The 144179-nt window shown below is 42.9% G+C and overlaps 1 protein-coding gene across 2 annotated transcripts; it reads left to right on the top strand.

The window, feature by feature from the left end:
- Positions 1-43885: 43885 nt before the first annotated feature.
- On the top strand, positions 43886-143809 carry cxadr (CXADR Ig-like cell adhesion molecule). Of its 2 annotated transcripts, XM_072585753.1 has the most exons (8): positions 43886-44342; positions 109015-109181; positions 110068-110272; positions 115941-116093; positions 117902-118024; positions 121156-121294; positions 122147-122336; positions 141879-143809. In XM_072585753.1, the coding sequence occupies exons 1-8, from the start codon at positions 44288-44290 to the stop codon at positions 141936-141938; spliced, it is 1092 nt and encodes a 363-aa protein (XP_072441854.1). In that variant the 5' UTR covers positions 43886-44287; the 3' UTR covers positions 141939-143809. The 2 variants fall into 2 exon arrangements, with proteins under 2 accessions (XP_072441854.1, XP_072441853.1); XM_072585752.1 differs by lacking the exon at positions 141879-143809 and having other exon boundaries at positions 122147-127051.
- Positions 143810-144179: the final 370 nt, after the last annotated feature.

Here is a 144179-nt window from a genome sequence, read left to right as displayed (position 1 = left end):
ACACATAAGCAGCAAATGATAGACAGAGCTAAGTGATTCTACAACCAACAGATCAGACTTAAGCTCTGTATTCTTGCTACACCCAGTTATGAACATTTAAACAACTCATTGGAGAAGGAGGCTCCAGAAGTTACCGCATCCTCAGTGATGGGTAAGTCCAACCTAAGTCTGAATTACTTGAATCAATTTTCAGTCTCCCAAGGCTGGAATCGAACCTGGGTCCCTGGCCCTGTGGGGCAGCAATGCTAACCACTGAGCCACCATGCTGCCCTCAGTGGAAGGCATTACCTCAGTCCATGATGATCACTGCAGGAATTCCTCAGGTTAATGTCCTAGGCCCAATCATTTTTAGCTGCTTCAAGGATGATGCTCTCTCTATCAGAAGCTCAGATGTGGGAGTGTTCACAGATGATTGGACAATGTTCAGCACTGTTCATAACCCCTCAGGTACTGACACAGCCCATGTCCAAATACAGCAAGACCTGAACAATATCCAGGCTTAAGCTGAAAAGTGGCAATTAACACTTATGCCACATAAATGCCATTTCCAAAAAGCCATGGTCTATTAACATTCACCATTGCCGAATCCCTTGCTACCAGCAATCTGGATTACAACTGACCAGAAACTGAACTGGACTCACCGTGCAACTACTGTTGCTGCAAGAGCTGGCTAATTGCTAGGAATCCTGCTGAGGGGAACCTACCTTCTGTCTTACCTTCAGTCAGTCCATCATCTCCAAGGCACGAGTGAGGAGTGTGATGGATGAATGGAGCTCAAGCAATACTCAAGAAGCTCAACAGCATCATACCTGATTGGAACCCCTTCTGCAACCTTCAACATTCATTGCTTTCACTACTGATGCACAGTGACAGCAGTGTGCACCATCTATAAGATGCACCACAGTAACTTACCTTACACAACACAACCTCTTCAACTGAGAAGCAAAAGGACAACAGACACTTGGGAACACTGCAAGCTACAAGTTCTCCTCCAGGTCACACACACCATCCTGAAGATCACCATTCATTGAGGATGTCATTGTGTCAAAAGATCGAACTCTCTTGCTAACAATACAGTGGCATTCCTATACCTCAAGGACTTGAGCAGTTCAAGAAGGCAGCTCACCACCCTCCTTTCCAGAGTAATTAGGGATGGACAATTAATGCTAGCCTAATGAGCAATGGCTAAAACTCATGAATGATGTTCAGAAAAACTCCTCCACATTCCCAAGCAATGCCGTCCAGACCTTAACAACTTAACGAGTGAAGATTAGCATTTCTGAGTATACTTTTGTTCAATGTTTTGCACCCTCTCCAAATCCTTCTGAAAGTATGGCACCCAGAATTGTGCACAATACTTCATCTGAGGTATAACTAGTATATTTTACAAGTTCAACAAAATTCTATGCCCCTATTAATCAAACTGAGAAACTATATGCTTTGCTAAATGTTTTCTGAACCTGTCCGGCCATCACGAACAATTTTGTAAACACATGCACTTGCATCCCTTTGCCTCTGTGCTCTCTTTAGAATTTTACCCATTATTCTATTTGTCTCTCCAAGTTCTTCAACCAAATTGAATCACTTCACATCGAGTTACATTGGTCCACCCATTCCGTAAAGTTGTCCATGTCTTTCTGAAGTTCCACATTAATTTCCTCACAACTGACAATGTTTCCAGGTTTCATATCATCTGAAAATGTTGAAATTTTTGTCTACACACTCAGGTCTTGATCATTAATCTGTATTTGAAGGAGCAAGAATCCCAATACCAATCGCTGGGGAATCTTATAAATGGTGAAATCCTCACCACTATTACCATCTTGTAAAATGATGCAGCTAAACTACATCTTCAGGTCACTGCTTCTTGCAACATCTTATCATGTGTTCATTGACATGATTTCTTGGTTTATACATCACAGCCATTGCACTAAAGTGTAAGTCAGGTCACATAACATATACCACAAAGATCATACAAATACCTTGAGATTCATTAACACCATTGATATTGCTGTAACAGCACAAAGTTCTATGTACACTTATTTTACTGCACGTTGCACATACTGAACACTGACTCCATTACACACAAGAGTTGTTGAAGGTGAAGCACAAATCTTTGTAACAATGTTGGGATGTCATATACCTGTTTCAAAGATACACGTCTTTCTGGTCTGGGGTCTATGCAATGACACAACAGGCATCATCTCTGGAACAATCTGGGATGCCTTGGGTAGACTCACTGCCATTGATCCTACATCTTGCTATTAGCATAAGTTACTGATACCAATTGGGGAAGGAAACCCTCACAAAGTCTTCTGCAGAAGTTCAATCTTGATCAAGAACGAAGGTTTATTACATATTAACAAATAGCTGGTTACTTATATAATAGATGAATAATGGTGTTTTGTGAGGCATCAAGCCCAGATTAGGGCTATGTACACATCACTGTTACTGAAACATCCTGGTACACACCAAAACACTACACTAGTCACACTGATTGTTGCATTGATAACCTCCTACCAGAAACAGCCCTTTAAATGCTAGTGATGGAACTTAGGAAGTCAGTTAAACCATTCAGGTAATAACTAGTGTTACAATCCCAGATGATTGAACTGACCGAACAAGTCAGATTCAAGAATGAAACTAGCTTGATAGATTGGGATTTTTTTTGCAGTTGGTTAATGTCATTGAAGCATATTGACCTGAGGCTGCAGAAGTTCTTGAACAGCAGAACATAAGTTTATTACTCAAAATAAGAAATACACTAACAAAGTTATACATTTTGAAGACAGCTAGAAAGGTCTTAGCACAAAAATCAAAATGAAGTTTCAGTCATTTTCCCAACACTATCATAAAGACTCAATCCAGGGAAAATCACTCATATCTTAGCCTTTTAAATCTTTTCATAACTAATCATTTCCATTTTGGACTATTGGGATTGTTCTTTCATTATTCTTATCTGACTCAGCTCATATGAACTTTTCACAATTCAGATAGTCTAATTAATGCATTTATTTTGCTTGCCTTAAACCCATCAATAAAAACATGTTTAGAAATTATTGGAGAAGCTCAGCAGGTCTGGCAGTATCTGTAGTGAGAAAGCAGAGTTGACGTTTCATGACCAGTCACCCTTCAGAACTTGCACTTCGGTCCCCTGAAATTCTTGTCTTTGTTTCAGACTTCCAGCATTTGCAGCCTTTGTTTTATTTTAACACTAACATGTTATCCACCAATGTTGCAGGGGTTCATAACATAACATGCTTTCTTGGATTAATGTTTACTGTTCCAAACTGACTTTCAGATCTTCCAAAAAAAAAATCACATGACTAACCAAACTCATCTGTCTCTACTTAAAAATAATCAAACTCCAAATTGCTAAAAGTATATTAGACATGATTGTTTAAGAAAATATATCATTTCACTGGAGGCAGTTCAGATAGGATTCATTTGGTCGACCCCCCATTTGGGAGGGTTGTCTTAAGCAAGTTGATACTGGATTAGTGGTGCTGGAAGAGCACAGCAGTTCAGGCAGCATCCAACGAGCAGCGAAAGCAAGTTGATACCCTACTCATTACAGATTAATGAAAGGAGATTTCATTGAAACAAATCAGATTCTTAAGGGGGTTTGACAGGGTAAATGCTGAATGCTTCTTCTCAAGGGGAGAATCAATGACCACAGGGCATGGACTCAAAATTAAGAGGTGCCAATCTAAGACTGAGATGGGGAGGAATCAAGGGTTACGGAGAAAGGTCAGGAAAGTGAATCAGCCAATGAATGGTGGAGGAGACCCAAGAGGGTGAATGGCCTATTTCTGTTCCTATTTCCTATGGTCTTATGGTCATCAGCACATTGCCTTATTCAGTCGGCAACTCTGATACAAACTATTATTTTCTGTTTCTGTCCCTCAGCCAATTTTACATCCAGGTTGCTACCATCTCTGTCATTCCATAAGGTATGGCCTTTCTCACAAGTCTGCTGTGCCTTATTCCATTTCTTGGAGTCATAGACTGACAGAGATGTACAGCATGGAAACAGGCTCTTCGGTCCAACTCGTCCATACCGACCAGATATCCTAAATTAATCTAGTCCCATTTGCCAGCACTTGGCCCATATCTTTCTAAACCCTTCCTATTCATGCAGCCATCCAGATCCCTTTTAATGTTGTAATTGTACCAGCCTCCACCACTTCCTTTGGCAGCTCATTCCATACACACACCACCCTCTGCGTGTCAAAGTTGTTCCTTAGGCCCCTTTCAAATGTTTCCCCTCACCCAAAAGCGATGCCCTTGTGCTGGCATCTCTGCTGTTTTTACACTAAAGGCATCCTTCCCAGTCCTTTGCAGCACCCGCAGCAGTCAGAATGTAATCTCCCTTTTCTGAGGAGCATACTCGCTTTAAGTGGTGTGAGCTTGCACAATCCTGGAGAGCTAGACTGAAGTGTACAGCCAAGCAGCAAGCTGTTTGACACAGGGCTGCATGCTGCTATTAATTACATTAGCAGGTACCACAAACTTTGCATGTGGCTCACTTTGCAACAAATGGATGCAAGCCTGATTTCCCCCAGTTGTTTTTGAGGCTTGTCCAATATTTTCTCACTGGAGGGCTTCAGGCAGGATTGCAAAATATTTTGTTGCATGGGATCAGAGGAATTAGCACAGTGCAAATCCGCCCTCTTGTGGCAGACACTTGTGCCTACAGAATCTCACTTCATTGTCTGCTACAACTTCTTTTGAGTTACCATATATTCCCGGGTAATCGTCAAAATTTATTTGACTACTTTATAGGGCTAAGTGTATGGGATCAATGGACACTACGTTTGAGGGGCTGAAATTCATGTCAAAATTCATAACCTACCATCAGCAGAACCCCAACTGATCTCTAAATGAATGAAGAAACGGAACAATGAATTACAGGGTAATCCTGAAATCCTGGAGCAGAGCCCGATGGCTGGCACACTGACTCACAAATGTTGGTGTGTCAACTGTGAATAACTAGGGTCAACTTTTACACAAGATAGATGGAAAATTCCAGATATTTTGGCCATCAATAGCATGTCAATTTTCACATGACATCAACTGTTGCTCAAGCGTGTACAGTACACCCAGGAGAGACTTAGCCTCTTTGTGAATGCAATCCAATATACCCAAAATCTTTCACATTTTTATGCATCAAGGGCAGGATTAGGCCATTCAGCCCCTTGAGCCTGCTGCCCTATTCAATAAGATAATGGCTCATCTGATTTTAATGTCAAATGTGCACTCCTGCCTCCCCACAACAACGACCCAATCCCAGTGTCTAACAGGAACCTGTATACCTCTGCCGTCAGTGTATTCAATGACTCTGTTTCAACCACAGACATTTAGAAAATAGGAGCAGGAGTAGACCATTCAGCCCTTCAAGCCTATTCCACCATTCAAAATGATCATGGCTGATCATCAAGCTCAATACCTGGTTCTTTTCACAGAGTTCCAAGACTCACAAGCATCTGAGAGAGACAAAAAACATTCGCAAATCTCTATTTCAAATGGATGACCCCTGATTATTGAACTGTGATCCCTAGTTCTAGAATCTCCCATAAGAGGAAACAAGAGGATACACCAATGACAGGATCCTATCCAGATGAATCACAGCTTGGTATGGCAACTGCACTGCCCCAGACCGCAAGAATCACAGAAAGTTGTAACTGTAGCCCAATCCGTCGTGAAAATCAGCCTCCCATCCATTGACTCCGATTACACTTTCCACTACCTTGGGATAACAGCCAACATAATCAAAGATATCTTCCATACCCATTTATGCTCTCTTCCTCTCTCTACCATCTGGCAGAAGATACAAAAGTTTGATAACATGAACCTGCTGTTATCAGACTTATGAATGGACCTTTCATATACTAGACTGGATATTCCTCTTCAACTTCTCTGTAGCTGTAACACCATAATCTGCTTTCTCATCTATTACCCTGATCATAGTCATAGAGCCATAGAGATGTACAGCACAGAAACAGACCTTTGGTCCGATGTCCTGATGAAGGGCTTTTCCTGAAACGTCGATTTTCCTGTTCCTCGGATGCTGCTGTGCTTTTCCAGCACCACGCTCTTGACTCTAATCTCCAGCAGCTGCAGTCCTCACTTTCACCTATGCCGACCAGATATCCTAAATCAATCTTGTTTGAAATGATTTGATTTGCTGTAGTCACATATACCAAAGCACAGTGAAAGGTTTTGTTTGAGAGCAGTACAGGCAGATCACTGTAAGCAAGGACATACAGAGCACGGGGCACTGAGACAGAGTGAGACATACAGGTTACACTGCACTGGAGGTGTGCAAAGCAAGGTCAACATTAACAAGATCAGCATTGACAAGGTCAACATTATTTGAAATTAGAGAGGTCCATTCAGTAGTCTGACAAGTACAGGGAAGAAGCTATTCTTGAACATGTTGGTGTGTGTATTCAAGCTTCTATGTCTTTCTGCCTGACAGAAGTGGTTGAGGGAGAGTATTACCAGGTTGGGAGGGTTCTTTGACGTTGCCAGTCTTTCCGCAGCAATAAGAAGTGTAAAGGGAGTGTAATCTAGCCCCATTTGCCAATATTTGGCTCATATCCCTCTCAATATTTAATATTCATTACCCATCCAGATGCCTTTTAAATGTTGTAATTGTACCAGCCTCCACCACTTCCTCTGGCAGCTCATTCCATGCGTGTACCACGCTCTGCGTTAAAAAGTTGCCCCTTAGGTCCCTTTTAAGTCTTTCCCCTCTTATCTTAAATCGATGCCCTCTCGTTTTGGATTCCCCGAACCTGGGGAAAAGACCCTATCCGTGCTCCTCATGATTTTATAAATTTCTATAAGGTCACCCTTCAACCCCTGACACTCAAGGGAAAATAGTCCCAACCTGTTCAGCCTCTGCTTATAGATCAAACCCTCCAACCCTGGCAACATCTTTGTAAAATTTTTTCCGAATCTTGTGTAAGGTGTGATTTGTCTGGAAAGCACGCAAAACAATATTTTTCACTGTGTATTGGTACATTGACAATAATAAATCAAATCAAATCAATTCCACTTTTCCACATCAGATCTGTCAAGACTCCTCAGGAATGTTTCAATTATGTCACCCCTTACTCTTCGAACTTCCTGTAGATGCAAGACTAGTTTGTCCAAACATTTCTCCCAAGACAATCTGCCCATTCCACGGATCACCAGTGGGCTGAGGGAATACTGTGGAATTCTTTTGCCTTCTCTCTTCTTTCTTGACTAAGGGTGACTTGCCTCCATTCCATCTTGATGGATTCTGAGATGGTGAAAAGCAGAGTGCATGGTTTGCTGGTTTTTGCCCCATGTGAGGCAGGTGGTGCTCGGAGGGATATAAAGCATTTTAAACCAATACTCCAAAATGTTAAGCTGGTACGAATAACAGCGATAACCAATTATTGTAAAAACTCGCTCGTTTGACCCCGGTCCCTTGAGAGGGAATTCTGCCATCTTTGGCTGGTCTTGCCTATTCTGGAGTAGTTTCCCAGAAAAGGCCAAGGACCATTCCATTGCAAGGGAAATTAGGGATGGGCACCCAATGCTGGCCGTCAGCACATAGTTATATTTGAATATTGTGATGAGATTTTATGAATGGCTTGTGAAATTCAAATGGCAATTTGCTAGGTATGAGGAAGATTCAGGTGAAATGTGTTTTTGGCTGACTCACAGGATGTGGGAGTCATTGGCTGGGCCAGCATTTCCTTCCCATTCCTAATTGGCCCTGAGAGGGTCGGGGAGGGGGAGGGAGTGTTAAGCTGCCTCCTTGAATCACTGCAGTGACGTAGGCAGAACCACAGTGCCCTTAGGGAGGGGATTCCGGGATTTTGACAAAGGACAGTAAAGGAATAGTAATAGTTTCCAAGTCATGATGTTGAGTGGCTTCGAGGGAAACTTGTAGGCAGTGGTGTTCTCATTATCTACTGTCCATGTCCTTCTAGATGGAAGTGTTTGTGTGTTTGGAAGGTGCTGTCTCAGGATCTTTGGTGAATTTCTGCAGTGCATCTTGTAGATGGTGCCCATTGCTGATACTGAGCGTCGATGGTGGAGGGGTGGATGTGATGCCAATCAATTCATTGTTAGATCTAAAGTGATTTCTTGTTATCATACTTTCCATCTTGCACTAACAAGATGAATTCACATCATCCTTTCCTTCCTAACTGTCTTTTCAAAAGCCTTTAAGTATTTAGTTCCCAGCTTTGATCTTCTTGTAACTGTGTCTTCATAATGCCTTTATAATCATTAACCCCTATTTGTGCCGTTAATTCACTTATTTTGTTCTGAGTACTAGAAGCACTTAAGTTTAGGGTTATGAATTTTGCCTTTTTTTCTCCCTTTGACCCTGTATCTTGATGTTTTTCAATGTTTGTGCAGTCTGTCCTTTACTTTCCCAGCTGCTCGGTCATGCTGCAATATCATTTCACTTTTGTAACCCTACATTTCCCCTGTTTGAAACTTAAGTGTTGATAACTCCAGGAAGAGGATATTGGTGCTTCCAGTTTTGGAGTTAAATTCATAGTTACTGCCAACCTATTGAAGTGTTAGGAAGAGATCTTTACTTTGGTGTGAATATTGTAGAAGAGGTGCTTTCAGTACTGTACTATGGATTTTCTTAATAACTTGTAAAGGGGTGCTTTGAGATTAATAGAATTATATAGATAGTCTGTGTTTAGCAGTCTTAGAATTTGGGTCAAAAAGTATGGTGCTGGAAAAGCACAGCATCTGACGATCAGGAGAGTCAGGAATGAAGGGTTTATGCCTGAAACATTGATTCTACTGCTCCTTGGATGCTGCCTGACCTGCTGTGCTTTTCCAGCACCATACTTTTCGACTCTGACCTCCAGCATCTGCAGTCCTCACTTTCTCTAAGTCTTTGAATTTGCCTTATAAGTAAACCATTTGGTTCTATTTTACCTTAATTTATTTTCATTAATAAACTTCAGTTTTATTGTTAAAGCAAAATCTACAACCTTATAAGCTTCAAGTTCAGTGACGGACCATGTTGTTTAACATTGAAATGAAACGATTTTACTTCTGAGATCTGACTTGCCCAGTCGTAACATCTGCTGAGTTCTTAAGGCACAGATCAGGGTTTACTGTTTTGCTGTGGGTCTGGAGTCACATGTCAACCAGACCAAGTAAGGGTGGGAGACTTAACTTCCTTAAAGAAAATAAGTTAACCAGATGGTTTTATATTACAGCAATCCATGGTCACAATTACTGAAACTCACTTGATTTATTATTAAATCGTTAATTAAATTTAAATTGCTGCCAAGTTAGGATTTGAACTTGTGTCCTGAACCTGCTGATTACTCATCAAATGACCTTTCTTTTTGATCGGCCATGACTTATCTGGGTGATGAAACATACTCGAAGGGATAGATTTCCTCCTCTTCATCTCACTGCTTCTATAAAACCATGCAATAAGAAGCTGTGTCTCTGAGTTGTATTGATTGCTGAGTGATTTACTTCTGCATTTACAAGATGATGGTACATTTTTAGGGCAACACTGGGAGATTCCAAAGGAATCTTTGGAGAGACTCCATTTCAATTTGAGGACTGTCTTGCTTATGTGAGAAGATAAAGCTGCTTTTATTTTCAATTAAGTAGTTGCTCAATAGTTTGCTGAAAATCCCCAGTCAACAGAGCTGCAGTGACCAGCAAGGATATTTTGGCATGGAGAATAGGGAAATTAATATCCTCCAAATAAATTAAACCACCAAATACTGATGTGAAGAAATAATGAACTATTAATTGTGATGGACATGCAGGAGGCATTATAAAAAAATTAATTGACTGCAGTGCATAAATCTTTCGAGTGCAGCGGGGAAGATCGAAGCAGTATGGTGCTCCATAATTTGTGTATTTTATCTATTAAAAGTCAGTGGAAATTCACTAGTGCCATTTGAGCTCTAAAGGTACAGTTCTATGAAATTGTCAGTAGGTGTCAGTGGTTTACAGTCTAAATGGGGAGGTGAAAGCAACATCGACAAGAAGAGTTTGCACTTATATATGTGTTCCAGGATCTTAGGGTAATCAGGATATTTGATACTTTAATATTTTACTGTGTTAACACAGCCATTAACATCGGAAAAAAATCTTGCAAAGTGTTGCACACAAGCCTTTCGGAAAAAAATATACTCAAGCCAAAGAGGACATTAAAAGTGTTCTAACGAAGAGTCACTGGAAACATTAACTCTGATTTCTCTGCACAAATGCTGCCAGACCTGCTGAGCTTTTCCAGCAACTTTATCAGAAGTGTGTTAGAAATTGAGGACAGTGAGATGGAAAAGTTTGCCTAAAGAATTCCAGAGCTTGCATATAGCCAGTTTTTTTGTATCATAAACTAGTGTTCTTGTGTAACAGAACTTTGCAGCATCATGCGCATAATGAGCATGATAACCAACAGCAAAAATTAAGCTTATGGATAACTATGAAAATCATTAATGGACACAAGTTTATAATTGGAGGAAGGGGGTGGAGGAGATTAGGAGATAGGCAGGGACTTAGCAGTGAATGGATTGGAACATGATGGTGAGAATTTTAAAATTGATGGATTAGTGGACTGGGAGCCAATGTAGGTCAGAAAAGTGAAGAGTGAAAAGGAGTTCCCTGGAAATGAAGAATGTGTATGGATGGGGATTTGGAAGGCATGACAATGGTCAGAACTAGGTGAGATGGAGACAAATTTGGAGAGAAATGGCCTTCTTCTGTGCCATATAAATTCTGTAATTCTGAGACTTTTAATGGGAGTCAGGATAAATGCAACAGGTTTTTGGATAAGCTCAATTTTCTGGAAGGTTGGAGGCTCTTTTTACAGTGCGTTATTACTTTGCCCACAAGAGGGTACTGGAGAGCACCTTCTCAAATGCTTTCTGAAAGTCAATGTGAAGCACATTATCAGAATTGTTGTAGAGTCATAGAGATCTACAGCATGGAAACAGGCTCTTCAGCCCAACTTGTCTATGCCACCTAGCTTTCACAATTAATCTAGTCCCATTTCGCTGTGTTTGGTCATTATCCCTCCATGGAGAAAGTGAGGACTGCAGATGCTGGAGATCAGAGCTGAAATTGTGTTGCTGGAAAAGTGCAGCAGGTCAGGCAGCATCCAAGAAGCAGGAGCCGAAACGTCAATTCTCCTGCTCCTTGGATGCTGCCTGACCTGCTGCGCTTTTCCAGCAACACATTTTCAGCATTATCCCTCCATACCTATCCCATCCATGTGCCTGTGTACATGTTTCTTAAATGAAGAAATTGTACTCACTTCCACCACGACCTCAGGCAGCACATTCTAGACACCCACCAACCTCTGTGTGAAAACGTTGCCCCTCTGGACCCTTTTATATCTCTCCCCTCTCAACTTAAACCTATGCACTCTAGTTTTAGACTCCCCTACATGGCAAAAAGCTTTTAGCTATCCTCTCATGGTTTTATAAGCCCCTAGAAGGTCACCACTCATTTCCAGGGGAAAGAAAGCCCAGCCTATCCAAAGTTAAAAATCACACAACACCAGGTTATAGTCCAACAGGTTTAATTGGAAGCACACTGGCTTTCGGAGCAACGCTCCTTCATCAGGTGGTAGTGGAGGGCTCGATCGTAACACAGAATTTATAGCAAAAGTTTACAGTGTGATGTAACTGAAATTATACATTGAAAAATTGATTATCTGTTAAGCCTTTCATCTGTTAGAATACAGTGATAGTTTCACTTCTTTCATGTGTAAATCACAAAACCCTTTTTTTAAAAATTGCATTCTCGGGTTAGCTGTTAACAATGGTGATAGCTCGACAATATGTTGAAGGTGTTAGCCCCCTGTGTTCTCTGTCTATGACCTGATGTTTAGATTGATTCTAATCTAAAAAGTGAGACAACAGAGTTTTACATAAATTCATGCAGTTTTTGAGCTCAGAGTTCTACATGAATGCATGCAGTTTTTGAGCAAAGTACAATGTAACTCTGCAAGTACAAATTCACCCCACAAAATATATGTGTGTATGTGGGTTTTTGTCTGTCTATGTGTGTGTGTCTGTCTGGGGTGGGGGTTGTGAGTGTGAGAAAGTGTGTGTGTGTGTGTGTGTATAGTGAGTGCAGAGTGTCTTAAGTCTGTGAGGGGGTGCATGTGTGAGTGTGGAAGTGTGTGTGTCCATAAGGGTGTTTGTGGGTGTCTGTGTGCGGGTCTGTGTGTACTTGTGTCCGTGTGTTTGTGAGAGAGTGTGTGTGTGTAGGAATATCTGTGTGTGTATATATATAGTGCAATGGTGATCACCTGGAATGTGACATGAACCCAAGGTCCCAGTTGAGGCCCTCCCTATGGGTACCAAACTTAGCTATCAGCCTCTGCTCGGCCACTTTCCTCTGCTGCCTGTCCCGAAGTCCACCTTGGAGGATGGTCACCCGAAGGTCTGAGGCTGAATGTCCTGGACCACTGAAGTGTTCCCCAACTGGGAGGGAACCCTCCTGTCTGTTGATTGTTGTGCGGTGCCCATTCATCCGTTGCTGTAGCCTTTGCTCGGTTTCCCCAATGTACCATGCCTCAGGGCATTCTTGCCTGCAACGTATAAGATAGACAACATTGGCTGAGTCACATGAGTACTTGCCATGTACAAGGTGGGAGGTGTTCCCACGCGTAATAGCGGTATCTATGTCCACAATCTGACATGTCTTGCAGTGTCTACTGTGACAGGGTTATATGGAGTTATCCTGAGAGCCGGGCAGTTTGCTACGAACAATGATCTATATGAGGCTTGGCGGTTGTTTAAAGGCAAGTAGTGGAGGTGTGGGGAAGGTCTTGGTGAGGTGCTCATCCTCATTGATAATGTGTTGCAAGTCACGAAGAACATGGCGTAATTTTTCAGCCCCTGGGAAATACTGAACAACGAAGGGTAACCTGTCAGTTGCAGCCCGTGTCTGTCTCCTGAAGAGGTCATTACGGTTCCTTGCTGTGACACGTCGGAACTGGCGGTCGATGAGTTGAGCATCGTACCCCGTTCTTGTGAGGGCATCCTTGAGTACTTCCAGGTGTCCGTCACATTCCTCCTCATCTGAGCAGATCCGGTGTATGTGTAGGGCTTGTCCATAGGGAATGGCTGTTTTAATATGTTTTGGGTGGAAGCTGGAGAAGTGTAGCATTGTGAGGTTGTCTGTGGGTTTGCGGTAGAGTGTGGTGCTGAGGTGTCCGTCCTTGATGGAGACGCACGTGTCCAAGAATGAGACAGACAGTCGAGAGTAGTCTATGGTGATCTTGATGGTAGGATGAAGCTTGTTGATGTCACTGTGTAGTTTTGTCAGTGACTCCTCGCTATGGGTTCAGAGGAAGAAAATGTTGTCAATGTACCTGGTGTACAAGGTACCTGGTGCACAGGTTCGAACAAGAATTCTTCTCTATGCAGGATCTCCAACCAACATTGTACACCAGGTACATTGATGACAAAGGCTACGACAACGGATGAATGGGCACTACACAACAATCAACAGACAGGAGGGTTCCCTCCCAGTTGGGGAACACTTCAGTGGTCCAGGACATTCAGCCTTGGACCTTCGGGTGACCATCCTCTAAGGTGGACTTCGGGACAGGCAGCAGAGAAAAGTGGCCGAGCAGAGGCTGATAGCTAAGTTCGGTACCCATAGGGAGGGCCTCAACTGGGACCTTGGGTTCATGTCACATTACAGGTGATCACCATTGCACTACACACACACACACACACACAGATATTCCTACACACACACACTCTCAAATACACATGGACACAAGTATACACAGACCCGCACACAGACACCCACACACACCCTTATAGACACACACACTCCCACACTCACACATGCACCGCCTCACAGACTTAAGACACTCTGCACTCACTATACACACACACACACATACACTTTCTTATACTCACAACCCCCACCCCAGACAGACAGACACACACAGACAGACAAAAACCCACATGCACACATATATTTTGTGGGGTGAATTTGTACTTGCAGAGTTACATTGTACTTTGCTCAAAAACTGCATGCATTCATGTAGACCTCTGAGCTCAAAAACTGCATGAATTTATGTAAAACTCTGTTGTCTCACTTTTTAGATTAGAATCAATCTAAACATCATGACATAGACAGAGAACACAGGGGGCTAACACCTTCAACATATTGTCTAGCTATCACCATTGTTAACAGCTAACCCGAGAATGCAACTTTTAAAAAAAGGTTTTGTGATTTACACATGAAAGAAGTGAAACTATCACTGTATTCTAACAGATGAATGGCTTAACAGACAATCAATTCTTCAATGTATAATTTCAGTTACATCACACTGCAAATTTTTGCTATAAATTCAGTGTTACAATCGAGCCCTCCACAATCACCTGATGAATGAGCGTCGCTCCGAAAGCTAGTGTGCTTCCAATTAAACCTGTTGGACTATAACCTGGTGTTGTGTGATTTTTAACTTTGTACACCACAGTCCAACACCAGCATCTCCAAATCAGCCTATCCAAGCTCTCCTTATATTACAAACCTCATCAACCTTCAGCGTCCTCAGCAACCTTCATTGTTTCCACATCAAAGTATTCCTGCAAGTAAATTAAGCATGACTTTCCCTGTCCAAATCCATGTTGGTTTTCCATAATTGTATTTGCACAATTGACAATTGTCCTGAATGATCTTTTAAGTTGTTTTTGCATAATTACTTTAAACTGAGTGGCTGTACTTACCAGGAGAAAGTGAGGACAGCAGATGCTGGAGATCAAGTCAAAGAGTGGGCTACTGGAAAAGCACAGACGGTCAGGCAGCATCTGAGGAGCAGGAGAATTGACTTTTCAGGCATAAGCCCTTTATCAGGAATGAGGATTGTGGGCCAAGGGGGCTAGGGGATAAATGGGACGGAGGTGGTACTGGGGGGAGGGTACCTGGGAATGCAATGGATAAGTGATTGTGGGGGTGAAAGTGTGGAGAGGAGGGTGGAGCAGATAGGTAGGAAGGAAGATGGACAGGTAGGATCATTTAATATGGCAGTGCCAAGTTGGAAGGTTGGGACTGGAATTAGGTGGGGTGGGGAATGGGGAAACTGGTGAAATCCACATTGATCCCGAGTGCTTGGAGAGACCCAAGGCTGAAGATAAGGCTGGGCAAAAGTGAGGACTGCAGATTCTATTCCTGATTAAGGGCTTTTGCCCGAAACGTCGATTTTCCTGCTCCACGGATACTGCTGTGCTTTTCCAGCACCAATCTGATCTAAAAACTGGAGATCAGTCTGTACTTACCAGATTTGTCTTCATATTGTTATGATCCCAGCTGAGGGTAACTCTGGACAAGAACCCTGTGTTAAACCTTTGCTTGACAGATCAAAAGTTGAATTTTTGCTGTTGGTTATCATGTTAGTTAGTCACTGAAAATATGCACATGATGTTGCAAAGTTCTGTTCCACAAGAATGTTAGTTTATGATACAAACAAAAACTGGCAATATGTAAATAAGTCAATTTAAAAAGATCTCAATATAAACAACAAAATAAAGTTTCAATATGTTTCCCAGCAATTATGTTTACAAATATGCAATCCCGAAAAACCTTTCCTAATTCAACTCTTTGATTTCTTCAACTTAACTGACTCTGACCTACTTTTCAACTTTATGATTACTTGCCAACTTAATGTGTAATGATGCTGTCATGTTAATAAGGTTATTTTGTCCTTGGGTTTTTTTTAAGAGAGGTCATAAAGGCAGAGGTTTTGAGGTGTCTAGGAAGAGCCTACTTTCACAATGGCAGGGGAGCGGCCAGTTCTCCCAGTTCAGGTTTTTTTATAGTTTGATTTAGCTGTGGCAGTCACAAGATGCTGGAGGCCAGGAAGGTTGACAACTTCAGCCTCCCATGTTGATAGAGTTGTTAAGAAGGCGTGTGGTGTGTTGACTTTCATTAGCAGGGAGATTGAGTTTAAGAGCTGCGAGGTTATGCTGCAGCTCTACAGAGCCCTGGTTAGACCATCGTTAGAATATTGTGTTCAGTCCTGGTCACCTCATTATAGGAAGGATGTGGAAGCTTTAGAGAGAGCGCAGAGAAGGTTTACCAGGATGCTGCCTGGAATGCAGGGCGTGTCATATGAAAAAAGGTTGAGGGAGTATGGAAAATAAAGAAGATGAAAGTGTGGGAAGGGTTAAAACATGAAGACCACTGGCAATCTGTGTTCTGTGGAAGGCAGGATGCGATAACCAGAGTGGAACATTCTTACACCAATTAGCAGAGTAAGGTTAAGGCTGAAAGGTCACTATGGCGAGATAACACAAATAATAAAGCAAGTTTCTTTGTTAAGTGTTATTATGACAGGATTGGGACCATAAATATTTGGGACATGACATTAAAATATCTAATTAATAGTTAGTAGAGTCAACTTGAGACAGGAGACTATTGTATAGATGGAATAGCTAAATATCTATCATGACAGGTTAGTCTGGAATACAAGATCACTATAGCAGAGTTAGCAATAAATATCTAACCGTGACATTAGAATAACATTAAGTAGAATGTATAACTAAAGAGATAATGAGAACTAACATCACTGGTTTATTGTGTAGCTAGAGTGAGGTACTTTGATTAATATAGTTGACATGCTGATAAGCTAACTGAAACATGATAGAAAAAGATATAAAAATCCATGGATCCTGAAGGTCGCGGGCATTAGAGAATCTGCTTTCTCAGTGTCACGGTTTTTTGTTTGGAAATAAAAGACCTACTTCTTGAGGAACTCTCTGCATCTCCTGGTGATTCTCTATATTTTCTCCACAACAGGAGCTAGGGCTTTTCTCATTGGAGAAAATAGAGGTGACTTGATAGAGGTGTACAAGATGATGAAAGGCATAGATAGAGTGAATAGTCAGAGACATTTTCCCAGGGTAGAAAAGGCTCTCACAAGGGGGCATAATTTTAAAGTAATTGGAGGATGGTTTGGGGGAGATGTCGGAGCTAAGTTCTTTACACAGAGAGTGGCGGGTGTGTGGAATGCATTGTCCGCGATGGGAGGAGAGTCAGATACATTAGGGGCATTTAAGTGACCCTTGGATAGTGTTATGAAGGTGTAGAGGTGTACTGTACCTTTAAGAAAGTTAAAAGCTAGCAGAACTACCTGACAGCACCAAGTGTTCTGAACAAGATAGAATGTAACCTTTTGGTCCAGCAGCTAGAGTAGCTGGTTGCCTGGAGACAAAAACAAATTAAAATTCGGCCAATCAGTTTAAATTATACCTCCAAAAAATGCCAAACTCCAATCCAGTTTGAATTGAGTATAGTGACAATATTAAAAACCAATGACACAATCGGATGCTTTGGGGTATAAGACCAGGAATACGTGAACAGTTGGGAAAGAACTGCCAAAAGACCAACAGATGTAGGCTGATGGTAAGAACTCTCTGAGAGGTACCTGTCTGGAGAAGGAATTTGCACAAAAACAAAACATTGACACTGACCAGGTGAGCAAATCTACAGAGGAAGACACAAACAGAAGATTTGACAGCTGGCTGGTTTTGAAATTTATATTTTTATGTAAATCTTAATCAGGGGTTTTATCGGACCAGTATTGTAGAGGGGAAGGTCAAAGATAGGTTTAGATAAATGAGTTGCAAATAGTTGTTAGTTAATTATTCCCTGTTAGACTTTAAAAAACTAAAAGTTGTCAATTTTTACTTTAAATAGTGGCTTTTGAGATAGTCTTTGCCTGTCGAATTTTCACAGATTACAGTACGGAGTGAGTCTTTTCTGTGAGTCAGGTTTGAATCAGCAGAGGAGTTTACCACATGTCATAACAGTTTGGGGGCTCGTCGTCAGGATTTGAATGGTGTGGGGGGCCTTAGTCCTCGATTTGAATAGCTTGGGTCTTGGATTTGTGATTTGAACTGGTTTAGACAGATTTGAATAGATTTGGGGGTGTAAAACTTCCCAACAGACTTAAACACTTGCAAGTTAGTGTCCCAGATCTTTAAATAAAACGTAGGTGAGACAATTTGTTTACTTTCATTGACTTGTGGTTGATTAAATTAAAAGTGAGAGAAATGGCTCCTAAAATTGCTGAAGAGGTTCTGGGATTTGAGGATGATTGTCAGATTTGCCAAGAAAGTTTAGAAGGAAAGAAGAAGGCCATATGTTTAGAGTTAGCAAATGAGTTAGATTTGGGTACAACCAAGGACAAAAGTAAAGCTGAGATTGTAAGGGAGTTACTCAAACACTTAGTCGTGTCAGAGAAACAGGTAAGCACATTCAAGGTAGAAAAACTTAAATTACATTTGAGGAACATTGAGTCAGAAGGTAAACAAAGAGAGATAGAGAAAAAGAAAGGGAGAGGGAAAGAGAAAGGGAAAGAGAAAGTGAGAGGGAAGAGAGAAAGAGAGGAAAAAATGAGAGAGAAGGTAATTAGCTGATCAAAGAGAGAGAGAATTTGAACTTGAGAAGCTGCGACTTAGTCAGCAAAGTCAAGTTAACAGCATGGAGATTAGATTAGATTCCCTACAGTGTGGAAACAGGCCCTTCAGCCCAACAAGTCCACACTGACCCTCCGAAGAGTAACCCCAACAGACCCATTTCCCTCGGAGTAACGCACCTAACACTATGAGCAATTTTGCATGGCCAAGTCACCTAAGGTGAATTCACCTGACCTGCACATCTTTGGACTTCAGGAAGAAACCGAAGCACCCAGAGGAAACCCACACAGACACGGGGAGAATGTGCAAACTCCACACAGACAGTTGCCCAAGGCTGGAATCGAACATGGGACCCTGGTGCTGTGAGGCAGCAGTGCTAACAACTGAGCCACTGTGATATATATATATAAAGTATTTCAAAACTCTGCCACATTTTGATGAGAAAGATGTTGAAGCCTTCTTTATTTAATTTGAAAAATTGGCTAGGCAATTGGAGTGGTCCGAGGATTTATGGGTCATGCTAGTTCAGACTAAACTGGTAGGCAGAGTGAGTGAGGTATTTGCCGTGTTGTCAGGTATGGGGTCAAGAGATTATAAAGAAGTTAAACAGGCTATTTTAAGTGTTTATGAATTGGTACCAGAAGCATATAGACAGCAGTTCAGAAACACAAAGAAGGAACCAGGTCAGACTTACATTGAGTTCGAAAGAATTAAACATAATCATTTTGATCGATGCTTTGAAAATAGATAGGACATTTGAGGCTCCAAGATAGATTATTCTGCTTGAGGAGTTTAAAAACTCACTTCTAGAGATGATAAGAAATCACGTGGAGGAACAAAAAGTTCAGGAAGTGAGAGGGCAGCAGAATTAGCAGATGAGTATATGTTGGTGCGTAAGACAAACTTCTGGCCAGAATTTGATCCTGTGAGGGAAAGAAGTTGGGAGAAGGTGAAACCCTACGCTACAAAACCAAGAGTAGAGAGCACTGGTAAGAGTTTACCACAACTTAATAAAGATACCCAAGAGGGTGGAAAGGAGGTGAAAAGCCTCAGGTGTTTCCACTGTGGTAAAGTGGGACACATAAAGGCACAGTGCTGTTTGTTAAAGAAAGCCACTGTGGGAAAAGATGTTGTAAAAAAAGCTAAGCCAGTGACATTAGTGAAGGTAGTCAAGGAGACCCCAAGAAGAGCCGAGGAGCTACAGGGGAGTGCACAGCCTCAGCAGGGGCTGGGTATGGATCTGATCTCTCCAAAGAATTTACCTCGGTGGGTAAAGTTTACTCAGAAAGAACGGGGTGGGGGGGAAGGACAAGTAGTTATGATTTTGAGAGATATAGGATCTAACCAGTTGCTGATAGTAAGGGATGAGTGAATATCCACTCTTTCTGACCTGTTACCCAAGAGTGTGTAATTTGTGGGATCAATGGACAGACGTTTAACATTCCCCTATGTAAGATCAGGTTGGAGAGCCAACTCAAGACTGGGGAAGTTACAGTGGGAGTGATTGACAGAGCGTCCATTGCAAGAATACAGTTTGTTCTTAGGAATGATTTGGCAGGATCCAAAGTGGGAGTGACACCCCTTGTTGTGGAGAAGCCCAAGGAAGACCAAGAAACTGAGGAGTTAAAACAGAAATATCCTGGTATTTTCCCAGACTGTGTAGTAACCAGATCCCACTATCATAAGTCACAGCATGAAGTGAAAAGTAAAGAGAAAGCTTCAGTTAGTAGACACCCTGTTTGATGTAATGGTGCATGAAAAACCTGAATAGGCAGAGAGTCAGACAGACGTGTTTAGTCCTGAAAGGCTAAGAGACTTGCAACAGCGAGACAAGACAAGAAAAGATATATATGTGAATGTGTACCCTGAAAAGGAGGCAGAGAATATTCCAGATGGAGATTATCTGAAAGATAGAATCCTCAGATGGAAATGGAGACCATGGCAGGTTAGTGCAGAGGAGAAATGGGCTAAAGTGCACCAGGTTGTGTTGCCAGTAGCCTACAGACAGAAAGTGTGACAGGTAACACATGAACTATCTGTAGGAGGTCAGCTAGGATTGCGAAAGACTCAGGCTAAGGTACAAAAACATTTTTTTTGGCCTGGAGTGCACAAGGATGTGGTTACATTTTGCCGGACGTGTCATACATGCCAAATGGTAGGTAAGCCACAGGCGGTAATAAAACCAGTACCTTTGTTGCCAATTCCCACATTTGAAGAACCTTTCACCGTCATAATGAAAAGATGGCTTCATTTTTTTTCTATTCTTTAAACACATTACCCTACCATACAGATACTGTTATGAAATGGGGTAAGATCTCCTGCTTAATTCAAACCCAGCAATGCAGAAAAGATTTATCCTGTGCAGTGATCTGTAAAAATTCGAGCAGCCAAGAACTATGTAAAGTAAAAATTAACAACTTTATGTCTTAAAGTATATCTGAGGATAACTAACTAACCACTATTTACAAATTCTTTCTCTAATCTATCTCCTTTTTTCAGTTTGATAGACACCGCTAAACCTGGCTTTGAACAGATCTCCTATCACTGGTAACAGAACTAACAAGTCATCCCCTTGGGAAAACATCTGAAGCTCAGAGCTTTCATCTGCCACTTGCTTCATTCTACACTGTGCTCTCTTTAGGTGCTGTTTAGCTAACTCACCTACTTGATTTACTCTCTCTCTCACCTCTGATACATAATCTGAGATCTCCAACTTTGGTCCTGTCATTTTTTCTTTAATTAATTTCAAAGGGCCTCTCACTTCATGGTCAAACATTAACTCAAAGGGAGTAAACTGGGGCATCTCTAATGGCAGACAATACAAATGGGATGCCTTTATCCCAATCATTCGGGTAATCCTGACAGTATGCTCTCAACATGGTCTTCAAGGTCTAATGCCATCTTTCTAAAGCTCCCTGGGATTCAGGATGACGCACACTGGATTTAAAGTGCTGTATATCTAAACTGCTCAAAACCTCCTTAAACAGCCTAACAGTAAAATTTGACCCTTGGTCCAACTGAAACTCTCTAGGTAGCCCATACCATGTGAAGAAAGCTGTCAACACCTTTTGCCTTGATACACTGTAATGGAATTACCTCCGGAAATCTGGTAGACACATTCATAATCGTTAACAAGTACTGTTTCCCACTTTTAGTTCTTGGGAGGGACCTACACAGTGACCTTCAATGTAACCTTTTGGTCCAGCAGCTGGAGTAGCTGGTTGCCTGGGGACAAAAAGAAATTCAAATTAGGTGAATCAGTTTAAATTTTACCTTCCCCCCCCAAACAAAACCAAACTCCAATCAAGTTTGAATTGAGTATATTGACAATATTAAAAACCAATGACACAATCCGATGCTCTGGGGTATAAGACCAGGAATACGTGAACAGTTGGGGGAGAACTGCCAAAAGGCCAACGGATGTAGGCTGCTAGTAAGAACTCTCTGAGAGGTACCTGTCTGAAGAAGGAGTTTGCGCAAAAAAGGAGCATCGACACCGACCTGGCGAGCAAATCTCCAGAGGAAAATACAAACAGAAGATTTGACAGCTGGCTGGTTTTGAAATTTGAATGTTTCTGTAAATCTTAATCAGGGGTTTTATCGGACCAGTATTGTAGAGGGGAAGGTAAAAGATAGGTTTAGGTAAATGAGTTGTAAATAGTTGTTAGTTTCCCTGTTAGACTTTTAAAAAATTTAAATGATTAATTTTTACTTTAAATAGTGACTTTTGGGATTGTTCTTTGCCTCTCGAATTTTCACAGATTACAGTACAAGGCGAGTCTTTTCTGTGTATCAGGTTTAAATTAGCAGAGGGGTTTACCCCATGTCAGAACAATACCACAAGGAAGATAGTAAAGTGAAGAGTGTGTGGGTAAGTTTGATCTTAGAGTAGGATAAAAGGTTGGCTAACATTGAGAACCAAAGGGCCTGTGCTGTGCTGTTCTATATTCAATGTTCTTTTACATTTTCTCACATTACACTCCATTTGTAAACACTGGGGGCAGCATGGTGGCTCAGTGGTTAGTACTGCTGCCTCACAGCTCCAGGGATCTGGGTTCAATTCCCACCTTGGGCAACTGCCTGTGTAGAGTTTGCACATTCTCCCAGTGTCTGCATGGGTTTCCTCCGGGTGCTCCGGTTTCCTCCCACAATCCAAAGATGTGCAGGTCAGGTGAATTGGTCATGCTAAATTGCCCATAGATTTAGGTGCATTAGTCAGGGGTAAATACAGGGCAGGGAACGGGTCTGGGTGGGTTGCTCTTCGGACGGTCGGTGTAGACTTGTTGGGCCGAAGGGCCTGTTTCCATACTGTAGGAAATCTAATCTAATTTGCTTCACCTTTAATATCCCTCTCACAACCTGCCTTTCCACCTATTTTTGTCTTGCCTGCAAATTTGGCCACAGTACATTCAGTACCTTGCTCCAAGTCATGAATACATATTGTAAACAGTTGCAGTCCCAGCAGTGATCCCGGGGGAACCTCAGTACAGGTTACCAATCCCTTGTCCTCTCTTGCTGCTTCCTGTACCAGTACTCTATCCATGCTAATGTACTACCTCCGATAGTACAGGCTCTTGTCTTGACTTAACCTTTTGAATGAGCTTTATTGTCACATGTACTCAGATAAGTGCAGTGGAAAGTTTACAAGTCACCCTTACAGTGTCATCTTAGGTACAAAGGTACCTCAGTACAGATTCTTCAATCCAAGTTCTCAGGAAAAGAAAATTAGAAAGTAAAGAAGTCTAACGTTGCAGGTGATAGGGATAAATTAGAAAATACAGAAATAAAGAGAAATAAAGAACAATGGTCCTTCCAAACCAGCCCATGCCTCTAGTCCGCACCAGACCTTGATTCCAGACCAAGCTGGGTTTCATCTCAAGGCCAGGAGACCACTCTGGAATCATCTCAAGACCACTAGCCCATGCTGAGACCACGCCAGGCTGAGAGTTCACCATGTATTGCCAAAAGACCACCACGACAGGCCAAGAGACTGCCAAGCTGGGCTGAAAGAGCATGCCAGGCTGGGAGACCACCACACTGGGCTGAAAAACCTCCACACCGGGCTGGGAGACTGCCATGCCAGACCAAGAGGCCAGACCAAGAGGGCGCCTTATCGGGTCCACGCTGAAGCTGTGAGTCTCACTCTGGATGTCTGAGGCTGAGAGTCTGAACCCACACTGAGGCAGGGAATCTCAGGACGAGAAGAAAGAAGAGAGAAGGACAAACACAACACAAAAGAGAGAGAAAAAAGGAAAGAAACAGACAGAGCAGATGAGCTCTGGCTGAAGTGCCCTGCTCCAACACCATCTTGGATGTACCTTATTGAACATCTTCTGGAAGTCCAAACACAATTAAATCTAATGGTTCCACCCTGGTCAAGACTTCCTCGAAAAGCTCTAATAAATTAGTCACACATGACGTCCCTTTTGAAGCCGTACTGACTCTGCTTGATTAGATTACAATTTTCCAAATGTTCTGCTGTTACTTTCTTAATAATTGATTCAATAACTTTCTAAAAATCGATGTTAAGTTAATTAGCCTAGAGTTACCCACTTTTTGCCTCCCTCCATTTATGATTAGGGGTGTTGCACTGGAAGTTTTCCAATCAATAGACAATAGACAATAGGTGCAGGAGTAGGCCATTCTGCCCTTTGAGCCTGCACCACCATTCAATATGATAATGTCTGATCATCCTTAATCAGTATCCTGTTCCTGCCTTATCTCCATAACCCTTGATTCCACAATTCGTGAGAGCTCTATCCAACTCTTTCTTAAATGAATCCAGAGACTGGGCCTCCACTGCCTTCTGGGGCAGAGCATTCCACACAGCCACCACCCTCTGGGTGAAGAAGTTTCTCCTCATCTCTGTCCTAAATGGTCTACCCTGTATTTTAAGCTGTGTCCTCTGGTACTTCTCCAGAATCCAGTGATTGTTTGGAAAATTACAGCCAATGCATCCTCTGTCTCTGTAATTATCTCCTTTAGGATCCTAATATTCAAGCCATCAGGACCAAGGGAGTTATCTGTCTTTTACCTCATTAGTTTATCCAAATACTACTTCTTAAGCAATGACGATGGTACTTAATTCCTCCCCTGTATTCTCTACTATCAATGCAATGTTTGAGATATCTTACTCCCCTGTTTAGTATGTGGCAAAAAGACCTCCCACCTTGTAGAAAATTGAGAAACCTGCTTATCTGGAATAATCAGTGTCTCTGCTGGATTGATAGCTTGCACTGCATGTTGAATGACTGCTTCATATATGATCTGAAATATTTCCCATTCTGTTGTAACCATCCTTTACTATCTTTACAGGGAGTGCTGACTTTCACAGCATGTCAGCAATATCCATCTGTTTCCTTTGCTTAGATGTCACATCTAGGTGCATAATACCATTGGAGCCAAATTAGGCCATTTGAACCATCGTGTCTGCTCTCCCCTAGTTGATATGCTTTTCAATTCCATTCTCCTGCCTTCTCCCCATAACCCTTGATCTCCTTACTCATCAAGAACCTACCTATCTCTGTCTTAAATGCACTCAGTGAGATGGCCTCAACAGCCTTCTGCAGCAATGAGTTCCAAGGATTAACCACCCTCTGGCTGAGGAAATTGCTCTTCATCTTAGTGCTAAAGGGTAATTCTTTCACTCTGAAATAATGCCCTTGGGTCCTTGTTTCTCCTACTAGTGGAAACATCATTTCTACATCCACTCTATCCTGGCTTCTCAATATTCTGGAAGTTTCAGTGTAAGATACCTTCCTCATCCTTTGAAACTCCGAGTACATTCCTAGAGTGGTCAGCTGCTCCTCATATGACAAGCCCTTCTTCCCCAGCTTTGTTCTTGTAAATCTCCTTTGGACTCACTCCAATGCTACACATCCTTCTTTCAGTGGCCCAAGACTGCTCACACTGTTCTAGTCCCTGACCAGAGACTTACACAGCCTCAGCAGTACATCTCTGCTCTTCTATTCCAGCCCTCTTGAAATGAGCATTGCATTTGCCTTCCAAATTGCCAGCTGAACCTCCATGTTAACCTCAACGAAGATCCTGAGCTAGGACTCCCAAGTAGCTTTGTGCTTCAAATTTTGAAAGCCCTTCCCATTCAGAAAATATTCTTTTTCCTACCTCACACTTTCCCGTGTTGTATTCTATCCCCCATTTCTTTGCCCACTCTCTTAACTCATCCAAGTCCTTCTGCAGTCTCCCTACTTCCACAACACTACCTGCCCCTTCACCAACTTTTGTGATATCAGCAAACTTAGTGACAATGCCCTCAATTCCTTTGTCCAGATTGTTAACGTATAACGTGAATTGTTGCAGTCTCAATACTGACCCCTGCGGAACTCCACAAGTCACTGGCTACAAGACTGAAAAAGACCCCTTTATCTCCATTCTCTGCTGTCTGCCAGTCAGCCAATCCTTTATCCATGCCAGTACCTTGCCCATAACACTATGGGCTCTTATCTTATTTAGCTGCACCTTGTGTGGCATTATTGTAATTAGAATAGTATTGTTTGCGGATGCTTCGGAGCAGCATACTCATAGAATCATAGAGTTAAAGATCAGCAAGGCGGCCTTTGTGTGGAGCCGCAGGAGATGGAGGAGATATAACTGAGTATTTTGCATCAGTGTTTACTGTGGAAAAGGACATGGAAGATATAGACTGTAGGGAAATAGGTGGTGACATCATGTAAAATGGCCTTATTACAGAGGACGAAGTGCTGGATGTCTTGAAATGCATACACATAGATAAATCCCTAGGACTTGGTCAGGTGTACCTCGGAACTCTATGGGAAGCTAGGGAAGTGATTGCTGGGCCCCTTGCTGAGATATTTGTATCGTTGATAGTCACAGGTGAGGTGCCGTAAGATTGGAGGTTGGCAAACGTGGTACCACTGTTTAAGAAAGGTGCTAAGGAAAAGCCAGGGATCTATAGACCAGTGAGCCTGACGTCAGTGGTGGGTAAGTTGTTGGGGGAATCCCTGAGGGACAGGATGTACATGTATTTGGAAAAGCAAGGACTGATTAGGGAGAGTCAACATGGCTTTGTGCGTGGGAAATCATGTCTCACAAACTTGATTGAGTTTTTTGAAGAAGTAACAAAGAGGATTGATGAGGGAAGAGTGGTGGACGTGATCCATATGGACTTCAGTAAGGTGGTCGACAAATTTTGCCATGGGAGACTGGTTAGCAAGATTGGATCTCATGGAATACAGGGAGAACCAGCCATTTGGACACAGAACTAGCTCGAAGATAGAAGACAGAGAGTGGTGGTGGAGGGTTGTTTTTCAGACTGGAGGCCTGTGACCAGTGGAGTGCCACAAGGATCAGTCTGGGTCCACTACTTTTCATAATTTATATAAATGATTTGGATGTGAGCTTAAGAGGTATAGTTAGTAAGTTTGCAGATGACACCAAATTTGGAGGGGTATTGGATAGCGGAGAGGGTTGCCTTGGATTACAACAGTCTCCACATGTCTGCTGTGCCCTTTCTGTGGAACAATTGCTCCCAGTCTGTACTTCCCAACTCCTATCTCATAGTATCATTATTCCCTTTTCCCCAATTAACTATCTTCCCTCGGTAATTGCTCCTTTCCCTCTCTAAGGCTATGTTAAATAGCAAGTTTTGAGAAGATTTGTAGCAATGTTAAATGTCAGGCAGTTGTGATCACTGTCACCAAAGTGTTCTCCCACTGTGAGATCTGACACTTGTTCTGGCTCATTGCTGAGCACCAAATCCAAAATGGCCTCTCCCCTCGTCGGTCTGTGTACATACTGAGTAAGGAAACCCTCCTGATCACACCTGACAAAAACTGCTCCATCTAAACCATCTGCACTTAGGAGGTTCCAGTGAATATTGGGAAAGTTGAAATCACCCATAACTACAACCCTGCTACCTCTGCATGTTTCCAGAAACTGCCCGCCTATGCATTCTTCAATCTCTCTACTGCTATTAGGTGGTCTGTAGAAAACCCCCAATGAGGTGACTGCTCCCTTGCTGTTCCTAACTTCCACCCATACTGACTCAGCAGACACACCTTCCTCAACAACCTTCATTTCTGTAGCTGTGATGAACTCTCTGATTAGCAACGCTACACCTCCTCCTCGTTTTCCACCCTCCCTGTTCTTTTTAAACATTCTAAACCCTCCAAACCCTTCATATTCATATACCCATCCAGATGCCTTTTAAATGTTGCAATTGTACTAGCCTCCACCACTTCCACTTTTCAAGGAGGGTAATAGGGAAATCCATGGCAATTACAGACCAGTCAGTCTTACGTCTGTGGTCAGCAAAGTTTGGAAAGAATTCTGAGGGATAGGATCTATGAGTATTTAGCAAAGTATAGCGTGATTAAAGGCAGTCAGCATGGCTTTGTGAGGGGCAGGTCATGACTCATCAATCTTATTGAGTTCTTTGAGGAGGTGACAAGACAGGTCGACGGAGGTCAAGCAGTGGATGTGGTGTATATGGACTTCAGCAAGGTATTTGATAAGGTTCCCCATGATAAGGTTCCTCATTCATAAAGTCAGGAAGTATGGGATACAGGGAGATTTGGTTATCTGGATTCAGAACTGGTTGGCTGACAGAAGGCAGAGGGTGGTTGTAGATGGAAAGTATTCTGCCTGGAGGTCAGTGTTGAGTGGGGTCCCGCAGGGCTCTGTTCTTGGGCCTCTGCTCTTCAGAGCTTTTATAAATGACTGGGATGAGGAGGTTGAGGGGGTGGGTTAGTAAATTTGCAGATGACACAAAGGTTGGAGGTGTCATCGATAGTATCGAGGGCTATTGCAGGCTGCAGTGCAACATAGACAGGATGCAGAGCTGGGCTGAGAAATGGCAGATGGAGTTCAACCTGGATAAATGGGAAGTGATGCATTTTGGAAGGTTGAACTCGAATGCTGAATATAGGATTAAAGACAGGATTCTTGATAGTGTGGAGGAACAGACGGATCTGGGCGTGCACGTCCATAGATCCCTCAAAGTTGCCACCCAAGAGGATAGGGTTGTTAAGAAAGCATATGGTATTTTGGCTTTTATTAACAGGGGGATCGAGTTTAAGAGCCGTGAGTCCCTGGTGAGACCACACTTGGAATATTGTGTCTATTTCTGGTCGCCCTACTATAGGAAAGATGCAGAGGCTTTGTAGAGGGTGAAAAGGATGCTGCCTGGACTGGAGGGCTTGCCTTATGAAGAAAGGTTGGAAAAGCTTGGATTTTTCTCTCTGGAGAGAAGGAGGAAGAGAGGAGACCTGGTCGAGGTGGACAAAATAATGAGAGGAATAGATAGAGTCAATAGCCAGAGACTTTTCCCCAGGGCAGGATCGACTGGTAAGATGGATCATAGTTTTAAGAGATTAGGGGAAATCTATAGAGGAGACGACAAAGGTAGTCGTCTCTTTATGCAGAGAGTTGTGAATGCATGGAATGCGTTGCCAGTGGTGGTAGTGGAAGCAGAGTCATTAAGGACATTTAAGCGACTGCTGGACATGCACATGGAGAGCAGTGAGTTGAGGGGTGCGTAGGTTAAGTTATTTTATTTTACATTAGGATTAAACCTCGGCACAACATCGTAGGCCAAAGGGCCTGTTCTGTGTTGTACTTTTCCACGTTCTATTAACTTTCCCACCACCAATGTCAGGCTCACTGGTCGACAGTTCCCTAAGTTGTCCTTACTTTACCACCTATCTTAAACGATGGCACCATGTAGCCAACTTCCAGTCTTCCGGCACCTCACCTGTGACTATCGGTGATACAAATATCTCATTAAGAAGCCCAGCAATCACTTCCCTAGCTCCCCACAGAGTTCTAGGATATACCTGATCAGGATTTATCCACTTTTATGTGTTTCAAAATATCCAGCACTTCCTCCTTTGTAACATGCACATTTTTCAAGATATGGTGCTGGAAAAACACAGCAGGCCAGGCAGCATCCGAGGAGCAGGAGAATTGACGTTTTGGGCATAAGCCCTTCTTCAGGAATGAGGCTGATGTGCCAAACGGGTTGAGATAAAAGGTAGGGGGGGAGGGAATTTGGGGGAGGGGCACTGGGAATACGATAGGTGGAAGGAGGTGAGGGTGATAGGCCGGAGAAGGGATGGTGCCGGAGAGGTCGGGAAGAAGATTGCAGGTCAAGAGGGCGGTGCTGAATCCGAGGGTTGGGACTGAGATAAGCTGGGGGGAGGGGAAATTAGTAAGTTGGAGAAATCTACATTCATCCTGTGTCGTTGGAGGGTTCCTCGGCAGAAGATGAGGCGCTCTTCCTCCAGGTGTCGTGTGGCCAGGGTCTGACGATGGAGGAGGCCAAGGACCTGGCGGAGTGGGAGGGGGAGCTAAAGTGTTCAGCCACGGGGCGGTTGGGTTGGTTGGTCCGGGTGTCCCAGACGTATATAGGAGGATCCATTGGGTCCTTGGAGGGAGGTGAGGGGGGAGGTGTGGGCGCAAGTTTTGCACTTCTTGCGGTTGCAGGGGAAGGTGCTGGGAGTGGAGGTTGGGTTGGTGGGGGGTGTGGACCTGACGAGTGAGTCGCGGAGGGAGTGGTCTCTCCTAAATGCTGATAGGGGTGGAGAGGGAAATATATCCCTGGTGGTGGGGTCTGTCTGGAGGTGGCAGAAATTAACGGAGGATGATACGATGTATGCGGAGGTTGGTGGGGTGGAAGGTGAGGACCAGTGGGGTTCTGTCCTGGTGGCGACTGGAGGGGCGGGGTTCAAGGGCGGAGGTGTGGGATGTGGAGGAGATGCGGTGGAGAGCATCGTCAATCACGTCGGAGGGGAAATTGCGGTCTTTGAAGAAGGAGGCCATTTGAGTTGTTCGGTAGTGGAATTGGTCCTCCTGGAAGCAGGTGCGGTGGAGGCGGAGAAATTGGGAATATGGGATGGCATTTTTACAGGGGGCAGGGTGAAAGGAGGTGTAATCTAGGTAGCTGTGGGAGTCGGTCGGTTTGTAATAGATGTCTGTGTCGAGTCGGTCGCCCGAGATAGAAATGGAGAGGACTAGGAAGGGGAGGGAGGAGTCTGAGATGGTCCAGGTAAATTTGAGGTCAGGGTGGAAAGTGTTAGTAAATTGGATGAACTGTTCAACCTCCTCATGGGAGCACGAGGTAGCGCCAATACAATCATCGATGTAGCAGAGGAAAAAGTGGGGGGTCGTGCCAGTGTAGCTGCGGAAGATGGACTGACCATCTATTTCCTTGCATTCTATATTTTCCACGTCCTTTTCCACAGTAAACACTGATGCAAAATACTCATTTAGTATCTCCCCCATCGCCTGCGGCTCCACACAAAGGCTCCCTTGCTGATCTTTGAGGGGCTCTACTCTCTCTCTAGTTACCATTTAGCCCTTAATGCATTTGTAAAAACCCTTTGGATTCTCCTTAAATGTATTTGCCAAAGCTATCTCATGTCCCCTTTTTGCCCTCCTGATTTCCCTCTTAAGTATACTCGTCCTGCCTTTATAATCTTCTAAGGATTCACTTGATCTATCCTGTCTATACCTGACATATGCTTCCTTCTTTTTCGGAAGCAAACCCTCAATATCTTTAGTCATCCAGCATTCCCAATACCTACCAGCCTTTCCTTTCACCCTAACAGGAATATACTTTCTCTGGATTCTTGTTATCTCATTTCTGAAAGCTTCCCATTTTCCAGCCATCCATGTACCTGTGAACATCTGCCTCCAATCAGCCTTTGAAAGTTCTTGCCTAATACCATCAAAATTGGCCTTTCTCCAATTTAGAACTTCAACTGTTAGATCTGGTCTATCCTTTTCCATCACTATTTTAAAACTAATAGAATTACAGTCACTGGCCCCAAAGTGCTCCCCCACTGACACCTCAGTCACCTGCCCTGCCTTATTTCGAAAGAGTAGGTCAAGGTTTGCATCTTCTCTAGTAGATACATCCACATCCTGAATCAGAAAATGTTCTTGTAGATGTTTAACAAATTTCTCTCCATCTAAACCCTTAACACTATGACAGTCCCAGTCTATGTTTGGAAAGTTAAAATCTCCTACCATAACCGCCTTATTATTCTTACACATAACTGAAATCTCCTGACAAATTTGTGTCTCAATTTCCCTCTGACCATTAGGGGCTCTACAATACATCCTAATGAGGTGATTATCCCTTTCTTATTTCTCAGTTCTACCCGTATAACTTCCCTGGATGCATTTCTGGGAATATCCTCGCTCAGTACAGTTGTAATGCTATCCCTCATCAAAAATGCCACTCTCCCTCCTCTCTTGCCTCCCTTTCTGTCCTTCCTGTAGCATTTGTATCGTGGAATATTAAGCTGCCAGTCCTGTCCATCCCTGAGCCATGTTTCTGTAATTGCTGTGATATCCCTGTCCCATGTTCCTAACCATGCCCTGAGTTCATCTGCCTTCCCTGTTAGGCCTCTTGCATTGAAATAAATGCAGTTTAATTTATCAATCCTAAATTGTTTTCTGTTTTGTCCCTGTCTGCCCTGACTGTTTGAATTGTTTCTTTTCTCAACTGTACCAGTCAATAGACAATAGATGCAGGAGTAGGCCATTCTGCCCTTCGAGCCTACACCACCATTCAATATGATCATGGCTGATCATCCTTTATCAGTATCCTGTTCCTGCCTTATCTCCATAACCCTTGATTTCACAATCCTTGAGATCTCTATCCAACTCTTTCTTAAATGAATCCAGATTCTGGGCCTCCACTGTCCTCTGGGGCAGAGCATTCCACACAGCCACCACTCTCTGGGTGAAGAAGTTTCTCCTCATCTCTGTCCTAAATGGTCTACCTCAAGCTGTGTCCTCTGGTTCGGCACTCACCTATCAGCGGAAACATGTTTCCTGCCTCCAGCGTGTCCAATCCTTTAATAATCTTATATGTCTCAATCAGATCCCCTCTCAGTCTTCTAAACTCAATTGATCAGATTGATCTCTTTCCTCACTATCTCCCTGGGTAGCACTCCCCCACCTTACTAGTTTAAATCCTCCTGAGCAGCTCTGGCAAATTTCCCTGCCAGTATATTAGTCCCCTTCCAATTCAGGTGCAATCCATCCTCCTTGTACAGGTCACTTCTACCCCAGAAGAGATTCCAGTGATCCAAAAATGTGAATCCTTCTCCCATACACCAGCTCCACAGCCATGCATTCATCTGCTCTATCCTCCTATTCCTACCCTTACTAGCTTGTAGCATTGGGAGTAATTCAGATATTACTACTCTTGAGGACATCCTTTTTAAACTTCTGCCAAACTCTCTATATTTTCCCTTCAGAATCTCAACCTTTTTCCTTCCTGTGTCGTTGGTTCCAATGTGTACAATGACCTCCTGCTGGCCCCAGAGAACATTCTGCACCCTCTCTGAGACATCCTTGATCGTGGCACCAGGGAAGCAACACACCATCCTGATTTTTCGCTGCTAGCCACAAAAACGTCTGTATATTCCTCAGGCTAGAGAGTCCCCGAACACAAACGATTTCTTGGAACCTGATGTACCCCTCATTGCATTACAGCCTATCTCAAGACCAGAAACTTGGCTCTTTGTGCTACATTCCTCTGAGAATCCATCACTCCCTACATTTTCCAAAACAGCATATTTGTTTGAAATGGGAATAGCTACTGAAGAGCTGAAAATGTGTTGCTGGAAAAGCGCAGCAGGTCAGGCAGCATCCAAGGAGCAGGAGAATCGACATTTCGGGCATGAGCCCTTCTTCAGGAATGAGGAAAGTGTGTCCAGGAGGCTAAGATAAAAGGTAGGGAGGAGGGACTTGGGGTAGGGGTGTTGGAAATGCGATAGGTGGAAGGAGGTTAAGGTGAAGGTGATAGGCCAGAGTGGGCATGGGGGTAGAGAGGTCAGGAAGAAGATTGCAGGTGAGGAAGGTGGTGCTGAGTTCGAGGGTTGAGACTGAGACAAGGTGGGGGGAGGGGAAATGAGGAAACTGGAGAAATCTGAGTTCATCCCTTGTGGTTGGAGGATTCCTAGGTGGAAGATGAGGCACTCTTCCTCCAGCCATTGTGTTGCTATGGTCTGGTGATGGAGGAGTCCAAGGACCTGCATGTCCTTGGTGGAGTGGGAGGGGGAGTTGAAGTGTTGAGCCACGGAGTGGTTGGGTTGGTTGGTCCGGGTGTCCCAGAGATGTTCTCTGAAACATTCCGCAAGTAGGCAGCCTGTTTCCCCAATATAAAAGAGACCACATCGGGTGCAGCTGATGCAGTAAACGATGTGTGTGGAGGTGCAGGTGAATTTGTGGCAGATATGGAAGGATCCCTTGAGGCCTTGGGGGGAAGTAAGGGGGGAGGTGTGGGTGCAAGTTTTGCATTTCTTGCGGTTGCAGGGGAAGGTGCCAGGAGTGGAGGTTGGGTTGGTGGGGGGTGTAGATCTGACGAGGGAGTCATGGAGGGAGTGGTTTTTTCGGAATGCTGATAGGGGAGGGGAGGGAAATATATCCCTGGTGGTGGGGTCTGTTTGGAGGTGGCGGAAATGACGACGGATGATACGATGTATATGGAGGTTGGTGGGGTGGTAGGTGAGCCACAGAAGACTCCTGCACTGCCTGCCTATGCCTCTTGCCTTTCCTGGAGTTAACCCATCAATGTGACCGTATCTGTAACTTTTCTCCCTTCCTATAACTGCTATCCATCACACCCCCTTGTTCTTGTAAGTTCGTCATTGCCTCCACCTGTCGCTCCAACTGATCTATTCGATCTGATAGGATTCGCAACAACAGCATTTATTGCAGATATAATCCTCAGTAACACGTAAACTCTTCCTAAACTCCCACATCCAACAAGAAAAGCATATCACTCTACTTAGGGCCATTTTTGCTTCTTCCAATCTTCTGACCCAGAAAATAGCAGCATCTTAATCTTGTACAAAACACTTCTCCAGGCTAACTTAATACTTATGGCTTATATTTTTAAGATTAATCAAGAGACATAGTGTTTCTCCAAGTTTTGTCTTGCTGATGTCACACTGTAGGAGAAAGTGAGAACTGTGGATGCTGGAGACCAGCGTTGAGAAGTGTGGTGCTGGAAAAACACAGCAGTCCAGGCAGCATCCGAGAAGCAGGAGAATCGACATTTCGGGCATAAGCCCTTCTTCAGGAATGATTCACTCTTGAAGAAGGGCTTATGCCCGAAACGTCGATTCTCCTGCTCCTCGGATGCTGCCTGGCCTGCTGTGTTTTTCAAGCAACAACTGATGTCACACTGTAGGTTGGTCTCAACGTTTATGGTATGTTAGTATTAGTGTTGCATCACCAATTGCTTAGATTTTATGGAATGTCGCGTCTTGCATCCACTATATATCCTGGGTAGTGAGTTAGCATGACTGTCACATAATGAATTTGGACAAGAAATTTTGAAGAATTGGTGATGAATCAAACCAACTGTTATACCTCTGCACTTCTTTTGTATCTGTTTGTCACTACATCTCTGCTACAGCTCTTGACTTTTGGGATCTAGGTAAAACATTTTGTTGTACATGACCTAGATATTTCTTTTCCCCTAATCAACTGGTTAGCAATGTCATTACTCACTTCTGTAGCAGGTGGGATCTAAATCTGGGACTCCTGTTTCAGAGGTAGGGGCACATCCACTGCACCATAAGACCTATGTACTTGTCACTGCGTGCTTTGTCTACAATTTTTACTTTCTCAGCTTCAGTTTCATTTGATGGGCTCTGTTTAGCAATCATCTAGATTTTGATAGTGGTGAGCAATAGTGAGCAAACTTAACAATGTGCCTAACCAGGCAATAAGAGACCTTCTGTAAAAGGAGTGGCCATTGTTGGATCTACTTTAATTGTTGATGTCCATGTTTGATGATGGGGTTGAAATTTGTCTGCTGAATAGTTTCAATAAAATGAGAAATCAAGATATAATGGGAACCACACTGTACTATACTTGCCTTTTTGACTTGTTTATCACCTTTGAAGTGGTTGACCCCTCTGTGCCTCATCACTGCTGTTCAACTGGATGAGGGTGCACTCACCTATCCATTCCATCTAACTGCAGCCAAAGAATCACTTGCAATGGATTGTCCCACACCATTGTCTCTGCTGCTCTGCAAAGATCTTGAGCTAAAGGGAGGGGATGACTAGGCTGTGGCTTTTCTTCCCTGGAACTTTGAAGGCTGAGCGTTGGGAGTGTTTGCAGATGACACTAAGATGAGTGGTAGAACAAAGTGTGCAGAGGACTGTGAAACTTTGCGAAGAGCTTAGATACATTGAGTGCGTGGGCAGAGGTCTAGCAGATGGAAGACAATGTTAATAAAAGTGAAGTCATCCATTTTGGTAGGAGTAACAGTAAAAAGGATTATTATTTGACGGTAAAACATTGCAGCATGCTACTATGCAGAGGGATCTGGGTATCCCTGTGTATGAATCACAGAGGGTTGATCTGCAGGTACAACAGGTAATTAGGAAGGCGAATGGAATTTGTCTTTCATTGCTAAAGGGATTGAGTTTAAAAGCAGAGAGGTTATGTTACAGATGTACAAGGTGCTAGTGAGGCTACACCTGGAGTATTGTGTGCAGTTTTGGTCTCCTTACTTGAGAAAGGATGTACTGGCACTGGAGGGGGTGCAGAGGGGGTTCACTAGGATGATTCCGGAGTTGAGGGGTTTGGCTTATGAGGATAGACTGAGTAGACTCAGATTATATTCATTGGAATTCAGAAGAATGAGGAGGTATTGTATAGAAACATATATAATTATGAAGGGGATAAATAAAATAGAAGTAGAGAGGATGTTTCCACTGGCAGATGAAACTAGGACATGAGGGCATAGCCTCAAGATGAGGGAACAGATTGAGAAGGAACTTCTTCACCCAGAGGGTTGTAAATCTATGGAATTCCCTGCCCAGTGAAGTAGTTGATGCTACTTCAGTAGGTGTTTTTCAAGCTAGGATAGATATTTGTTTCAACAATAAAGGAATTAAGGGATATGGTGAATGGGCGATCAAAGTTTGGGAGAAGATTTGTAGCTCGGGTGCTCGTTGTTATGGTTCTGTTCGCCGAGCTGGGAATTTGTCTTGCAAACGTTTCGTCCCCTGTCTAGGTGACATCCTCAGTGCTTGGGAGCCTCCTGTGAAGCGCTTCTGTGCTGTTTCCTCCGGTATTTATAGTGGCCTGTCTCTGCCGCTTCCGTTTGTCAGTTCCAGCTGTCCGCTGTAGTGGCCGGTATATTGGGTCCAGGTCGATGTGTTTGTTGATAGAGTCTGTGGATGAGTGCCATGCCTCTAGGAATTCCCTGGCTGTTCTCTGTTTGGCTTGCCCTATAATGGTAGTGTTGTCCCAGTCGAATTCATGTTGCTTGTCGTCTGTGTGTGTGGCTACTAAGGATAGCTGGTGGTGTCGTTTCGTGGTTAGTTGGTGTTCGTGTATACGGATCGTTAACTGTCTTCCTGTTTGTCCGATGTAGTGTTTTGTGCAGTCCTTGCATGGGATTTTGTACACTACATTAGTTTTGCTCATGTTGGGTATTGGGTCCTTCGTTCTGGTGAGTTGTTGTCTGAGAGTGGCTCTTGCTTTGTGTGCTGTTATGAGTCCTAGTGGTCGCAGTAGTCTGGCTGTCAGTTCAGAAATGCTCCTGATATATGGTAGTGTGGCTAGTCCTTTGGGTTGCGGCATGTCCTCGTTCCATTGTCTTTCCCTTAGGCATCTGTTGATGAAATTGCGAGGGTATCCGTTTTTGGCGAATACTTTGTCTTGGTGTTCCTCTTCCTCTTTTTGCAGTTCTGGTGTGCTGCAGTGTGTTGTGGCCCTTTTGAATAGTGTCTTGATACAACTTCGTTTGTGTGTGTTGGGGTGGTTGCTTTCATAGTTTAGGACTTGGTCTGTGTGTGTGGCTTTCCTGTAAACCTTTGTGGTGAATTCTCCGTTCGGTGTTCTCTGTACCATCATGTCTCGGAATGGGAGTTGGTTGTCCTTTTCTTCCTCTCTAGTGAATCGGATTCCTGAGAGTGTGGCGTTGATGATCTGGTGTGTGTTCTCTATTTCTGTGTTTTTAATTATTACAAAGGTGTCATCCACATATCTGACCCAGAGTTTGGGTTGAATTTGCGGTAAGACTGTTCTAACTTTTGCATTACTGCTTCTGCTATGAGTCCAGAGATCGGTGAGCCCATGGGTGTTCCGTTGATTTGTTCGTATATCTGGTTGTTGAATGTGAAGTGTGTTGTGAGGCATAAGTCCAGTAGTTTAAGTATGTCGTCTTTGTTGGTAGGTTCAACGTTCTGTTGTCTGTTATGTCTGTCCAGCAGATGGGCTATTGTTTCTCTGGCTAGGGTTTTGTCAATAGAGGTGAACAGTGCTGTTACATCGAATGAGACCATAGTTTCTTCCTTGTCTATGTGTATATTTCTGATGATGTCCAAGAATTCCTGTGTCGATTGTATAGATTGTCTGGATCCGCTGATCAGGTGTTTCAGTTTTGAATGGGCGAGTAAGTGGATTTGTGTCCACAAAAAGATCAGCCATGATCTTATTGAATGGCAGAGCAGGCTCGATTGGCCAGATGGCCTACTCCTGCTCCTGGTTCTTATGTTCTTATGAAAGGTGACCTTATAGAAGTTCACAAAATCATGAGGGGCATGAATAAGGTGAATAGCCAAAGTCTTTTTCCTAGGGTGGGGGGAGTCCAAAACTAGCGAGCATAGATTTTAGGTGAGAGGGGAAAGTTTTAAAAGGGACCTGAGGTGTAACCTTTTCATGTAGAGGGTATTTGTGGAATGAGCTATTAGAGGATGTGGTGGAGGCTGGTACAATTACAGCATTTCAAAAGCATCTGGATGGGTACATGAATTGGAAGGATCTAGAGGGATGTGGGTCAAATGCTGACAAATGGTATTAGGTCAGATTGGGATGTCTGCTCAGCGCAGATGAGTTGGACTGTGGGGCCTGTTTCTGTGCTGTATGACTATCTATCCTTGGCTACCTTTTATGTTATCTCATCAGTAAACAATGTCCTTCAGTTTAGGATTATTTTTCATACATACACTGACAACACCCAGCTCTACCTCACCACCTCTTGGCTCCCCCTCACCACCCCCATCTGCAATTTCAGATTGTTTAAGTACATTCACTACAGGTTGAGCAGTAATTTCATCCACCTGAACATTGGGAAGGCTGAGGCTGCTGTTTTGGGTCTGCACTCAAAGCTCTGTTCCCTTGCTACCAATTCTGCAAACAATAGAACATACCAGACTGATCACAACTTTGGTGCCATATTTAATGCTAAGATTAGCTTCCAGCTTCAAATTCTTGCCATTACTAAGACATCTATTTCTGTCTTCATACCATGGTTTGGAGATGCTGGTGTTGGACTGGGGTGTACAAAGTTAAAAATCACACAAAACCAGTTATAGTCCAACAGGTTTATTTGGAAGCACTAGTTTTTGGAGCGCTGCTCCTTCATCAGGTGGTTGTGGAGTGTAAAATCGTATGACACAGAATTGTAAAAGTTCTGTGATTTACATATGAAAGAACTGAAACCAATATATTCATTCTAAAAGATGAGACTTAACAAACAATCCAGGTCTTATTCAATATATCATTTCAGTATCATCACACTGTAAACTTCTGCGTTAAATTGCGTGTCTTACAATCTTATACTCCACAACCACCAGATGAAGGAGCAATGCTCCAAAAGCTAATGTTTCCAAATAAACCTGCTGGACTATAACCTGGTGTTGTGTGATTTTTAACTATCTCCATATCATCACCGACATTGCCTCTATGCCTTGGAACAGTTGAAAGCATCTGTTAGACTTTTACTACCTGTTGAGTTGATTATTCTAATGCATACATTGCTAATCTCCCATTTCTACCTTGATGAACTTGAGGTTATCAAAACTATTGTTTTCTGAGTTTTACATTTCACCACGTCCTGTTCACCAATCATAATACTCTCATTAACTTCCATTCAAGCAAAATCCTGATTTTAAAATCTCATCCCTTTTTTAGAATCCCTTCCTAACACTATATTTTCCTAAGATATAGATTTTTTGGTCTCTCATAAAACCTGAGGATATGGGAGTGAGCAGCAATGTGGGGTTAAGGGCTAGTGATTAGCCATAATCGTATTGAAAGGTGAAAGTGGTTATGCCTCTACCTCCACAACACGTCCACAGCTGAATAGGCTGGGGCTGATTTCCCTGGAGCATCGGAGGCTGAGGAGTGACCTTATAGAGATTTATAAAATCATGAGATGCATGGATAGAGTAAATAGACCAAGTCATTTCCCTGGAATGGGGGAGCCCAGAACTAGAGGGCATAGGTTTAGGGTCAGAGGGGACAGATATAAAAAAGAACCTAATGGGCGACATTTTCATGCAGAGGGTGGTGAGTGTATGGAATGAGCTGCCAGAGGAAGTGGTGGAGGCTGGTACAATTGCAACATTTAAAGGGCATCTGGATGGGTATATGAATAGGAAGGATTTGAAGGGATATGGGCCAAGTGCTGGCAAATAGGACGAGATTAGGTTAGGATATCTGGTCGGCATGAATGAGTTGGACCGATGGGTCTGTTTCCGTGCTGTACATCTCTATGACTCTAATATCTCTGCTGTCTTAAATGCATAGATTACCTACCACCTGCAAGTTCCCCTTCAAGCCACTCACATCTTGACTTGGAAATATATCACCATTCCTTGACTGTCATTGGGTCGAAATCCAGGAATTTGCTCTCCAATGGCATTGTGGGTCTAACTACAGCACACACACTGCAATGATTCAAGAAGGCAGCTCACCACTACCTTCTCAAGGGCAACTAGGGATGGGCAATAAATGCTGGCCCAGCCAGCAGAGCCCACATCCCACAAGTGAGTAAAAGAAGTACTGATTTTAATCACTGCATCATTGATGGCCCTACTTCAGTTACCTGGAATTCCTTCTCTCCACCTCCCTACCTTACCTTGCTTCTTTAAGAATCTCCATAAAAGCTACATCTTTTAGTAGCTTGGAGTGGTGATCAGATTTAAAAGCCTGGATCTGGTGAAGTGGATGTATACATCACTGACATACTCCATACTGATCCCTGTGGCATTCGACTATGTACAAGGTGTCAACTTGAAAATGTCCACTGTAGTCCAGAGCTGTGCAGATCAGGTGAACTGGCCATGCTAAATTGCCCATAGTGTTCAGGGATGTGTAAATTAGGTGCTTTATTTAGGGGAAATGTCGAGTAATAGATGTAGGGGCAAGGGTCTGGGTGGGATACTGTTCGGAGGGTTGGTGTGGACTTGTTGGGTCAAATGGCCTGCTTCCACACTGTAGGAATTCTAATTTTCTGTTTTCTATTAGTTAACCAATACTCTATCCATGCTAGTACACTACCACTGACTACGTGGGGTCTTCTCTTGTTGGGTAACCAATCATATATTACTTTATCAAGTGCCTTCTGAAAAATTCAAACAGATTACATCCACTGTTTCCCTCTATATCCTGCTTTTTACCTCCTCAAAGAATTTTAGTGAATTTGTCAGGCAAAATTTTCCCTTCATCAAATCCTGAGGACTCTGCTTGGTCATAACATATGTATAAAACCTGATCTGCTATTACTGCCTCAATAATTGACTCAAACATTTTCCTAGTAAGAGAAATTAAGCTAATTGGCTTAGTTACCTGCGTTTATTGGTCGACTTTCATTCCTAAATAAAGATGTGGCATTGGTAGTTTTCCAAACGTTTGACAAAGTGACACTTTCTCACAATCTAAGGATGCCTGGAAGATTATTACCGATGCACTGACTATCTCCGTAGGTGACTCACTTATAGAATCATAGTCACAGAGATGCACAGCACAGACACAGACCCTTCAGACCAACTCGTCCATGCTGACCAGATATCCCAACCCAATTTAGTTCCACCTGCCAGAACCCAGCCCATAACCCTCCAAACCCTTGCTATTCATATACCCATCCAAATGCCTCTTAAATGTTGCAATTGTATCAGCCTCCACCACATCCTCTGGCAGCTCATTCCATACCCGTACCACCCTCTGCGTGAAAACGTTGCCCCTTAGGTCTCTTTTATATCTTTAGCCTCTCACCCTAAACCTATGCCCTCTTGTTCTGGACTCCCCGACCCCAGGGAAAAGATTTTGTCTATTTATCCTACCCATGTCTCTCATGATTTTATAGACTTTTATAAGGTCACCCCTCAGCCTCCGACGCTCCAGGGAAAACAGCCCTAGTCTACTTAACCTCTCCCTATAGCTCAAATTCTCCAACCCTGACAACATCCTTGTAAATCTTTTCTAAACCCTTTCACGTTTCACAACATTTTTCCGATAGGATGGAGAGCAGAATTGCATTCAATATTCCAACAATGACCTATCCAATGCCCTGTACAGCTGCAACATGACCTCACAACTCCTGTACTCAGTACTCCGACCAATAAAGGAAAGCATACCAAACGCCTTCTTCACTATCTTATCTACCTGCAACTCCACTTTCAAGGAGCTATGAAGCTGCACACCAAGGTCTCTTTGTTCAGTAACACTCCCTAGGACCTTACCATTAAGTGTATAAGTCCTGCTAAGATTTGCTTTCCCAAGATGCAGCACCTGGCATTTATCTAAATTAAACTCCATCTGCCACTTCTCAGCCCATTACTAAGTGTACCTCTTATGCTCTCAACCAAGTCATTTATATAAATGTTAATACACTAGGACATATCCCATCAGGTCCAGGGGACTTACTCCCTTCCTTTTATTGCCAGTTCCCTTGAAAGTGTAGAGGTTTTGCGGCCCCAATTACATCACAGTGTAATTACCACAGCCCAAAGATCTGGACAATTGTTCCTTGTGTGAAACAGTACCATATATTGTTTATAATTTTAATGCTTCAGTGAAGGGGGTTTGGCATTTTTGGTTACTTGAATTTTTTTTTAAAATGATGATAACGCCACACTAATTAGTATCTACAAAATGGAAAGTTGCATTGCTTCTCATCCTTTGGGGGGGGAGGGGGGGGGGGGGGGGCTTTTCTTTGAGTGGTCTTGGACACTGGATTCCATGGCTGTTTTCTTGAGTGTTGGGCGTATCAGTTGCCATCCAACCAGCTGGTGGCAGTAGCGGTGCAGGCTGTGCAGGATTTTGGCTCTCGTTCGCCCGCCTTGGAGAATGTCGTGTGGTTTTCACATGGGATGGGGGAGGCAATGGCAGAAGTGTGGGTGAAAAATGGAAAGGGGATGAACTCTTAACTGTTGGGGTGGATGGCATTGAGGGAGTTGGAGAGGGGCAACATGTGAGTTCTTAGTGTAGGTGCACAGAACTGTTAAAGTGCAGAAGGTGGCCATTTGTCCCATCATGGACCACTGGCTCTCTCACTATCAACTTTATTCCTGATGAAGGGCTTTTGCCTGAAACGTTGATTTCGAAGTGCTTTATTCCTGATGAAGGGCTTTTGCCCGAAACGTCGATTTCGAAGCTCCTTGGATGCTGCCTGAACTGCTGTGCTCTTCCAGCACCACTAATCCAGCAACTAGTACCACACCCATCAGGGGGGTAGATAGCTCTAAAGGGCTGAAATGTTTATTCTGTTTCTTCCTTTCCACAGATGATTGCCGAGGTCACACGACACCAGGTTATAGAAGAAAGTGAGGACTGCAGATGCTGGAGATCAGAGTCGGAAAGTGTGGCGCCGGAAAAGCGCAGTAAATCAAGCAGCATCCAAGGAGCAGGAGAGTTGACGTTTTAGGCATAAGCCCTTCATCAGGAAAACCCTTCATCCTGATGAAGGGCTTATGCCCATCCAGCCACACTTTTCACCACCATGTTATATAGTCCAACAGGTTTATTTGAAATCACAAGCTTTTGGAGCACTGCCTCTTTGTCAGGTGAAGTCTCTTTATAGCATATTTACAATGAATTCTGTGTCCTATAATACTGCCCCACTAGCCAACTGATGAAGGAGCAGCGCTCTGAAAGCTTGTACTTCCAAATAAACCTGGTAAAAACAAGGAAACCAGAGTCTAGATTAGAGTGGTGCTGGAAAAGCACAGCAGGTCAGGCAGCATCCGAGAAGCCAGACTTTAATCTGGTTTTGTGTGATTTTTAAAAATTTTGTCCACCCCAGTCCGACCTCCAATCATGTCCTAGCTCAGGTTATCACGAAACAGCCTCCTTCTCAATATCAAACCCTTGCCTGGAATGATGGCGATGCTCTGATGAAACCACCATGAATATAATCTCTCAAACGAGAGAGTAGCCCTACAGAGTTCTGGATTTACCACCGATTTCACCTGCACTCTTTCACCTCTGCAGGACTGCACCTTCTCCTTTTGCGTTATTTATTTCCAGACAGCAATCATTCAAAATCCTTCCAGGGCTGCGATGTAATCGCTTTCCACCACACTCTCAGGCAGCACATTCCAAATCCTAATCCTAACCCTAATCCCCCCACCTCATTCCTTTTTGCCAATCGCCGCCACCCTCTCGCTAATGATCCTTCCACCAGTGGGCACTACCGACCCATGTCCAACACCACAATCAAAACCCTCCCGGGGAGGAAAAGCTATCGCAACATCTTCGCTCTACCTCGATAAACGGAGGTTCTTCGACCTCCTGCATACAAACAGAAAGCGCTGGGAAAACGCTGTGAAACTCCTGTCCTGTTTGATTCCCAGGGTCAGCAATACGTGGTCGCCCATCTCCTCGTGTTTTCATTTTGTGTTGTGCCATTCGACGCCGTTGGAATAGAGGAGCGAGCCTGCTGTGTTGGATGGGTTATTACTCGGCTCAGATTCCTTCTTTTCCATGTAGGCAGAGGCAGAGGGAGGTCAGGTTATTGCCAAATCCGGAAGTGACGGTTTTGGAGCAGGTAGACTCCAGAACAACCTGCAGAGTTTCTTTTTGTCTCTAACAGTGAGGATAAACTGGCTGCAATGGATACAAGGCAGAGTGCACTGGTTACATTCTCAATCCTCTGTCTGATGACAGGTAAAAACGCCAACTCCTTCAGTAACGTCCTTGGGAAATGCTCTTCCACTGTGTTTTTTTGCTTTTAATTTTCTCTTTGTGTGTGTGTTTTTGTTTCTTTATTCCACCTCTCCTTCTCCCTTTCTGTTTTCCTCATCGCGCAACTTTTTTGTTCTGATGGCAAAATTTCGTTTTAGTTTTCACTTTTTCTCCCTCCCTCGCAGGCGGTTGGGATTCATCGTGGTTTGCTTGTATTCTTCCTTCTCCCCCTCCCGCCCCAAACCCCCATTTAGCACCGAAACCTCTTTCTGCTTCAGTGTAGGTCACCTCAAGGAGCGGCATCGGAGGTCTGTCTCTCTCTCTCTCTGCCTTTTGTACTTATTATTCATTAATGCCAACCAGCCAGCTGTTGTTGATGTTTAACCTAGCTCTTGGCTGGATCTCCTTTAAAACATTGCAAGGAGCACTGGGACTGTGCGTTCGCTCAGTCACTCTGTGTAATCTCGGATCGAAACATTGCTGGGTCTTGTCCTGTGCTGTTTATGTTTATGTTTTGTGTGATCAGCAAGTTGCGTAGACTCTGTGATGTGTGTCTGCCTGTGTCTTATAATTAAAGACTGAATTTGTGTGAAGGCTAGCAGCTGTTTTGAGAGGGAGGAATCTAAACAAAAAATAAAGCAGTTCATGATACTTCACAGCAAAAGTTGAAAAGTTTTGTACCAAATCTTGGATGTGTGTGTCTTTATTTTCAAATAAATGATTGTGAGCTGATTGGTGTGAGTTGACAGCTTACCATTGTCCTGTTAAAGCTGATTGTGTTGTCTGTCTGTGGACAGTGGTAGGGACGGATGAAAAGCAGACTGCAGCAGTAAAAGGATTGCCTAACAAAATCCTCCCCTTTATTCTCCCCATGTTAGACAATGCCTGAGCCTTGATCATTGAGCTGGGTGGATGGGAAATTGCAATGAGGCAGAATTGCTGGTGGGAGGCAGAATCTGTTGGAGAGTTCAGAGGGCAAAGTCTGAAAGGCATTGTAACAGAATCGCGCTTAGCAACAACTTGGATTCGTATAGTGCCCTTTAATGGGATGAAAATCCTTTTACTTTGTCAGAGTTTGGTCTTTGCAAATCTCCCAGGAGTCTATTTCATTTTGAAAGACAAAAGTAAAGCTTTTTATACAGTTAAGAGGGGTCTTCAATTCCTAAATGAAAACTTTTAAAAATCTGTAGTTTTCAGCTGCTTTGTTTACGACGAATAAGAATAGTACTGACCTTTCAGAGGGTGGGGGAGAGGTCACAGGTTTTGAAAGCTGGAGAAAGCTTAAAGTTGTACAATTGACTCAAAATTGATATTTCAAACTCACCTGTGTGAACTGAACTGGCGTAATCAATCATTGAAGCCTTGAGGCTTGTACATATAGTTTTTCGATACTGATAAAGTGCCCAACCTACATATGGAAAATTTTCCTTCCCTATCTCATTGATAATGTTTAGCTGGAGTATCAACGGGGGTGAGGTGCTGATCTGTCACTTGTGATTTTGCCCTTTGGCAGTTCGAGAAAAGGACTTGCATTTAAGTAGCACCTTTCATGCTTCAAGCGCTTCACCGTCAATTTAATTGCTTTTTGTAATGTAAGAAACATGGGGACCAATTTGTACACAGCAAATTTCCAAACAGTTTGCGATGATTACCAGAAAATCTTGTGTTCAGTGATATGAAAGCAGAAATTGCTGGGGAAACTCAGCAGGTCTGACAGCATCTGTGAGGAGAAGGCAGAGCTAATATCTCGAGCCCAGTGTCTCTCCATCAGAACTCAATCAGACTGTGTTTAGTGATTTTGGTCAAGGGATAACTATTGGTCAGCAAAAGAAAGGCGAAAAAAAGTCATTAAGCCTGAATTCTTAACATGAAGGCCAGCACTAATTCATTCCATTTTTTTTAAAAAAGGTTAGGTAAATTCCAATGTGATCAATGGAGGGATGGGCTTGTGTTAATTGTTTTATTGTGAAGCCTGCTTAGAAAAGCAGAATGTGATTAAAATAAATAGACAATGGATACTTGAGGGGTTGGAAGTTGTTTTGTTAAATGCCTTTCATTGTTTATCAGTGTTACTTCCTCCTCACTGATCCATCCAGAGAATAAGTTTTGTATTCCACTAATATGCTGATGCTAAGCAAGCAATTCAAATGAATCATGAAACAAGTTAGCAGCTGATTATGTGAAATGATATAATCACATTAGCTAAAAGCGGCCTGACTTTCACATGAATACCCCAGTCTGTTTCTAGTGAACGTGGTCAATGCATTGCCTCAACTATCCATCTGGATATGGAGAGTGGGTACGTTCTGTGTCTTGCATGCAGTCCTGGTGTTAGCATACACTGACCCATCCATTCCCCTGTCCCAAATGTATTGCAGAGGAAATGTTGCATTGTCAGAAGTGTCTTCTTCCAGATGAAATGTTTTATAGGGGTGTTGGCCTTTTTTTCTTCCTTCTGCTAGAGATGACTAATGTCATGTACTGTCATTATTGTAGGTCACTGTGGCGGATTGAACCAGAACAAGGGCATACCATTTAAAGGGAAGGGAGTTGCCTATTAAGATGGGAACTAGAGGTTTTTATCCCCATGAAGAACCTTAAGTCACAGAGATGTATGGAAACAGACCCTTCAGTCCATGTCGTCCATGCTGACCAGATATTCTAAATTAATCTAGTCCCACTTGCCAGCATTTGGTCCATATCCCTCTGAACCCTTCCTATCCATATACTCAGCTAGATGCCTTTTAAATGTTATAATTGTACCAGCCTCCACCATTTTCTCTGGCAGCTCATTCCATACATGCACTACTCTCTGCGTGGAAATGTTGCCCCTCGGGTCCCTTTTTAAAGCTTTCCCATGTCACCTTAAACCTATGCCTTCACGTTTTGGATCCCCCTACACTGGGGGAAAGACCTTGCCTATTCACTGTATCCAGGACCCTCATGATTTTATAAACTTCTATAAGGTCAACCCTCAGCCTCTGATGCGTCATGGAAAATAGCCTCAGCCTATACAATGGCATGGTGGCTCAGTGGTTAGCACTGCTGCCTCACAGCACCAGGGTCCCAGGTTCGATTCCAGCCTTGGGTGACTGTGTGGAGTTTGCAAATTCTCCCAGTGTCTGCATGGGTTTCCTCCGGGTGCTCTGGTTTCCTCCCACAGTTCAAAGATATGCAGGTCAGGTGAATTGGCTGTGCTAAATTGCCCATAGTGTTAGGTGTATTAGTCAGAGGGAAATGGGTCTGGGTGGGTTACTTTTTGGAGGGTCGGTGTGGACTTGTTGGGCCGAAGGTCTTGTTTCCATGCTGTAGGGAATCTAATCTAATCTAAACAACCACTCTATAGCTCAAAGGCTTTGGAACTGTCTTTCACTGAAAGCAGTGGAGGTGGGATTGTTTGTTTGTGATCTAGTTTTCTGTGTTTTAGTAATCCTGTATTGAATTGTTATATTTCAGAAGTACTGTAGCTCTGAGGACTGTAGATTTATTTTGATATATAATTCCATCTTTCCACATGTTCTGAAGTCAAGATTCTTAGATTAAAATGACCTCGAGTTTTCTGCTTTGCTCCAGTTTGACCAGAGTGTCTGTTTGCCATGGTGTCAAATAACAGGTCAGTTCCTGTGGGTAGTGACTATGGCTACAAGCATGATCCCAGCTGGCAAACTGGTATAGCAAGTTTTTGTTTAAATGTATTTAAGAGCTATGTGGTGCATGTATCATGCTGAATCTTTTCAAAATCCACTGGCAATGATTTACCCCTGTAATGTAGCAACGTTACTCAGTATCATTGCATCAGCACCAATCAGCTTTGAAAGTTGTCAAAGCCATTGCTGAAGGTTGTGGCTCTCTTCAGTCAGTTCCCTGTAGTCTATTGGTATAGTAATGAAGTGATTATGCCAATAACTCAGAAAGCGTGAGCTCAGATGGCTGAGATAGATTGACTGTCTTGTTAGTCAAGAATCTTAAGTGTATCGAGGAAGAGGCAGGGACATTGAAATGAGGCCATAATCAGATCGGATTGAATAGTGCAGGAGTTCTGGGAGGCTGCATGACCTACGCCCTAGTTCAGACGGATGCAAATCAGTCCTTTTGAAAATCTGCAAGCTAACAATTTGTATTTATGCTTCACAAGAGCACAGTATGAAACACAAGTTTGACAGTGAGCCACGTTAGATACTAAGGTGGATTAATCTGCTAAAGTGGGATTTGAACCCCGATAACCAGAACATTAAATGAGTTTCTGGATTAGTAGTTTAGTGATGATACAACCAGGCCATTGTCTCCCTTTATAAATGGAGTGGTTAACAGCAGGAGGCTGAACAAGTCAGAATTTGAACAGTGCAGATACCTTTGAGATTGTTTTGAGACTGTCTCAGTTAAAGTGATCATGAAAATGTTGCTTTGCTGTTAAAATCCTACAACCAATAGTAACTTGCATATTAATATTGAGATTAATGTGACATTTTTGATGTGGTAAGGCATTCCAAAGCAGTTGCAGAACTGATTGCCAAATTTTAACATAAAATCACACCAGGACAGGTTAATAAAAGCTTAGATTTAAAACAAAAGGTTACTCATGGATTGACAGTGTCTCTGGCTAGGCCAACATTTATTACCTATCCCTCATTGCCCTGAGGGCAGTTAAGAGTCAACCACATTGCTGTAGGTCTGGAGTCACATGTAGGCCAGACCGAGTAAGGATTACAGATTTCCTTCTCTAAATAGCAATTTCCAACAATTGATTAATGACTATCACAGGAGTCCTAACTCCCAGATTTTAATTCAAATTCTCCCATCTATTATTGCCGGATTTGAACTCTGGCCCTAAGAGCATTAGCTGAGTTTATGGATTAATAGTCTAGTGATAACCCCACTAGACCATTGCTTTCCCACCTTAAAGCATCTTAAAGAAGGAAACTGGTTTACTGAGGGAAGCACAGAGCATGTGCACCAGGAGGTACAGCGGTGAAAATTGAACGTGAGCAAGAACACCTCTGGAACACCCGGACTAACCAACCCAACCACCCCGTGGCTCAACACTTCAACTCCCCCTCCCTCTCCACCAAGGACATGCAGGTCCTTGGACTCCTCCATCGCCAGACCATAGCAACATGACGGCTGGAGGAAGAACGCCTCATCTTCCGCCTAGGAACCCTCCAATGACAAGGGATGAACTCAGATTTCTCCAGTTTCCTCATTTCCCCTCCCCCCACCTTGTCTCAGTCCCAACCCTTGAACTCAGCACCACCTTCCTCACCTGCAATCTTCTTCCTGATCTCTCCGCCCCCACCCCCACCCCCTCTCTGGCCTATCACCCTCACCTTAACCTCCTCCCAACTATCGCATTTCCAACGCCCCTGCCCCAAGTCCATCCTCCCTACCTTTTATCTTAGCCTGCTGGACACACTTTCCTCATTTCTGAAGAAGGGCTCATGCCCGAAACGTCGATTCTCCTGCTCCTTGGATGCTGCCTGACCTGCTGCGCTTTTCCAGCAACACATTTTCAGCTTCGTAACTATAAAGTCATGAAAATGCTACATAAATTAATTGCTGTTAAAGCTCAGCAGGATTAGCAGCATCTGTGGAGAGAAATCAGAGTTAACGTTTCAGGTCCAATGACCCTCAGAACTGAGGAAGTGTTGAGGAAGGGCCATTGGACCCGAAACGTTAACTCTCTGATTTCTCTCCTCAGGTGCTGCCAATCCTGCTGAGCTTTAAAAGCAATTTCTGTTTTGGTTTCTGATTCACAGGATCCACAGTTCTTTAGTTTCTATACATATTAATCTTTGATATCCCAAGTACGACCCATCAGAAAACAATTTCTAGGCCAATACCTGGAATGGTTGGGTTGTCTTACATGGAAATATTGGCCAAGCTTGCATCTGCTGGAGTCTGGAAGAATAAGATCCTGAGGGGTCTTGCAGGTGGAGATGGAAAGGATATTTCTTTTTAGGTAAAAACAATGACTGCAGATGCTGAAAACCAAATACTGGATTAGTGGTGCTGGAAGAGCACAGCAGTTCAGGCAGCATCCAACGAGCAGCGAAATCGACATTTCGGGCAAAAGCCCTTGGATGCTGCCTGAACTGCTGTGCTCTTCCAGCACCACTAATCCAGTATTTCTTTTTAGGGCTTGGTGTTTGAAATAGGAGCCCTCATTATTTAAAAACTGAGTCGGCAAAATTTCTCAAAGGGTTATGAGTCTTTGAGATGTTCTTGTAATGGCAATTGAAACTAATTCCTTGAATATCTTAAAGTGGAGGTGTATAGGTTCTTAAGGGTTTAAAGGTTATCGGATAGTAGGTGGGAATGTGGATTTGAGATTACAATCAGATCAGCCGACATCTTATTGAATGGCAGGGCAAAGTGACCTTCTCCTGCACTCTGTTCATCTATTTCTATCATTACTCCTGTCTGGAACCATTGGACAATTCTGCAGAATTTTCACTTCGTTTCACTGTGTGTAAAAGTTTTTATTTGGATAGTACAGATTGTTCTATTGCAATGCAAGTTTCATCAACGTGAATTCACTGTAACGTGATCGACAAATTGAGGACACCGTATCTAAAGTGCAAACCTTTAAAACGTCTGTTGGCTGTAATGCAATTACATTGCCAAGACTTTAAGCGCAGTTTCTAAAGCATGATTTTTCTATACTGCAGGCTGATGTAAGAATGCACTCGCTGTGTTATAGAAGAACTGACTGTACAGCTGATATCACGTGAAGTTTTAATCCCATGTCTGTTTCAAACATGAGTGGTACATTTTCCAAATTCTGTCCATGCAGGAGATATTTCACATAATATTAGATTTCAAATGATTAATGGACTTGGTGCCACTGGAGTAATCTTTTAATTTAAAAACACTACTTTTTTGTTATCGCAAAGAGCTTTTCGAAAGTATTTAACTGGTTGGAGTGCAGTCACACATTTTAATTCTGTCTGTTCGCTTACACAATTCTGTTATACCCCATAATTTGTGTATTTTATTTAAATTGTTCCTCCCACTGCTACTGGTACCACGCCTTTAATCACAATAATAATTTAAAGTGTTCAGTAACTCATTGCTACCTTGTTATTCTCCTCCTCTGACTCTTGCAAATATGCAGTTTAGTCAGTCTGCGTGTGCTTACAGTGAAGTGATTGCGAGCACTTGTATGTCTAGCAGGTCATGTCTTTTAACTTGCTTTTGTGGTCAATGGGGCTGGGGTTGAATTAGTTTTTGGGGAGCTTGGGCGTGGAGTGTAGTGATGTAAAAAGCAGGGTGATATATAATGTGTATGCTGTTGTGTAACTCTTGGAACTGGTCGTATAGACATGGGGAAGAATATGGCTGTGATTGGAAGGCAGAGTGCCTGTTGGGTGCTGAAAGATCAAAATAAACACTTGGCCTCATTGATTAATCATTGTGACAGTGGAATGCAGAATTAAGCAGCCCGAAGTGTACAAAATATGTCTCATTAAAGGGGGATTATAGTGAGGGATTGTATTCAATTATTTATCTTTTTGAATAACACAGAGCTGTGTTATGAAGTGGTTTTTGTACACTTTCTCTGGAGAGAAGCAATTTGCCTGACCCAGACATTTCTATGTTCTCCCAGCCTCCTGCTTATCTGACCCAGAAATTTAGCTGATTCCTCACAATGCCTGCTGGTCTGGTCACTAGGTTTGAAAGGCCTCCTGTTGGGACAGGCTTGATGGAGCAGAGTTGAAGGCAAGGAATTGGACCAACCCTTCAGGCAGCTCAGAAACTGACCATTTTATTGTTTCTGGGGCTTTTTTTATTAACAGTTCCAGTACTTTGGGTATCAGATCTTGCTATAGAGATCAGTTGTGAGGGAGAATTTGTTCTGTGCTTTCTCTCTTGCTCATCTTCATGGTATTAAAATGGAAGTGTGAACGAGTGCAAGCACAGAGAGTGCAGGAGAAACACAGCAGGTCTGGCGGTTTCCATGGAGATAGGAACAGAGTTAATGTCAAGACCAGTACGACCCCTTGTCAGAACTAGTTCACTTTAGAACATAGAACATAGAACAATACAGCACAGAACAGGCCTTTCGGCCCACGATGTTGTGCCGAACTTCTATCCTAGATTAAGCACCCATCCATGTACCTATCCAAATGCCGCTTAAAGGTCGCCAATGAATCTGACTCTACCACTCCCACGGGCAGCGCATTCCATGCCCCCACCACTCTCTGGGTAAAGAACCCACCCCTGACATCTCCCCTATACCTTCCACCCTTCACCTTAAATTTATGTCCCCTTGTAACACTCTGTTGTACCCGGGGAAAAAGTTTCTGACTGTCTACTCTATCTATTCCTCTGATCATCTTATAAACCTCGATCAAGTCACCCCTCATCCTTCGCCGTTCCAACGAGAAAAGGCCGAGAACTCTCAACCTATCCTCGTACGACCTACTCTCCATTCCAGGCAACATCCTGGTAAATCTTCTCTGCACCCTCTCCAAAGCTTCCACATCTTTCCTAGAGTGAGGCAACCAGAACTGCACACAGTACTCCAACTGTGGCCTAACCAAAGTCCTGTACAGCTGCAACATCACTTCACGACTCTTGAATTCAATCCCTCTGCTAATGAACGATAATACTTCATAGGCCTTCTTACAAACTCTATCCACCTGAGTGGCAACCTTCAAAGATCTATGTACATAGACCCCAAGATCCCTCTGTTCCTCCACCTGACCAAGAACCCTACCATTAACCCTGTATTCCGCATTCTTATTTGTTCTTCCAAAATGGACAACCTCACACTTGACAGGGTTGAACTCCATCTGCCACTCCTCAGCCCAGCTCTGCATCATATCTAAGTCCCTCTGCAGCCGACAACAGCCCTCCTCACTGTCCACAACTCCACCTATCTTTGTATCATCTGCAAATTTACTGACCCACCCTTCGACTCCCTCATCTAAGTCATTAATAAAAATTACAAACAGCAGAGGACCCAGAACTGATCCCTGCGGAACTCCACTTGTAACTGGACTCCATGCTGAATATTTACCATCTACCACCACTCTCTGACTTCGACCGGTTAGCCAGTTTTCTATCCAATTGGCCAAATTTCCCTCTATCCCATGCCTCCTGACTTTCCGCATAAGCCTACCATGGGGAACCTTATCAAATGCCTTACTAAAATCCATGTACACTACATCCACTGCTCTACCCTCATCCACATGCTTGGTCACCTCCTCGAAGAATTCAATAAGACTTGTAAGGCAAGACCTACCCTTCACAAATCCGTGCTGGCTGTCCCTAATCAAGCAGTGTCTTTCCAGATACTCGTAAATCCTATCCCTCAGTACCCTTTCCAGTACTTTGCCTACCACAGAAGTAAGACTAACTGGCCTGTAATTCCTGGGGTTATCCCTATTCCCTTTTTTGAACAGGGGTACAACATTCGCTACTCTCCAGTCCCCTGGTACCACCCCCGTTGCCAGTGAAGACGAGAAGATCATTGCCAATGGTACTGCAATTTCCTCTCTTGCTTCCCACATAATCCTAGGATATATCCCGTACACTTTGATTCTCTCTCCACTGACACCAACAGACTTGAGTTTCTCTAGCATTCTGAGTGTTTGTTTCAGATTTCCAGCATCCAAACAATTCTTACTTTTTAGGATAAGCCAGTGTGCTGATGCCTGTCTTTGTTTTCAAAAAATTGGTGGCAATCTGAGCCTTGAAAGGCCAGTGTGCATCACCTCATTTAGCCTTGCAGGATACAAGTAGCCCATTCAACCCATTCTCTCTCCTTGCTCTTTGAATTCATTAATTGATCAGTCTAACTACCCTGGTTCTATCAATAAAGTTTGTGAAAGTGATTCATTTTCGAAGGCTTTGCCCAATTCACTTTCGGAATTCACTATTTGTATCTCCTCCCACCAGAGAATGCACTTGGGATTGTATAAAATATGCAGTCATGAACTCTTCTGAGGGAAGGATAACACTCTGAACAATGCTATTTATATGTGGCACCTTTTAAGCTTATCAAAACATTACAAGGTACTTCAGTGTAATCGGACTAAATTTGACATCAAGCCACAGATGACCAAAAACTTGGCAAACAAAGTGGGTGCACTTTTTTTAAAGAAGGAAAGTGAGAGATCTAGGGAAGGAATTCCAGAGCTTCTCACTTTGGCCGTTCATTACTGCTGATTTTCATGTTGTTTCTACATTAGCTGGTTAACTCACTAACTGACCCATTGGGTTCTCTTAACCTTAACAAGAAGGAAATAACTTTTTGTCATGATCTGTTCACCTGTAATCTACATGCTATACATTAGATCATTAACTTCATAAAACATCCCGTTATAAAAGATTTTTATAAAAGTATAATTCTATATAAGCTTAATTTTTTTTAAGCACAGAGGCTGTTGTGAATAATTGTTGTTAAAGTAGTGTTATCTTGAAATCCAAAGTCTTTAAATGTCTCAAATGTTGTTGTCATTTGTGTAGAAGTAGCAGTTATCCTCATTGATGCTTTTGACAGTAAACTCTGGTCCACTGTAAAATATCCCGACATGCAGCAAGTTGTTTTCGTATGTGACTCCGTGGTCTAGATTAGAGTGGTGCTGGAAAAGCATGGCAGTTCAGGCAGCATCCGAGGAGCAGGGAAATCGACGTTTCGGGCAAAAGCCCTTCATCAGGAATAGAATGTGACTCCGTGGTCCCAAGTCATAGGTTGAAGTACTGATCCGCAGACCTGAGCAGGTAATAGAACTGCTGCAGTGTGGTACTGAGAGCGTGCTGATCTGTTAAAGGTTTTCAGCTTTTGTCTGATCTCTTTGGTAGGTTTGAAAGGATTTCACAACCATGTGTGAAGTAAAAGTCACACAACACCTCGGATGTGACCTTCTGAAGGAGCGGCGCTCCGAAAGCTAGTGTGCTTCCAATTAAACCTGTTGGACTATAACCTGGTGTTGTGTGATTTTTAACTTTGTACACCCCAGTCCAATACCGGCATCTCCAAATCATGTATGAAGTAGAGCAGGTCAGATTTCCCCTATTGGTCAATATTTCTCCCTCAACCAAGGTTGAAAAGTGAGAGTCCTGCTAATTTCTATCACAGCTTCCTGCTGCTTGGTACTTGCAATACAATGAGGTCATTGTATGAATTGAACTCTGAAAAAGTTACGTTGTATCCATTTCAGCTTTGAGTAGCGATCCAGTGATGTGATAATGTAAGTGGATTTCAGTGAAGGGAGGAGCATAGGGTTGAGGGCATATCATCAGTTATGATCATATCAAATGGTGAAACTGAGTGGTGGGTTGAATTGTCTTCTGCTTCCATTTAATTTGTTTGTTTATGTGCCTCTGAGAGTTAGGTTGTAAATGCGTTGTCTCATTCTTCAAGTTCTAGTTGTTGGAGGTTTTACAAATGTAACACTTCAGTTGTTTCTCTTAAATTTTGTTTGTTTAAGCTTATTCTGCCATGGGATGTGGGTACCACTGACCAGACCAGTACAAGTGATCCCTGGGCTGAGATGGATTCCATTCTTGAGTCAGTTTCTAAGTCAATTTGCGCACAAGGCGGAAGACGGTGAGCGACAATGTTAAATAGCTGTTCATGAGTACAAGGAAATGTTACTTGGTCGAATCTTTAAAATTACACCCCTGTGTGGGTTTCCTTTTGTAAGTACAAAGGGGGAGGCAATGGCCTAGTGATATGATCGCTGGACTGTTAATCCAGAGACCCAGGTAATTTTCTGGGAACCTGGGTTCAAATCCCGCCATAGAGGATGGTGTAATTTGAATTCAATAAATATCTTGAATTAAGAATCTAACGATGATCATGAAGCCATTGTCAATTGTCATTGTCAATCTGGTTCGCTAATGTCCATTAGGGAAGGAAACTGTCATCCTTACCAGGTCTGGCTTACATGTGACTCCAGACCCACAGCAATGTGGTTGACTCTGAACTGCCCTCTGGGCAATTAGGGATGGGCAATAAATGCTGGCCGAGCCAGTGATGCCCTCATCCCTGTGAATAACTGAATTAAAAAAAACAGTATAGATGTTTGTTTATAAGTCGGACACTCATAAATCAGGGACCGCCTAAATGTGTTGCCCATCGATAACTCTCCTTGAAGTGAATGACATGCAGTCATTTCAGAGGACAGCTGAAGAATTGAACACACTTTTAAAAGGCTGAATATACCGCCTTGTGCACAAATTGACTTAGAAACTGACTCAAGAATGGAATCCATCTCAACCCAGGGATCACTTGTACTGGTCTGGTCAGTGGTACCCACATCCAATGGCAGAAAAGCCTGCCTGGGTATGGATGGCAATTTATTTCCCTGAAACATGTTGGGAACGGAGGAACAAGAGTACCTGCTCCCCAACTTAACATGATCATGTCTGATTGAACATATCAATGTATTTTACCGACCCTGTGCCCATAATCTTTTACATCACTAGTAATCTTAAACCTATCAACCTCTTACTTTTAATATCCTCAAAGACTGGGATTGTGGGATAGAGAATTCCAAAGTTTAACAACCCGCTGTGTAAATAAAATCTCCTCATCTCTGTCCTAAATGGCGTCTTTCTTATTTTTAAGCTGTGCCCCCGCTCTATACTCCCCTAACAGGGGAAACATCTGACCTGTAACTATCCTGTTTAGCCCCTTCGAGTATTTTGTAATTTCATTAAGATCACCTCTCATTCTCTAATACTCCAGATTTAATTTTCCCAGTTTCTCTTCATTGAACAGTCTGATGAACATTCGATAAACTCCCTCTTATGTCAAAGTAGGTACAGGAAGGATATTATTGCTAATTAGCTCTTTCCTTTCTCCAGAGTCTAGGTAGAGTGGTGCTGGAAAAGCACAGAAGGTCAGGCAGCATCCGAGGAGCAGAAAAATCGATGTTTCGGGCAAAAGTCCTTCATCAGGAAACGTCAATTTTCCTGCTCATCGGATGCTGCCAGACCTTCTGTGCTTTTCCAACACCACGCTAATCTAGACTCTGATTTCCAACATCTGCAGTCCTCACTTTTTGCATCCAAGTCTAACATACACTTTCTTTAATCTTGTAATTCATCACCAGATATGGAAGTGGTCATTGAGCGGGCACTTTGGCCAAGCCTTGCACTGATTGAGAATCCTAATGGAGAAGTTGTGAAACTCCGGAGACAGTGGGAATGAATTCACAAGGCTGGAATAATGGGTGATGGTAGGATACTTAATCCATGGGTCTGGAATGGTGTAGACCAGCTAGAATTCTCACTGGACCAGGACTAAAATGGTGGGCCCTGTAATTGCTGGTATCCTGATGGTAGAAATGTAACACGATGTGCATTGTGTCAGTGATATTTCCATAGGGATAGGCTAGGCAGTGTAGCAACCAGCTGCACAAAAACCAAATACACAGCACTCAGCAGTTGGTTAGTGATAGATAAGGCTGGAAGGTTATCAACAGGAGTCACAGAGCCTAATCTCACTCCATTCAGGAAAGAATATGTCATGTGATGAAGTGATCAGCAAGTTATTACTGCTGAGCCTGAAGCGGTACATTTCCGTCGCTTGGAAGATTAACATTTTCACATCATTGATCAGATTGATATTCATTCCATCAGAACCCTGTCAGAAAATCATGCAAGTCCTTTTGAGCAGTATTTGTAGTGATGAACTTTGCTTTCTGGGTGTAAATGTGCAAGGAGTTTATAGTCTTATTTAGACGAAGAGTCTGGGATTATTAATCCATCTGAAAATGTATCCTTTAACTTGCACACACATTGCAGCACATATGATGGTGTCTGGCACGGCACAGTTTGCCCCAACAATTCACATAAGTATTCTGGTCCATGCCGCTAACTGGTTTTGATGACTGTGTGTGCAGATGCTCTAAAGAGCTTCTGGTTTTGTTTAGGGTGAAAGGTTTAACTAAGCAATTGATGTTTTTGGTTCCAGCATTTATTTGGGAACCCCCCCAGTTGGTGAACAAAACACAACTCAACAAGCCTTTTTTTTGAAAAGGAGTATTCTGTCCACTCTCTGGACTCTAAAACACAAATTTGACTCTTGCTGCATTGCCTGCGGCAATGAAAAGTGTTAAGCTTTGATTACGGGGTGACATGTGACCTTTTCTGATGAGGGGAAGCCATGCAAACACAAGGGGGCTGATTAGTTCAAGTTGTAAAGTCACAACTGATTATTATTCTTATTATTTTTAACTGTTGAAATAGTTTATTATTGATCCTGTGCTTGGAAGTTGGCGATTTGCTGAGTGAAATAAAATTTTTTCTTCCTGGCTTGAAGCAATTTTAGATTTTAAAATTCTGTATTTTGCCTTTCTGATTCTCCAGTTTCTTTTCTTTAATGTTTCTGTAGAAGTAGGCTCCTCCCTCTCAGTGTTATCAAATCCAGAAAGGAATGTGATGGAAAACAGACTTCTTTTTTTTTAAAAAGAAAAAACAGCAAAAGCACTGTCTTTTGGTTTCTGGTCTTGGGTTTGTATAAGGGTAATGTCATGGGAATTGATCTTGGATTTACTGTCACAAGATAACATGACACAACAGTATCTCTTCTCGACCCACTTCTACAGAAAGAAGCAAAGATCTGTTCCTCATTATAACAGATTCTTTGTCTTGCTCCCTAGACCATTTGCAGTCTTTTATTGGGTGTTTCTTTACTCAAAATAAATACAGGTCAATCTTTAAAGTTGATCTACTCCTGATTTGAATTGTCACAGTATATTGCACATGGTTCTGGTCTGTATAATGTGAAAAGAATTGTACGGAGCAGTGCTGTTGGAAGAAAAATTAATATCAATTTGGATATTATTCTGTATCTGAGCCACCAGGTAAGACTGGTGACCCTTCTTGTGGAACATTTTTGAGGAGTGACTTGATTGGGATCTTTTAAATGTATGAGATATTTTGACAGAATCATTTAGAGTATACATCTCCACTTGTGATAGCATCAAAAACTAGGGGTCACTAAGCAATCATGCAAATAATTCAAAAGTTTTATTGTAAAAGGAGTGGTAAGAATGTAGAATACTTGAACTATTAATTAGTTCATTGTTTAAATGTACTTAAGTTAGATAGGACATTGTGAATAAAAACTGAAAGAACTGTGGATACTGTAAATCAGAAACAAAAAACAGAAGATGCTGGAAAAGCTCAGCAGGTGTGGCGAGAAATCAGAGTTCATATTTTGAGTCTGGAAGAAGGATCATTAGACCTGAAATGTTAACTCTGATTTCTCTCCACAGATGCTGCCAGATGTGCTGAGCTTTTCCAGCAATTTCTGTTTTTGTTTAGGACATTGTGGAGTTTGTATTTTGGATCCATTTTCTTGGAGCCTATTTTGATATCTCTTTAGGTAACTCGTGGCCTGGGTAAGGTTTCATCTAAGTTAAAGTGACTGTCGTCTGATTGTCACAGGTTACTACAGAACTCCTCCCTTTTTGTTTAGCCTGTTAATAACACTCTACTTCCTCCATCCCTGTCTCTATTTGTGATTATTCATGTCTCTGTTGTGCCATCACCAACATCGTTATCTCATTGCTCGACTTTGGGATGCAGGAACCAGAAAGGTGACCAGGATAGCTGAAACAATGTGTGGGGCGCAGCATTGGTATGAAGCAATCGGCTCTGTTTCAGCATTGCAGCATTCTATGTAAATGCGGAGTATTTGGCTGCAGATTGAGCAATGGCTTTCATCTTAATAAATTCAGTTTCATTTCAGATGTGTAATCACTGATAACAAAGCAAACTGATACCTCTTACAGTGAGAAGTGAGATTATTCTCTTCAATTGAAGTCAAAAAAGGTTTCAAATTTATTTTTGAAAGTATAATGTTTGAACACCGGAGAATCAGTGCGGGTTGTAACTTGGAGAGCTCAGCCAGTGTTGTCTTTGAAAACCTTCATATGTGAAGGTGAGATGGCACTGAAGACTAATGCCTGTCACTGCAGTGGCCGTGGTGTGGCGAAGGGGACTCGTACCTGGCTACCAGGCTCATGGTGGACCACTTAACAGGAAGGAATGTAAAGTTGAACTTTTTAAAAAATATTTCTTTATTTTTCTGCCTTGATATTCCAAGTTTCGGTTTATTTTTCTATGCTTTAAGATGGCACCGGAGAGCGATGACACTATACAACACTTTTCACTGTATTTTGTAGCAAAATACACATAACAATAAATAAATCAAATAATTTACCCTCATCCTCCATGTGAAGACAACCAACTGAAAACCTCTTAAACAAAATTGCACAGTTTGGATAGATCAAACTAGCTTCCATGGAGTTGTTAATTAATGATATATTTTTAAAAACAATTGTTGGAAATGCTGGCTTTCATAATCTAGAGGATTGGAATATAAAGATATTGAAATTATGCTGCTGAAATTAAACAAAACCCCACTTGGAATACTGAGAGCAGATCTGGGCACCACACCTTAGGAAGGATATATTGATCTTGGAGGGAGTACAGTGTGAGTTTACAAGAACAATACCCAGACTTTGGCAATTACGTTATGTGGAGACACTATACAAATTAGACTCATCTTCTCCAGAATTTAGAAGGTTGAGGTGTATAAACTGATTGTAGTTATCAAGTTATTAACAAGAAAATACAGGGTAGGTAAAGATAAATTATTTCCACTGACTGACAACCAGGGTGCATAGTCTAAAAATTAGGGCCAGACTGTTCAGGAGAGATGTTAAGAAGTACTTCTGCACATAAACAGTGATAGATGTTTGGAGCTCAAATGGCAGTGGGTGCTGAATTGTTTTAAATTTAAGATAGATAATTTTTTGTTTAACAAAGGTATTAAAGGATATGGCCAAAGGCAGGTTATATGGAGCTGATGAAGGGCTCATGCCCAAAACATTGACTCTCCTACTCCTCAGATGTTGCTTGACCTGTGCTTTTCTAGCGCCACACTTTTTGGCTCCTTTTGGGGCTAGACCAGAGGTCAGCCACAATCTCATTGAATGGAGGAACAGGCTTGAGGGACTGAATGGCCTACTCTGTTCTGATTGTAATTTTTTGAAAATGGAACAGCTACAGTTAAATTAGCAAATATACCAGGGTCTGACCATCAAATGGTACCTGGACTATCTGACAACGTCAGGGTTCAGTACTGTAGAAGGGTTCATGGATGGTGACACCTGCACTCTTGAGTCCGGAAGGATGTGGTTCTCAGATTAGTGACATTAGATCTGATTTGGTTTCTCCTCACCGCTTGGCTTACCACAGTTGCATCTGAAGTAGGAGTGGCCAATGAACAGTTTTTGTTTGGAGACCAATGCCTATCTTTATGGGGCAACATCCACCATCATGACCACATGGTTTTCCTCTGCACCTTGGCAATGCAGCATTACTGTACTAATGAGTGAATGATTTATTTATTGTCAAATATACCCAGGGAGATACAGTCAAAAGTGTTCTGTCGCCACAATCTGGCGCCATTTTGAGGTACACGAAGAATAAAAGAAATACGTAAATAGAGTTAATCTTCATCAGCCTTGGTCCCAAATGTGGATTCAGGACTTCTGCAAGGTGCCTGCTCTGGGCTTACTGCAGCCAAGAGTCCCTGCTCAGCCCCGCTGCCCTTCCAGGAGTTCACAGATCGGGCCTACTGCAACTAGGAGACCCCGCTCACCATCACCCCAATGCCAAGTAGTTTCAACTCAATTCATTGGGCCACACACTTTGCTTCTAATATTTTGTATACTTGCAACTGAACATGATTGACTTTCACTGGATTAGTGGTGCTGCAAGAGCACAGCAGTTCAGGCAGCATCCAACGAGCAGCGAAATCGACGTTTCGGGCAAAAGCCCTTTGTCAGGAATAAAGGCAGTGAGCCTGAAGCATGGAGAGATAAGCTAGAGGAGGGTGGGGGTGGGGAGAGAGTAGCATAGAGTACAATGGGTGAGTGGGGGAGGAGATGAAGGTGATAGGTCAAGGAGGAGAGGGTGGAGTGGATAGGTGGAAAAGAAGATAGGCAGGTTGGACAAGTCAAGGAGACAGTAACTGAGCTGGAAGTTTGAAACTAGGATGAGGTGGGGGAATGGGAAATGAGGAAGCTGTTGAAGTCCACATTGATGCCTTGGGGTTGAGGTGTTCCGAGGCGGAAGATGAGGCGTTCTTCCTCCAGGCGTCTGGTGGTGAGGGAGCGGCGGTGAAGGAGGCCCAGGACCTCCATGTCCTCGGCAGATTGGGAGGGGGAGTTGAAATGTTGGGCCACGGGGCGGTTTGGTTGATTGGTGTGGTGTCTCGGAGATATTCCCTAAAGCGCTCTGCTAGGAGGCGCCCAGTCTCCCCAATGTAGAGGAGACCACATTGGGAGCAATGGATACAATAAATGATATTGGTGGATGTGCAGGTGAAACTTTGATGGATGTGGAAGCCTCCTTTAGGGCCTTGGATAGAGGTGAGGGAGGAGGTGTGGGCACAGGTTTTACAGTTCCTGCGGTGGCAGGGGAAAGTGCCAGAATGGGAGGGTGGGTCGTAGGGGGGTGTGGACCTGACCAGGTAGTCACGGAGGGAACGGTCTTTGCGGAAGGCGGAAAGGGGTGGGGAGGGAAATATATCCCTGGTGGTGGGGTCTTTTTGGAGGTGGCGGAAATGTCGGTGGATGATTTGGTTTATGCGAAGGTTGGTAGGGTGGTAGGTGAGCACCAGGGGCGTTCTGTCCTTGTTACGGTTGGAGGGGTGGGGTCTGAGGGCGGAGGTGCGGAATGTGGACGAGATGCGTTGGAGGGCATCTTTAACCACGTGGGAAGGGAAATTGCAGTCTCTAAAGAAGGAGGCCATCTGGTGTGTCCTATGGTGGAACTGGTCCTCCTGGGAGCAGATACGGCGGAGGCGGAGAAATTTGGAATACGGGATGGCATTTTTGCAAGAGATAGGGTGGGAAGAGGTGTAATCCAGGTAGCTATGGGAGTCAGTGGGTTTGTAAAAAATGTCAGTGTCGTTGGTCGTCACTAATGGAGATGGAGAGGTCCAGGAAGGGGAGCGAGGTGTCAGAGATGGTCCAGGTAAATTTAAGGTCAGGGTGGAATGTGTTGGTGAAGTTGATGAATTGCTCAACCTCCTCGCGGGAGCACGAGCTGGCGCCAATGCAGTCATCAATGTAGCGGAGGAAGAGGTGGGGAGTGGTGCCGGTGTAATTACGGAAGATCAACTGTTCTACATAGCCAACAAAGAGACAGGCATAGCTGGGGCCCATACATGTGCCCATGGCTACCCCTTTGGTCTGGAGGAAGTGGGAGGATTCAAAGGAGAAATTGTTAAGGGTGAGGACCAGTTCGGCCAAACGAATGAGAGTGTCAGTGGAAGGGTACTGTTGGGGACGTCTGGAGAGGAAAAAACGGAGGGCTTGGAGGCCCTGGTCATGGCGAATGGAGGTGTAGAGGGATTGGATATCCATGGTGAAGATAAGGTGTTGGGGGCCGGGGAAACGGAAGTCTTGGAGGAGGTGGAGGGCGTGGGTGGTGTCTTGAACGTATGTGGGGAGTTCCTGGACTAGGGGGGATAGGACAGTGTCAAGGTAGGTAGAGATGAGTTCAGTGGGGCAGGAGCATGCTGAGACAATGGGTCGGCCAGGGTGGTCAGGCTTGTGGATCTTGGGAAGGAGGTAGAACCGGGCAGTGCAGGGTTCCCGGACTATGAGTTTGGAAGCTGTGGGTGGGAGATCTCCTGAGGTGATGAGGTTCTGTATGGTCTGGGAGATGATGGTTTGGTGATGGGGGGTGGGGTCATGGTCGAGGGAGCAGTAGGAAGAGGTGTCCTCGAGTTGGCGTTTGGCATCAGCGGTGTAGAGGTCAGTGCGCCAGACTACCACTGCGCCCCCTTTATCCGCTGGCTTGATGGTGAGGTTGGGATTGGAGCAGAGGGATTGGAGGGCTGCGCGTTGTGAGGGTGAGAGATTGGAGTGCGGGGAGGGGGGTAGACAGGTTGAGGCGGTTAATGTCCCGGCGGCAGTTGGAAATGAAGAGGTCGAGGGCAGGTAATAGGCCAGCGCGGGGTGTCCAGGTGGATGCAGTGTGTTGGAGGTGGGCGAAGGGGTCCTCAGAAGGTGGGCGGGAGTCCTGATTGTGAAAGTAAGCTCGGAGGCGGAGGCGACGGAAGAATTGTTCGTTGTCACGTCGTGTATTAAATTCATTGATGCGTGGACGGAGGGGGATGAAGGTGAGTCCTTTGCTGAGGACTGATCGTTCGTCCTCCGTGAGTGGGAGGTCTGGAGGGATGGTGAAAACTCGGCGGGGCCGGGAGCTGGGATCTGGTGTGGTGTGGAGCTGGGAGTGGGGTCGGAGCCAGTACCTGGAGTGGGTGTGATGGTGGGGGGAATGGGGGTGGAGGCATGAGCTGGGGTAATGTTGCCCTCGGGGTTCTGGGGTGTGGGGATAGTGACAGTGGGGTCTGTGGGGGGCGTGTCAGCAGAATTCAGGTGAGTGGCGCTGGTGGAGGCGGAAGTGGTGGCACAGACTGATACCAGATTAGCAGTGAAATGTAATGAGTAACCTGGTGTGTAGCTGATTCACGGCATGGTAAATGGCTTTCCTAAGAATGTATATTGGTCGCATGTAAGAGTTATATTGAGTAAGACATTCCCAGGTGTTCACCTCAGAATGGTGAAGGAGCTGTGGTTAACATGGTAAGACACTTGAAGGAATCTGAGATTGGGCAGGGTCAAATGGTTCCTGGAGTTGGACTGAGTGAAGTGGGTTTTGAAAGTCCTGCTCATGTAGTTAATGGCCTTTTGTCATTGCTTTGAGGCAGTTGTTACCAAGTTACCAATGACACAGCCTCTGTACTGAGTGATATTTATCGTGATGTAATAATAGTTTTTTGGGCTGTATATTTGCACAACAAATAGAGTCAATTGCATTGAGAAATGTGAAACCATTCTCCTCCTACGTGAGCATTTAATTTCTCTCAGCCCATTTAAATTGATCCATTCGTAGTTTGTTTTTTTAGAAGTATGATTTGCGGGTTTCTTCATTCTTGGCTACATTCCAAGATATCTACTGGAAAAATTGCTAAGATTGCCATGTCCTTAGCTGAGGTTCAGGGAAGCAAGTGCTGGGTAATTGTGTGGGTTCTTTCTTGATTATATGTTTTTTGAGATATGTCTCTTGATTAATCTTAAAAATATAAGCAGTAACTATTAATTTAATCTGGGGCAGTGTTTTGTAGAGGAATAAGACGGTGTTATTTTCTGGGTCTGTAGATTGTGACGGAGCAAAAATGGCCTTTAGTAGAGTGATATGCGCTTCTTGTCAGATATGGGAGTTTAAAGAGAGTTTAAGGGTTACTGCGGATTATATCTGCAATAAATGCTGTTGGTTGCAAATCCTGTTGGATCGAATGGATGGCAGTTATGGGAAGGGGGAATAGTCTCAGATACAGTCACATAGATGGGTTAACTCCAGGAAAGGTAAGAGAGGTAGGCACCTAGTGCAGGAATCTTCTGTGGCTATCCCCATTTCAAACAAGTATGCTGTTTTGGAAATAGTAGGTGGTGATCGATTCACAGGGGAACATAGCACAAACAGCCAGGTTTCTGGTATTGAGACTGGCTCTAACGCAACGAGGGATTCGTCAGGTTCCAAGAGATCAATTATGTTAGGGGACTCTCTAGTCCAAGGTATAGACAGATGTTTCCGTGGCCAGCTGCTAAAAATCAGAATGGTGTGTTGGTTCCCTGGTGCCAGGATCAAGGATGTCTCGGAGAGGGTGCAGAATGTTCTCACAGGGGAGAGGGGCCAGGATGAAGTCATTGTCCACATTGGAACCAACGATATAGGAAGGGAAAAGATTGAGATTCTGAAGGGAGATTACAGAGAGCTAGGCAGGAATTTAAAAAGGATGTCCTCGAGAGTAGTAATGTCTGGATTACTCCCGGTGCTAAAAGCTAGTGAGGGCAGGAATAGGAGGATAAAGCTGATGAATGCATGGCTGAGGAGCTGGTATATGGGCAAAGGATTCACATTTTTGGATCATTGGAATCTCTTTTGGGGTAGAAGTGGCCTGTACAAGAAAGACGGATTGCACCTAAATTGGAAGGGGACGAATATACTGACAGGGAGATTTGCTGGAGCTGCTTGGGAGGATTTAAACTAGTAAGGTGGAGGGGTGGGAACCAGGGAGGTAGTGAGGAAAGAGATCAATCTGAGACTGGCACAGCTGAGAACAGAAGCGAGTCAAACAGTCAGGGCAGGAGTGGCAAGGTAGGACTAATAAATTAAACTGCATTTATTTCAATCAAGGGGCCTAACAGGGAAGGCAGATGAACTCAGGGCAATATTAGGAACATGGGACTGGGATATCATCGCAATTACAGAAACATGGCTCAGGGATGGGCAGGACTGGCAGCTTAATATTCCAGGATACAAATGCTACAGGAAGGATAGAAAGGGAGGCAAGAGAGGAGGGGGACTGGTGTTTTTGATAAGGGAGAGCATTACAGTTATACTGAGGGAGGATATTCCCGGAAATACATCCAGGGGAGTTATTTGGGTGGAACTGAGAAATAAGAAAGGGATAATCACCTCATTGCGATTGTATTATAGACTGCCTAATAGTCAGGGGGAAATTGAGAAACAAACTTGTAAGGAGATCTCAGCTATCTGTAAGTGTAATCGGGTGGTTATGGTAGTAGATTTTAACTTTCCAAACATAGACTGGGGCTGCCATAGTGTTAAGTGTTTAGATGGAGAGGAATTTGTTAAGCATGTACAAGACAATTTTTGATTCAGTATGTGGATGTATCTACTAGAGAAGGTGCAAAACTTGACCTAATCTTGGGAAATAAGGCAGGGTAGGTGACTGAGGTGTCAGTGGGGGAGCACTTTGGGGCCATTGACCATAATTCTACTAGTTTTAAAATAGTAATGGAAAAGGATAGACCAGATCTAAAAGTTGAAGTTCTAAATTGGAGAAAGGCCAATATTGATGGTATTAGGCAAGAACTTTCGAAAGCTGATTGGAGGCAAATGTTCGCAGGTATAAAGGGACGGCTGGAAAGTGGGAAGCCTTCAGAAATGAGATAACGAGAATCCAGAGAAAGTATATTCCTGTCAGGGTGAAAGGAAAGGCTGGTAGGTATAGGGAATGCTGGATGACTAAAGAAACTGAGGGTTTGGTTAAGAAAAGAAGGAAGCATATGTCAGGTATAGACAGGATAGATCAAGTGAATTGCGTATAAAGACAGAAGGAGTATACTTAAGAGGGAAATCAGGAGGGCAAAAAGGGGACATGCAAAACCTTTGGCAAATAGAATTAAGGAGAATCCAAAGGGATTTACAAATACATTAAGGACTAAAGGGTAACTAGGGAGAGAATAGTGCCCCTCAAAGATCAGCAAGGTGGCCTTTGTGTGGAGCCGCAGAAAATGGGGGAGATACTAACTGAGTATTTTGCATCAGTATTTACTGTGGAAAAGAATATGGAAGATATAGACTTTAGGGGAAATAGATGGTGACACCTTGAAAAATGTCCATATTACAGAGGAGGAAGTGCAGGATGTCTTGAAACGCATAAAGGTGGATAAATCCCCAGGACCTGATCAGCTGTACCCGAGAACTCTGTGGGAGGCTAGGCAAGTGATTGCTGGGCCTCTTGCTGAGATATTTGTATCATCGATGGTCACAGGTGAGGTGCCGAAAGACTGGAGGTTGGCAAACGTGGTGCTACTGTTTAAGGAGGGTGGTAAGGACAAGCCAGGGAACTATAGACTGGTGAGCCTGACGTCGGTGGTGGACAAGTTGTTGATGGGAATCCTGAGGGACAGGATGTAAATGTATTTGGAAGGGCAAGGACTGATTAGGGACAGTCAACATGGCTTTGTGCGTGGGAAATCATGTCTCAAAAACTTGATTGAGTTTTTTGAAGAAGTAACAAAGAGGATTGATGAGGGCAGGGTGGTAGATGTGATCTGTATGGACTTCAGTAAGGCACTCAATAAGGTTTCCCCATGGGAGACTGGTTCACAAGGTTAGATCTCACGGAATACAGGGAGAACTAGCCATTTGGATACAGAACTGGCTCAAAGGTAGAAAACAAAGGGTGGTGGGGGAGGGTTGTTTTTCAGACTGGAGGCTTGTGACCAGTGGAGTGCCACAAGGATCGGTGCTGGATCCTCTACTTTTTGTCATTTATATAAATGATTTGGATGCGAGGATAAGAGGTATGGTTAGTAAGTTTGCAGATGACACCAAAATTAGAGGTGTGGTGGACAGCGAAGAAGGTTCCCTCAGACTGCAACAGGATCTTGATCAGATGGGCCAATGGGCTGAGAAGTGGCAGTTGGAGTTTAATTCCGACAAATGCAGGGTGCTGCATTTTGGAAAAGCAAATCTTAACAGGACTTATACACTTAATGGTAAGGTCCTAGGGAGTGTTGTTGAACTCTTGTACTTAATACTCTGACCAATAAAGGAAAGCATACCAAACACCTTCTTTACTATCCTAACTACCTGCAACTCCACTTTCAAGGAGCTACGAACCTGCATTCCATGGGGACTGACAGTATTTGTTTACAAGGAATGTGGGATTTAAGCTGCATGGAGGGATTAGCGAAATTGAGGGCTTTTCTCCTTAAGAAAAAGTACCTGGACTAGTCTGATTTTGTGATTTTATTAGGAACTGGATTGAAGTAATTTAGGAAAAGGTTGATAGCAAGACTAACATTTTTCTAATGTAAGCAAGCATATTGATGCTCGCGTGCACACCTGTGCTCTAATGGATCTTTTGTTATGTACAATGCCTGACTTTGGAGTTAGAATGTTGAATTGATACTATTCTGTAATCTTCCCTTTGGGTAGGGCTTTTCCACATTATGTTCATTGCATTCCAAACATCCTTTTTCAGTTTCTGTAGAACTGGTTACTCTTGTGACATGGTTATTACTACAAGAATTCTAACAATGTTATCTCGTTACCCAATTTATCTGCTGCTGTCATTTTGATTCATCTTCATTTGAATTGTTTCCTCTTTGAGGGAAGTTGGGTGGGTGGAGTTGACCATTGTCAACCGTGTCTCAGAGGTAACATTTTTTGTCTTCTAAGTTGGAAGTTTGTAGTTTGTTGGACTAAAACCTGGTATCGTGGACAACCCACCCTCCCCTCCTGGCACCTTCCCCTGCCACTGCTGGAATTGCAAAACCTGCGCCCACACCTCCCACCTCACCTCCATCGAAGATCTCAAAGGAGCCTTCCACATCCATCAAGTTTCACCTGCACATCCACCAATATCATTTATTGTATCCGTTACTCCCGATGTGGTCTCCTCTACATTGGGGGGACTGGACGCCTCCTAGCAGAGTGCTTTAGGGAGCATCCCTGGGACACCCGCACCAACCCACCCCACCACCCTGTGGCTCAACATTTCAACCCCTCCATCCCACTCTGCTGAGGACATGCAGGTCCTGGTCCTCCTCCACCACCGCTCCCTCACCACCCAACACCTGGAGGAAGAACACCTTATCTTCCGCCTCGGAACACTTCAACCCCAGGGCATCAATGTGGACTTCACCAGTTTCCTCATTTCCCCTCCCCCACCTTACCCCAGTTCCAACCTTCTAGCTGAGCACCATCTTCATGACATGTCCTACCTGCCAATCTTCCTTCCCACCTATCTGCTCCACCCTCCTCTCTGGCCGATTATCTCCATCCCCACCCCCCCACACTTATTGTACTCTTTGCTACCTTCTCCCACCCATCCCCCTCCCATTTATCTCTCCACCGGGAGGCTCTCTGCCTTCAGTCCTGATGAAGGGTTTTTTCCCAAAATGTCGATTTTCCTGCTCCTCGGATGCTGCCTGACCTGCTGTGCTTTTCCAGCACCACTCTAATCTAGACTCTGACTTTGTCCACCCCAGTTTCACATCAACACCTCCACATTTTGTCTGATGTATTACTCTAAAATTACACTTACCCCCTCAGTTGGATGTAAAATAAGACCATAAGACACAGGAGCAGAAATTAGGCCATTCAGTCCATTGAGTCTGCTCTGCCATTCAGTCATGGCTGATAAGTTTCTCAACCCCATTTTCTCGCTTTCTCTCCCTAACCCTTGATCCCCTTGATACTCAAGAACCTATCTATCTCAGTTTTAAATATACTCAATGATGTGGCCTCCACAGCCTTCCGTGGCAATGAATTCCATAGACTCATCAACTAGCACATAGACCTAGACCCAATATACCGGCCACTACAACAAACAATCAGCAAACGGAAGCAGCAGGAACAGAACCAAATAAAGTTTAGAAGACACCGTTCAGCACCACTTCAGAAGAAGCTCCAAAGTACTGAAGGTGTCACCTAGGCAGGGGAGGAAACATCTGCAAACCAACTTCCCAGCTCTGCAAACACACCCACAAGTACAACAACCAGCACCCGCGCTACAAATCTTGACACAAACCTTGAACTTGCAAAGTTTGTAGGGGCTGACAGGGTAGATGTAGAATCATTGGTGGTTTTCCACATTGTAGAGATTCAATCAGTCCATCAAGTCTGCACCAATTCTTCGAAGAGATTCTCACCCTAAACCCATATTTCCCATGGCTAATCCACCTAGTCTACAGATCCTTGGGCACCACGGGAGAATTTAGCATGGCCAATCCAACTAACCTGCACATCTCTAACCCACAGCCCAAAAATGTGCTGATTAGGTGGATTGGCCAAGCTAGATTGTCCATCTGTCCAGGGATATGCAGGCTAGGTGCATTTAGCCATGAAAATGCAGGGTTTCAGGGATAGAATAGGGGGATGGGTCTGGTTGGGATGCTCTTTGGAGGGTTGGTGTGGACTTATTGGGCTGCATGGTCTGTTTCCTCACTGTGGGGATTTAATTAAAAATATTTTATTTGAAACACGTGCACAGCTTATTGGCAAAAGATTTATACTGTGCAAATTTGATACGGCTGATATTCTAACATCCCAAACTTGACAAGAGGCAAATGTGGGTAAATGACAAACTCTATGGTCAACACCTTGCAGAAATTATCCAGTAGTAATTGTAATCAAACAGATCCTATAGATGTCTCTGCGATCTCCCCAAGATGTTTGTGGACAGTCAGTACATCTCATTATACTTCATTAAGGATAATGATTTTTCACTGTTGATGATGTGAACTCTCTCAAAAGCCACTCTGTCATAGACTGCTGTTATGACTTTGTTTGTAAAAACAATGGCTGCAGATGCTGGAAACCAGATTCTGGATTAGTGGTGCTGGAAGAGCACAGCCGTTAAGGCAGCATCCAAGGAGCTTCGTTTGTGTCTGTTATTCAGTCTTCTATTACTGGGACTACACTCCTCTGGGTTCTTGGAAACTGCTGTCATACCAGCAACGTCAGGCGATTACTGCTTGTGGGCTTTCCATGTCTTGAACTAATAGTAGGATATAGATTCTTTCGAACCCTCAGAGCTCTGAGGACTTTACTGAGCCTTCACCACATTGAATGTTCAATTGCTCTAGGTCTTCCTGAACTGTAATTACTTAAATCACCTAATGGTCAATATTATGTTTGTTTTCTTTTTAACCCTGCACAGCTCCTTAGATCACCCTGAGCCCACGCTACATAGAGCTATTCAGCTGTGGCAGGCATCCCTGAGCCCCAACCAAGCAGAACTCCTGTAATTCTGTTACCTTTTGTTGTGTGGCTAGCAGCAGTTCTGCCCAAATGGAGACCAAAACAGAAATTGCTAGAAAAGCTCTGACAAGGGTGTGAGGAAGGATCACATGACTCAAAACGTTAACTCTGATTTCTCTCCACAGATGCTGCCAGACCTGCTGGGCTTTTCTAGCCATTTCAGCTTTGTTTCTGATTTACAACATCTGTAGTTTTTCTGTTTTTAACTAGCTGAGTCTGCTTTTCTCTCTCTCTCTCTTCTCCAACTAGCTGACATCAGAACTTTTTAAAAGATGATCACCAACCCTACTGCCATGGCTCGGCTGAATTCAATGTAGTTAATGTTTTGGAGCAATCAAATGAAACAAGCCCTTGGAATTCTCTATTCCTTAAATGGTGCAGTTTTTTGCAGAATGTTAGCTTACAGTGCAAATTGCATCTAACAAAAAAAATCATAATATTGAAGTTGGTTTGCCAATTCCATGCCAATTCTCCAAATTTGATGAGGCGATGTTTCTTTTTCCCCCCCCACCCCACGAGTTTCTTCAGTCTGGCTCGTTAGTCTAATTCTAGGGAATTGAGGACTAAAGTCTAGGCTAATACTTCTAGTATTGCACTGGAGGAGTGCTGCATTGGTTTTCAGATTTCCAAGTCAAAATGTTTTGTAGTTCTATGCAAGTAGCTTTGTAGTTTAGGTTTGTGCAAGTATCTATTTTTTGTAAACGCAAAGTCTTTGATCCTTTGCTACTGAGTGCATGCTTCTGCTTACCTTATAAACTTGAGTTGAGTGATTTGTTTGGTTTGTCAGAAATGCAAACAAAAAAATCAAAAATGAAAGTAAATGTAGAAAATCACATCGTTCAAACCACCTTTGATGGGAAGCAAGCGATAGTGTTAGGAATTCATAAGCAGAAAAATTGTCAGAGCACAGTAGAAATTAGCTGAAGGATATTGTACAGAGCATCTGGTCTTACTTTAACATTTTTGAATTAAAAATAAGTACATTGGAAGGTGCTATCTGGAAGTAATAGGTCTGTGAATTATTTAATTCATTAGGTCATGTTGGCTTTTGATCTCCACTCAACATCTGCTTGGGGCCCAGTTTTTGTGTTAATCTTCCAACAGGAGAAACTACCTGCTGATTTGCTTTGGAAATTTTCATCAGTAACTAGTTGCAGGAATTCACTTTGATGGAGTTCTCAGTATATGTCGCAGCATATTTGGCGTTAACTTTTATCTTTGCCGTGTAACAGTGCTTGAGATGCCAGGCGAGCATTGAGTGTGTTACTGATGACCGCTCTGCATACCTAGCTAACTCATCCAGAATTAAACGAGAGCGTCATATTAGCAGAAAAAAAATAGCTGGCCCTCCCACTCCAGTTTGGTAAGGGAATGGGCTGCAAGGTCAATTTGTCCTTTTACACTTTGTAACGATGGTCTGAAAACCTTGTTTACATTCCACTCTCTCTTGCATTTCTCTTATCAATTCATCAGCTCCCTAGGTGAACATACAGCAAATTAATCCACAACATAAATCAATCAATCCTACTGCACTGTCCTTTCCAGTCTGAAAAGCCCGAGTAACCTTGCCTTGTGTCATCACTTGCATAGAATTCCTGTAGTCATTTGCCTTTTATCTCCATTCTTCCCACTGCTATCCCTCAGATTTCATTGAGTCGCTTGCCTCTTTGGATCAGCACTTGGCAGTTTTTTTGGGGGTGGCTTAACCTTGGTACCTCCACTCATTTTGACAGTATAGATTGGCCAATGAGAATGTATACAGTTTGGTTTTGGAAGGAGTTGCAGCCTTCTTCTGAACTTGACAACTGAAGGGTCACAGTGCTGAATCCTCCAAAAACCAAGCTGACTGCCCCATCCAAACTGAAAGGACTGCAGATGCTATAAATTGGAAACAAAAATAGAAATCACTAGAAAAGCCCAGCAGGTCTAGCAGCATCTGCAGAGACAAAACGGAGTTATTGTTTCATGTCGAGTGACCTTCCTCAGAACCTGAGTTCTGAGGGAGAGTCACTCGACCCAAAATGTTAACTCTTGCGTTCTCTCCACAGATGCTGTCAGACTGACTGTCCCATGCTGTACTGAAGGAATGCTGCACTGTTGGAGGTGCATGTACACATGCAGTTGCGGTACAGGGCAAAAGTGAGGATTGCAGATGCTGGAAACCAGAGTTTAGATCAGAGTGGTGCTGGAAAAGCACAGCAGGTCAGGCAGCATCCAAGGAGCAGGAAAATCGACGTTTTGGGCAAAAGCCCTTCATCAGAAATCTTGCTCCTCAGATGCTGCCTGACCTGCTGTGCTTTTCCAGCACCGCTCTGATCTACACTCGGATCTGCACTCTGGTCAGAAAAGATTTACAAGGATGTTGCTGAGCCTGGAGGGTTTGAGTTAGAAGGAGAGGCTGGATAGGTTTGGACCTTTTCACTGGAGCGCAGGAGGTTGAGGGGTGACCTCATAGAGGTTTATAAAATCAAGAGTGGCATAGATAAGGTGAACAGCAAAGGTCTTTTCCCTGGTGTACATTTCCCTAGGGGGCACATTTTTAAGGTGAGAAAGATTTAAAAAGGACATAGAAGCAACGTTTTTACACAGAAACTGGTTTATGTCTGGAATGAACTACCAGAGGAAGTGGATGCAGGAATATTTCCAACATTTAAAAGACGTCAAAAAATATGGTGCTGGAAAAGCACAGCCGGTCAGGCAGCATCAGAGGAGCAGGAGAGTGTATGTTTTGAGAATAAGCTCTTCATTTGGGTAAGTTCATGAGTAGGAAAAGTTTTGAGGGATATTATCCAAATTCAGGCAAGTGAGACTAGTTTGGTTTGGGAACATACTTGGTGTGGACTAAAGGCTCTGTTTCCATGCTGTATGGCTCTATGACCAGGACTTATTGTCAATCCCCAATTGTCCTTGAAGGTGGTGATGAGCTAATTTTAATCCATGGAGGTGCAAGTATACTCAACACTGTTAAGCAGGAAGTTGCTGATTTAGGTCCAACAACAGTGAAGAAACAGTGATTGTTATTCCATATCAGGACAGCGTGTGACTTGGAGGGGAGCTTGTAGGTGGTGATGTTCTCCTGTATCTGCTGCCCTTCATCTTCTGTATGGTAGACATCATGGGTTTGAAAATATTGATGAAAGAGGTTTGGTGTGTTACTGCAGTGTATCGTTTAGTTGGAGTACACTGATATAACTCTGCATGAATGGTGAAGGCAGTGGATGTTGAAGGTGGTTGATAGGATGCCAGTCAAATGGGCTGTTTTCCCACTGAATGATGTGAAGTGTTGGAGCTGCACATGTGCAGGCAAGTGGCGTATTCCATCTCACTCTTGGCTTGTAGATGGAGGACAGGACATGTCTTTTCACTGACATGTAAAAATAATGACCTCAACATTATCATATGGTTGTTTGTGGGATTATGCCATGCAGTGCTTGGTTGCCTTCACTTTATAAAAGTATATAAAAACCAAATAAAAATCGCCAAGCTTCCCTGACTATCTCTGTTTGATAGTATCCTGCCCCTGGAGGACTTGCATTGACTTTCAAACCCTGCACTTCTCTCATGACCCTCCTAAATTTCCCCTCCTCCACCATTTCGCAGTTCTCAGCTAGTTAGGCTGTAACATCTAGAATGATAAAATCTCTGCAGTGTGGGAACAAGTCATTTGGCGCAACAAGTCCACACCAATTCTCTGAAGAGCATCCCACCCAAACCTACCTCCACCACCCAATCCCTGTAACCCTGCATTTCCCATGGCTAATCCACCTATCCTGCACATCCCTGTACACTATGGGTAATTTAGCATGGCCAGTCCACTGAACCTGCGCATCTTTGGACTGTGGGAGGAAACCAGAGCACCTGGAAGGAAACCCACACAGACACAGGGAGACTGTGCAAATTCTACAAAGACAGCCACCCAAGGCTGGAATCGAACCCAGGTCCCAGTTTCCCTCCACAATGAAAGCCACCGTGAATGTTCTTGTTATCCTTCCCTTTCCACCTGACCTCCCTCACGTCCTTTTGGAGTGCCGCTGAAAGTCTGCCTCTGTATTCGGGATTCTGGCTACTTTGGCTCAAATTGCCTGTTTGTGGCTCAATGTTACATTTTTGCTTGGCAGTCCTTGCTATGGAACCCTCCAACCACATGGGATGAATGTGGATTTCTCCAGCTTCCTCATTTCCCCTCCCCCCCACCTTAAATCAGTCCCAACCCCTGGATTTAGCACCGCCCTCTTGACCTGCAATCTCCTTCCCAACCTCTTTCCCCCCCCCCCACCCCCTCTCTGACCTATCACCCTCACCCTCACCTCCTTCCACCTATCGTATTCCCAGTGCCCCTCCCCCAAATTCCCTCCCCCCTACTTTTTATCTCAGCCTGCACGGCACACCAGCCTCATTACTGAAGAAGGGCTTATGCCCGAAACGTTGATTCTCCTGCTCCTCGGATGCTGCCTGCCCTGCTGTGTTTTTCCAGCACCACATTTTTCAACTCTGGTCTCCAGCATCTGCAGTCCTCACTTTCTCCTTTGTTTTATTATATTACAGGTACTACATAAACGCAAGCTCCTCTGTCAGCCAAGTAACTGGCCAGAATATGGTGCATTCACAGGATTTTATGCAAGAGTAGAATAGTTTTTATGTTCTGGGGTTGCAGAGAGGTTGGCTGGTGTTAGGTGGAAGAATCAATTTTAAGCTTTTTGAGTGGATTGTGCTGTGGAGATTTGCAAATTGTCTAAATATAATTGCACAGTTTACAGTCTTCCCTTTTCAGGCATGACTGTGTTCTTGGCCAAGCTTTAGTTTGGGAATCAACTCAACTATTCCCTAATATTTTACTCCTTTTTTGGATTTTTATTTCCCTTCCAGTATATAGTTTTGGCACAAGTGCTATTTTAGAATTGAGAAATGTGTGTTTGTATCTTCAAAGCAATTGGTGTTGCAGTATACTCAGATATTGCTGTCTCAGTTGGTTGAGAAGGTCCATTAATGACTTCAGACAATAGGTCAATGCTTCCAACACAATATTGAGGGACTGCTGTTCTACTTCTTCCAGGTGAATTAGAGTCATAGAGGTCTACAACATGGAAACAGACCCTTCAATCCAACCTGTCCATGCCGACCAGATATCCCAACCCAATCTAGTCCCACTTGCCAGCCCCGGCCCATATCCCTCCAAACCCTTCCTATTCATATACCCATCCGATTTTGAAACCCATCTGTCCTTTTCGATGGATGTACAAAATCTCGAAGCACCATTTCAGAAATGGGTAGAGGAGTCATTTGAAACATTCACTGTCTAATCAGCGCTCAGTGGCTAGCAAGCTCATCAGAGTGACAAAGTTCAGGTCTCAAGCCCTGTTCCCAAGGCTTGCGGACTACAGAACCACAGCTGGATGTTGCAGTATGGGACTGTCGATAGTCCCATCTTTTTGAGTCATGAGTTCAACTGAGGCACTATCTATCCAGTTGGGTGAATATAAAAGACCTTGTGACATTATTTTGAATTAGAAGTAGGATTAATTGTCACACGTATTCAAGTACAGGGATAGAAGAATACAGCGAAAAGTGTACAAAGTGCCCATTTCCTGCACCATCTTGGACACAAAGGGTGCCTCGGTACAAAATCTTCAGTTCAAATTAGAGGAATCAAAAAGGAGGGCAGGGGAAATCTCCCCAGTGTCCTGACCAATGTGTAGCCCATCAATGAATGTCACAAAACCAGATCTATCTGATCATTGTCACATTCGTACAGAGCAAGCTCTGACGTGCAACAATCTGCAGACATGTTTCCTACATCACAATGACGACTGCACTTTGAAGTTACAGAGGAACCTCAATTATCCAAAGGACACAGGCGGAGAGTATTTTGTTCACTTAATTGAATTCTGGATAATCGAATGCTGGATAACATAGTTTAGCCGAGCATTGGGACTTTGTGATCTTGCTGGATAATCTGATATTCGGATAATCGAATGCTGAATAATTGAGTTTCCTCTGTATATGTTTTGTGCAAACATTTCATGTTGTTTCTGTGACGAAACCTTGAAAGTAGCTTGTTGTGTGTTTGGGACATCTCAAGGTCATGAAAGGTGCTGTTTTTCTTTCCATTTATTCTTTCATGGGATAAGGGCACTGCTGCTGGAACCAACATTTCTTACCATCATTAACTGGCCCCGAATTGTTTCAGAGGGCAGTTAAGAATTAACCCAGAGGGACAGGTAAGGATGGTAGGCGGCCTTTGATAAAGGTCTTTTGTGAAACAGGTGTGTCTTTACAAGGAACTGTCACAACTTTCATGGGCATCGTAATGGATTTGTTTTATTCCAGGTGTATTAATTTTAAATTTCACCCGCTGCCGTGTTGGAACCTGAACTTGTGTCCCAAGAGTGTTATCCTAGGCCTCCAGTCCCGTGACTTTTTGTTTATTCATTTGTGGGATGTCAGTGTCACTAGCTAGGCCAACGTTTATTGCCCATACCTAATTACCAAAGGTTAAGAGTGAACCACATTGCTGTGGGTCTGGAGTCACATGTTGGCCAGACCAGGTAAGGATAACAGATTTCCTTTCCTAAAGGGCATTAGTGAACCAGATAGGATTTTTGCTATAATCGATTCAAGGTCAACATCAGACCCTTAATTTCACATTTTAAAAAATTGAATTCTGGGTCTCCAGAACATTAGCAGAGTCTCTGGATTAGTAGTGTAGTGATCATACCACTAGGCCACTGCCTCCCCACCACAGTTACAGTACACCTGCTGTTCTCTGCACCAGACCACTATCTCCCCATATAAATATAAATATAGGTCTCTCCATCCATAGTCATTTTCATCATTACTGAACTTCCAAAAGACTTTTGCAATCTATCAATATTTTGTATAGTTGCAGTTTTGGTTTAGGAAACCTGAACTTTGATTTTCACACGATGGATTGATTGATTTATTGTTACATGTACCACGGTATGGTGAAAAGTGTTTGTGTGCAATACAGGCAGATCATATGGTACAAAGTGCATCAGGGTAATTAAACAGAGTGCAGAATACAGTGTTACAGTCAAAGGGAAGGTGCAGAGAGAGAAAGATCAGAAGGAACATTTGACAGACTTAAAATTGAAGCTTAGAAGAGCAGAACAATTATAAAATATGTGAGAATAAGCTCTGCTGTAGACAGCTTGCAAAATTTCACTGCGCTCTGGTGCCATCTCAGTGCAAAATAAGAAGTCTAGGAATTGAGTTTGGTCTCTGCTCCTGATCAATATTCAGTGACTACAAAACTATTACAAGGGGGCATAGCTTTAAATTAAGGGGGGGTAGATATAGGACTGATGTTAGGGGTAGGTTCTTCACTCAGCGAGTCGTAAGTTCATGGAATGCCCTGCCAGTAGCAGTAGTGGACTCTCCCTCTTTATGGGTATTTAAGCGGGCATTGGATAGGTATATGGAGGTTAGTGTAGGTTAGGTGGGCTTGGATCGGTGCAACATCGAGGGCCGAAGGGCCTGTACTGCGCTGTATTCTTCTATGTTCTATGTTCTAAAACATTAACATGTTGTTTAGGTTGTAGTATACATCATGGACAAGACAAAGAAATATAAAGATTCAGGATGCACAGGCTTTTACAGAAACTAGAATCTGTTTCTTAGCAAAAAGCACCACATTGGCAAGGAAGTTTAAAGAGATGAAAACTCTCTACAGTATTTACAAACAGGGAATTGCACAGTATTTGTTTTAGTTTTGAAGAGTGCATTGCCTCTGCATGTGGGCATTACTAGCAAGATATCATGCATTGCTGAGCCCTGGTGGATCACCTTCTTGAACTGTCTCAGTTTGTGTGGTGTAGGTATGTGGGAGCTTAAAAACGTGTTGCTGGAAAAGCGCAGCAGGTCAGGCAGCATCAAAGGAGCAGGAGAATCGACGTTTCGGGCATAAGCCCTTCTTCATTCCTGATCTCCAGCATCTGCAGTCCTCACTTTCTCCTAGTAGGTATGTGGGAGGGCAGATCTTTTGATCCAGCAGTGGTTTAGGGATGGTGACTGTAGTTCCAAATCAGAATGATGTGCAACTTGAATGGGGAGGTGGTACATCCACTGTCCTTGTTCTTTGAGGTGGTTGAGGTCCAGGCTTTTAAGAGGCATTTTCGAAGGAGCTTTTGGCATTTTGCCTTTGGTCCACATGCAGCTTCAATACATTGGTGATTTGTTTGCCGGTGGGGGAATTCAATGGTTAGACATATTCATTATGTTTGCATTACATAAAAAGTTGGAGTAGACCATCCAGCCCTTCAGAAAACCTGCTGTGCAATTCAATATGAACATGGCTGATCCTTTATTTCAATCCGTATTCCTACTTTCTCCCCATTCCTCTTGACGTCTTTTACAATGAAACAAAATCTTGCTCTTTCTTTCTTTGAGGATATTCAATGACTTGACCTCCACAGCCTTCAGTGGTAGAGAATTCCACAGGTTCATTACCCTTTGAGTAGAGACCTCCTCATCTGTCCTATCCCATGTCCTGAGACTGTGAACCTTTGTTCTAGATTCCCCAACCAAGGGAAACATCCTTCCTTTATCTAGTCTGTCCTGCCCTGTTAGAATGTTATACATTTCAATCCGATTACTTAAAAACTAGGAGCAGGAGTATAAAAATATTTTAAAAAGCTAGCCTGTCAATTGTATTAATATCAATAAAGTTGAGAAATGCAGGAGCTACAACAGAAATAGAAATTGCTGGAGAAGCTCAGCAGGTCCAGCAGCATCTGTGTAAACAACTAGCTTTTGGAGTGCTGCTCCTTCATCAGGTGGTTCATCAGCTCCTTCATCATCACAACTACCTGAGGAAGGAGCGGCACTCAGAAAGCTAGTGCTCCCAAATACACCTGTTGGACAATAACCTGGTGTTGTGTGATTTTTAACTTTGTACACCCCAGTCCAACACCGGCTCCTCCAAATTGTGAAAAGAAAGCAGAGTTAACGTTTCAGGTCCAGTGACCCCTTTTCAGAACTGTTCTAAGGAAGGGTCACTAGACCTGAAACGCTAACTCTGATTTCTCTTTGCAGATGCTGCCAGACCTGCTGAGTTACTTCAACAGCTTCTGTTTTAGTTTGTCAAATTTTGTAAAAACCCATCTGGATCACTAATGATCATTTTTTTATTTAGGGAAGAAAAATCTGCTATTCTTACCTCCTCGTATGTGACTCCAGACTTTCAGCTGCCCTCTGGGTAATTAGGGATGGGAAGGAATAATTGGTGATGTCCACATCCCATGAACAAATTGAAGAAAAACAATAAAAGCACACCTAGTTAGAATGGGAAAGGGGTTAGGGGAGGAAATCTAAGCCCTCATTTGCAGACAACCATATTATAGCACTGGAGGAGATAATTTGACCCACTGTGGTTGTACCAGGTCATAGAATCATCGAGATGAACAGCATGGAAACAGCCCCATTGGTCCAACTCGCCCATGCTGACTAGATATCCTAAACTAATCGAGTCCCATTTGCCAGCACTTTATCCATATCCCTCTAAACCCTAGACTGGATTAGCAGCATTGTGGCAGATAACAAACCTGGAAAGTTGAAAGAATGCCAAGATTCAAAGAATTTCTTGAGTTTTCAAGATATCTCATTATCCCATTGCAGCCATTGAAGAAGTTTTGCCTCAGCATACCAAGACAAAGGTCTTCACATACGATGTTCAGTGATCTCCCTGGTGTGGGAGTCATTGTGGATGTTTGGCTCGTCTAACATTGTAGAGATAAAATGAAAGTGATTTTCAGGACACTGAGAAATTAGTGCGACTGCTAGAGAAAGCTCACAAGATGAAGCTGAGTGAGAAAAAAGATGATAAAATAAAGAATTGGAGATGCTGGAAATCTAAAACAAAAACAGAAGTTGCTGGAGAAACTATGGCCTTACTGAATTCTGTGGTTTTAAGTGGTGTGTTTTGTCTTTTTTTTGTTAATGAAGAGAGGTTGAAATAGAGATGCCGAGTGGTCTGTTCCAAACCGATAAAGTAAACAGCTTGTGAGGCTTTGGATTCTTTTTTAAGTTGGAGCAATAGAAGCAGCCTGAAGGGGTGGGGTCAAACTCCCATACAACCAGGTTTTTATTTCAACTTTCAGTAGTTGGGGTTTGGGCACTGTTATACATCTCTCCCTACTACAGCAAAATAATTAAGTTCTCTCTCTGTCTCAGATTTTTCTCTTGATGTTCTTTTCTCTTGATGTTCTTTCCTCCTGGACTGGAGAATTGTCTGTGAGACAGTCTATTTCACTGAATTTGCCTTTGCTGACATTATGTTTATCGAATGTTACTATATTGGGACAGTTGGTGTTTAGTAGTTAGATAATTTATTATTCTGTTAAGTTTTCCAATAGAGTTAAGTTATTCTAATTTTTCTTCCTTTTGTTCGTATTTTAACTATAATGTAAACATAAAATGTGTTTTGCTTCAAGCCTGGTGGTTTGAACAATCGAATTGCATCTGGGACACAACGCCGTACGCTAGCCTTTAAAAATCAAAAAATGTTGGGGTCTAAGCTCTTTTTTAATAAATTTTGAAGGGGTTTGGTCTGATGCGTGACAGTACACAAAGGTTGTGAAAGCGATACATTTATTAGTTGGATTCATGACTACCCAGTATGCTTAATTCGCATCAAAGTGTGATTCTTTCTTGGACCACAGCTAAGGATGCAAAGTGGTATGGGGATACAGAACAGCAAGCAGCTTTCAATAAAATCAAGCTAGTGATGACAACAATAACACTGAGATGAATGATGACACAGTGTGATGCCAATGAAACAGGACTTGGAGCGACCCTTATACAGCCTGGAGAGCCAGTGGTATCTGCATCCAAAGCATTAACACAAACTGAACAATGCTGCACACAGACTGAGACAGAAATTCTGGTTATTAGTTTGCTTATGAGCATTTTAATCTGATAACTGCTAGGGAGAAATGAAGTGACAGAGTGCAGTGTGACTTCAAAGCATCTACAATTCTATCTGCTTCAATGCTTCTACAAAAACTGTTACTTTGTTTGCAAAGTTAGTATTTGGAAATGACGTACAAGTTAGAGAAGCAAATAAATATTGCTGAAATGCTGTCAAGTGCAACACTGCCTATGGAGGATAGTTTAGGATGCTCGGGCAGATAATGAATACTTGTGCATTTAATAAGAAGCAACAGCTCAACATATACTGGAAATTATTAACTGAATCTGAAAGAGAAGAGACTTATCCAAAGTGAGCAAACTCTTAACAAAACAAAATCCATGGGATATGTGCGTCAATGTGCCAAACAACAGTTATGGTCCATCTCTAATTGCCCAGGAGACCGAATTACCTGAGACAGATGTCAACCATGTCTGTTACATAATTTTAAAAAAAACTGAAGTCAGTTTCCCTTGAAGCAAACCTATTCTAGCTTTGTTTCTTTAAGCTGTACTCTATGAATAGGAAGGGTTTAGAAGGATATGAGCCAAATGCTGGCAAACGGGACTAGATTAATTTAGGATACCTGGTCAGCGTGGATGAGTTGGGCCAAAAGGTTTGTTTCCATGCTATATGTCTCTATGACTCTGTGCTGAATCACTGTCTCTAAAAATGAGGTTAAATTGCCTGGTCTATGACTGATTAATTTGTGCACACTCTTTTGAACAAACATGTAATGTTTGGAATTTTACAGTCCTCAATTGCCATTTGAGAATTAGGAAGTTATGACCAGTGCCTCTAATTTCCCCTCTGACTTCTCTCAGCATTCTTGGATGCATCTCATCCAGTCCTGATATTGTATCTGGTTTAAGTAGTGACAGACTATCCAATACCTCTCCCTCATCAATTTTGAATCTTTCTAGTGTATGAATTCCTCCTCCTTCCACCATACTTGGTAGAGTCAGATGCAATGTATTTATTTCGTACCTCAACCTTGTCCCTGCCATTTCTTATTTGTTTTGGATTGAATATTAATCTTTAACTTCATTCTAGGTCACTTGTGGTTAGTGTTTTAAATAAAGATGTCTGCCTGAATAGTTTGTCCTAACGAACATAGACTTACTATCGAGAATTGCAGAGAAATATAGTTTATAAGTGGAACATTACTAAATTTGGCAAACACAAAAGGAAGGGATAGTGTGCATACCATAAGCAACATTTTTGCTCACTGTCTGTGTTTCTCTTTGAGAATAATCCAGAGCTACTTTCAACTAATCCTATTTCTCACTCTTTACCCATCTCTCCTTATCTTATGCTTGAAATATTTACAATTTGGATTTGATAACGTCTTTCAGAAGTATCCTGAAACATTTTCTTTACCATGCCAAAATTCTGCATTCATTTTTTTTTAACAAACAGAAATTGGATTTTTCCTTTTTTAAAGAATGCTCATGTTGAATACTGAAGCTTTTCTTACTTGAGCCACTCTGTTGAACTCTCCCAACCGGAATCCTTGAACTCTGTGCCTATTTTAACTTTATATTCCATGCCACTGGCTCCATTTAAGCAGCGATGGGTGAGATATGAAAGACTGTCCATAAACTTAACAAGAGAAAATGCTTTATTATTTTATTGTTAGGAAGACAAGGCAGGCTTCTAATGGTCTTTTATTCCTTGATCTAATTAGCAATGTACAATTTACCTTAAGACCATTAGGAACAGGAGTAGGCCATTCAGCCCCTCAAGCCTGCTCCATCATTCATTAGATCATAGCTAATTACTCACGTCCACATTTGTGCCCCTTTCACCATGGTCTTTGATTTCCTGAATGATCAAGAATCTACCTCAACCTTAAATATACATGAGGACTCTGTTCCCACAGCTCTCTGTGACCAGTTTGAAACCTTTAGCAACACCCTTTTAAAATGTTTTAAATAAATTCTGCATTCAAACTATTTTTCTAGTCAATCTGTTATGAGGTGTTATGACACATTTCCAGAGCAGGTGGGGCTTGAACCCACGTCTCCTGGTCCAGGGGTGTGGACACTGCCACTGTGCCACAAGAGGGGCCCCAATGAAACTCTTCAAGGATCTCGGGGGATCTCTGATGATAAGATATTACGCCTGAAGCTAAAAACAGGAAGCAAGGCAGAGCCCCTGAAGGTCTGGCAGCATCTGTACACAGACTGAGAGAGAGTAACCATTTTGAATCCACTGTGGCTCTTCTGAATGTTGATTTAGATAGGAGGCTTTCTCTGAGCCATATGATGGGAAAGGGAAATGAGTATAAGCGTTATCTTTTCTTTTCAACTCTGTAAATATTTGACGAATTATATTGTTAGTTAAACACACCTTTGTCCTTTGGACTCTCTGCCTTGCCTACTTTGAGTTTTTCTTTTCGCTTTCCTGAGTGCCGAAACTGGACTTGGTTTCCCTGGCCTGTTTTGGGTTTTGTCCCAAACTCCCAACATGTGATGAAAACTTCAAACAAGAAGGGCCATACCTTGAAATGGAATTGTTGAAGGAACGCTGCTGTGTTTAATCAGTCAGTCTGGTTTAGGGAAGGTGAAATCTAGCAAGGATCACAGCATCTGATTGTCGCTCCTTCAGAAGAAAATGCACATTTATAGAAAAGAGGAGATTATATGCTCCAAATTGGAGCCAGTGTGAATCAGCAAGGGCTGGAGGATAGCGAGTGAACAAGACTAAATGTGTGAAAGAATGCTAAATAGTTTTTTGGTGTGGTGAATGTTTAACAAGAGTGGGAGTCTGGCTACGAAAACGTTAGAACAGTCAAGCTTAGATGCGGCTGAGAGTGCTTCAGCGATGGATTTGTTGAGGTGGGGGCAGAGGCTGTGGATGTTAAGGAAGTGGAAATAACTGATGGAAAGGCATATTTAGCCAAAGGTTCACCTCTGGCCTAAATATGGTGTAAAAGATTCAGACGCTCTGGGTTCAACCTGATAAACTAGAGAGAAACAGACCATGCTAAAGAAATTTTTACTGAGCTAGAGAATAAAGGAGAAAATGTTGTGCCACTGATTATTACACAGGCTGAATGTTCACAACACCTTTTAACAGAAAGTTTTGAACATATCACCCTAACACAGGACTCTTAGGGAGATGCAAGTGTAATAATCTCATCGTAATAATCCTGGTGTGTAGGGAGTCTCTGCGATAAAGTCTGCTTCTGTGTAATTACACTGCTAATGATTATCATTGCAGGTCTCTCCCCCTCTCCCTCTTCCTCCTCTCTCTCTCTCTCTCTCTCTCTCTCTCTCTCTCTCTCTCTCTCTCTCTTCCTTCCCCCCCCCCACCCCCCCCTCCCTCCCTCTCTCTGTCTCTTGTTTGCAGGGTGGCATTTAGCCTGTTTGTTGTGCGATAACAGCACATGCTTCATGCAGTCCTGTGCTTCTTTTAAAGTCAAGATTGATGAACAGTGCAGTAATGTTGGCCCGGGTTCTTTCTGGCACGGGGAATCATGTTTTGTCCTTGGATGTCATATTCCAGATAGGAGTCGCATTCCATGGGCAGCAAATGTAGCCTTGAGGTAGTTTCTGATCAGTGAAGGACACAAACAATTTTGGCCTCTGCAGTTTACTTTCACTACTTTATTCTATCCCCCATCACACAGTTTTCACTCCACATTGAATCGCGAGTATTGTTCCAGGTCTGGTCGTCTTTGATCTGTAGAAGAAAGACAGTCACATTTTAAAAAAGGAATTGGGAATTTGTTAGCATTTTTCACGAGGCGTCGCAGTGTTGGGGGTTACTGCCAACAGACCACATTCGGACTACAAGTCTCGTCATGCTGGCCAATCAAATTGTGCACAGCATGCTCCCATAGACAGCAATAAGATAATGGCCGAATAATTTCATTGTTAATGTTTGTTGAGCATTGAATATAGCACTAGTGATTGCGCTAGTAATTCTGATGCATTCGGATTCAGGCAGCATCACTTCTTTCTAGTAGAATAATGGCTGCCTGCATTTAAACATGTGTTAGCTCAACCAACACCATACACAACACCTGATCCTATGTCTTATGGTCTTCGCCCAACAAATGGGGCTGAGTAGATCACACAATGTTACAATGTATAACTTTATAAAGGAATTATAATAAACAATCGAGAAGGGAATTTTTACAGGACTTTGCGGAAACACCAGAGCTTGGGACTAACTGGATAGCTCCTCCAACAAGTTGGCAAAGGCCTTTGCTTTTTCATGGGGTGTGGGTAGCCCAATGAAATTAGCACATGTTACCATCTCCCATCTTTACGCGCCTTAGCAATCTATGATTAAACCTTTTTTTTTTTGTTGTCCTTGAGTTTTAATTATGATGTCTGGAGAAGGCAGGAAGCATTTTTGGTGTTGTGTATGGTGTTGGTTGAGCTAACACATGTTTAAATGCAGGCAGCCTTTATTCTACTAGAAAGAAGTGATGATGCCTGAATCCGAATGCAACAGAATTACTTTCCCACAGCTTGGAAAGGAATAGCTGTGGAGTGTAGAGTTGTGAAGAGTTCCATCCGACTCTGCATTAACTGCTTCTCTCTACAGATGCTGCTGGTTTCTCCAGCACTCTCTGTTTCTGTTTCTGTTTCAGATTTCCAGTCTTTTGCTTTCATTTTGAGAGGGTTCCAATACAGACAGCTTTTGATTGGATGGAATGAATGCAGTCAAAGGAGGCATTCTGTGATATTTAGCTGTTGGTATTGGCCGGTGACTGATTGCGTTCCATTTCAAAAGCTTGAGCAGAAGGCCCGGCAAATTTCTGTGAATCGGCGGTGGGGGGGAGTTCGAGGTGGAGAGGAACTGAATATACATGGTGCTAAGATGACTTTTCGGACCAGGAAAACAGAACCTTTACATCTGCAACTGAAGAGTTATGGCTACAAGAGACTGGACAGGGAAAGAAACAATTGGGAGTCAATTTAGTGTTTTTTATTTCATTCACGGGATGAGGGTGTCACTGGCTAGGCAGCATTTATTGCCTGGAGAGCAGTTAAGAGTCAACCACATTGCTGTGAGTCTGGAGTCATATGTAGACCAGACCAGGTAATGATGGCAGTTTCCTTACCTAAAGGACATTAGTGAACCAAATGGCATTTTCCAATAATCAATAATGATTTTATGGTCATCAGTAGATTCTTAATTCCAGATTTTAAAAATTGAACTCAAATTCCACCATCTGGCATAATAAGGATTTGATCCCTGGTCCCCAGCACATTATCTGGGTTTCTGGATTGATAGTCCAGCGATAATACCACTTGGCCATTGTCTCCCCCAATTTAATGTTTCAGCCAAAGGACAACTCTTCTGAAAATCCAGCAGTTCCTTCATACTGCGCTGGGCTATTGGTTTGGACCATATTTGAATCTAGTCCTATCGATGTTTCTTTGTGTATCTTTTAATTCAATGAAATACTATCAACTTCATGTGTGCTGACTCTGTGATTTGATTGCATTTGGGAGAAGGGAACTCAACAGTTGAACACTTGAGGAAAATCCTATGACTCCTTCCCAGCATGTTTGTAAGCACATGATTGAATATTCAAGGATACCCATTGGTTCCTGACCAGACTGCATGTCAGAAAGTGGTTACTGTCAGGTTGACATTCATTCGACATCCAAAAACCTGAACACCCATCCTCTGATCCTGAGAGACCTATAACTGACCTCTCATCCTTAAGCACATTCACTGATGGAATGCCCAAATCCACCATGGTAGAGAATTCCAAAGATTCTTACTCCTTTCAGTTAGAAATTTCTCATCTCAGTCCTAAATGATTATTATTGCAACCTGAAACTGTGCCTCAATCTCTCTATTTCTATCCTATCAAATCCTTCAGAATTTTGTGTGTTTTAATAGGAACACCCATCATTCCAATAAACGTTAGGTCATAGGCCTAAATGACTTAGCTGTTCATCAGAAGGCAACTTCCTCCTCTGAGACTAATCCAGAGAACTTCTGCTACACTGTTTCCAAGGCAAACTATGTTATATTAACTAACTTGTTCTGCCTTGTTATAACACAACCTCTGGAGCAACTTGAACTCAGAATTCTGACCCAGACATGGAGATGTCACCAGTGTGTCACAAGAGCTTTTGTTTCCGATGCAAGTGTATCCTTGCTTCCTTTATGAAGGCAAAAATTGCATGCAGTATTCCAGACGTGGCCTCACCAAAGCTTTGTACAGTTGTGGGTAAACTTCTTTCTTCCTGCATTGAAATCCCTTTCACAGTAAAGGTAAAAGTGTCATTTCCTTCCTGATTGCTTCAAAGAATCAGAGATGTGTTACAGCATAACAGGAGGCCATTCAGCCCATTGTGCCAGCAAGAGCTCTCTGAGAATAATTACCTTGCACCAAGCTCCTGCTTTCACCCCGCACCCTTTCACGTTATTTTTATGCTAATAATTATCCAATGCCCTCTTGAATGCCTCTTGTGTATTAACTTTGTGTACTTTATACAAGCTCATCCCAATCCCTCCCTATCTACCCTTTTTGTGGAAGAAATGAAGCAATAGCAGCAAAATTCAACAGGGTGATTTGATTCTTCACCCTTCTTCCTCTCTTTCAATCATTGTCTGTCTCTTCTCTCTTTTTCCTCTCCTTATCTCTTTTTGTTTCTCTCTCCAGTTTTTCCAAAGTAGGTATCAGATTAGATTCCCTACAGTGTGGAAACAGGCCCTTCAGCCCAACAAGTCCACACCGACCCTCTGAAGAGTAATCCACCCAGAACCATTTCCCTCTGACTAATGCACCTAACACTATGGGCAATTTAGCATGGCCAATTCACCTAACCTGCACATCTTTGGACTGTGGGAGGAAACCGGAGCACCCGGAGGAAACCCACGCAACACGGGGAGAACGTGCAAACTCCACACAGACAGTCGCCCGAGGCTGGGACCCTGGTGTGAGGCAGCAGTGCTAACCACTGAGCCACCGTGCATCTTAAACATTAACTTTGTTGCTTACAGTGATCTCCGGGGTATTGACCCAGCTGTATCCAAACACTGTTCACTGTTCAGCTCTAATTCACACCCATTGACTTCCAGTTTAATGATGTCTCCAATCACCCATTGGCCTTTCCTCTTCGTACATCTGTGGTTGGTCCAACCCTTTGACCCTCTGTAGCCTTTTGCGTTCTTGCCACGTTGGGATTGTTTTTCATTCCCACTATTGTTCCTCAATACTATAAATAATTATGATTTCTGCTGTCCTGACCCTAAGCTCTCAAATCCCCTTACAAAAATATTTCTGCCTCTTCTCCAATGACAATGAAAATATTTCCTCCTTTTGGCTCATTATCCTTCACCACAGTAGAAATGTTGTCTAAGTTGCTCAAACTTGAGTATATACCACTGAGGAGTTTCCATTGAAGTAAGTTGGAACAATGTTGGGAAAAGTTTGTTTCATTTGTGTTAATTTTGTAAATTTGGAAAAACTCACTGTTTGGTGCTGGGGGTGGGGAAGGGTGGGTGCTTGGGTGTGGGGTTTGTTGAAGGGTGAGGAAGATTGCGAGGAAGAACTTGATTTACACAATTTGGACACTTTTATTTCAATATAGTCAGTTTTTCATCTCTTGTAAATGAGTACGGCACTGTGAAACAAAAATCCTTGTAACTTAGCTAGAGGCCGAGAAGGTAGGAGGAGTACTTGTGTACTTGATAAAAGGGGAATGGATTTTGTTTCAAGACTCAGGGGAGTAAGGTAAACCATCTGCGTGCTGTCTGTTTTTCACATTCATCATCCAAGGTTTATAAGCAATGTACTGGTTCAGGGTTGAAAAATTTGAGGGAAATCCCCTGTCGCCCAAATATCCCAAAGGATATTCCGAGCTGAAAGGAAAATTTTGAGTTGATTTAAATTCCATTTTGATCAGCAATCTGTATTGTTTGAGTTTCTTGGTCAGAGTTAAGCTCTGTGCTGGCGTAATGGGCAGTAACCAAGCAACTGAACGTCCCCATGAGAGCACTTCCCAATCCTTCAGAGAACGTTGGGGAGATGGTTAAACAATGGGTTTGTTGTATTTGACACAGTAGGTTGCATGTATAAAACGTCACTCTGAAAGAGTCTTGTTACTTGGGTGAGCAATCGCTGTTAGATTCTCAGCTGATGACAATGCAGCATAAGTCAGGTTCGAGAGGAACCTGACTTGATTGACCATAACATTTAGTTTTGCTTATTTATTTACATGGCCAGTCCCTGAATGTATTGACAAGTTACAAATGTACTTTTAATCGAAGAGCACAATTATATTACACAAAAAAAATTGAATGAAAGGATGCGAATTATTTTAAAGAAAAACAGGAAACTCAGCAGGTCTGGCAGCATCTGTGGAGAGAGAGTGAAGTCAGCGTTTCAGGTTCAGGGACCCTTCTTCAGAATTGACAGCTCCACCACTAAGCCACAAGAGCCCCTACCTAGACCCTGAAACTGGTTATCTATGAGCTAGGAACAAGAGGTGGTAATTTGGCTCCTCAGGTCTGCTGTGACAATTGTTCAGGAAGAGACAGTAACTGAGGAAAGCAGCATTGAGTGAATAGAGATGTGCCAACAAGAAACTGTTAAAAGTTAAAAATGACGCAATGCCAGATTATAGTCCAACAGGTTTATTTGGAAGCACTAGCTTTTGGAGTGCCGCTCCTTCATCAGGTGGTAGTTTTCCCTACCTCTGAGCTTGGAGACTGGGTTGAAGTCCCACCTTCTCCAGAGGTGTGTCATACCATCACTGAACAGGTTAATTAGACAAATATCTTTCAGAGACTAAGTGGCCTCCTCCATCATTTCTGGTTAGCTAAACTCAAAAATATACATGTGCTGCCAAGCTGCTCACATGGTATTGTAAAGAGATTTCTAGAGAGGTGCAGTACCCATTCATTATTATTGAAATTTGATGAGACCTGGTGTTACTGTTGATCACATTATTAATCCATCTCCGAGCAAGTAAGTATGAGCTATGTAAGTGTATTGTTTCAAAGAAAGTAGAATAAATCTTGTTTTCAGCTTATTTTCTTAAAAACTCATGGGTAAGTGGGTCCTCAAATGTGAAAATTGAACACACAGCAGTTGTGAAGATCTCAGCCTTAATCTGCCTTGCTATTGGTCCCTTGATGTGGGCTGTAATGAGTTGTATGGAAGGAGAATAAAGAACCTGTTGTATGGCTTGTTATAACCTCTAGAAATACCAGGTTGCTTTATGGCCATTCACGTGAATTAGATTGTACTCATTGGCTCCTGGATTTCCCACATTATACCAATGTGAATGGAGCAAGCCCTAGGACAATTACCTTTTGTTTTTAATTATGGAGGTTGAGGGGTGAATATTAGCCCAAGTACTGGAGGAACTCATCTGCTCCTTTTCAAGATAGTGCCAAAATATGTTTTACATCAGTCAAGACAATGGACTGGACATCGGCTTGTCATAATGTCAACATATTTGTCGACTGTTGAAGCCTCAAAAGCCCTCTGACTTGTACGCCGTGCGTGAGAGAGATGGTACCATACTGAGTGACCTCTGTGTGAGAATCTCCTAAACTCCTATGCACATTTGCAACACCACATTCATCGCCTGTTCAGTCTCTCCCAGCCAGTAATAAAGTTCTGACAAGGAAAACCATCCAATATATGGTCACCTCTCATCTGAAAGACAGTGGCATCCTTTCTTCTGCTTTAGCCTTTCAGGGTACAAAGAAATCCATGTTCTTCAACTTATTGGTAATCAGGAAAGTGTGGAAGTGGAAAGAGCTGTTAATCTGAAATGCACGGTAGGTCTGACTGAAAAGAGAAGAACTTGTAGTGATGAGCAGATGAATAAAAATAACTCTGAGAAGGGGAAGCTGGAATGGGTTAGGGCAAGTTGTGGAAAGATGTTTCGAAACTAGAGGCTTGAGGGCAGAGAGGTAAGTGGCCAGGCAAATTGGAGACTGACTGAACTGAAATTGAGAAGCTGAATGTACAGGGTTGGGGGGAGAAAAAGCTGTGGAAAGAAACATGGTTCTGGAAGCTGTGTTCTCCGACAAAAAATTAAACCAGCACTCGATTAAAGAAAACTTCCCAAGACTGGAAAGAATGTTTGGACACTTGTGTCAAAGATTTGATAAATGCAGTGGCTTCCTATCAGTTTAACCTTCTATCTGAACTGTGGTTGTCATAATGGAAGGAATTTGATCATAACAATAATGATGGGGTGAAATCTTAGGTGAATTTTAAATTGAAAATTGAAAACAAAATACTGCAGATGTCAAACCATGTAAATCCCTTGCACTTATTTTCAAAATGTTTGTTGTTTCCTATTCCGTTGTTCACCTCTAATGTTGCCCCATTAGTTTTTGTTTAGTGTGGATTGCAGACATTTGCACATCATTTTCTCACTTACTCCCTGCATTTAAATTGATAGTTATTTTCTTGTAGGTCTTTAATTCTGACATTGGGATAACAGCATCTCTTAATGCAAATTGTAGAGGCTGGTCTTTCACAGTTCAGGTTGTGATGAAAGTTCATAATATATTATTGTTATTTGGAAATTCTTTTCTGGTTTTCAGTACTGTGAAGACCTGATCTGTTTTACATACATACATACAGATGTATAGCACGGAAACAGACCCTTCAGCCCAACTTGTCCATGTCGACCGGATATCCCAACTCAATCTAGTCCCACCTGTCAGCACTCGGCCCATATCCCTCCAAACCCTTGCTATTCCTATACCCATCCAGATGTCTTTTAAATATTGCAATTGTATCAGCCTTCACCACTTCTTCTAGCAGCTCATTCCATACACGCACCAACCTCTGTGTGAAAAAATTACTCCTTAGGTCTCTTTTATATCTTTCCCCGTCACCCTAAACCTATGCCCTCTAGTTCTGGACACCTCCTCCCCAGGAAAAAGATTTTGTCTATTTACCCTATCCATGCCCCTCATGATTTTAGAAGCCTCTATAAGGTCACCCCTCAGCCTCCGACGCTCCAGGGAAAATAGCCCTAGCCGATTCAACCCCTCCCTATAGCTCAAATCTTTTCTGAACCCTTTTAGGTTTCACAACATCTTTCCAATAGGAAGGAGACCAGAATTACATGCAATATTCCAACACTGGCCTAACCAATATCCTGTACAGCTGCAACATAACCTCCCAACTCCTGTACTCTGTACTCTGACCAATAAAGGAAAGCACACTATACGCCTCCTTCACTATCCTATCTACCTGCGACTCCACTTTCAAGGAGCTATGAACCTGCACACCAAGATCTCTTTGTTCAGCAACACTCCCTAGGACCTTACCATTAAGTGTAGAAGTCCTGCTAAGATTTGCTTTCCTAAAATGCAGCCCCTCGCATTTATCTAAATTAAACTCCATCTGCCACTTCTCAGCCCATTAGAGGATCAGAAAATCATTTGGAACAGTCAGCTAAAAACAGTCCAAGAAATCATGTGACTTCAGCCAAATGATTTGACAAGGAATCCAATTCAAAAATTGCTTGTTGTTGATTTGAGATTTTATGATCTGCATAGGGACGCATCAGGTCTAGAAACTGGTTGATGAAGGTAAGGTCCAGATCAACAGATGCGCTGTTCAGCATGTTTTTAAATAAAAATGTCAAAGCCTTGAGTTCCCTAGAGTTTAGTGAGAAAAGGCAGAGAGTGAGTCTAGTGGCTTTGTCTTTCAGGGAGAGATAGTGACAGAGCAAATTCCATTTGATGAATGCACAGAAAATAACCAAAAGAAAATGCTTATGACCTCGTCAGTTTAGTAAGAAATTTTAAAGTGAAGAGAGCAATGAGTGTATGCAAAGGATAATGCTGGAAAGAAAGGGTTAATTTTTTTTATGATGAGATCTTTCCAAATTTGTCATAAAAAGCTCTTTACCTACTCTGTTGCATAAAAAAAAATGGTGTTCTTTAGTGAAAGGTATGGCCTTGTGAATATGTTCAGTGACTGATCACAATGTTAACCACATTTCAAAAAATAAAAGTTGTAGTCTATCAAACCAAGTATTACTTTGGGGGTTAATAAATCCATTTTTACCATCAGCAGAGATCACAGCGAGAGTAAATAACGTTTGAGAATGCAGGGAGACAAAGGACCCAAAGCCATGTCTCAATGCCAAAATTGTCAAAAGGTTAAAATCCGGAGACCTGTTACTGGTACCACCAGGGGAGTAATGTCAGCACAAGAGCTGCTGTCTCCTGCCAAATCGTTCAGTGGCAACTGAGAGGACAATATGTTTCAACAGTTTGCACATCCCATGTCTGAATTGAGAAAAACATAACTTCCCGTAACTCATTCCTTTTCATACTTATCAGGAACGGGTTTCATTTTCTAATGACAATGTTTGTACTGCTTGATTCTCTACATTCCCCCGGGTTCCTATTCCCTGGGTGACTGTACGAGAGACAGCTTACCAAACTTTGTTTCTTTTATATCTTGGCACCCTTGGTGTTTGAATCCTTATTGAATTGGCGTGGATCAACCTCTCCCATTCCTTATGGTATCCCTGGCAACTTCACTTCTTGGATAGCTTCTGAGTTGACTTACTGAGAGTGATGCTCTCTAGAGTCTGCCAATGTTTGGCTACTTTTCCTGCTGTTTTTTTTTTAACGTGTTCCTTCTACAAATTTTGAAGTGTTTTTAACACTCAGTAATCTGGAACAGCATCTGAGTAAAGCATGTTATGACAGTTGCAAAGTATATGGACAAAGTAAAATGAGAAGTTAGTTGACGACTCCTTCTTGCTTCTTTATCAGGATTCCTTTTTATTTTTGCATGTTGGAAATTATTGCCATTTAGGTATGTTCATGTGCAGTTGACATTTAGCTTGCAAGATGTAGATCATGAGCAGCTCCAAAAGCCCGGAAGTAGAATCATTAGGATTTTCCATGATTGACTTCAAGTGAAGTTTGGTCTGGGTCTACTGACTGGTTGGTATCCTCCTTTGTATGATATCCCTGTCCAGGCAGTTATTGCCAGCACAGTTCTCAATGCAGTGAAAAAGCAACACCCTACATTTGTCAGGAAGAGTGGGATTTGAGGTGCTTGTGCATGGAATCCTGAAAGCAGCAGGACTGGGCAATAGGATAGTTAAGAAGACATAAGGGATATTTGCCCTAATCAATCAAGGCATAGATTATAAGAGCAGGGGGATTCTGTTGGAGCTATACAAGACTTTGGTAAGGCCACAGCTGGGTGCAGAGTCGAGAATGTGGTGCTGGAAAAGCACAGCAGGTCAGGCAGCGTCGGAGGAGCAGGAGAATCGATGTTTTGAGCATAAGCCCTTCATCCTCAGTTTCTCCACAGCTGTGTGCTGTTCTGGTGACCACACTATAGGAAGGATGTGATTACACTAGAGTATGTGCAGAGGAGATTCACCAGGATGTTAGCAGTGTGGAGCACCTTAGCTGTGAGAGGAGGCTGGATGAACTTGGTTTATTCGCATTTTGGAGCTGACAAGGTTGAGGGTGTACCTAATTTAAGATTGGAGGTAAAAACAATGACTGCAGATGCTGGAAACTAGATTCTTGATTAGTGGTGCTGGAAGAGCACAGCAGTTCAGGCAGCATCCAAAGAGCAGCGTAATTGACATTGAAGGGTTTTTGCCCGAAACGTCTATTTCGCTGCTAATTTAAGATTGACTGACTGACTGACTGACTGACTGACTGACTGACATGGACAGGGTGGACAGAAAGCAGCTGTTTCCCTTAGTTGAAGGGTCAATAACGAGTCAGGACCTTTTTAAAAAAATGTTGAAAAGAAAGAGGTTTAGAGGGGACCTGAGGAAAGAAACCTTTTCACCCAGGTGTGGTGGGTGGCTAGAATACAATGTCTACTAGGGTAATTGAGGCACGAAATCTCGTAACCTTTAAAAAGAACTTGGATTTGGACTTGAAGTGACATAGCATTCAAGTCTAGTGCTGGAAAGTGGGGCTGGTCTAGATTTCATGTATTTTTGGGTGGTAGAGACTCGATAGGATGAAGGGCCTTTGTTGTCTGATTCCAAGAAGTTGGAATTTTAGAAACTTCCATTGTGAGAGGCGTTCTATTGATTGTACTTATGTTTTGCAAGCTCAGTGGCATTTGGTTCCATGCTTCCACTTTATTTGAATAACACTTTAGTTCCTCGTTCCTCTCCCTTTTATTGCTGGAATTTGCTTCCGTCACCTTTTGCAAGTAGAATATTCTGGATCCTGACCACTCTCCTCGGTTACCTTTCAGACCTCTTGCTGATGGTTTTTCAATCTACGACCTCTAATTATTGTCCTTTTGGACTAAGTATAGATTTTATTTCTCTCCTTAGAAACTTTTTCATTTTCATGAAAGATTAGGCGAACATTTAACCTTTCTGTTCCAACAAAAACACTCCTATCTTTTGACATCATCCAGTCTGTTAAACCTTCTCTCAACCTGTGTTAAAGTCATTTTTGCATTTGTTTTTCCTGAAGCGTGGTGCCCAAAATAATCCATAATTTGTCTGTCGGCCATTTTGTTTGGGGACATAACGTGAGGAGGGGCAATCCTTGCTCTCAGTAGTGATCCTCAGTTATGTCATGCTTTGTGAGTGAAAACCCCTACTCAATTAGAATTGCACAAAGACCTGACCCTGAAAGGATTAAACAGTGGCTGAGTGTAACTTATTATTCTGGTGAACTCTTCATCAGCAATACCATCTCTTGAGAAGAGACCATAAGATGAAGCTCTCACCAGCCTTGAGTGGACATAAAATCCAAAGGGACTTATTCTCACTATTTTGTCTAAAACTTATCCCTTAACCAACATCCCTGAAACACATGATCTGACTCTTATTGAATTACTGTTTACTGCATGCAAATAGTGTGTCATAGTTCTTAGAGCTGTGTTGTCACTGTGTAATGTAAATTAGGGATTGAGAGAGGTTCTATACAATGTAAGACCAATTAATTATACCAGGAACAGAAGATATCTTTCTAGTAAAGTAATCAACTGAAATACGGTGGGAATTGATTTTGTATCTTTAAACTGAATCTATCTCTGGTGATTTAAATTCCACTCCTCTTGTTTTGAATAATCGAACAGTTTGGCTGTTGTTGCTTTGCTAAACCTGCAGACTTCAGTATTTTCTTTCTCCTCCCTTAAAATGGTGCAGATACTAACTTTTACTCATCACATGCTGCTTACCTGCACATTTTTATCTTTTAACGTAATTCCTCGGATGGGTGCAGCTCTGACGACACTTAAGAAGCTTGGCACGATCCAGGACAAAGGAGCCCACTGATTTGGCATCACATCCACAAATATCAACTCCCTCCACCACTGATGCTCAGTAGCAGCACTGATTTCTACAAGATGCACTGTAGAAATTCACCAAAGATCCTTAGACAACATCTTCCAAATCAATGGCAAATTAATTTGGAAGGACTAAGACAGCAGATACATGGGAATACCACCTGCAAATTCCCCTCCAAGTGATTCATAAAATCATCAGATATAGGAACAGAAATTAGGCCATTCGGCCCATCGAGTCTGCTCCATCATTCAATCATGGCTGATAAGTTCCTTGACCTCATTCTCCCACTTTTTCCCCATAGCCCTTGATCCCCTTGACAATCAGGGACCTTTCTATCTCTGTCTTAAATGTACTCAATGACCTGGCCTCTACAGAGCTTTCTGTAGCAATGAATTCCATAGTTTCACCACTCTCTGGTTGAAGAAGTTTCTCCTTATCTCCTTTCTAAAAGGTCTTCCCTTCACTCTAAGGCTGTGCCCTTTGGTCTTAAGCCTTTCCTACCAATGGAAGCATCTCCCCGACATCTACTCTGTACAGGCCATTCAGTTTTCTATATGTTTCAATTAGATCCTCCCTCCTCTTTCTAAACTACATCGAGTATAAACCTAGAGTCCTCAAACATTCCTCATATGTTAAGCTTTTCCTTCCTGGGACCATTCTTGTGAGCATCCTCTGAACACACTCCAGTGCCAGTACATCCTTCTTGAGATATGGGGCCCAAACCTACACAATATTTCAAATATGGTCTGACTAGAGCTTTATAGAGCCTCAGACGTACACCCCTGTTTTTATAATTCAAGTCCTCTCAAGATAAATGCTATCATTGCATTTGCCTTCATAACTACTGACTCAACCTGCAAGTTTACCTTGAGAGAATCCTGGACTAGAACTCCCAAGTCTCTTTGTACTTCAGACTTCTGAATTTTCTTCCATTAATAAAATAGTCCATGCCTCTATTCTTCCTATCAAACTGCATGACCTCACACTTTCCTATGTTATACAACATCTGCCACTTCTTTGGCCACTCTCCTAACCTGTCTATATCCTTTCACAGCCTCCCCACCTCTTCAATGTTACCTGTCCCTCTATCTATCTTTATGTCATCTGCAAATGTATCCAGAATGCCCTCAGTTCCTTCATCTAGATTGTTAATGTATAAAGTGAAAAGTTGTGGTCCTAACACTGAGCCTTGCGAAACACCACTTTGTCACTGACTGCCACCCTGAGATAGGACCCTTTTATCCCCACTCTCTTCTTTCTGCCATGGGCGTCAGTACGTCATCTTATAGGCGTCATCTTACTCAGTAGCGTCCTGTGTGGCACCTTGTCAAAGGCCTTCTTGAAGTCCAGGTAGATAACATCCATTGGCTCTCCTTGGTCTTACCAGCTCGTTACTTCTTCAAAGAATTCTAGCAGATTTGTCGAGCATGACCTCCCTTTGATGAAACTATACTGTCTTTGCCCTATTTTACCATATGCTTCCAAGTATTCAGAAATCTCATCCTTCACAATGGATTAAATAAGCATTATTGTAAAACGCTGTCCTTTTTTCACTTGTCTGTCTCTGCTGAGATTCCAATAAATGCTACAAATATTCCTTCCATGTTAGACAGTCAGGTGATTTTTAATCAATATATGCTACATAATTGGATAATGCTGAAATGACCTTATTGGTTAGTCTTTGAAATGTGACTGGCACATTCTTCTTACCAAGTGGCATGACTTAACTGGTAAAGTCCATTTGGTGTCATGAAAACCTAAATATCCTTTGCTGTTTCAGAGAAAAGTACTGGCCAGTTTCTTCTGAGTAAGTCCAAAATAGAGATGTAAGTTGCTTGTCCTTGCTTCTCAATTTAGTCTTCCAAATGTGGAATAAAATATGAATCAAATTTTGTAACTGCATTGACTTTGTAATAGTCCACACATAATCATTGGGTACTATTTGGTACCATCTGATTTTGGCACCATTACAATGGTTGACTTCCATTCACTGCAACTCACTTCAATCATGTCATCCCCGACAATACTTTCAATCTCTTTTTGAACCACTGCAAAGTTTAGAGGGTTAAGCCTATAAGGATGTTACTTGATTGGAACAGCATTTCCTATATCTACATTAGATTAGTACATCCCAGTTTATTCCCACATATCTCTCCATCTGATTGCAATAACTGCTTTAGGTCACTGATTTTCCTCTGGAACGTAACTCAATAATTGTTGTGGTTCTGTTCGCTGAGCTGGGAATTTCTGGTGCAGACGTTTCGTCCCCTGTCGAGGTGACATCCTCAGTGCATGGGAGCCTCCTGTGAAGTGCTTCTGTGATCTTTCCTCCGGCATTTGTAGTGGTTTGAATCTGCCGCTTCCGATTGTCAGTTCCAGCTGTCCGCTGCAGTGGTCGGTATATTGGGTCCAGGTCGATATGCTTATTGATTGATTGAATCTGTGGCTGAGTGCCAAGCCTCTAGGAATTCCCTGGCTGTTCTCTATTTGGCTTGGCCTATAATAATAGTGTTGTCCCAGTCGAACTCATGTCCTCTGCGTGTGTGGATACTAAGGATAGCTGGAACTGACAACCAGAAGCGGCAGGTTCAAATCACTACAAATGCCGGAGGAAAGATCACAGAAGCGCTTCACAGGAGGCTTCCAAGCACTGAGGATGTCACCTAGACAGGGGACGAAATGTCTGCACCAGAAATTCCCAGCTCGGCGAACAGAACCACAACAAGCACCCGAGCTACAAATCTTTGCACAAACTTTGAGTAATTCAATAATTTTATACCAATTTTTGAGATCTTCCCTTGTTACCTAATTTAATTTGAAGAAGGTCCAGTTTAGAAACATCTGAACTTTGTTCCTCACTCTCTGTTGAAATTAGTAACACATCCTCCTCCGTGTCAAAATACCTTTTGAGCATATTCACATGACACATGCTGAGATTTGTTTCCATCCAGCATTCTTAATAAATAATTCACCTAACTCTCAATTTCTTTTTGATTTGACAAAGGCCTACTAAACCTCGCCTTTAAAGATTCACCTACCACTGGGAGCAACACTAACACTTTGTTACCAGTAGCAAAACTGCAAATTTTTTAACTCTTACCTGCTTCCTATTTCATCACATTCTGTACTACTTTTAAATGCTGCCTGACCAACTCACCTACTCTATTTAATCTCTCACTAAAATTTGATACATAGTGCAAATATGTAGTTTCTGAAGTCTGCCTCACCAATTTCTCCGTAACTAATTTCAGTGGTCATCTTACCTCGTTCCCAAAACCTAATTTAAATGGAGTGAATTTAGTTGATTCATAAGGTGCATCTCTAATTTTAAAAAAAACCTAAAAATAGAATTCTTTTATCCCAATCCTCTGGATTGTCTTGACTATAACCCCTTTACGTGGTCTTTGAAGTTTGATGTCACCATTCTGATGCTCCCTGTGATTCTGGATGGAGCATAGTGGATTTGAATTTTGTTTTTCCCTAAGCTATCCATAACCTCCTTGAATAACTTTGATGTAACATCTGATCCTTGACCAGATTTATGTGGGTAATCTGTATCTAGTAAAAAAAAGAGTAACTTTTCTGCAATCCATGTAGCCATGATACTGCAATGGCCTCTGGAACTCTAGTAGACACATCCATTATGGTCAACAAATACTGATTCCCACTCTTTGCGTATTACCCCTCCCCAAAACAATCAATTAAGTCTCTTGTAAAAGGTTCCTCAAACGTGGGAATAGGTATTAAAGGAGCTAGTTTTATCACGCCTGAGGTTTTCTGATTACCTGACATAAATGATGTGTCTGGCAAAATGTAACCATATCTTTATGCAGCCCAAATAAAAAACAACATATTTTTGTATTCTGACTTGAGTTTTCCTTACTCTCAAATGACCTGCTCCTGGTAACTTATTGCTACCTGCAATACCTCCTTTCTGTAACTCACCGGTAATACAGCTTGTTGAACATCTGTGTATTTCTCATCTACCTGAATATGTAATAGTCTCCATTTCCTCATTAAGACTTTATTTTTTTAGATAGTAACATTCTGGGACGCATTCTTCTTCTGTGTCCGCTTTTTGATACAACTGCTTTAGTTTTTCAACTTTCTGTTGTAATTCACCTAGCTTCTCAGAACTAAAAACATTCATTTTTGTCTTCCACCTATTGTTGTTTCTCTCCCCACCCATTTGATTGAATGTAATTTCTGATAATTGAATTTCAAATTCCTTTTCTTTGCCTCCTGATTTCTCCTCCTGTTTCAACCTGTGGCTTTGTCACCTTGTTATGACGCAGTCAGGAAAATTCCCAAGATATACTTTCCGTAGCACTTCAGCTGTCTGATTTTCCACTGGCTTTTCAACCGCTGTAGGCACCACTCCCACCTTTGATACCAAGGAGAAACTATTTCCAGAACTGAGAATTTCTCCATACACTTACCACCAATTCAACACTTTATACTAGACACTCCAACCTCACTTTATATCACAGAACACCATTTTTCTCACCATGAATTCCACATGCTACCACCTTTTTCTGGAAATATTCCTTTTTAAAAATTAATCTCCTCATCTGTCACCATCAAAGATTTAAAATTTTATTTTCTTCCCCCGCTCCTGGCATGCATGAGTAAGCAAAAACAGAAGTTGCTGGAAAAGCTCAGCAGGTCTGCTAGCACCAAGGAGAGAAATCGGAATTAACGTTTCGGATCCAGTGGCCCTCAAAACTGGTACATTCTTGAAAGAAATCTAGCACTTTCTTCTCGACCAACCCCTGACCAGGCTGTATGTTGTTTTGCAGATTTTTTTTAGCTTCGACTGTGCTTTCCTTTACCACTTCAACAAAATTCACTGGCTTTCACTGTTTTCCCAAACCTGTCTTCCCAGTGCTTTTCCTAAACCATCATCACTGCGACTTCATGTGGTCTACTTTATTTCAGTGAAAACACCTGAGCTTTTTTACTTTTCTTTTCCTCTCATGGGTTTCCTTTTCACCCTGTGGTAAACTATCTTTATTATCTTCAGTGAGATCTCCTTTTCCCTTAACACGTGCGGATTTTTCTTTTCCCCAATTTCTATTCCTCTCGGATTGAAATTGATGTGGGAAGCCAAAATTGGATTTATGAACCAACTGATCATCTGTCATTTCTGCTGCTAATCTTGGTACCTCCTCTGCTCCGACACATGAGATCCCACTATCTCAAGAAGTGAATTTTTGAACTCCCCAAAAATAACCTTCTCTCCACGAGTGTCGTATATTTGATCTATTTTCAATGCCCTCACCCACCTATCAAAGTTACTTTGTTTGATCCTTTCAGACTCAATGTATGCTTGATCAGGTTACCTCCTTAGATTCCTGAAATGTATGTAGGCTCCTGGCACCAGCTCATATGCACTTAAGATGGCATTTTTCACCACCTCACACTCCCCAGATACCTCCTCTGATTGGGATACAAATACCTCACTCGCCTTACCTATCAACTTTGTTTGAATGAAAATAACCCACATGGCCATTTCACTTGTTTAGTAACTTGCTCAAATGAAATGACCAAGACTTCTATGTTCTTCTCTTCAAACTGGAGCAATGCTTGGACATGTTTAGACAGATTCCTACCAGGCCTTTGTCTATGATGGAATTGTTCTCCATCACTGCCCTCATCACTATTCCTACCTTTCATCCCTACCTGTACTTTTTAAGCTGGCTTTCGTTTTCAGTTGTGACTTCCAAGTTCAAAATCTCTCGCGCTCTCCCTTTCTACAGCTAGAGCTATTTTTTTTCTTTTGCATATAATTAATCTGCAATTCAACTTTAGTCATTTCCAAATATTCCAGTTGCATGTCTGGTAAATGCACAGCTATCACTGCAATCGCTTCCCTTTCCTCACAGACAAAGGTAACTCCAACTTCAGCTTGTCCATAGCACGGTGACTCAGTGATTAACACTGCTGCCTAACAGCGCCAGAGACTCAGGTTCAGTTCCAGCCTCTGGCGACTGTTCTCATGTTTGCATGTTCTCCCTGTGTCTGCATGGGTTTCCTCCAGGTGCTCCAGTTTCCTCCCACAGTCCAGACATTTGGTGGATTGGCCATGCTAAATTGCCCCGTAGCATCCAGGAATGTGCAGGTTAGGTGGATTAGCCATTGGAAATGTCAGGTTACGGATTAGGGTGGGGATGATGAAACTGGGTTGGATGCTCATTGGAAGGTTGGTATGGACTTCTTGGGCCAAATGGCCTGTTTCTACATTGTAAGGATTCTGTGATCAATTTACAAGCTTAGTCTTATTCATCTTCTGGAAACTACTCCAAGTGACTTCTTCCAAACCCAGGAAACTCATAACCTCCGAAAGTGCCATTATGACACAAGGCATACCGAATGTAACACCTACAAAGAGAAATCAACATTCACCTCTCAGTCTTTGGGTCCAATAACCCTGAACCCAAACTGAAATTAGAGATTTTGTCCCTGAGAGGAGTCCCCAGTTTGTTATGGGCCAGACCAAACCCCCTCAAATTATAGCTGAAAAATGTGTTGCTGGAAAAGCTTAGTAGGTCAGGCAGCATCCAAGGAGCAGGGGAATCGATGTTTCGGGCATAAGCCCTTCTGCTTCTGCTCCTTGGATGCTGCCTGACCTGCTGCGCTTTTCCAGCAACACATTTTTCAGCTCTGATCTCCAGCATCTGCAGTCCTCACTTTCCCCTCAGAATATAACAAGGAGATCAAGGCAAGGCAAGAAGTTGGTTTGAAGTGTGTATACTTCAATGCCAGGAGCATCCGGAATAAGGAGGGTAAACCTGCAGCATGGGTTGGTACCTGGGACTTCGATGTTGTGGCCATTTTGGAGACATGGTTAGAGCAGGGACAGGAATGGTTGTTGCAGGTTCCAGATTTAGATGTTTCAGTAAGAACAGAGAAGATGGTAAAAGAGGGGGAGGTGTGGCATTGTTGGTCAAGGATAGTATTACAGTTGCAGAAAAAATGTTTGGGGACTCGTCAACTGAGGTAGTATGGGCTGAAGTTAGAAACAGGAAAGGAGAAGTCACCCTGTTGGGAGTTTTCTATAGGCTTCTGAATAGGTGTATACCACTGGGCAAGAGTTACAGCTGGGGGAAAGGCAATTATGATGCGATTAGGCAAGATTTAGGAAGCATAGGATGGAGAAGGAAACTGCAGGGGATAGGCACATTAGAAATGTGGAGCTTATTCAAGGAAAAGCTACTGTGTGTCCTAGATAAGTATGTACTTGTCAGGCAGGGAGGAAGCTATAGAGCGCGGGAGCCGTGGTTTACAAAGGAAGTGGAATCTCTGGTCAAGAGGAAGAAGAAGGCTTATGTTAGGATGAGATGTGAAGACTCAGTTAGGGCACTTGAGGGTTACAAGGTAGCCAGGGAAGACCTAAAGAGAGAGCTCAGAAGAGCCAGGAGGAGACATGAGAAGTTGTTGGCGGATAGGATCAAGGTAAACCCTAAGGCTTTCTATAGGTATTTAAGGAATAAAAGAATGACGAGAGTAAGATTAGGGCCAATCAAGGATAGTAGTGGGAAGTTGTGTGTGGAGTCAGAGGAGATAGGGGAAGCACTAAATGAATACTTTTCAACAGTATTCACTCTAGAAAATGACAATGTTGTCAAGGAGATTACTAAGATACAGGCTACTAGACTAGGTGGGATTGAGGTTCACAAGGAAGAGGTATTAGAAATCCTACAGATTGTGAAAATAGATAAGTCCCCTGGGCCAGATGGGATTTATCCTAGGATCCTCTGGGAAGCCAGGGAGGAGATTGCCGAGCCAATGGCATTGATCTTTAAATCGTTATTGTTGACAGGAATAGTGCCAGAAGACTGGAGGATAGCAAATGTGGTTCCCCTGTTCAAGAAGGGGAGTAGAGACAATCCTGGTAATTATAGACCAGTGAGCCTGACTTCAGTGTTGGAAAAGTGTTGGTAAAATGTTGGAAAAGGTTATATGAGATAGGGTTTCTAATCATCTAGAAAAGAATAATTTGATTAGGGACAGTCAGCATGGTTTTATGAAGGGTAGATCGTGCCTAACAAATGTTATTGAGTTTTTTGACAAAGTGACCAAACCAGTTGATGTGGTGTATATGGATTTCAGCAAGGCGTTCGATAAGGTTCCCCACAGTAGGCTATTGTACAAAATGCAGAGGAGTGGGATTGTGGGAGATATAGCAGTTTGGATCAGTAATTGGTTTGCTGAAAGAAGACAGAGGGTGGTGGTTGATGGGAAATGTTCATCCTGGAGTCCAGTTACCAGTGGTGTACTGCAAGAGTCAGTGTTGGGTCCACTGCTGTTCGTCATTTTTATAAACGACCTGGATGAGGGCGAAGAAGGGTGGGTTAGTAAACTTACAGACGACACTAAGGTCGGTGGAGTTGTGGATAGTGACGAAGGATGTAGTAGGTTACAGAGAGACCTAGATAAGCTGCAGAGCTGGGCTGAGAGGTGGTAAATGGAGCTTAATGCGGACAAGTGTGAGGTGATTCACTTTGGTCGGAGTAACCGGAATGCAAAGTACTGGGCCAATGGTAAGATTCTTGGTAGTGTAGATGAGCAGAGAGATCTCGGTGTCCAGGTACACAGATCCTTGAAAGTTGTCACCCAGGTTGACAGGATTGTTAAGAAGGCATACAATGTTTTAGTTTTTATTAATTGAAGGATCGAGTTCCGGAACCATGAGGTTATGCTGCAGCTGTACAAAACTCTGGTGCAGCCGCGCTTGGAATATTGTGTACAGTTCTGGTCACTGCATTGTAAGAAGGATGTGGAAGCTTTGGAAAGGGTGCAGAGGAGATTTACTAGGATGTTGCCTGGTATGGAGGGAAGGTCTTACGAGGAAAGGCTGAGGGACTTGAGGTTGTTTTTGTTAGAGAGAGGAAGGTTGAGAGGTGACTTAATAGAGACGTATAAGATAATCAGAGGGTTAGATAGGTTGGACAGGGAGAGCCTTTTTCCAAGAATGGTGACAGCGAGCACGAGGGGACATAGCTTTAAATTGAGGGGTGATAGATATAGGACAGATGTCAGAGGTAGTTTCTTTACTCAGAGAGTAGTCAGGGTATGGAATGCTTTGCCTGCAACGGTAGTAGATTCGCCAACTTTAAGTACATTTAAAGTTGTCATTGGACAAGCATATGGACGTACATGGAATAGTGTAGGTTAGATGGTCTTCATGTTGGTAGACAGGTCGGCACAACATCGAGGGCTGAAGGACCTGTACTGTGCTGTAATGTTCTATGTTCTATCATACACTTGCTTTTAAATAAAAAGCGTTAGAGTCTGAGGCATCGCTTCCAGAGGCGTTTTGATTGGTCAGTTTAAGACCTTTTAAATAAAATACACTTTCATCTGACACTACAGTTAAAATACAGACAATAGTTTATAAAAATTGGCTTAAATGAAACTCTGTCAAAATACTTAATTAACTTGTTGAATGCAGGAGCATCCTATAAGCTCTCACCAAATTTAAAATGGAAGGAACACTCAAACATGATTGTGTCAGCAGAGAGAGCTGTGCCTTCCTCCAAAATCCCAGTTTCACTGGAGACTGGATAATAAAACCTGGAGACCCTGGGTGTGTGTGAGCCTGGCTCTCTCTCAATCATGCTTCTTTTGTTCCCTATTTTTTAAAAAAATCCTAAGCTAGCTACCCTGCTGTGCAGAGAGCAGACAGCTCTTTGCCTGGTTTACAGCATTTGCTTTCAAGGAAACAGAACAAATCTCTTCAAGGCACATCTTGTCACAATGTAGATTTAGAGCAAAATAAACAGAACCTCAAGCTACCTGAAGCTAAAACTGGAATAAGCAGGAGTAAAGAAGTTTTGCAATGTGCCGATATTTTGAAATTGAAATGTAAGCAAAACCCGCAAGACATTTCACACTAGATTCAGGCATCTGTAGACTGCATAATGAAATGTGCAGAAGGCAGGGGCATGAACAAGAGTGTAGAAGGTGGACGTATGCCAAAGAGTGTCGTCCTGTTTTCCCCCCCCCCTCAGTCAAAGCAAAATGCTTAGAGACACAGAATAGTTTGACCTCCTTCATCTTTTATTCCAGGCCCTGGAGGAAGAGAGAATGATTGCCCATGTGCACAAAGACATGAGTTCTTCGTCTTTTCTCGAACAGCAGTTTCTTAGTGAATTATATATTCGCTTACAGGGAGGAGCATCCAGATAAAGCAACATACGTATTCATTGGGTGACCATTACAATCAGCGAGTGTCGATAGTAAAGATTGATCCATCTGCTGTTACACAATGAATGTTCTTAACCTTGTTAACTGGCTTCACATAATAAGTTCTTTTCACCTTGTTAACTGACTTTACATACTGAGTGCTTCTTGTTAAATGGCTGTATATAATGAATGCCTTTTCCCCTCATTAACTCACTACCCTTACCTCCAGCACCTCATTGTTTACTGCAAGTTCTTATCTGATCTGAGTCATGCTTAGCTGAACTTTTTTCTTTCACGAAACTCAAAATGTAACTCTTTCCCTACCTGCTCATATCCTATTCACATTCTCAGGAGTGCTGTGGTGCTCTGAGTTCATGTATAGAATAGAAGTGGAGGTGCTGATGTTGGACTGGGGTGGACAAAGTCAGATGTAACACATCACCAGGTAATAATACGACAGGTTTGTTTGAAATCACAAGCTTTTGGAGCATTGCTCCTTCATCTGACTTCACCTGACTTCATCTGGGGGTCATGTGACTTCTGAACATGTAGAATAGGTAAATGCTGCTGTGCAAGGTCACACTCTGGTCCCTGTCTCATGGATGTAGTTGGATACACAGCAAGATGTTGATGTTAACTTTTCCTTTCGCTGCAGGATGGTCACAGGGGTTAACTATCCTCCCAACCCAAAACCGTAAAGAGGCAGGAGATGGAGACAACGTGATGTTGGAGTGCAGGTTTGAGCTAGACAAAGCAGACATCGGCCCACTGGATATCGAGTGGTCAAAAACACCCAATGATCCAGCGGATTCACCAATCATTGTGAGTATTGAGCCTGAGATTTAACCTATATAGAGGCATAAATGTTAAAGGTGAGGTGCAGTGATTGGTTAATTACTTAGACCAGTGCACAATCTGTCAACAGATCCAGAAACCCTGAGTTCAGCTCATTTTGAGAGAAAGAATGTCAGAATTGCCCCCGTCTGACTGCGCATGCTTGTTTCTTGCTCTCTCTCCTTGCTTCTGTCCTCTTTGTCATGCTACTTTTGCGTGGCACACTCACTTTCTGAGCACATGCTCTCTCTCTCTCTCTCTCTCTCTCTCTCTCTCTCTCTCTCTCTGTCTCTCACTCACTCACTCACTCACATTAAAACACTAGATTCTGAAAGGACCTGACACAGCTGAAGCTGTTTCCCCAGAACATTAGATCAGAGTCTCCAAGTCAAGGTCTGAGCAGTGATGAACTGAGATGTGGAGGACTTCCTTCATTCTGGGAGGTCTGTGAATTATTCTGGAATTTTATATCCCAGAAAGCAATGGATACTGTCATTGAGTATATTCAAGACCAATATTGACAGATTCTGGAGGGAATTGAGGCAGATGGGGATTGTGTGGGAGAACAAAATTGATAGAGAATATTAAGCAAGTCTTAATGATTGGTTTAGCAAGCTTCAAGCGGCAAATGTTCTACTCTTCCTGTTTTTCATCAGCTTAACACCACAATCCCTGTATGCTCTCTGGTCATCTATTACCTTTAGCTAATAAAGCCCTTACCTAATGCTGAAAAGTACCCAGTGTGCCTTCTGGAGGTAAAATGATGGCACTGTATTTCTGCTCAGACACTATTCTACCAGTGTTAGTGAACTTACTCTCTGTCTACCTGACCAAACTGGGCTGCTTACTCATCAAACTGCTTCCTAATCAACAGGTTATTGACTATTCAGGGGACAGGACCTATGAGACCCGTCTTGAAGATATGAAAGGTCGTGTGCACTTCAGTTCACCAGATCCCAAAAATGGCGACGCTTCCATCAACATCACTAGGTTGAGACTCAGTGATTCCGGAAGATACCATTGCAAAGTGAAGAAGTCTCCTGGTTCAAAGACCATATCAATCACGCTGGATGTTTTGAGTAAGGAAGCTGTCTTTGGCTGGAAATGGATTTTTAAGAACCAGGAGCAGGAGTAGGCCATTCAGCCCTTCGAGCCTGCTCCACAAGTCAATTTCATTGTGGCTGATCTCAACCTCACTTTTCTGCCCCCTCTCCATAACTCTTTAACCCATTGCCAGTTAAAAATCTGCCTACCTCCTCCTCAAATCTACCCAATGTCCATTGGCCACCACACTCTGGGGAGTGAATTCCACAGATTCACTCTCTTTTGAGAGAATTAATTCCTCCTCATCTCTGTTTTAAATCTGCCACCCTTATTCCTAAAGCTGTAACCTCTCGTTCTAGATTAAGCCACAAGAGGAAATGACCCTCCACATCTATTTTGTCAGTCCCTTTTAACATGTTATATACCTCAATTATATCTCCTGTTGTTGTTCTTCTGAATTCCAGAGAGTTCAATCTCTCTTCATATGACAAACCCCTCACCTCTGGAATCAATCTAGTGAACCTCCTCTGAATATCCTCCAGTGCAACTATATACCTTCTCAAGAAAGGGGACAAAAATTACGCGCAATACTCCAGGTGTGGTGTCACTAATGCCTTGCACAGTTACATCAACACTTCCCCACTTTTATATTATGTTCCTTTTGCAATAAATGCCAAATTTCCATTTGCCTTCTTTATTACCTGTTGTACCTGTAGATTCATGCAACAGGGCACACAGATCTCTCTGCACCTTAGAACTCTGATGTTTCTCTCTATTTTACATAATAAGTTGTGGATAACCCAGCTATCCCCTCCACCTCCACTCCAATCTATCACCATCGCCCCTCCCAGCTACCTTCACTGCAGCCCCCTCCCCACACACCCCCACTCCATTTATCTCTTGGCTCCCTTGCCCCCTGCTCCCCAACATTCCTGATGAAGAGCTTATGCTCAAAATGTTGACTGGCCTGCTTCTCGGATGCTGCCTGACCTGCTGTGCTTTTCCAGCACCACACTTTTTGACTCATACCTATCTATGTTAAAGTTCCATCTGCCAAATTTTGGCCCTTTCACCAAAACTAATCCGCTCCACTTGTAAATTTTTAATTTCTTCATTGCAACCTACTTAACCATCTGTTTTGGGATCATTGGCAAATTTGGCAATAATGCTTCTATTCCTGCATCTGAGTAATTAATTTAGGTTTTAATTAGTTCAGGCTCTGAGGACCAAAGCTTGTGGCACGCCATTAGTTATGTTTTGCCAAGCAGAAAAAGTCTCATTTATCCGAACCCCCTACTTCCTGTTGGTTAGCCAGCCCCTATCCAAGTTAAGTTTACCCAAAACCCCATGTGATCTTGTGTATAACTATTTTGTTTATATACTTTATCAAATGAACAAATTCCCATTATCCACTTTGCTAGTTACATCTTTGAAAAAACAATAAGTCAAACACTATTTATCCTTCACCAAAACCATAATGACTCTGATAGAACTGTGTTTTGACTTTCAAAATGTTCTGTTAATGTTTTCTTAATAATAGAACAAAGGAAGAACAAAGAAAATTTACAGCCCAGGAATAGGCCCTTCAGCCCTTCAAGCCTGAGCCGATCCAAATGTACTGTCTAAACCTGTCGGTCAATTCCTAAGCATCTGTATCCCTCTGCTCCCCACCTACTCATGCATCTGTCCAGATGCATCTTAAATGAATCTACCGTGCCTGCCTCGACCACCTCTGCTAGCAACACGTTCCAGATGCCCACCACCCTCTGTGTGAAGTACTTGCTGCGTGTATCCCCTTAAACTTTCCACCTCTCACCTTGAAACCGTGACCTCTTGTTATTGAATCCTTCACCCTGGGAAAAAGCTTGTCTCTATAGATTCTAACAATTTCCCAAAAATGCATTAAACTAACTGTTTTCCAGTTTCCTATTATCTGTCCAATTCCTTTTTGAATAGAATATCGAATCTCTATAGTGTGGAAACAGGTTTTTTGGTCCAACAATTCCATACTGACTCTCCAAAGAGTATCCCACCCAGATCCATTCCTCTGACTAATGCACCTGACCGACACATCATTGAACACTATGGGATAATTTAGTATGGCCGACTCACCTAGCCTGCACATCTTTGACTGTGGGAGGAAACTGGAGCACCCAGAGGAAACCCGCACAGACACAGGGAGGACGTGCAAATTCCACACAGTCACTTGAGGTTGGAATCAAATCTGGCTCCCTGGCGCTGTGAGGCAACAATGCTAACTACTGAGCCACGTGCCACCCCCATAATAATAGCATTTTTCCTATCCACCAGAACATTTCAGATTTGAAGGAACTTTGGAATAGTATAACAAATTTATTAATTATCTCTGGTGCTACTTCCTTTAAGACCCTCAAATCTAGGCCTTCAGACCCTGAGGATTTACCTGCTTTCAGACTCAGTGGTTTGCTTAGTACTTTTCCTCTAGTAATGATTGTTTTAAGCCCCTAATTTTCTGTAACCTTTGCGATAGCTCTTACCATTGGAATGGTACTACTGTCCTCCACCATGGAAACTGAGGCAAAATATTCTTTACCATTTCTGTTTCCCGACTATTAACCCCTCCCAATCCCCTCTTCTGGGGACCATCATTCACTTTAGCTATTTGCTTCCCTTTTACAAACTTTTATAAGTTTTGACTATACTCTTTTTCATAATTTACAGTTGCTCTTGTTATTAGTTTTTTGAAGCATCCCTTAGTTGATCTTTAAAAGTATCCAGTCTTCCATCCTGCTATTAGCAATGATTTGCCTTGGTTTTTTATGTTATGTTATGTTATGTTTTCTTTATATCCATTACTTAGTCCTGGATGTTTCCCATCCCTCTTGCAATGTTTCTTCCTTTCTGGATTATATTTTAGTGAGAAGGAATTGAATACCTCTTTAAACATCTGCCATTGCTCTAAATAGTTCTACCTTTTAAAATCTTCCTGTATAATCCAGTTGATTAGATTGGATTCCCCTACAGTGTGGAAACAGGCCTTTCGGCCCAACCAGTCCACATCGATCCTCCGAAGACTAACTCACCCAGACCCATTTCCCTCTGACTAATGAATCTAACACTCTGGGAAATTTAGGATGGCCAGTTCACCTGACCTGCGCATCTTTGGATTGTGGGAGGAAACCAGAGCACCCGGAGAATGTGCAAACTCCATGCAGACAGTCGCCCCAATGCTGGAATCGAACCTGGGTCCCTGGCGCTATGAAATAGCAGTGCTAAAAACTGAGCCAACAGGCTGCCCCAATTTAGCCCCACTTGGGCTAAGTCTGCCCTTATGCCTACATGATTACCTTTGTTTACCTCCAGAATGTTAGTGTGGGACTCTACTTTCTCAACCTCAAACTGATTTGTAATCCTAGCATGCTATGATCACTCTTCCCTAGAGGATCCTTTATTATGAGATTATTCATTAATTCCACCTCATACATAATATCAAATCCAGAACAGCCTGCTCCCTGGTTTTCTCTTCAATATTATTGCTCCAAGTAATCTAACACATTGAATGTATTGTCCCTCAAGGCTATCCCTTGCCACTTCAATTAATCCAATCTGTTTGCATACCGAAATCCCATGAATACCTTTCTTCCAATCCCCCAGTATATCCTGGTCTATGCTGGACTGTTATTCGGCTTTGTTCATTGGTTTGTTTTTAATCAACCTGTTTCAGAGATGTTATGACACACTTTTGGAGCAGGTAGAATTTGAACCCAGGCCTCCAGTTAGGGACACTACTACAGCACCATAAAAGCCCTCATGATTTGGTCACAGATCTTTATCCCAATGATTGATTGGAAAATGTTTATTGGCTCCTCACCTTAAAGGTTGGGATTCCGCACCTCAGGATACAGCTGAGGTTGGGAAGTCAGGACAATGGACCTACAAAAGAAAAAATGTAGCAAGGAGGTGAAAGCATCTTGGTAAGAGTCAAAAGATTTTGGTGGAGGAGTAGGCTGTGTGTAAACTGGGAATGTTGCAAATGGAGGAAAGTGAGGCTACAGAGGATTGGGAGGGATTGGAGGAGACTGGAAAAAGCTGGATGCTTCCTTCATGGAACGCCAGTAAAGAATGGTCCCGCTCCTGGGCACAAACAGGAAGTGCTTAAAGGCACTCACTTTATATAATCAACAGGTTCCACCTCCTTTTCGTGACTGACTTTTCCAAACCTCAAGACCAATATACCTGCTGAGAAAATGGCAACAGATTTCTAATTGGGCTCTCACTATCACCTGGTATATTTAAAACAAAAATCATAGTGGAATGTCCAGATACCTCAATATTCATCCACATAAAAATGGCAACCTGTGTGTTGTTATGGACCAGGCCAGACCCCCTCAAAACATTTCACGTTACTAGGCTGGGCACTAACTTTGCTCGTTGTTTTAAGCAGGTGTAACGGTGGATATTCCAGGAGTGATGTACATGGTCCCACCACTTCGTTTTAAACAAAACAGAATTTATTTTCAATATTACTGAATGAAACACAAACAAAAGAGAACATAATATAGAGTAACTTAACTGTTTTAAAAAACCCAATCAACTCTATCGCACCTTAATGATACCATTCCAAATACTTGCAACATTCCCATAAACACCCGTTTGGCAAAGAGGTAAAATCAGACGCAGCTTCTTACAGGAGAGATGTCCGAGAGAGGGAGAGGATCAGCATGGAAGTGTTTCTTTGATCAGCAAATCTGAAAAGCCAGACTGCTAAAATCAAAACAAACCAGAGAAAAGCTGAGCTGGGAGAACTGGCCACTCCCCTTTCATTGTATAAAGATTTTTATTAAATTTGAAAGCAGTATCCGTTAGGTATAATCAAATTGGCCATAAAATCCATCCACACCCGACACATCAGAACTTCTCTATTTACAAAACCTTAAAGAAAAACCAAAGACAGAATAACCATGTCAAATGATTGTCACAGTGTCTTCCAATCTGGCTGAGGATGGGAGGATGGTGATGGTGGAGATTTATATTAAATGTCTCACTGTTCAGCTAAACAATCCACCTCTTCCACAGTCCCCAAATTGCAAATACCACTCCGTATAATGCTCGCTCACGCTGTCTCTCATGTTTGCTCTCTCACGTGTTTTTTTTTCTCCCTCTCTCTCTCTAGCACACAATCTCAAACACCTATCCTACCTCCTGTTGACTCTTTTCACTGCCTGAGTTCCCCTACACGGTTGCCACCTTCTCTATGAAATGTATCTAAAATAACTTGTCAATTCATCTTCCTCTTTTTACAAATGAGTGTGAGATATTGGGATCCCTTTAAAAACTGAATTTTCCTAGTGTTTACTGTACAGCTTCAGATCTCATTGCAGCTGTAATTAACCTTCCAAAGTTCGAGCATGGGAACAATTATGAGAATTATGGATGGCCTGATATGAATTGAACTAATGTCAACATTTTGTTAACAAGACCAGTATGCTTTGTTTATCTAATTAATGAAGGTATCAAATCAAAACTGCTGCTTCTCAACAAACTATCAGAAAATTACTTACAAATTGTTGAATTGCCAATTGAGGTAACTGTGATCACTCACTTTCTAACATCAACATGAGGAACCTGTTGCTGGAGGTGGTGATTTCTAACTCAGGTTGGATTTCAGTTTATCCCTGCCCTTCAGAACCTTGAATTCCTTTGTGCTTCATGTTTGTGCTGTAGTGAGACCAAGCAATACAAAATGTTACGTGGATGGAACTCATGAGGTTGGAAAAGATGCAATGTTGAAATGTTCAAGTGAAGGAACACCCCCTATCAAATACACCTGGACCAGACAGAGCCCATCAAATCTGATGCCTCCTTCTGCAGTTGCAGGTCTGTACGTTTTATACTGAGCTCTTTGGGATTATGTAGAGTATTTGTGAAGGCTGTGGAGGGCATGATGACATGTGGAATGCTGTCTGTGTTTACATTGTGCTCTCAGACTCTGCGATGGTTGAGGAATCAAATCATCGCCTAGATATCAAGGGCATCAAAGTTATCACCCTGAATAAACAGTCATGAACTTGGCATGAAAGCTAGCAACTCTCATTATTGCGCCTGGAAGACTGAAGAGTGCCGAGTCAAAGGCTGTCCCTCAAGCTTTGTCAAGTAAATGCCAGACTATGACCATCACTAATAGACAATCTAACCACTGCCCTTTGACAATCAATGGTGCTACCAACACTGAATCCCCCACTATTCACATCCTGGGAGTTAGTGTTGACCAGAAACTCAACAGGATTCACCACGTAAACACAGTGAAGTGAGTGAGACTTCCTCATTGAATGTCTTTAAAGATAAGATAGCAAATTTTTTTTGAACAGTAAAGGAATTAAGAATTATGGTGAGAGGAGCTGAGGCCATGAAAAGATCAGCCATGATCTTATTCAATGGCAGAGCAGGCTCGAAGGGCCGGATGGCCTACTCCTGCTCCTAGTTCTTATACTGCATGGAGTAACTCACCTCCTGACTGCCCAAAGCCTGCCTACCGTCGACAAAGCAAAATTCAGGAGTGTGATGGAATACTTGCCTGGATGAGTGCAGTCCCAATAACACTCAAAGCTTAACACCATCCAGGACAAAGCAGCCCACTTGATTGGAGTCACATCCACAAACATCTACTCCCTCCACCACTGATGCTCAGTAACAGCAGTGTGTGCCATCTACAAAATGCACAGCAGAAATTCACCAAAGATTCTTAGACAGCACCTTCCAAACCCACAGCCACTTCCATCTAGAAGGACAAGGGTAGCAGATACATGGAAACATCATTATCTGTAAGATCCCCTCCAAGCCATTCACCATCCTGACTTGGAAATATATCGTGGTTCCTTCACAGTCGCTGGGTCAATATCCTGGAATTCCCTCCCTCATGGCATTGTGGGTCAACCTACAGCAGATGGAGTGCACCTTCACAAAGGCAATTCGGATGGGCAATAAATATTTGTCAGTCAATGATGCCCACACCTCTCCGATGAATTTAAAAATAAGCTTACATTAAGATTCATTGGAATAGTAACAGATGACTAGGGTCATAAGCTATAGCATGGTGCTCAGTTTGCATTTGGTTACTCCAATGTAGGGGAGACAGCATTGTGAAAAATGAATCCTGTACTTTTTAATTCATTCATGGGATGATTTACTGTTTAGACCATTCAGAAAAACCAGGAAGCAGTTAAATGTCAACCCCATTGCTATAAGTGTACAGTAACATTTAGATCAGATCAGGTGAGGATGACAGATTTCCTTCCCTAAAGGACGTTAATAAGCCAAATGATTAAATCTACTTAATTGAACGAATGGATGAAATCTCGCACTCGCTTTCCCTGCCTGTGCCCTCTCAATGCCTCCACTTCTACTCTGAAGTTGACTTTTTAAAAATTCCTCCCTTGTAACCTTCCCATACATGCATACTCTCCCTGAAATAGGCTTGTGGTTTCCAATACTTCCCATAACTTTCATTTTCAAGGAGCACAAATTGGTGTTGCTCTCTCTCTGAAATAAATATTTGCATCACTTGCTGCTTGCAGACTTCCAAAAGAGGCCTAACCACCGACTTGTGACTTTAACTTGTTGCCACTGTTTCTAATCTTCACTGAATTTTCTTGGACTTTAAATAACCGGTTTCTTTTTCTCTGCAGATGTCATCTCAGGAACTCTGAAATTCAAAAACGCAACAGCGGATTACTCTGGTGACTACGCATGTACAGCTAGCAATCGAATTGATAGTTCACAATGTGTCGTCAGGTTGTCAGTCTCATCCTGTAAGTACTTCTATTTCCAATGCACTTTCGTTTTTCAAGTTGTTATTGTCTCTCTCCAGAAAGCCATTCCATTGGCTCATAGTTCCACGGTTGTTCCCTGAGGTAGATGTTTGGAGAAGCAAAAAGAAAAGGCATCCATTTCTGTACCACCTTTCCCGTCCTTGAGTTGTCTCAAGGTACCTTCCAGGAAGTGAAGAGCTTTGCAAAACTAACAACTGCCCACAAGCTCCCATAAGTAGCTACTGACCAGATATTCCTTTGTTATTCCTCAAATAAACAAGAATAAAATCAAGCAGCCAGAGCACCCTAGAGAATTCCAATGATTTTTTTAAAACAAAATTCCTTTTCCTCAAAAAAACTGCAGATTGCTTTGTTTTGAGGGATGTAATAAACCAGTTGGGCTTTTATGAAAATAATGAGGACTGCTGTTCTGATACCTCAAACCTCTGTTGCCTTGGCAACATTTGCTCATTGTCTTAGTAATATTAAAAGGCCAGAAGAGGCAGTTAGAAGGAATGCCTTTCATTTAAAGCAGTGACTTGTTACAGTGCACTATGTGAAAGGCTGGCGAATGCAAATTTGATGTTAACTTTTAAGGTGGAACAAGATAAACACTTTGGGTCAATGTTTGCAGGGCTATGGAAAAGTACAGGGCATTGGAATTTTTCAAAGACTAAGTATGGTTGGCATGGAAGGTGACTTTACCCATGTACAAATATGAGCATATCCAAGTACAAATCAGGAGCAGCAGTCAGGCGTTCAGATCCTTGATCTTGCTCTACCATACAATAAGATCGTGGTTGATATGTTTGTGTTCTGAATTCTACATCCCCATCTAGATTAGATTACATTACAGCGTGGAAACAGGCCCTTCGGCCCAACAAGTCCACACCGACCCGCCAAAGCGCAACCCACCCATACCCCTACATTTACACCTTACCTAACACTACGGGCAATTTAGCATGGCCAATTCACCTGACCTGCACATCTTTGGACTGTGGGAGGAAACCGGAGCACCCGGTTCCAGTAGCCTTAGATTTTTGTTACTGTAAAGGAATCAGTCTGCTATGGAGTAAAAAATATTCATTGACGCTACCTCCCCAGCCTTCTGAGGCAAGGTTCCAGACTACTGTACAAACCGCAGAAAAAAGGTTCGCCTCCTGTTTGATCTAATAAGGGAAAACTCCTGATTTTTAAATAGTGCCCCCTTTATTTCTAGATTCACCCCCAAGAGGAAACATCCTTTGTGTTGACCATGTTGGTGACCTCTCACAGTCCCACATGCTTCTTATAAACGTTAGAGATCATGAGCCCAGTCTAACCAGCCTTCTCTTGTAGTTATCAATGTGCAAAGGTCCTCTGAAACACTTCAATGCATTTATGTCTTTCTCTAAATAATGAGATGAGAACTGAATACTTGAGTGTGAGAAATGTGGTCTCATAAGCATCTTACATCATTGAAGCTTACCACCCTTGCTTTCTATGTTCAGTTCTTCTCATTAATCGTCATCATTGACAATCAATTGCTACTGAGTACGATTGTCCATCTAGGAAATTCCGTGTCACTGGGCATGGGTTCTGTAGCTCCTTCTGTAGCAGTGAGCCTGATCCTACAGCCACATCTCCAACCACACATCGGTCTTTCTGAGAGTTGGGAGTAGTTTTGATCTTGAGATCGTTGGCATTCCTTTCTCCAGTTCCTTTTCCGTACGTCCTCTTGTCGATGGATATTCTCAAAGAATCATCTCTCTTTCTGCCAAGCCAGTTCCTTCTGAACAATAGTCTCCCATATGTAGACATCTGTGATGCATTTCCTGAGGGAAACTTTCAGGGAGGTATGCTCATTCATCTTTAGCTGACTTCTTCCCACAAGCTTCAGTGTGAGCTCACCTCTGTGTTTCCAAAACTAGTTCCTGCTTTCATTATTCTGCAATTTCCTCAAGCTGCAATTTCAATACATTCCATTCTTAAAGCCCTGTTCCTGACTCTTGCAAGCTCAGCACAATTCACGTGCGTTCACTGTGCTATGCATAGTTCTTAGGTTTGGTCAAGTTATGCAAGTCCTTAAGTTCACAGAGTGGAGGGATTATTTTATAGTAAAAGCTTAAACAGATTGGGATTCCACTGACTGGAGTGGAAAAGAGTAAGAGGTGATCTCATTGAAACATACTTTAAGCTCCTTAAGAATCCTGTGTGGCAGTGGAAAGGCACAGCAGGTCAGGCAGGCATCTGAGGAGCAAGACAGTCAACGTTTCAGGCATAATCCTTTATCAGGTCCTGATGAACGGTTATGCCCGAAATGCCAACTCTCCTGCTCTTCCGATGCTGTCTGACCTGCTGTGTTTTTCCAGCATCACACTTCATCGATTCTGATTCCCCAGCATCTGCACTGTCTCCTCCTTAAGGGGCTTGACAGGGTGTACGATGGGAGTCTAAGACCAGAGGACTCAGTCTCAGAATAAAGGGGTGCCAATTTAAGACCAGGATAAGGAGGAATTTCTTATCTGTGTCTCATGTGGTGTTGAAACCCCTTGTCACAATGAACTGTGGAGGTTGAGGTAGTTTTCTAATCATTAGAATAATCGAGGGTTATGAGGAAAACACAGGAACGTGGTCATGAGGGATAATGGATCAGCCCTGATTTTATTCATTGATGGAGTAGGCTGTTTCTAATGTAGTATATTGCCAGAAGCAATTGTTCTCAAAAAAAGCAGAGACACCAATTGGAACCTTTCTCAATGGATAAGTTGAGCACAAATGAAAGAAGGTGCAGTCACTGACCTTCAGGTTGACACATAAAGGTGAAGTTGCCATGGGTCCCAGGGGACCACAGGGCTGCCTTTTCATTAGAGGTGATGATCATCAGAGAGACAATTGGTGGTGGTTTAACGTGAAGGTCATCATTCCTCAGACAGGGGGAGGGCTGAGAGAGGATCATTGCATCTTCATGGTACCCTTAGCCAGTGACAGGAATCGAACCTGCACTGTTGACGTCACTGTGTATTGCAAACTGGTCAACTGAGCTAACAAGCCTCTCTTTGAATGGGGAAAGTGAAGAATGTGTTTTGTGTGGAAACATGACTGAACCCCTCACTGAATTGAAAACTGGAATTTGTTGCTCTTTTTTTAAGCATCCAACAATGCCGGGAAGATAGCGGGAGCCATTATTGGTGTACTACTGGCTTTATTGTTGCTGGCCATCATCATCTGGTGCTGTCTTCGGAGGAAGAAACAGCAAACCTACGAGAAGGAGCAGCCTTATGAAATAAGGTAATCACAAATAATCGCCTGGTAGCGCAACAGTTGAATGTCACCTGAGAGGGAAAAGAACTTGCTGTCAAGGCTTTTTATCTCTCATTCATCAGGACAAGTGCAAGAGTGGCAAATTAGGCAGGGAACACCAATTTATACTACATGAGCAAAACGATGATTGTGTTGACTTGAGTTAGCATTCCTTATTGTGCCCTTTGAAATTTAGCACTTTTGTTCAAAGAGGAACATAAATATTATTTCTGTTGTCCTGGAAAATATTTATTCTTAAATCAACATCACAAAATAATTTCTGTTCACGGGAGGTGTTGAGAGTTCAACATTGCAACATTTTATTTTAAAAGTCAAAGAATTGACTTGACTCCAGTTGGACTTTTGTTTGTATATTCATTTATGGGATGTGGGTGTTTTTGTCTTGGCTAGCAGGTAATGCCCATCCCTAATTGCCCACAGGGCTGTTAAGCATCAACCACATTGCTGTGGGTCAGGGGTCACTTGGGCCAGCCCAGCTAAGGATGGCAGTACCCTCCCCTAGATGGGCATCAGTGAACCAGATGGGCTTTTCCCCAAAAGTTGGCAAAAGGTCGTCGTTAGACTTTTAATTCCCGAGTTTAATCAAGTTCAAATTCCATCATCTGTCATGGTGGGAATTGATCCGGGTCCCAAGGACATTACCTGCGTCTCTGAGCTACAAGTCCATTGACAAGGTCAACAGGCCATTGCCTCCTGATAATAGCACCACAGTCAGCACTTTTATATCCAGAGTTTGATTTTGAGGAAGTGAGGGTTTTATTTGGTGTGGTGGGTTCTCTGCATTGTGTTTAAAAGACGTCTCACTCCCTGTTTTAACAGAGAGGATGTTCCTGCCCCAAAAAGTCGGGTTTCAACGGCTCGAAGCTACACCGTGGGTTCACAGCGTTCCTCTCTGGGCTCCATGTCTCCCTCCAACATGGAACCCTACAAAACCCATTACGATCGACTGGCTACAAATGACTTGGAACATCTGCCCAATCACAGCCCGAGTATCAACCCTTCGTATAAGGTAGCTGCTCCTAGTCTGAATCGTATGGGGGCTGTTCCTGTCATGATTCCAGCACAACATTGCGATGGTTCCATTGTGTAACACCCCATTGAAACACGTTCTTGTCCTGACCTTTCTGATACACTACGTGAATTGAGAGGACTAATTTGAATTTGACAGTCTGCTAATATTGCGATTGCCTTTTGTACAGTGTGCACATTTAGAAAGTGTCCTCGAGTTTATTCTTACCTGAAGCTGATGAGAATTTTTCGTAAAGGTTAAGAGTTTTCTCTGTGAAGTTTTATATGTAATTCATTTTAGGAAATTCTTGCACAAGCACACCAGAAAATGACTTTGGTTCACTTTAAGTTTGTCAGTTCAACTTGGTGTTATGATAAGGGGCGTGCAGTGTGGAGAATTGGGAGGTGGGCTGGAGATAGTGGGAGTCAAAAGGAAGAAACAGCCAGAGTTCTTCCTCCAGATCAACATCTTATGTGTATGATTGAGTGACATTTGGTGACATCCTTTCTGATGGGGGTGCTACCTGCAACCAAATATTTTTAGACGCTGTTGCCAATACATGAAACGATTGACAGATCCTATAGTTTTGTATCTCTGCAGACAGTAGCAATGAATTTTCGTTGATGATAAATTGTTTCTTGTAGATGGTCCTCATTTGTACATTGTACCCTTAGCATCAATCCTCTCAAAAACTGACATTTAAATGGCTACCTACACACATCCTTGGCTTATAAATTAATGCAATTTTTATTCCTACTGATTTTTTATTTTAATTTTGGGAGGGATGGTACACATATGAGACTTTGGTTCTCTTTCCTTAAGTTCTTTGAAGCTCAGGGTTGTGCTAAATGGATCACTGTCCCTCTTTATGCTGTTTTTAAACCAACTAGATGTCTCTGCATTGGGTGCCTTTTTTAAAATTAGTAAATAGAAATACATTTTTGATTAATTGAGATGCCTTTTATCATTTATAGTAGGATGGAATTTCATGATCTTTTTGAAAACTTAATGAAAATATGGTAAAATAATGTATATTCTGTATTATTTTGGTCAGTACTTTTGTTTAGTGAAGGTTGGTGGTCAAGTTGACCAGGTAAGTGACACTGAAGCTTGAGGACTTGATATGCAGAGATACTTAGTCAGCCCTGCTCCTCTGTGGTTCACTGGCTGAGGTGCTCAGTCTAATAATGCCAGTTGGATGGTCCCTTTGAAGAAAGTCATAAACATAAAATCATAAAAAAATTAAGGTACATGAATGATAGACAAAATGGCCCCTTCCTGTGCTCAGTTTAATAACTTTATTTTCTTTAATGAGATCAGTAATAAGCCTAGCAGACCAGCGATGCCAATTGCTTAGAGTCCTAGTGATGCACAGTCTATGTCAACCAGATATCCTAAACTAATCTAGTCCCATTTGCCAGCAGTTGGCCCATATCCCTCTTAAACCCTTCCTATTCATATACCCTTCCGGATGCCTTTTAAATGTTGTAATCGTACCAGCTTCCACCACTTCCTCTGGCAGCTCATTCCAAACACACACCACCCTCTGCATGAAAAGGTTGCCCCTTACGGTCCTTTCAAATTTTTCCACTCTAACCCTAAACCAATGCCCTCTCGTTCTGGACTTCCCCACCCCACGGAATATACCTTGTCTATTTGCCTGATCCATGCCCCTCATGATTCCACTGTTCTCTGAGGTAACCTTCTTCACTGTCCACTACTTGATATTGCATTAGCTGTTGTGTTGCTGGAGTTGGTGACCTCAATAATCCTGAGATAGTGAGAGTTTCAGGTAGAAGTGACAGGCTCAAGCTGGCCCTCCTCTGGGCTGCAGCTAGGTGTCCCTCCAGTCTTCCAGACAAGTGCTGCTAGTGTGTGCAATGTGGGAAACTGTTGGTGGAGAAGAATCACTGGAAACATGGATATGGCTCAGGGAGAAGCAGTAATGTTGGACAGTGGTATTTCAGATTTCAGGGCACTATACATCACGACCATGCAGCAGGGTGGATGTTAGAACTATGTGTATACTAGGCTGCATTACAAAATTTTCATATCCCATGATGCAATCAGATGATTTGCAATGCACCCCCACAAAAGAACAGCCATGTTTTTTGGGCCGTGTGGATACTGAATGGTGGGCAATAGTCCTGCAGTATCTTAACACATAGTTGCATGTTTTTGGATCAGGAAAAATTGGGGATTGGAGTGAGGGAATGATGTGTTTTACTTCTCTACTGTTGATTTGAAGAACAAGTGATCAGGAACCAATTACTGCTATTGTATTAGAATATTGAAATTCTTTTTAAGCTCATAAGATTTTAACTTTCAACTTTCTCCTGTATTGTGTTTTTCTTTTTTTTTGTTTAAGTGGTGTTATTTGGCAAAATGCTGGACAATGTTGTTTTCCAGCTATCTTTTTGAAGGAAATTCAAATAAGTGCATGCATTATCCCAAAGCCTTTCGTGTGAATCTAAAGGATTGATGAGCTTTAGAATTTTAATGTAACTGTTTTGTAAGAAGTTGAAAATTTGAATTTATCGTAGAGCTGTTTTGTGGATGTTAATCTCTGTCTTGTTTGAACATTGCTGGTTAAAGTTATTGCATTATTCTAGCTGTAGGTTACCTAACCAAGAGGAGATGACATGTGAAAGGATTTAAGTTAAACAATTGGTGAAAAGAAGTTAACTGAATGAAATGGTGTAAAAACTGCTGATGTGGAATTTGGCTTTGTGCTCCTGTTTTCATTGTACATAGATTAGAGTCCTGACTGGTGTTTTGACCATTCAGATATAGCTATTATTTTTGTTAGACAGGGAAATGGGGACAGATTTAAGCCCATATTTTTTGACTTGTGTGTTGATTTGGATGTGCAGCAGCCTGGTTTTAATCTCATCAAATTCTGATTCTGTTGTGCAGCAACTCAAGCTATGAAGGCTTCAGAGTATTTTCATATGGTTCACAGTAGATTAGCAAATAGTCATAGAGCTGTACAGCATAGAAATAGACCCTTTGGTCCAACTCATCGATGCCGACCAGACACCCGAAAGCAATTTAGTCCCACTTGCTAACATTTCTCTAGGTTTGATTTCTGATGTCTGTTGCTGGTGAGTGTCATGATTTGGGAACTGTTCTGTGTTCAGGGCCAACAACATCAGCTGCGGTCAGGGTGGGGTCAAGATGGGTCTGTCTCCTACTCGTTTACATCTGTTGAAGATTAGAAACGTGTAAGGAACTGATGAGGTCAGGATCCAGCCTTTAAGAGTCAGGCGTCCTATTCGAAATCTCATCATGTGGATTATTGAACCCCTACCGTGCAAAAAGAGGCTATTCGGCCCATCGAATCCGCACCGACCCTCCGAAGAGCATCCCACCAAGACCCCTGCCCTATCCCCAAAACTCTGCATTTCCCATGGCTGATCCACCTAGCCTGCACATCCCTAGACACTACAGACAATTTAGCATAGCCAATCCACCCAATTTGCAGTTTGTACCATCGACAAGATACACTGTAGCAACTCGCCATTACCTTTGACAGCACGTTCCAATTTGGTGACTTCAACCTGCACATTCTCCTCCAAGTCACACATCATCCCTGACTTGAGCTCCTCCCCCCACCGCCCGCACCCCGAATGGTAAACACTAATAATTCCTCTCCTTAGCAGCAGTACACAGCACCCCTAGACCCAGGATGGTAGTAGCTCGAGAAGGCAGATTACCTTGTGGCTTCCTCCTGTTCCTTTCTGCTCTGGGATTCCATGACTCCAAATTAGCTTCACTTATCAACAAAATGTGTTTAGATTGTTGATTTCCCGTATCTGTTCCAAACCACAGATGTCCAAGGACAGTTAGCTGTTACGCAATCTAGATAACATAACCTATCAAAGTCAACTCACTGCAGTAATTTCTGAAAGACGAGCAACAAACAATTTAAAGCTAGAATTCCTTGAAGACTTGTCAGCGCATTATGGAAAGAGATCTAATTTTATTTCTCTTAAATAATCTGTTTTAAGCAGTCACATCTGCAGTCCTCTGATATTGATTGCCCTTGAGTCAAAACACTTGCTTGAGGGTGGGATGAGTCAGGAATATCCCACTTATTCCATATCTGGGTTGTGTTGCGATAGCTGGGCTGCTGTGTAAGGTTTTGTGTTGGGAGGGCTAGTTAACCAGAGTTTCTGCTTACAGCTGGCAATCGATTCACCCCATTAAATAGGACTGGTGGGTTTTGGGTGATGAGAGCATATGTGGCAGAGTTTCTGCTTACAGCTGGCAATCGATTCACCCCATTAAATAGGACTGGTGGGTTTTGGGTGATGAGAGCATATGTGGAGATTGGGATTTAGTGTTCTCTGGAGTGGAATAGTTAATGCAGCCTCTTGCCATCTTTGCAAGCGAGAGTCAACCACTCGACCGGTCAGTGTCCCAAGGGAAAGGGATGTTGGGGGAGATGGGGATGTGGGCAGTTAATGGACATCAGAAACCTTTGTAAGCGTTTATGAAGGAATGTCAAAACAAACATGCAACCATGGTAGAGGTTGCTAAGTTGCTTGCAAATTGTTGACGCAAATTGTATGCACTGATTCTCATACTTCTCTTGTACCTTGTAATGGTGTGTTGCCTCTTTCAGTTTAAAGAGATACACTTTTGATTATTCCTGTCATTTCTGTAGCTGACTTTAAATAAAGTTTTTAAATAAATGTTTGAGATGATAGAAACTCTGGCTACTTGGTATTTTGTAAGGAGTTAAAGATCACTACATACATTATGAGGAGCAGCCTAAATTTGAGAGGGTGTTCCTTTTCTCTTTTCCTTTCTTTACTTTCACTTTCTCTATCTATTGTTCAGAAAATAGGAAATGGGATTTTGGATAGATGTAGATCCCCTGAGAATTCAACTTAATGTCAGGACAGGAAGAGACTATTCAGTCCTTCGAGCTTGTTTCACTATTCAGTTCCACCATTCAACCATTTTGGACAGCATGTTACCTCAGTGGTTAGCACTGCTGCCTCACAGCGCCAGGGACCTGGGTTCAGTTCCACCCTTGGGTGACTGTCTATGAGGAAATTGCACACGCTCTCTGTGTCTGCGTGGGTTTCCTCCCACAATCCAAAGATGTGCAGGTTAGGTGGTTTGGCCATGGGTAATGCAAGGTTACTGAAACGGGGTGAGTCTGGGTGAGATGCTGTTTGGAGAGGCGGTATGGACTCGATGGGCCGAATGGCCTGTTTCCACATTATAGGGATTCTATGATTTTAGTTATGTCATGGCTGATCTGTATCTTAACTCCCTCACTCTACCTTGTGTCCTTAATGTGCATAAGATTTTTAAGTATGTTTTTTTTTCCTTCAACTTCGCTGAATTTTCCCCAGCCTTTTCCCCCCCACCCCACGTACAGTGGATTGGTTTTGAAGGGGAGGGAGTGCAGTGTATCCCAGATTTCCAATACTCTGTGTTTAAAGAAGGGTAGGCAGTAATGGTACAGTGATATCACTGGGCTACCAATTCTAAACCCAGCTAATGTTCTGGAAATGTGATTTAAAATCCCACTGAAGAAGATGATGAAACATTGAATTCAATATAAACCCAGCTTACACAGCTGTACCAGTGTCAATTATTGCAGAAACCCATCTGGTTCACTAATGTTCTATTTTTCCAGGCAAAAACATTTTGCTGTCTTTACCTGGTCTGGCCAACATGTGACTGTACACTCGTAAGCAATCTGATAGACTCTTAACTGTCTTCTGAGCAATGAGGAATAGTCAATAAACTTTATAGAATCCCTACATTGTGGAAACAGGCCCTTTGGCCCAACAAGTCCACACCGACCCTCCGAAGAGTAACCCACCCACACCCCGTACCCTATATTTACCCCAACTAATGAACCTGACCTACACATCCCTGAACGTTATGGGCAATTTAGCAGTCAGTTCACCTAACTTGCATATCTTCTGACTGTGGGAGGAAACCCACGCAGACACGGGGAGAATGTGCAAAGTCCACACAGACAGTTGCTGAGGGTGGAATCGAAACTGCGTCCCTGGCACTGTGAGGCAGCAGTGCTAACCACTGAGCCACCATATCACCGGTTTCATGAGTGACACCAACATCCCTTGAACAAGTAAAAATGTCCTCCCTAATGTCTCATTTTGAACACCATAATGTTAGAAGCCAGCATAAAAAGGAAGACTGTGATAACTATTGAAACCATCAGCAATATGTGGGGACATATTTGGAAAGACAAGTCTTATTTTAAGTATGTTCAGAGCATTCTGAGTTGAAGTCATTGGTTTGATTAGAGCAAATTAAAGATGAATGAAGCCATCAAAAGAGAGAGGCACTGGTCATCTACCATGTATGAGAAGAAAGAGCTTGCATTTATATAGTGCCCTGGCATGGCCATCAGGATTTACCAAAACACTTTATAGCCCATTCTGTACTTCTAAGGCTTAATCATCGTTGTAATGTTGAGAAATATGGGAGCTAATAGTTAGGTACATAGCACTGTCAAACAGTAATGTGCAAGTCTTTTTAAGTGACGTTGGTCAATGAAAAACCACCAGTCAGGGAGAATTGCTTATTTATGTGAAATGGTATTATCAGATCTTTGAAATCCACCTATGAAAATGAATAACATTTCATTTTAAAAGCCGCGCTTCTGACAGTGCAGCACTTCCTCAGGATTGTAATTGTTACCATCAGGTAAGGAAGGATGAATTAGCACTTCCTTTTTTTACACCAGCAAGAATGCAGTTACAGTATATATTTGACAAGAAGTCAATTACGAAGTTTTTTGAGTGAAAGAGTAATTTTATCTACTAATAGAACAGAACATTACAGTGCAGTACAGGCCCTATGGCCCTCAATGTTGCACTGACCTGTGGAACCAATCTGAAGCCCATCTATCCTACCTATTCCATTTTCATCCATATGGTTATCCAATGACCAATTAAATGCCCTTAAAGTTGGCAAGTCTACTACTGTTGCAGGCAGTACGTTCCGCACCTCTACTACTCTGAATAAAGAAACTATTTCTGACATCTGTCCTATATCTATCACCCCTCAATTTAAAGCTATGCCCTCTTGTGCCAGCCATCACCATTTGAGGAAAATGACTACCACTGTCAACCCGATCTAACCCTCTGATTATCTTATATCTCTCAATTAAGTCAACTCTCAACCTTTTTCTCTAACGAAAACAGCCTCAAATCCCTCAGCCTTTTCTTGTAAGATTTTCCCTCCATACTAGGCAACATCGTAGTAAATCTCCTCTGAATCCTTTCCAAAGCTTCCACATCCTTCCTATAATGCGATGACTAGAACTGTATGCAATACTCCAAGTGTGGCTGCACCAGAGTTTTGTACAGCTGCAGCATGACCTCATGGTTCCGAAACTTGATTCCTCTGCTAATAAAAGCTAACACATCGTATGATATCTTAACAGTTCTATCAGCCTGGGTTGCAACTTTGAGAGATCTGTGTACATGGACACCGAGATGTCTCTGCTCATATACACTACCAAGAATCTTACTATTAATTCAGTACTCTTTATTCCCGTTGCTCCTTTCAAAGTGAATCACCTCACACTTTTCTGCTTTAAACTCCATTCGCCACATCTCAGCCCAGCTCTGCAGTTTATCTATGTCCCTCTGTAACTTGCAACATCCTTCAGCATTATCCACAATTTAACCAACCTTAATGTCATCAGCAAATTTACTGACCCATCCAAGTCATTTATAAAAATGACAAACAACAGTGTCCCCCAAACAGATCCTTGTGATAAGTATGAGTAACTGACCTCCAGAATGAATATTTCCCATCAACCACCACCCTCTGTCTTCTTTCAGCTAACCAATTTCTGATCCAAGCCACTAAATCACCTTCAATCCCATGGCTCCGTATTTTGTGCAATAGCCTACCGTGGGGAACCTTATCAAATGTCTTACTGAAATCCATATACACCACATCAACCGCTTTACCCTCATCCACCTGTTTGGTCACAGTCTCAAAGAACTCAATAAGGTTTGTGAGGCATGACCTACCCTTCACAAAACCATGTTGACTGTCCCTAATCAACTTATTCCTTACTTGATGATTATAAATCCTATCTCTTATAACCTTTTCCAGCACTTTACCCACAACCAAAGTAAGGCTCACAGGTCTTTAATTAACAGGGTTGTCTCTACTCCCTTTCTTGAATAAGGGGACATTTACTATCATCTAGTCTTCTGGCAGTGTTCCTGTAGACAATGATAGCATAAAGATCAAAGCCAAAGACACTGCAATCTCCTCCCTGGCTTCCCAGAGAATCCTAGGATAAATCCCAATCAGCCCAGGGATGTATATATTTTCACATTTCCAGAATTGTTCACACTTTCTTGTGAACCTTAATCCCATCTAGTCTAGTAGCCTGTATCTCTGTATTCTCCTTGACAACATTGCCTTTCTACAGTGTGAATACTGACATAAGATATTCATTTAGCGCTTCCCTTATCTTCTCGGACTCCGCGCACAACTTCTCACTACTACCCTTGAATAGTACCCTTCTCTGCCCTCTGAAATGGACTAGTAAGCCACTCAATTATTATAACAAAATGCAAAGTCTAAAGAAAGGAATGAAAACAGTTTGACCGCCAGTCATTATCCTAGGCATTGAAAGCAACAACAGCAAGCACAGGCCATTGACTCCGTGGCTAAAATATTTGGAGATTTGTGCATAAATTAGGAGGGATATCTCTCAGTCAAAAAACAGCCTGAAGTATCTGAGTGGGACTTTGCAGACCACACCACTACCAACCCTGGCCAGGAGAGATCCAGCAGAGGTGGCAACACAATGTGAGACAAGCTGGGAGGGAGTTGCCCTGGGGGTCCTCGACATTGACTTTCAACTACATGAAATCTCTTGGCATCAGGGAACATCTGGTTGACCCCATGTACTGAACCAAGAGTGGGGTGTTGGACAAGCACACATGGCAGGCAGCATCCCAGGGGCAGGAGAGTTGATGTTTCAGGCAAGACCCCTTCATCAGGAAAGAGCCCATTCCTGATGAAGGGCTTTTGCCCGAAATGTCCATTTTCCTGCTCCTCTGATGCTGCCTGACCTGCTGTGCTTTACCAGCACCCCACTTGACTCTGATCTCCATCTGCAGTCCTCAGTTTCTCCCATGTACTGAACCCCCGACCCCTTCAGCAGATGAATCATTTCTTTCCCCCCCACCTTGTTGAACCCAACTTGGAGGAAGGCATTGAGTATGGCAAAGGAGCAGGTTATACTCTGAATGAGAGCCTTCCGAAGTCCATCACCAAGAGTGGCCTGGTGGCATAGTTACCAGCTGGGTTGGCCAGGTCCCTGGGGACATAGGTAGTGCAGTGGATGGTGAGAGAACCAACAAGAGGGAAGGACAGACTTGACCTTATTCTTACCAGAATGTGTGCTGCTGATATGTGAACCCATGACCATAAATGGTTGGAGTGACTAATGTGTGTGGAGACAACGTCCTGCCTTCATTGAGAGGACAGAATGTGCAGGAGAATTTTGCAGTCCCGAAGCAGGCCATTGTCTGAACCGGACATGGATTTACTTGCTGTTGTGTAGTGTGGTGCTGTTGCTGTTCTACCTGGGCGAGACTGGACATTTGTTTGACACTTTTGGCCATGAGCAGCAGGATTGTGTTCAATCACAATCTGCAACCTCCTGCTCCAGCACATCCCCCGAACCCCCCCCCACTCCAACATTGCTGTCCAGCCAAGAAATCCCCCAGAGTGAAAGAGGGGAGGGCATACAAAGTATAACTGAAAGATGAGATGGCATGCTGGTGAAGCTAGGACACTGCTTCCACTGTTGGGCATATAAATTGTCCAATGTGCAATAGATTGAGCCATGTGCTTCCACAGCGAGGGGATTCTATCCAAGCTCTGGTCTCTTAACACATCCACTTGTGAAATCTGGTGGGCAATTAAACAACTCACTGGTGAAGGAGGCTCCACAAATATTGCCAGTCTCCATGGTGGAAGAGCCCAGCACACCAGTACAAAAGATAAGGCTGAAGCATTCGCAATAATCTTCAGCCAGAGGTGCTGAGGGGATGATCCATTTTGGTCTCTCCCTGTTATTATAGATACCAGTCTTGGAGTCATAGAGTTATTTAGCTTAGAAACAGACCCTTCGATCCAACATATCCATGCTGACCATCAAACACCAGGCGACACTAATACCATTTAGCTGCACTTGGTCCATAGCCTACTATGTCCTGGCATTTTAACTACTCATCTAGATTCTTTTTAAGTGTTGTGGGCGTATCTGCATCCAGATACCCTCACAGACAGTAGGTTCAATATTTCAAACACCCACTGATTGAAACATTTATTCTCCAATCTCCTCTAAAGCAGTTAAACCTCCATCCTCTCAGCTTTGGCACATTTGCCATGGGGAAAATATTCTCATGATCTATCCTGTCTGTCCCTCATAACTTTGTATATTTCAATCAGATCACCCTCCCATTTCCTCTGCACTGAGGAAAATAAACCCTGTGGAAGAAATAGCTGAGGGCACTGGATCCTGTAAAGGCTATGGGCCCTGACAATGTTCTGGCAATATTACTGAAGATGTGCTCCAGACCAGACCTCAACATTTACGAAGCTGTTTCAGTATGGTTATGAGACAGGCGACTACTGACAATGTGGAAAATTGCCCTGGTACTTCCTGTTCATAAAAAGCAGAACAAATCCAACCCGGCCAATTCTAATCCTAGCAGCCTACTCTTGAACACCAACAAAGGTGGTGGAATGTCATCAACCGCACTTTCAAACACGACTTGCATATAAAGACAGCTCACTGACCCTCTGTTTGGCTTCAGTCAGGATGAAGAAGGGGAACAACCAAAGTGCTGACTTCTCCACCTCCTGATGCTGCCTGGCTTGCTGTGTTCCCCCAGCCTCCTTCCTCTCTACTTTGGATTCCAGCATCAGCAGTTTTTTTTTGTCTCTTGGTCCAGCCATGGATAAAAGAGCTAAACTGCAGAGGCAAAGTGAGAGTAACTGTCAGTGGCATTGAGACTTTGTTTGACATCAAGGAGTCCTAGCAACACTCAATAAATCAATAAGAATTAGCAAGAAGTATCTCTCCTGCTAAGAGTCAGACCTGCCATAAAATAAAATGGCTGAGGTTGTTGGAGGTCAATTATCTCGGTCTGGGAACATCAATGGACGAGTTGCTCAGGGTTGGTCTTCAGCTGTTTCGTCAATAACCTATGCCCAAATTCTATGGACCATTAACACGATAAAACCCTTCTGATTTCATGATCCCCGTAAAACCAGAAATTGGGAATGATTGCATAATCATTAATGTTCAGTACCATTTGAGGCTCCTCAGATGCTGACAGAGTCTCTGTCCACATGAAATAAGAGCTGGACTATATCCAGGCCTGGATTAGAGTATTCCTGCCCAAAACGTTGATTTTCCTGCTCCGCGGATGCTGCCTGACCTGCTATGTTTTTCCAGCACCACTCTGATCTAGACTCTGATTTCCAGCTTCTGCAGTCCTCACTTTTGCCCAACGTCCAGACCTGGGCTGACAAGCGACAATTAGTGTTCGAGTATTCCATTAATCACATTAATTACAAACGTGGGTTTTCAGGAGACAAGAGACGAACAATGTTTTTTGTGAAGCGTCCTCTGTAACTGTATTCCATTGGTAATGGACCACTAATCCTCATTGACATCCATCTTAGCTTCTAAACATTATCCTCTATCCTCTTCTCCCTCGTGTTTATCCCACTCCTCTGGAATGTAGGTGTTATCCACCTCAACTGCTCCTACCCTCATGAATGTTTTAGATCACGTTAGATTCCCTACAGTGTGGAAACAGGCCCTTTGATCCAACCAGTCCACACCGACTCTCCGAAGAGTAACCTACCCAGACCCATTTCCCTCTGACTAATGCACCTAACACTATAGGTAATTTAGCCTTGGGAGGAAACCGGAGCACCCAGAGGGAATCCACGCAGACACGAGGAGAATGTGCATTTCCCAACCAACTGGGGCGGGGGGAGGGGAGGAGGGTTGGTGGGGGGGAGCTTTATAAAACAACCCTATCATTATAAAAGATATGCTTGAAACTTTTGATTCTGGGGTAAGAGTGTCATTAACATTTTCATGATGCCAAACGCATTTGAGTAATCCTCCATTTAATGTCATTTGATCTCCTTTATCCTGCTCCTGTATTTCAATAAACACCAGGAGATAATGTACAGACTTTCAGATCAAAGTGTTACTCGATATTTTGTTGCTAGGTGAATACTGCAAGGCTGTAAATCTGGAAAAACCCGTTGGAACAACACTACAGGTTCCTCAGTAATTCTGCCTTCTTTTGAATAGCTTTTTAATTTTGTTTTAGTCATTCACAGGATATAGGCATTGCTGGGTAGGCCGGTATTTATTGCCGAGGAGAGTTAATAGTCAATCACATTGCTGCGGGTCTGGAGTCACGAGAGTCATTAGTGAACCAGACGGCTTTTTCCAGCAATTAGCGATGGTTTCAAGGTCAACATCAATTCCAGATTTTCATTGGACTCTAATTCCACCATTTGACTTAGTGAGATTCAGACCTGGGTCCCCAGGACATCACCTGGGACTCTGCAATTAACAGCCGAGCTATACTGTGATACCTTTTCCATCTTGTTGTCTACTTTTTAGTTTCCTATTCAGTGTTAAAATTTCATGTGGACACTCTCAAAATGCCTTGATTGAATTTGAATTCCTATTCTCTGGGATATTAACCAAGGCCATGAATTAATAGGCCAGATTGATTCGTCACCACACCTAATGTCTTCCAGTACCTTCCCTGAGTTGTCATTCTTCAGCTGTGAGCCCATACAGAGTGTATCGACAGGCTATTTGACTGTCATGTCTATTCTGTTCTTGTGTTATTGTCCAGTTGTCATCTATATCACCCTGGCTCTCAGCACAAGCAGGACCCTTGTCAAACCTATTCCCAGTCACCATCACCACAGACCAGTAGGCAATAAAGACTCTGTGGCATCCCAGTACACTGTCAGAAAGGTGACTTGAAGTCTAGTCTTTGCTGAAATATAGGAAACACACCTGGAAAGTCCCACAATCAACTCAGAGACAAGAAGATTACGTACAAATAGTCCCATCTAGCTGTTCTTTCCTCATAACATTCCAAATGTTTCCTGTTCCACGTAATTGTCCAAAATATTTGTCTTTGAAAGTTGCCTTCCAGTTAGTACACACCAGATTGTAGTTGTTGGGGTTTCAATGCAATCACCTGATCTCACCTCTGGCTCGGTCAATGGGTGACAATTGGACTACTTCAGCAACAAAGACCAAACCAAAGTCCCTGGTGCGGCGTTATCCAGCAGCCTTTCTGACTGATGAAGCTCAGCAGATGGATTCATGGCTCAGTCTCTACACTCAAGGTCATCAAAAATTGTTTCACGATTCGAGAATGATATCAGCTCAGGGTCGTGGGTTCCTGCCCTGGGCACATTATGCCTCGACCTTTGACCCACAGATCTTTGGACATGTGAGGGGAGGGCATCCTACTGGGTCGTGGGATCTGGAGGGGGACATTTGCTTCATTTTCTCACCTATTTTGTCACTGGTCTGCCTCACATAAAGTCATTTGGACTCAAACTGTGATGTGAGATAAGGCCATACGGTATAGGAGCAGAATTAGTCCATTCGGCCCATTGAGCCTGTCATTTGATCAAGGTTGCTATGTTTCTCAACCCACTCTCCTGTCTTCTCCCATAACCCTTTGATCCTCTTACCAGTCAAGAATGTATCTATCTTAAGACAATCAATGACTTGGCCTCCACAGGCTTCTGCAGCAATGGGTTCCACAGATTCACCACCCTCTGGCTGAAGATATTCCTCCTCATCTCAGTTCTAACAGGTCATCTCTTCACTCTGAGGCTGTGACCTTGGGTCCTGGTCTCTCCTACTAATGGAAACATCTTCTCCATATCCACTCCATCCAAGGCTCTCAGTATTCTGGAAGTTTCAATCAGGTCTAAGGGCATCCTTCTAAACTCCACCTAGTACAGACCCAGAGTCTTCAACCGCTCCTCATATGACCAGCCCGTCATCACTTGTAAACCATATATGTATCACGTATGGGGCCCAAACCTGCTCACAATATTTCAAATGTGGTCTGACCAGAGCCTTATATAACCTCAGTACTACATATCTGCTCTTGTATTCTAGCTGTCTTGAAATGAAGGCAAACATTGTATTTGCCTTCCTGACTGCCAACTGAACCTTAACAGAATCCTGAACTAGGACTCCCCAGTCCCCTTATGCTTTAGATTTCTGAAGCTTTTCCCCAGTTAGAAAATAATCTATGCCTCCATTTTTCCTACCAAAGTGCATAACCTCACCATTTTCCATATTGTATTCCATCTGCCATTTCTTTGCCCACTCTCCTAGCCTGTCCAAGTCCTTCTGCAGGCCTATAGATTCCTGTGTTCAGTCTCTCTCCTTTCTTAAACAGGGGTGTTACACTGGCCATTTACCGATCCTCTGGGACCCTCCCTGACCCCAGTGATTCCTGGGTAATCTATCATCATCTTGAATGACTGGGAGCAAGCTCCTCACTATTTCAGTCATGCTTTGGGAGCGGTTTATTTGTCTTCCCTGGGATGTTGGCCATTTCATAGTTTCTTGTCTTCAATTCCTTCACTGAGACCAGCTCATCCAAAACTTGCTGCCAAAATCCAGAGACTCACCAAATCGTAGTCACCCATCAACTTGGTGACTTGCCTTGGTTGCTGGTCCCAAGTGCATTCAGATACCCAGTTGGGTTGACCTCTCCCTGTCTCTCTAATTTCAGCCCCACCCTCTGCCTCTATCGCTGTCTCTCTAATTTCAACCCCACCCTCTGCCTCTCTCCCTGTTTCCCCCCCCCCCCCCCACCTGCTCGCTCCTTCTCTCTGCAGTTCAGAGCTTCAACAGTTCAGAGCTCAGCAGGCTGTGCATTCTGATGAAAGTTCAGAGAGCTGTGATGATTTTATTAAGAGTGACGCCACATGGGTTTTAGCTGACCAGCCCGTGAACTCTGATTTAATCCCCAGTCAAGGAGAAGACATGCACAGCCCACAGATTCTACATCAGCAGGAATATGATGATTTATCTTCAGAATGCTACAACAGGAATGGACTTACTATCCCGAACGCTGCAGCATCAAGCTGTACACCAGGAGGCAGCACACTCCCAGAGATAAATAGAAATCGCTCCATTGGCCTGGAACACAGTGCCTGGCCCAGATGATCAGCCAGTCAACCTCAGCAAGCAGCTTCAACCTGGTCTGGTGGATCATGGCAACATAGATGGTCAAGGGCAAGTGATGGCCTAGTGGTATTATCACTGCACAGTTAATCCTGGGCACTTGGGTTCGAATCTTGCCACAGCAGATGGTGGAATTTGAATCCAATAAATATCTGGAATTAAGACCCAAGTGATGACCGAGATTCCATTATTGGGAAAACTCCAAGGCAGTTTAGGGAAGGAAATCTGCCATCCTCACTTGGTCTGGTCTGCATGTGACTCCAGACCCACAGCAACGGGGTTTACTCTTAATTGCCCTCTGGGCGATTAGGGATGGGCAATAAATGCTGACCAAACCAGCGATGCCCTCACCCTGTGAATGAATGAAGAGAAAAGAAAACCAGGTTGAATACACTGCAAAAGTACCCTCCGATATCCGATTGAACAGGAACGCGAGAGAGATAAGGAGGGAGCTGCTTTGACAGTGGATCTGGTCCGTTCCTCATAGCCACGACCTGCCCAGCAGCTTCCTGTTTCCGTGGGAACTTTGCATGGTTCCTCGGTGCTCGGGAGTAGGAACGGGACCCATTAGGAAGTCCTCAGGAATTGGGATGGGACTAACTACTTGGGAGTTGGTGCAATCTCCTGGCAGTTGGCAGTGGCTTGAGAGATGGGTACAGAGTCAGTGACTTGGTGGGTCCTTTCCATTCTCCTGGCAGCGATGTGGCAGCTTTGGCTTCAGCCTGTTGGGTCCTGTCAGAGGTCCTTGTGGCATCAGGGGGGGTGGAGGGTGGGCATTGTGATAACGGTCCTTGTGGCTTTAGTGGGTGGGGTGTGTAGAGCCATTGTGTATATGGTCCTTTTGGCTTTGGTGGCATTGTTCCATAGCCACTTCAGAAACCCAGGAGTCATGAAGGGAACCAAAAATGAAATTTGTCTTAATTTTGACTCAAATATTTCTTCTAATTATTTCTACATTTAAAAAGGTGCCAGATTATGGTGACTCATACACTTTTCACTGTGTTTATTTATAAATACAAGTTACTAAATTACTTTCTCTGTCACTGTGTATAGTATCTTCAGCCATCCCAGTCCCCATCTCTTGGCTGGTCTCTGCAAACAGTATCTTTATTTCATTACCTTCCTCATACTGCACGATCTCCAGTCTTACTGTGTCCTTGTTTGCCTTGATGCCCATTTCTGTCCAATACTTTTCCTTTGAAGCGCCTGGGGATGTCTACAATATGTTAAAGTTGTTATTCAAATGCAGGTGGTTGTTGATGTGTGTCTTGTGCTTTGCTGCCCTCTGGTGAGGTAACATTATAATTACATCCAAACCTAAAAATCACACCAGGTTACAGTCCAAAAGGTTTATTTAGAGTCATAGAGATGTACAGCATGAAAACAGACCCTTCGGTCCAACCTGTCCATGCCAACCAGATATCCCAACCCAATCTAGTCCCACCTGCCAGCACCCGGCCCATATCCCTCCAAACCCTTCCTATTCATATACCCACCTAAATACCTCTTAAATGTTGCAATTGTACCAGCCTCCACCACATCCTCTGGCAGCTCATTCTATATACGTACCACCCTCTGCACGAAAAAGTTGCCCCTTAGGTCTCTTTTATATCTTTCCCCTCTCACCCTAAACCTATGCCCTCAAGTTCTGGACTCCCTGACCCAGGGAAAAGACTTTGTCTATTTATCCTATCCATGCCTCTCATAATTTTGTAAATCTCTATACGGTCACCCCTCAGCCTCCGACGTTCCAGAGAAAACAGCCCCAGCCTGTTCAGCCTCTCCCTATAGCTCAACTCCTCCAACCCTGGCAACATCCTGTACTCCAACTCCTGTACTCAATAATCTGACCAATAAAGGAAAGCATACCAAACACCTTCTTCACTATCCTATCTACCTGCGACTTCACTTTCAAGGAGCTATAAACCTGCACTCCAAGGTCTCTTTGTTCAGCAACACTCCCTAGGACCTTACCATTAAGTGTGTAAGTCCTGCTAAGATTTGCTTTCCCAAAATGTAGCACCTCACATTTATCTGAATTAAACTCCATCTGCCATTTCTCAGCCCATTGGCCCATCTGGTCAAGATCCTGTTGTAATCTGAGGTAACCCTCTTGGCTGTCCACTACACCTTCAATTTTGGTGTCATCTGCAAATTTACTAACTGTACTTCTTATGCTCATATCCAAATCATTTATGTAAATAACAAAAAGTAGTGGACCCAACACAGATCCTTGTGGCACTCCACTGGTCACAGGCCTCCAGTCTGAAAAACAACCCTCCAACACTACCCTCTGTCTTCTACCTTTGAGCCAGTTCTGTGTCCAAATGGCTTGTTCTCCCTGTATTCCATGAGATCTAACTTTGCTAATCAGTCTCCCATGGGGAACCTTGTTGAACACCTTACTGAAGTCCATATAGATCACATCTACCACCCTGCCCTCATCAATCCTCTTTGTTACTTCCTCAAAAAACTCAATCAAGTTTGTGAGACATGATTTCCCACACATAAAGCCATGTTGACTATCCCTAATCAGTCCTTGCCTTTCCAAATACATGTATATCCTGTCCCTCAGGATTCCCTCTAACAAATTGCTCACCACCGAGGTCTGGCTCACTGGTCTATAGTTCCCTGACTTGTCCTTACCACCCTTCTTAAACAGTGGCACCATGTTAGCCAACCTTCAGTCTTCCAGCACCTCACCTGTGACTATCGATAATACAAATATCTCAGCAAGAGGCCCAGCAATCACTCCTCTAGCTTCGTACAGAGTTCTGGTTTGTGAACGTGAGTTGAATTCCTGCATTGGCTGAGGTTACCAGGAAGGACTCTCCTTCTCAACCTCTCCCCTTTACCTGAGGCACGATGTCCCTCAGTTTACCCACTCTCTTTCTTTCTGTTGGGTGGGCAGGGCTATGGTGACTGCTCTTTACCTGCATAATGTTTTCAAGTATGAAGGACTCCCTCAATCTGCATGTGGAAAACTCACTCAGAATTGTTTGTCGAGAATCACCCAACCACTCGGTCAATTCGTGTTGAAGCAGAGACTGTCATAGGGAAGAAAACATCTGAAAGCAGATCACTATTAAAGGTATTGGATAGCTTATACAGACACAGAAGCAGTGAGTTACAAGGACAAAACCCTATTCTATATATCAACCAACAATCCACAGCTATTACACAAGTCAACCAAATGCTTTTGTCATCTGAGGCTGCTAGTCTAGCCGAGCACAGGAGGATCCAATGGACACATCGTCAGAAAAGCATATATTTTGTTGATATGGTCATGTTTGTTTTTCTGAACTCATGTGACATTAGCATCCCTAACTGGGCCTGTCCCTAATTGCCTTTGAGAAGGTGGTGCTGAGCTGCTTCAATGAACATTTGTTAAGAATGACTGTTCCAGTTTCTTCCTCTTGTTTATTAGTTGGCCTTGACACCTTGTGACTCTGCCACGACACTCAGTTTTACATGTGAAAGAGAGAAACCTGTGATATCGGTGCAGTGGATCAGCTAAGCAGCTGTCCAAGAATTCGGCATGTTTGGTGGATGCTGGTTTGTGGGTGGGAGGATGGGAGTTTGAACACGGCAAATAACCCTTCCCCTAAAATAAAGAACTGTGGATGGTGGAAATCTGAAACAAAAGCTGAAATTGCTGGAGGTCTGGCAGCATCTGTGGAGAGAGAAAAACCAGAGTTAACGTTTCCAGGCAAGTGAAATAGCTGATTGGTACCACATCCTCTCCCTCCACCACTGGTGCTCAGTCGCAGCAGTGTGGACCATCTACAAGATACACCACAGAAATTCACCAAAGATCCTCAGACAGCACCTTCCAAACCCATGACCACTTCCATCTAGAAGGACAAGGGCAGCAGATACATGGGAACACCATCCCCTTGCAAGTTCCCCTTTGAGCCGCTCACCATCTTGATTTGGAAATATATTGCCGTTGCTTCACTGTCGCTGGGTCAAAATCCCGGAATTCCCTCCTTACTGGCATTGTAGGCCAACCCACAGCAGGTGGACTGCAGTCATCGCGGAAGGCAGCTCACCCCCCCTTCTTCTCAAGGGCAACTAGGGACGGGCAATAAATGCCGGCCCAGGCAGCGATGCACACATCCCATGAGTAACTAAAACAAAACTTGACGCTCCATCTTGCAAACTGTGAACAGGTAGGATTTTACTCTCTTTGTCACTCTGCATATGTGACCTATGCTCTCCCTCCCTCTCTTTAGGAATATGGGCAAAGGGCAGAAGAAAAATCCCAGGGATATAACTCCATGTCCATCGTGTGAAGAAGCAGTTCCCATCTACAGGATCACTTCTGTTCTAGTGGAACAATTCAAATACTTCAACTCATTCACAGGAGGTCGGGGAGATGAAATTATTTCTCTTTGATAATAAGGACTTGCCAACCACTATTGTACAATTATAATGTAAGATTGTGATTCTTCTGCAATTTTTAAAAAAATGTAAACGTTATTTTCCTGTGAAGCTGTGACCCAGAACAATGAAATGTAGCTACCAGCAACTGCTCACATTTCCAGTGACTATCATCAATACTGAAGGCATATTCTCAACAGCTTGTTACTGTCATTCTGTAGAGCTTTGGGGCAGTCACAGATCAAAATGTTCTTGATCAAAATGCAAACAAAGTTCTTGATTTCTCCAGTTGGCTGAATCCATCATTTCCATCTCGGAACATGAAGAAGCAGGAGGCCATTCAGCCCCTCAGGTCTACTCTGCCAATCAACTGACTCATGACTAATGTACACTTCAATCATAATTAATGGTTTCTTCTTTACAACCTCTAATCCCATTGTCCAACAAAGGTTTCGACCTGTGAAGGTTCTGAAAACCTTCAGCATTTGGAATTCCTTGAGGGGGCGGTGGTGAGGGTTCTTGGTTCCCACTATCCGTGAAGAGCATCCTGATTTTGCTCTAATTTGAAGATACTACCTCCTTACCCCAGATGAACTCACCAAACGTGATCATTCTTCCAATCATATTCCTTCACCATTTTAAATATCTCCGTTCACTCACCCACAAATATCCCAACCTCTGAGCAGTAAGTGCTCACAAATGCTGGAGGTGTAGTGGTACTGCCTTGGATCCTGAGGCCCAGGTTAATACTTTGATTTCAAATCCCACTGTAATAGCTGGTGGAATTTAACCTCCATGATAAATTTAGGTTTAATTTTTTTAAAAAAAATCTGCATTCAAGAACTACTTTCAGTAATGGTGCCATAAGCCTGTTGTTGCAAATGCCAATCTGGTACACTAACCTCCTTTACAGAAGGAGTTCAGTCAGTATAACTCTAAAATGTCAGGGGTCAGTGCACTGGATGGCTGGTTTATGATGCAAAGTAAATGGCATAGTTTCATATTCCTTCACCATTTTAAATATCTCCGTTCAATCACCCACAAATATCCAACCCTACCTCCCTCTCAAGGTCATCCCTCATTTCAGGTTTGTTGATCCTCAGGTTAAACTCACCACTAGTCATCACTCGCCTGAGAGAGCAGCGTTATGGTTCTCTGGAACCAAGGTGATTTTACCCTACCCTACGGGTGACTCCACGCCCACAGTGATGCCCTCAAAGTGGCCTATCAAGTCAGTGAAAGGACAATTACAAATGGCCAACAAATACTGGCCTTGCCAGTGACACCCACACTCATTGAAAGGCTATAAAGAAAATGTTAACCCATTCAGGTTAACCCATATATTCCCATATATCCGTGTCCCTCCAGTGGGTATAAGTTGCAGGTTTGGAAGATAATGCTGAAGGATGCTGAGTGAGTTAGTGAATCCTTCAGATGATACATGATGCTATCGCTGGGCATCATTGGTGGAAGGAGTACCAGTTAAACAAACTGCTTCGTATGTAATCAACTTACATCAGAAACTGAACAAGGGAATGAAATTTATTGTGGATTAGCCGACTCTACAGAGAAAGCACAATGTCTTCATACGATAAGGACAGACTTAAATTGTAGGTTACAGCTTCTTTATCACAACAGAAGTGAAAAAACACATGGCCACTTTTCCTGTATTTAATTTCACAACATTGTATTCCTATTTTGGATGCTCTGGTGCTTTATTTCCTTTGTAATCATTTTTGAAAAAATAAACCAAGTGATGGATTAAACTAACACTGAAAAGTTACCTGGATGTGACATTAGTGGTTAGCTATTAACCTGTTGAGGAAGATTGAGGATTGAACCTACGAACTAGGTTGACCCATCCAAAAGGGTGACTGAGGGAGTATTTCTGAGTCAGAAGTGCCATGCTTAACTGCAAAACATCCCAAGCCAATGTGTGGAAGAAGAGCAGGTCAGCGCTTCTGATTAAGAGAAGTGACTCACTTCTTTGGTCTCACTCTCCCCGATATTGTATGGCCCCCAGTCTCCAGGCCGTTGTCCACCAACCTGGTTTTAAACTCAGTCTAGTTTCATCAATCACTGACCAGTGACGATCTCCGTCATTCAAAATTTGTCATGGGTGACTCATGTACAGGTTGAACTTCACCTGAAAA

The sequence above is a fragment of the Chiloscyllium punctatum genome, chromosome 15 (assembly GCF_047496795.1).
Source record: "Chiloscyllium punctatum isolate Juve2018m chromosome 15, sChiPun1.3, whole genome shotgun sequence".
Lineage (NCBI taxonomy): Eukaryota > Metazoa > Chordata > Chondrichthyes > Orectolobiformes > Hemiscylliidae > Chiloscyllium > Chiloscyllium punctatum.
The sequence above is the reverse complement of the archived record's forward strand: the minus strand, read 5'-3'. Positions and strand labels throughout refer to the sequence as shown.

Bases quoted from the DNA above. Each gene is read 5' to 3' on its own strand.
- cxadr (XM_072585752.1), top strand. From the start codon at position 44,288: ATGGATACAAGGCAGAGTGCACTGGTTACATTCTCAATCCTCTGTCTG. The intron at 116,094-117,901 runs GTCTGTACGTTT...TTTTCTCTGCAG, and splicing joins GCCTCCTTCTGCAGTTGCAG to ATGTCATCTCAGGAACTCTG. The intron at 118,025-121,155 runs GTAAGTACTTCT...TCTTTTTTTAAG, and splicing joins CAGGTTGTCAGTCTCATCCT to CATCCAACAATGCCGGGAAG.